The sequence below is a fragment of the Camelus dromedarius genome, chromosome 11 (genome assembly GCF_036321535.1).
Source record: "Camelus dromedarius isolate mCamDro1 chromosome 11, mCamDro1.pat, whole genome shotgun sequence".
NCBI lineage: Eukaryota > Metazoa > Chordata > Mammalia > Artiodactyla > Camelidae > Camelus > Camelus dromedarius.
Genome location: NC_087446.1, coordinates 36,684,644 through 36,828,822, shown reverse-complemented (window position 1 = coordinate 36,828,822; position 144,179 = coordinate 36,684,644). Strand labels below are relative to the sequence as shown.

Here is a 144,179-nt window from a genome sequence, read left to right as displayed (position 1 = left end):
AAGAAGAAAAACTCTCTCTCTATTCAAATAAATCTCTAAATAAGGACGTGATTGGCTGTGTTTAGGACAGGTGCTTGACTATGAATCAGTCATTATGTCTAGGGTGATGACATATTCTGATGAGCCAGCCTGGGTCATGAATGCACCTCTGCAGTGGAGAATATGGAACCAAGTGATTAATCACTACATCAGCAGGAGGTATTTATTCCTTCAGTGAAAACAAGAAAAGATGCTGGCAAGTAAATTTAACAACTTTACCCAACACATTAAAACACACATTGTGCCCCTCCCCAGGGCAACAACCCAAAGGCCCATCTGTCTGCCATGTCCAGCTCAAAGTCCCAATTCCTGGGTCATACGCAATCCTCTTCATCAGGTCCAGATGTAGCGCCTTGTGATCCAGCAAGTTAAAATAAAAACTAGTTATCCGACCCCATATATCTCCCTCCCGACCCTGGCACACAGCTACAATACACTCAGTATGTAACAGTGAAACAAGGACAGGCTACCTGCAACAAATGTCCTCTCTTCAATTCAGAGAAGAATGGTAAACTAGCAGCCTTGAGTCTTCAGCAATGACAAAACCCTTGACCTGGTAGTGGAGGAAGCTCCTTGATTTGATCCTAGATAAATGTTTTAGAATCTATTTGCTTTTAGCCAGTTCCAAGGACCAATGACTAAATTTAAAATTCTTACCTAAACATGCTCTTACAGCCTGCTTCATTTATTCATTTTCTCACCTCCTACCTCTTTCTTCCTCTCAACTTAATGTTGCCTCACTGGAGGTTATCTCAAGCCATAGCCATGGCTAGGAAGGCAACACAATCTGAATTCTGCTACAAACCCGGGTCCTTCTAGTTAACTGAGAAATCTCTGGGGTCTTTTGTTACTTAACATCTTTCTGTTATTTCCTGCTATTTAGGGTCCAGAAGTAAATAACTCTTTTCTATGAGGTTCCCTGTTTTTGGACCCTTTCTCTTTTCTCTGTTCCCTCCACACACACTTTTTTGGTAATTTTTGCCTGAGAGTACCTCTTTCCTAGAATCCTTGGACTATACCAAGAATTAATCAACACACACTAACATCTGGCTTTTCCAAATTCTTCACGTTGAAATACAAACTCCAAAGATATTTCTTCTGCCTTCCAATTGCTGCAGCAACTGTTTTATCGAATGTTTTCTTTTAGAACCAGGGATCTCTGGTCCCCGGCAGCTCTGTTTTCTCACCATCTGACAACCAAATACTAAGCAATTGCCACGTATTTTAGATTTTAATTATAACATGACATCACTAATATTATACTACTTCAATTAGTAGTAGAATAAGCTACACTCTTGTGACAAATACATCCAAAACTGAAAGATGACTCAAACACTGTAGAGGTTTCTCATTTATATACCAGTCTGGGGTCAGTATCCTTAATTCTTGGGTTACTCTCTGCCACGTGGTCATTCAGGGACCCAGGTTCTATAGATTATTTTAATCTCACAGATCCACTCTCCCTTAAAGCTTTGCCATTATCTTTATTAAGTCAATAGAATAGAAAAAAAGAGAGCATAGAAGGACCTACCCACTTCTTAAAAGCTTTGGCTCAAAAATGGCACACACCACTTCCACTTACATTCCATTGATTAAAATTTAGTCACTAGGACTCACTTAACTGCAAGAGAGACTGGGAAATGTAGTCTCACTATATGACCAAAAGAAAAGGAAACAGATTATTGGTTGTGCTAAGTAAAGAAAAAATGTGTCTAAAGGGAGAGAGTGTTTAATTCTGCCAGTTGAAACTTAGGTACCAAATACATTGAGAGGTGACGTATTCCTAAATGACTTGGACAGTTGATTTTAATTAGAGTTTCTGTGGAATTAACCAGATACAATCTGGATTGACAGAGATTGAGATGAGTGGGAGGTGAAGCAATTGAAGCAGCAAAGTAGTAAACCCTTTTAGGTTCCTGGGGTGTGAGGGAGAAAATAGAGAAAGATGGAATTGGGGGCAGACAAAGAACTTTAATTTTTTGAGCTGAAAAGACCCAAGTATGCATAAATAATGATTGTTTTCACCATACAAATGTATATAACAATTTGTTACTGGCTCCTTCTCCTGCTAAAATGTGAAAAATCAAATTAGTATTTCTTAAAGAGATAATGTCCTATTAGATGAATACCTTTTATGAGCATCTACAATATGCAAGGTACAGAGCTAATCATTATTTCATGAGCTCACAAGGAGGATATTATTAACTCTAATTTTTACAGATTAGGGAATTTAGTCTCAGACAGTTAGATATAGGATCAGTCATCAATCAGTACAGGAAACAGAACCCTCTCTAGTTATTTTAAGCAGAAAGAGATCTGGTTACTTAGTAAGCTGTTGTGAGAGTTGAAGAAGAGAGTTTTAGGCTGGGCTTCCAGGGCTGACTCCCAGAAAACTGGTGCCAAGGAAGTGGCACCTTTGCCACATCTTTTGGAATTGTTGATTCGAGAACATACAATGGGGTTGTGATAAAGCAAGAGGCCACCCCTGCCACCATCACTTAATATCCAGAAGTTAAACTAGATATTGGAATGTTGTTTCACGAGGAAAAAAAAAAAAGGTTTGCTTGTCAACAGCAAAGGCCAGAACAGAACAATAGTGCTGCCTCCCTTTTACATTCGAAATCTTATGAGAGTGCCTCTAACGGATGAAGGTTAATTTTCATCCAAAAAAGAGCTTCAAGGGAGTCTGAGAAATGTAATGTTTAATTTTCCAACCTCTGTAGCATCAGGAGGTGTGTAGCATGGAGTTGAAATGGTTGCTAAGGACCAATTCACCACAAACACCAGAGACAGTTACCAATAATTTAGGATTAAAACAAACTATTTATACTTCTTTCATGCTGTTCCTGGATAAGTCTGGAAGAATGTCCCAATCTGGAGTTGTGCAGCATTGTTTTGCAAAGTGTTATTAGTTATACCATAAAAACACACTTGGGAAACCCTAGTTTATACCAACTAGAACATGTTTCTTCATTGCAGGACTTCTTGGATGCTGTTATACATGTGTAGGTTATCCATTGCCTCAATAATGCTGAGTAACTCATTTCAGAACTTGATGGATTAAAAACTACTTATTATTGCTCATAAGTCTACCAGTTGGCTAGGTGGTGCTGCAGATCTTGGTTGGATGTGCTCCCATAAATGGGAATTGGCTGGTTGTTGACTGCTTTAGCATGGCTTCTGCCATGATGACATCAACTTGGTTCTGCTCCATGTGTTGCATCTTCCAGCACGCGAGCTGGAAGAGAAAGGCAAGGAGCAAGAGAGACAGTAGAAAAGTTCAAACATCAAGTCTGCTAATACCCTATTATCCAAAGTGAGTCACATAGCCAAACAAAGGATGGATGGATCAGGGGACAAGGGAATATACTTCACCTTTTGATGGAAGGACCTGAAATGTTCCATTGTAAAGGACATGTAGGGAGAGCTGAATAATTGGGGACATTAATACAATCACTCTACCACAATATGCTGCTATGCATGATAATTATCCAAGAGAGGGATAATATATAAAACATTTTACAAACTTATTTGACTAGAGAATACTCTTACTGAGGATCTCCTGGGGACACCAGTCTTGGAAAAATAAAGTTACTGCACAATTACCTTGTACACATTTATTTATATATCATATCCCTTTCCCCAAACACATATCTACATTTTAAGAGAAACAAGAAAAACTGTTTCCCTTAAATGATACATTTTTCGGGCTTGGAGGGTGGTACTGGGGAGCCATCCTATCTACTACCAAAATGTAGTAGACTTTCTAGGTGAAAGGCATTCCCTGTAACAAAGGATTAAGTCAAAAGAACAGAAACTATTTAGACCAGGAAATAAAGTGTATCTAGTGTTGCTATGAGTTGAATTGTGTCTCCTCAGAAAATGTATGTTGGAATCATAACTCCCAGTACCTCAGCATGTGACCAAATTTGGATATAGGGTCTTTACAGTGGTAATCAAATTAAAATGAAGTCATTAGAGTGTGCCCTAAACCAACATGGTGCATTCTTACAAGAAGAGGAACTCAAGAGGCAGACAGATACATAGGGAGAACACCTTATGAACATGAAAAATCTATCTACAAGCCAAGGAAACAGGTCTGAAACAGCTTCTCCTCTTACAGCTCTCAGGAGGAACCAGCCCCAATGACACTTTGATTTTAGACTTCTAGCCTCCAGAACTGAGACTATAAATTTCCAATGTTTAAGCCACCCAGTTTATGGTGCTTTGTTATGACATCCCTAGCAGGTGAATAAGGGCCTCTGCTGTTTTTGCCTGCTTTTCATCTGTTCTTCCTGTGGTTCTTTCAGGGAACTCCCCCTCCCCTCCTCTTAGTTCATGTGGTTCTTCTGGATCTGATTCAATCTGTTGTCCCAGGAGTTAGCAATGACCCAGGCTTAAACAATCAGTGTGTCCCATTCCCTGACCACAGTAATTGGTCAGTGAAAATAGGCCAGGTTTTTTGCTGAAATCTTTTCAGGAGTTGCTATGCTGATGGAATAGAGGCCTGGAGCTAGTGGTGGCCACCTTGCTAGCATGAGGAAATAAGCTTCCTGGAAGTGAAGCCATTACAGAGGGAAGCCAGTCTGAGAGATGGGGAGAAAAAGAGTTCTGATAATAAACAATTTGAGCACTTGGATACAGCTGTTTCTGAAATTGCATACTGCTCTACTTTTCCATATATGTGCAACAACTTCTCTTTTATTTGGGTTTGATTTGGGTTTCTTTCATAGCAACGGAAAGAGTTGTGATTAAATGATACAGCCAGTTATTCCTACCTACTTCCAACTGCCTCTGGACTTTCTCCAGACATATTTTTCTTTGTTTCCTAGCTCCATCCTGAATTCCCAGGATATTCCTCCCCTTTACGCTGTGGAGAAACTCCAGCACAGAAGTGAGGGGTAAGTAGCATTTTTACACCTTTTATCTTCTTTAGTCTGCATGAAACTTGAAAGAAAATGTAGTCCTAAGCTGATTTTTTGCAGACTCCCTTTTAAGTACACATTCAACCTCAGAGAAAGTTTTGCTGTAGAATATCAAGGACAGTTTGAAGGAAGAATGTGAGAAAAATCAAGGTCTTGGCAAATTGTATCACTCATTGCTAAGTAACATCAAGTGAATAATTGAAATTGAGAATGAAACACCCAAAATGATTGAAAGTAGACAAAATTAACTAAATTCCTAGTATTCCCAAACAAGTCTCCTTATTTTAGAGTAAAAATATAAATTTGAAAATAAAAATTGTATAAGTAGAATGTACATGTGATTTTACTTTTGACCATGAAATGAGATATATTGGGCAGGAGGTAGAGGGAAAATATGCTGAGCTGTCTGTGGTCCTGAAAATCCAACTGTTAAAAACATGGATACTTTTTATTATTTACTTTTATTATAAGAAATGATGAGACATTTTCTCATAAAGACAGTGATTCTTAAAGAAATCTAAATACAGAGAGATAATTTAACTCATCTTTTTTTACTTTAATTACTCCTAAGCAGATAAATTAATGAAGCAGATTGCTTTTCTTATTCTGACAGAGAGCTTTAAATTAGAATAATGTACAGCTACAAAGTAATCATGAATAAAAACAGGAAACTAAACAGGAACTAAAATTTATTATCTTCTTGGTCTCAATTATAGTTTTCTTACAAGGAAAAACAACTCTCTTATCAAAGCTTAAATATTGTCACATAATCTTCCTTGTTAGATTTTTCTTTCTTATATTTATTAACAAAAGCCTTTTTACAATTATTCATTTTATTATGATATTTAAATAAATGTAGTTCTGTATTCTTGATGCTTTTTTGATGCTCTTTCTATTTGCAGCACATTTTAGAGTTTGATGTGTTTTGTTTTGTTTCTGTTAAAGTTAGAGAAGAAAGAAACATTTCTGCAATGTGGGTGTACACCTTGGTCACTGAGCTTTCTATAATATGGCTTCTCACAGGGTGGAAGGCAGACGTGTGTCTGTGAAGGAAGTACTACACGTTTATAATATCAATGAGGAAAACTGAGTTTCATAGCAGTTAACATTGTACAATAAACAAGTTGCAGGATCCAAACTTGAGACTAACTTTATGTCTAAAATTAACCTTCCTCAAACAGTCTTCCTGGTAACTTACCAGCATAATATTACCTGGCTTACTTTGCACTTTGTGGTTCTTCTCCATCATTGTGAGAGGATGTTTAATCCCCATAGCCAGGTAGTAAGCCCATAAAGACTCTCAACTCATGTTGCATCTTCTTTGATAAAGATAAGCCGCATGACCTATGGTCAGAGCATAAGCTTTGTAGTTGGACAGGCCTGGCTTCAAAGTTTGGACTGCCAGACAGCTCTGAGCCTCATTTCCTCATTTGTAAAACCAAGTTAACAGCACCTGCCTTGTATTAAATGTGTGTAAAGAGATTAGCAAAGTATCAGATACATCATAATGTTCAACAAGTGTTGGCTTTTATATATGTGCCAGATAAACAGATAGATGGTTGCAGTGATGGGCACCTAGCACCTCGCTTGAATTCTTAGTAAACAAAAAGAAATGATTTAGGAGCACTGTAGAAGGTGCATTTTGTGATAGCTTAAATTCTCAGATACATCAAACGCCAATAGAAGATAGTATAATAGTTCACCTAGATTTCTCAGTAAGGACTCAGTAAGTTTTTGTTGAATTTGAGTTAAATGTTGGTTTGCCTCCACACACTTTTCTTTGCCTCACTCTACACCCTTTCTCTTATTTCTGTGCTTCAGTAATTATTTCTAGATGCATTTATAAATCCAGCCAGGTTATTTTTCCTAGAGCTCTAAGCCTGTATATCTAATTGCCTAATAGACTTTTCTGTGCCCTCGAGGTCAGTATGTCACAGAATTAGCTCATTATTATCCTCCCCATCCCCTATACTTCATCCTCATCCTCATTCCATATCCCAGCAAATGAAATTCCAGTTGACTAACCAGAAACCCAAAGTCTTCCTTACCCTCACATCCAGTCAGCTCCCACCTACTATTCCGTCTTCAGAATATCTTTCCCCACACATCCCTTCTCTTTCTCCTCTCAATTTCTCTGCTGCCACTGGTTCTTCATCATCTCTTTCCCTCTAAATCCCCCTACCCTCTCCAATCCATCCTCTTCCCAACTGTCAGAGTGACACTTTTAACCTAAAAACCTTATCATGTCATTTGTTACCCTGCTCACACTCCTCCAATGGCCCCCTTCCTAGACTTACTTTGCCTTGACATTTCTAGAGTTTAAAAAGTAGTACTCACTTGAGAGGAACCAAAGACATACAGAGATCAAAATGATGGCTTTATTAATGAAAATACAAAGAACTAGGCTTAGGTTTGGGGAAACAATACCTCGCTAATCCTACACCCCAGAATTAGATTGCCTGACACCTGGATACCCACAGAAAGATCTCTTCCTGTAAGGACAGACTTCTTTTACAGGTGGCCAAGAATACATCAGAAGAGATACTCTACACAGGGTAGAAGAGAAATAGAGTCAAATTCCTTGCCCCTGGACAGGAGTAAGCAAGGAGATAGAAAAGCCGGGGAAGTAATGCCAATTGGGTCCCCATGCAAGGAAACACAAAACTAGCAGAAGTAAACTTTCTACTCGTGACCCCAACCTCAAGAGTGTACCCATCAGCCAAGCCTTTTATGTTGTCACTAACTGCTTCTCAATCACATCTCGTCCTGGCCCTCTCCACTGACCTCTCTCTCTGACTTCCATTCTTGCTGAAGGACTTGCAGGGGCCTGAACACACCAGGTCTTCTCTTGTTTCTGTGCCTTTGTACATCCTCTTCCCTCTGCTGGGAATGCTCCCTCCATAGGTTTCTGCCCAGTAACATTTTCTCTGTTACTCATCCTTCAAGTCACAGCTGCCTCCTCTTGAAGTCTCCTTGGCCTCACTCTGGCAGTCCTACTCTAGGGCTCTCACTGTATATTGTACACATTCATATCCATCTGCCTGGTTATCTTTCCCTTGCAAAGTTGGAAGCCTCTCAAGAGCAGAGACCTACACTTTGATCTTTGAATACCCAGGACCTAGAACAGTGAATACAGAATGATGAGCACACGGAATAACCTCTAATAAACATATGATGATGAAGTGAATGTATACTGGGCCTCCATTATTTTGCCTCTTCGGCATTCCATTCCCCCTTCTTATGGAACCAGCAGCTTGATTTTCCTTGGAGGGCTAATAACACCCTTCTCCAGTTCCTCGTATAGGAGCCAACAAGATCCAATTTGAATCTTGAGCAGAGGGTCACAAAAACCAAGGGCAGTGTTTATGAATTTTGATAATGGTGCCCAAGTGCACCTACTTGATAATGAATGATGAATGTTTGTTGAAGAAAAGAAAAGGGAGGGAAGTAGAGAGGAAGGCAGGAAAAGAGGGTGGGAGGGAGGGAGGAATGGAGGAAGAGAGAGAGAAAGGGAGAGAAGGGAAAAGCAGTTTAGAATAGCACTCTGCTGAGGATGCCAGGGACTACTGGGAAAAATCAGTCTGGCTGAGTTACAGACTGGGAGCTGTAAACCCTGGGGTCTAGACGCCTCATACCTTCTCAGCTAAACAGTTCGGTATTTAAATGGCTCCTTCCTAGCCTGGACTATTTTGGTACATCTATTATTGGCTCCCATTTAGTGTCTGTTTATTTAAATCTGCTTTCATCTGGAACATAATTCTCTTTGATTATCGGTTGATGCTGTGGCCCAGTAGGAATACTGATAATTGTCACTGTGCACATTCTGCTGGAAATATAAAATTATTATCTTTAGAGCGGTTGAGTAGGGTGTTTGAGCACGGATGTTATGCAGTGTGATTTGTAGCGTGCTAATTCCTTGGCTCTTTTACCTTGCTCTGCAGGCTGTCCTACCAGCCGCCCCCAGGAACTCAGGTAGACACCCAGCTCCCCAGCATTCCTACCATTTGTTTTCAGCTGCAAGGAGAAGGCAGTCTCCCCTCACTCAGAAGCTTGGGGATTCCTTCGTGGTCATCAGTGACCAAGGGGCCAGAGGCACAGACCCTGGATGCCAGTCACTGTCCCGGTTCTCCACTGCCTTTGAGGGGGCTGCCTGAAACAGGGGACAAAATTTGAGCTGCACAGCCCGAGTAGAGAGCAGCCTGAAGACAGTGGTTAGAGCCGGCACTGACTGGGGCAGCGGTTCCTAGGCTTTACACCCTCCACTCTTCACTGGCCTCCCCTTCCCCTCCCCGACCCCACACCTCACCCCTTCCCTTACCTGCTCCCATCCCTCCCACCTCTTACCCGCCTTCACCTACCTCCAGCTCTCAGCTCCCCACCCTAAGCGAGCTGCCTCTTCATTTACAAGCAGCATCACTAATTGCTTTTTAGGGTCCCTTTTCTACTCTCTGTTCAAAATTCACGGGGCGTTCCCTAGCCCTTTTATGCTACTTTTCTGAACCTTTTCAGCCTCTTTTACAAACTTAGCACTTTCTGTGCCTCTCTTAGTCTTTGGGAGAAGAAAGGGACTTGAGAGGGTTTTTTTTTTTTTTTGGCAGTAAAGCTCCTTCTCCTGTACCCCCTCCCCACCCCCAGTCCCACCGCCACCCCCTCCGAAAGCACACGCATTGACCCTCCTCCCTCTGAATGGGGCTTTGTGCAGGGAATTTCCGGAACATAGCCCAGTGCCCAGGCCTCTGTGTGAGGAGAGGAGGGGCCCAGCCAGGCAAGGAGACCCTTAAGCCCACCCCATTACCACGGTCACTGTTTGCCCTGGATTCTGTAAAAGGCCTATTGTTGCTGGTTGCCAGGTATTCCATAGCAACACTTAAGCCAAGCTGCCTACCCTATTTAGGCCCAAAACTTTTCAATGGCCTCCAAAACCCGTGCTTGTCAGCGCTGCAGACTGCTCCTCAAACAGCCTCAGAGGGGAGGGAGAAGCCAAACCGTCCCCCAGCCGTCTCTGTCTTTCAAATATCCATGTTTGAGGCTGCTTGGGGGCTCCTTGTCATTTGCCGTGAATCAGCAGGCCAAACAATCGCAATTAAAATTTCTCTCTCCCCAACCCTGGCATCTCCCCGGCTCTCCACCCCCCAGTCCAGTTGCAGACCTCTCTCTAACTTAATATTCAGCTGAGACTGGGTTTCATCATTTTCTGCAAGGGCCTCTCGACTTTCCTTCTCAACCATTTCAAAGGAAATTGCTTTATTATTTTAGGAGAGTTTGGGTTGCTTGCATGCAGGGTTTATGCCCCTCCTATGTATGAAGAGGAAAGTAATAGAATCATAGAGTCTGTGTTATAGAAGGAATCTTAATCACGGTCCCCAGATGAGGGTCTGGAGGCCCATATCCGGGAATGGACTTGCTCATGTCGCAGAGTTATTTAGGAAAAGGTGGGGGTCCAGAGCCCAAGGCCCCGGCCCCCAATCCTGTGCTTTTCCTCACTACACCACTCTGAAGTAACATGAGAAGCAGATTGGCAGAGAGAGAAACAGTCTGTGCACCTCAAAAATCGAGACTGATAGAAAGGCAGGTTCTGCTTTCAGAAGAATGCGGGATCCCTGCCCTCCTTCCTTTCCAGGTGAAACATGAGTTTCCCCCAATCCTGTGATGAGCATCCTTGGAGGCATATTAATTTTACTTGCTACCTAGACTTTCCTCACTGTAGATTTGCGGCATCTCTCCTAGGTCCTGAATTAGATGAGACTCAATTTAGCATTCTAGAACATGCTAGCCACTCAGCTGCTTCATCCCCACCACCCTACACTCCCCATTTGACAGAAATCCAGTGACTTGCCCAAAGTCACAAAGCACTTAAAATAAAATCAAGCTCCTCTCCATGACCTACACAGCCTTGCATGATCTGGCCTGGCCAATCTGCCTCATCTTCTACCTCTCTCCCTACAATTCAGTGCATTCCAGCTGTGTCTTTCTGTCCCCCCTTGTACATGACAAGCCCACTCCTGCCTCAGGACATTCATCCTTGCTCTTCTCTCTGCCTGGAAGCTCTGCCCCCAGGTCTTTGTGGGGCTGGATCCTTTCAAGACTCAGTTTATATGTCACTGCCTCAGGAAGACCATCTCTGTTCACAAGCTATCAGTTTAACTTTTCCTGTGGTCCTTTTAAATTTCCTTTATAGCATGTATTATTATAATTTTTAATAATTAATTATCATTTATCAGAGATATCTATTATATTTATTATCATCATTGTTATTATTTATAGCTATTTGTAGCTTTTTTTTTTATCTGCTTCGTTGTCAAACATAAACTCTGTGGGAATTCTATGCCTTGTTTATCATTGTACCTACAGAGTCTAGGGTAGCCTGAAACAGAAGATTTGGAACAGTAAATGTTTGGTGAATAAATAAATGAAGGCATTTGCTCATCGGTGGTAGATATGAAAGTTAAAACCAAAGCCTCCTAACTCCCAATGTGATATCTTTTTTCTTGGAGGCACTCACTGTTGGATAAGAAAGGGAACAGCATTCGTGTGTTTTTAAGTACTTCCTTAGAACCCAGTGTTTCCCAACCCCTAAAAAATTGTTGTTGTTGTTGTTGTTGTTGTTATTATTATTACTTCACTAAAGAGGCTTTTTAGATTGTTTTTGCCTCATTGACCCCTATGAAATTATCAAAGATGTCCTGTACATCTATTTATGTACTGTGGCTCTTTAAAAGGCTGCAAGTTACTGTCATGTCTGAGATTTCCCCACCCCAAGAACCAATTTTTGCCTCCTTGAGAGTGCATATTATAAGCAACACAGTCACTCAGAGTAAAAGCTTACAGATTTCTGATGGCGGTATAAAACCAGGAAATTAATTCTGTCCCGGATGAAAATGGAGGAGAATTGTCTCAGAGCTTAGGTGTGGAAGAATTCTAACCATTGAAAATGACAAGAATAGCCAGAAAGGATGGTGGCTGTGTTAACTTTGGGCTTCAAGTCCAGCCCTCATATTACATACTTCACAAAGGTTTTTTTTTTTTTGGAAGATCTTTAGAAAAACCCTTTCAGCTTAGGTAAGTGTGGTGTTAAACCACTAATCGTTAACCCCTTGCCTCTTCTTATTCAGCTCTTAATCAGATTATACAAAAGCTTTCAGATGTTCTTGGTTTCCAGTGCCACTGTGTGAGGATAAAGTAGAGTTTCTAAAATGCTGGCTCGGAAGGCAACATTGTAAACTTTTACTGCTGGATGTAGGTCCACAAAATAAATTCTTTATTTAAAAAAAATCATCACTGCCGATTGAAAGCACCTGTAGATTAAAGGCTGACATAGCTCTGTTCCGTATGTTCATTTATGCATCCATTAATTCAACAAGTGTGCACTGAGTCCCTCCTGTGTGCCAAGTACTGTGCTAGGGGCTACAAAGATATGTTATTTTCATAGCATTTATACATAAGTACCAGATACCAGGCAATGGAATCTACTTTTTTAGGTTGCATGATTAAAAGCATGATCATTATTTGACCTCTCTGATACACATTATCTGTGTATAGAGTTCTTGGAGATGCTACACAAACTATCTCCTTAGTAGAAAAGTTAGGAGTCTACCCCGCATGTAGTGGACATCTGTTTTGTTGCCTCCCCAGCATCCTTCCTTTTCTTTTTATAGTTACAGCAAACCCCTCCTCTTAGGGGAACTAGCTCCCTATTCCATGGATCCTGGAATTATTTGCAATTCAGAGTACCCTAGCCTTCACTGGATGGAGGACAGATAACCCAGGCAAGGACAATCCCTGGCCAATTAATTGCACCAGAGATGAAGCACATGGCCCTAAAGTAACAGGAAAGTGTCTTCCTCTGGGTGCTTCTACCTTTATAAGATCCAGGTGACACCATTGGAACCCATGCTTCCACTTGTACTCAAGGGGCCTAAGGGAAGGAAGAATTAATTTTAGAAGTTAAAGGTCTCTAGGGATCTTCTAGGGAGATCCCTAGGGAAGGCTGCTGTTACTTACTGCTACCACATTGAAAAAGAATGAAACCAGAGGGCAAAGTTAACATGAATTCCAAAAAGGAAGGTGGGGGCCGCATTCCTGAATATCAAGTCTGAATTTAGATCTGGAGTCAAGTCAGGAGTTAAGAGTTGATTAGGGAAGGCCTAGAGAGCTAATATATCAGGAATTGGCAAATAGGTCCTGGGTGATTGAATCACTTACCATTTGGTGTTTTTGTTGACTTTATAGGCCAGCAATATGGTAAACCTAGTGACTGGCAGGCTTACAGGGCCTGAGGCAGGGAAGACTCTTAACGGGTTTTAATTCCTCCTTTTAGAAGTTTCTTGATCTATTGACTTCTGAGAAACACTTATTGTTCAGGTCCTTCCTCCTTCTTTCTGCCATTGACATGCCCCAGATTTTTTCATTCAGCCCTTCTCTTTCCTCATTCTACCACACTATTCTCATCTTCCCCTGCCGTAAGCTGAACAGTGCTCCCCCAACAAAGATGTCTTTAAAAAGTGAAGGATTTAGTGTTTTATATGCTTTTCCTTGGACTCTGGGAAAGTCATAATTATCATACAGCTTTTAGATTTTTTCCTTTGCAACATTATAATTTTCTCTAATTACTCTTCAACTATTCATTAAGGAAAGCCATAATCACTCCTGTAGCTTTGTGTGGAGTGGTGCTGGGAGGTTAAAGAGGAAGGATAGTTAGAGAAGAGAGTGATCCGCCCTCATCCATTTCTCTGGTTTCTTCAGTAAATCAAGCAGTGATCCAAGCTAGAAGTGGGAGTGATGGAGAATACAGGACACTGAGCAGCAGATTCCAAAGCTCAGTTCCAGAGAAACATCAGAGGAAAACTCCCACTTTTCCAACTATATACTTAAGGAAAAAAACCCTAGAAAGGTGGGTTGGGGAAGTGGGAGATGAAACACAATGGGGTATCAGAGTTGGCTCCTACTGCCTTATAAGAGCCAATTGCTAAATTTTCCTGAATTTTGTGAGTCAGTTTTTAAATATAGCCACTATTAAAAGTTAAATTAGCTTACACCAAAATAAATTATATCAAAATAAGTTATATCCAAAACTCATCATGTCCTGTTTTACTACCCATCTATGCTCTTGATGTTATTTATATCGATTATATCAGTAGCTGTGTCATGGAAATACTATATAGTGCTGTGTTACTATTCATCTCTTCCCAAATCTGTGTTTGGTGATGTCATGTTGATTGCTGAGATCAGCTCTAACAGGAGGATCTTCAGATAACAGAAAGTAGTACAAATCAAGCTGCTGTTTCCACCCCCTCCCTAGCCATAGAGTCAGTTGTTAAATATTTTCCAGAACATCACTAGTGAATCCTGACTCCAGGGCTATAGAAAATTTTACTGGTGTACTTACTATGCCTGAGAGAAAAAGGGCCTCATGTTTAAAATCATAGTATGTGAAGGCACTAAGACATATTTGAGATAAACTATGGCATTTAATGGTCATTGTAAAAACTTGATAATATTAGGTCCATTTATACAAACAAGAGAACTGAGACTCAGAAAAGCTTTTTTTTTTTAATGTTTCCAAAACCATTCAGCCATATACTGCTTTTAGTTGCAAAGAGAGACACAAAGAAATTATATTTGGTCCTTGATCTATAGGAATTCAGACTATAAGTGAGGAGTCAAGGATATGAATGGGAAAAGTTTAACCTAAATTGAACTTTTAGAGATGAAAATTACAATGTCTCAGGTGAAAAAAATAATACACTGATAGGATTAGTGCCAGATTAGACATTGACGACTATTGAACTTGAAGACATAACAACAGAACCTAACTAAAATGAAATGAGAGGGGAAAAAAAGACTAGAAAAATAGATAGAACATCACTAGGCTGTGAGACAAAATGTATGGTCCTGTATATGCATAAATAGAGTCCCAAAACTGTAGAGGTTTGGTGGGGTATGTATCTAGAAAAAATATTTAAGGAAATAATGGCCACATTTTTTCCAAATTTAAAGAAAACTGTAAACTCAAAGTTCTAAGAATCTCAACAAGTCCCAAATAAAGAAACATGACAAGATTTATACTAAGGCACATCATTATCAAATTGCTTAAAACCAGTTATGAAAGAAAATCTTAAAATCAAACAGAAGGAAAAAAAGCCACCTTACATACAGAGGAGCAAACATTAAGATTACATCAGAAAACTCATCAGAAAAGAACATACGTGAGAAGATAATGGAGCAACAGCCGTATAGTACTGAAAGGGAACCGAAGAAACAAAAACCCCTGCCAACCTAGAATTCTGAACTTGGTAAAAATCTCTTTCAAAAACAAATTTATCAATAGATCATGACCAAATAGAATTTGTCCCAGAAATGCAAGGTTGGTTTAATATTTTAAAATCTTATCAATGTAATTAACCACATTAATAAACTAATACAGACAAAAATTTATGACAATCTCAATAAATACAAAAAAAATTTGGTAAGATTTGACATTCATTTCTGATTGAAAAAGAAAAACCTTCAGAAAATTAGGACTAGAAGGAAGTTCCTAAACTTGATAAATGGCATCTGTTAAACACTTATGGCTAATGCCATACTTAATGGAGAAAAACTAGATGCTTTGCTGCTAACATCAGAAAAAAGAACATTCTATTCAACATGGTACTGGAGTTTCTAGCAAGTGCAATAAGGCAAGAGAAAAGGTATTTAAAATGGAAAGCATAAGGTAAAACTGCTGTTATTAGTCATTGACACCATCATCAGTGTGGAAAATCAAGTGGTATCTATAACAAAGCAACCAGAACTAATAGGTCACAGAATATAAAATCAAAATACAAGTCAATTTTAGTTTTATATACTAGCAATGAACAACTGGAAATTGAAATTTTACAAAAACAATACCATTTACAATCACATCAAAAATATATCAGCAAAATGAAAATAGATTGAAAAAAACCCAGCAGAGCCTTTCAGAAAGAAAGGGAAAAAAGGGGACTGAAAGGGGATTTGAAGAAATAATCTCTGAAAATGTTCCCAAATTTAGGAAAAGACACAAATCTATAGAGCTAGGAAGCTGAGTGAAACCCAAAGAGAATAATCCCAAAGAAATCCATAGCAAGACACAACATAATTAAATTTTTTGAAAACTAAACACAAAGATAAAATCCTGAAAATATCCATTACCTATAGGGAAATATCAATGTGAATGACAATGAATTTATCATCTGAAACCATGGAGGTCAGAAGGTAGTGACACATTTTTGAAATGCTGAAAGGAAAAAACTGTCAACCTGGATTCTGAATTCTAGAATAGCTAAAATAATCTTGACAAAGAAGAATAAAGTGGGAAGAACTACTACACCCAATGTTAAGGCTTACTCTGTACACATTACTAATCAAGATAGTCTGTACTGATGGAGCAATCAGTATATACAGTAATGGAACAAAAGAGAAAACCCCAAAACAGTTATAAATATGCCCAACTAATTTTTGACAAAGGTGTAAAAACAACACAATGGAGGAAAGATTGCCTTTTCAACAAATAGTGCTAGAGCTATTGGAAATTCATAGTCATAAAATGGACCTCAACCTAAACCTCACACTTTATACAAAACTTAACTCAAAATAGATCATAAATGTAAGCATAAAATATAAAACTATAAAACTTTTAGAAATAAAAATGAGAAAATCTTTGCAATCTGGGACTCGGCAAATAATTCTTAGACTTGGCACCAAAAGCATCATCCGAAAAAGGAAAAGTTAATAAATCAAACTGCAACAAAATTAGAAATTTAGAAATTTCTGCTTTATGAAAGCCCATGTGAAAAGGATGAAAAGATAAGCTACAGCCTGGGAGAAAATATTTGTAAACCACAAATCTAACAAAAGACAGCTATCTAGAATATATTTAAAAAACTTTCAAAATTCACCAATAAATAAATAAATAATCATCGGGGAAATGCATATTGTAACCATAATGAGATATCACTATATACCTGTAAGAATGGATAAAATTAAAAATATTTACAACAAGAAATGATGGTAGGGATGTAGGGAAACGGGATAACTCATACATTGCTGGTGGGAATATAAGATGGTACAGCCACTCAGGAAAGAATTTTTCAGTTGCCAGTAAAAGTAATTATTCAGTTACCATACGATCCAACAATTGTACTCTTAGGCATTTATCCTGGAGAAACGAAAACCTACTTCCATGCAGAAATCTGCAAATGTTTATAGCAGCTTCATTTGTAATAGCCAAGAACTGAAATAAGCCTAAATGTCCTTCAATAGATGAATGGTTAAACAAAGTGTGGTATATACACACTATGGAATATATTTCCCTGATGGCTATTTATTTATTACTGGTGAATTTTAAAAGTTTTTTATATGTTTTAGATAGCTGTCTTTTGTTGGATATATGGTTTACAAATATTATTCTAGGAAAATGCAAACTAGTCTACACTGACAGAGCAGGTCAGTTGTTACCTGGGGATGGAAGAAAGAGTGAAAGGAAGGAAGGAGGAATTACAAAAAGTCACTAGAAAACTTTTCCAGTGATGGATACATTCATTATCTTAATTGTGATGATGGTTCACAGCTGCATATGATATGTCAAGCTTATCACGATGCATACTAAATACATGTAATTTATAGTATGTCAACTATTCTTCAAGAAAGCTATTTTAAATGGATGGTTTAGGAAAAGGGAAGTGGGAAATGGATGACTTTTATTTCCATTAGCCTAATAACTGAGGCTCAAATAGGTTGTTTCCCCAAAGTCCTATAGCTACTAGTAAAAATTAAATCCAGGATTTCAGATCAAGTCTGTCTTATTCCAAAACTTGTATTATTTCCATTACACCTTACTACATGGCAAGATGAATGTGTGCGCTATTACCACAAAAGTGCTGTGTGGTGAACCATCCCCAAACTAAACATACATTCTTGCTCACTCATCTGTAGGTCAGCTGGAGATCTGCTGATCTAGGTTAGGTTCAGTTGGGTTTGGTTCCTAAGTCCAGGTTCTGTTCAGGTGTGTTCTAGAGACTGTCAGTATCCTGGAACCAGTAGGCGACCTGGAGCGTGTTATTCTCTTGGCAATGGCAGAGGTGCAAATGGGCAAAGCCCAACAGCTTTAACACAATTCAGGTCTCTGCTTCCAGCACATCTGCAGATAACCCATTAGCTGAAGCAAGTTACCTGGCTGATCCCAAACTCAAGGGAAGCATACTCAGGGAAGCATACTCAGCCTCTTGTGGGAGGAACTGCGAAATTACATGGCCACAATAGTAAAAACAGAAAGGAGTGGGGAAATAATAGTCTCCCAACAACAGACCAATAAAAGCAAGAGAAAATGAATACCATTTCAGAATGGATAAAATCTGCAAAGCTGGAGAAGATAAAGGAATACCACTTCTGTGAGACAGGCTCAGGTAATCTCAGGTGACAGGAGGTTGCACATGGAAAGATGAAAGCTCACGAAACAGTGCCAGCAGCCACACAACCAACCCTGGACAAAATGACCATTTTGTTGGCCCTGCCAGCATCCACACCCCCTTATTTTAGTTGAAGAAGTATCATTTCTGTCAAGCAAGATTTCCTACAATTCTCTAACCATAGGCAGATAAGGCATTCAGACTCGGTGACTTTAACTCTTGGGTGGAGTGAAGTTGAAGTTGAACTTGACCTAAAGCAGAGGCAGAACTCAGGAGGGTCTTGCTTCTTGGATTCCCAGAGACGTGTGCCTTCTGCTCTTCACCAAGCCCATTCAGCGACTCTTTGGTTCTGAAAGCCTTCCCACATCTTTCCCATGCGCTTCTTTTTCCCTCAAGTTACCAAAATTCATTTTTATTGCATACCATCTGAGAGTAAAATAATAGACTCTGGATTACTCTTTGGGATGTTTTGAAAAATTTCTGATGACTCAACAGCCACATGACTTACTGTCCTCTTTTTTAATCCCAATCATAATTCCATACTCAGGACTCACTCCTTTTCTGCCTACTTCAGCTCCACTTCTTTCTGGACAGGACTTCCCTCTGCCTTTTAGTTTCTGCTTCCTACCAACTTCTGTTTACTGCTTTCCCTCGGCTGATACCACTTCATTGTCCATATTTCTGTTTGGGCGTCTGCAGTCCAACCTCCTCAGGAGAGAAGAGTTCTCTGGGTGCTGTGGTGACCATAAGGCATAGAGCTCCCTTGCTGGTCAGAAATCAATGCTAATTCTCAGACTGCCTGCAGATAGTTCCTTTTGGGGCAGCACCAATCCCTTGTGTAAAGAGCTGTCGTCAAATTTATGTAGATAGAAAGCGTCAAGATTTATGCGTAAAGTGACTCCCCTCAGAGAGGACTGTTGGTATAGCAGGCTCCCTGAACACTGCACAGGTACCAGCCTTTGTCTGATTAAGAAAGAAATGGGAGGGGGTATGTCAGTGGTGGAGTGCTTGCTTAGCATGCGTGAGGTCCTGGGTTCAATCCCTAGTACCTCCATTACATACATACATACATACATACATACATACATACATACATACATACATACACCTAATGAGCTGCCCCCCTAAAAAAAAAAACAAAAAAAAATTTAAAAAAAAGATGAGAGTGAGATGGAGAAGAAATGGGAATGGAAGCTAAAAGGGTAAGTTTACAAATGAGGGATCCCCAGGGGTATCAGCAGAGGGAGCCAGGCAAATGTCTTCAAGGCTGATTAGAGCATCCTGGAGAATCTGTTGATAGACATTTTGTCTTGCCCTAAGTTGCTCAGACTGAAACAGGGATAGGGAAGCCAACCACGTGGGATCTTGGAACAACCCCAGAGTGATGGGGACTGGGCAGGTCACTGAGTGTGCAAACAAGGAAGAGCTAATGAGGGACTTGTCAGAGACCTTGAAACTTCGCAGAGCCTAAGAGGGGCTGACGGCCCTTCCCCTCCCCCAGGACTATAGCCTTCGGGAACTTTGTGGCAGGATCTCCAGCCAAGAGAGTAGCTCTGCCTTTAGGGCTGACTACAGTTGGTGGTCAAACCTGGGTGATATTTAGTTAGAAAAAACCCAGAGAAGTTGCTCTGGCTTCAGAGAGCACATGATTCCATCAAACCCAAAATAAAATTCTATTTTAATAACTGGCATTAGTTAGAACCTTTCACTTAAGATAAAACTGTTTAATACCTAACTATAGATCATCTTTGAGAGCTTACTATGGCCAGAGACTGAACTAAGTGTGTTATAAATATAATCTTATTTAATCTTTGCAATAAACCTTAGAAGTAGAGGATATTGGCTCCTTTTTTACAGGTAAAGAAATTAGGGCTTAGAAAGCCTATATGACATGTTCAACAGCACAGAGTAAAGAGTCCAACTTAAGTCTATTTAAATCAAAACCCCAACCCTTACCACCACATTCTACGTCATCTTTCTAGATAGTAATAAAAAAAAAACCATAAAATGACATCATTAACTCCCTTTTTTAAAAAGGGGAGATTTTAGCAAAATTAAGAGCTCATGAGAATTACTCCAGGTCTTACCACTTAGTAGAAAATGGACCAGGGCTAGAATTCTGATCTTCTGACACAAAGCAGATGAACCAGGTACACTAGAAAGATCATGTCTTTGAAATCAGGCAGACTTGCATTCAAATGCCTCTTGCAGAATGTATTTACTGTGTGATTTAGGCAAATTTCTCAACACCTCTGAGCTATATAACATGGAATTTTTATACCTACACAAGAGGGGAGCTGTAAGAATTCAGTGAGGCAACTTACATACCATCAATGTTAACTTCCTTATTCCTCTCCAAAGCCTCTGTTCTTTGCACAAATTTAGATAAAATAGCAGAAGTTTGAACCAACAAATATATATATTAAGGGAAAAGGTCCAACTTACCAATGGATAGTGTTCCAAAGACTCCTTTAGCAGGTATTCTTTGGAACCCTGAATGAATTTTTTGATACAAGTAATTTTAGAGTATATTCTGTAGGTTGACTTGTGTCTCCCACTAGATTGAAATTCTAACCCCCTGGAACCTGTGAATGTGACATTATTTGGAAATCAAGTCTTTGATGATATAATCAAGTTGAGGTCATACTGAATTAGAGTGGACCGTAATCCAATGACTGATGTTTTTATAAGATAAGGGAAATTTGGATATAGACACATCAAGGAGTGAACACTGTGTAATGCCAGATACAGACATTGGAGTAATGCATCTATAATCCAGGGAATCTCAAGAATTGCCAGCAACCACCAGAAGCTGGGACAGAAGCGCAGAACAGATTCTCCCTCTGTCTCCAGAAGAGACCAATCCTGCCAACATCTTGATTTCAGACTTGTTGTCTCCAGAACTATGAGAGAATAAATTACCATTGTTTTAAGCCACCTTGTATATGTGGTACTTTGTTACAGAAATCCTAGAAAACTAATACAGTGTTTTAAGTAGAGAGTCAAATTTTTCTGCTTAAAAAATAAAACCAGCACGAAGTTTGGTGGGTTAAAACAAAGGCTGTTAATGTAGCTAATGATTATATGGATCAGCAGTTTGAACTGGGCTCAGCTGAGCAGTTCTTCTGGTCCTGGCTGGACTCATTCACATATCTGCGGTCAACTGCTAAGTCATCCAGGGAGTAGCTGATCTCTAGAGGACACAGCTGGAATAGCTGTTCTCCACATCACTGGGTCTCTTATCCTCCAGCAGGCTTACCTAGTTACTTCTGATGGCAGAAGGACAGAGTTCCAGAGGCACACAGGGCAGAAACACACAAAGCCTTTTGAGATCTAGATTTGGAATTGGCAAGGCATTTTTGCTGTATTCTGTTGCCACACAAGTCACAAGGCCAGTACAGATTCAAACAGGGGAAATAAACTCCATCTTTTGATGGGAAGATCTATTAGCCAAATCATGTGGCCAAGGGGCTTAGACACAGGAGGGGTAATAATGGTGGCCCTTTTACCAAGAATCCACCTCAAGAGGCTCAAAAAGTCACTGTCCCCACCCAAGAGGCGTCTCCAGTGGGCTCTGTCCAGCCTCTCTACCCACCACAAACTTCAGGACAAAATGAGTGCATCCCCTTTAAAATGCCATTCATCCCTGTAGTCCTGTTTCTGCTGAGCACCTCACAGCCTGAGCCCTGTTTCTTCCGCCTCTCCTCTCCTCTTCACAGTTATTTCTCACTAGCCTTCCCTTCTGCATTCTAAACAGAAAGATCTCCACTTCTCTCAGAAATTGTGTCTTCTCCTGCATTAGCAAGTATTTGGCCAATAGGTGTATGTTTCATTAATGACAAACGAGGCTTTTGAGTTATGCATAGTGGCTAACAACAGCTGTTCATTTCTGTGTGATTTTCTGAACCAGCCAGTCTTTTGGTTCTTGAGTTCTTCCCTCTTTGATTTTCTAATTCACATGATTATGTGAGAGCCAAATGAGACCACAGATACGAAAATGCCTGGTAAACTGTAAATGACTCTAGATATGTAATATACCATTGTTCCTGTTGTGGTACCACATAATGACTCTTTTCACATAAACAGCAAGACTGCTATTGTCTGCCAACATCTCTTCTCACCTTCTCTTTCATAATAGTAGAATGACTGGTTTCTTAGCTGGATGCATAGCTTTTAAAAATAATAACATTTCCCAGACACCTTTGTAAATAGATATGGCCATGTGACTAAATTTTGTGTGTCAGCAGATTGAATGTAACTTCTGGGTGCCTCCTCTTCACTCTTGCCAGAATGTGGATGTGGCCATGCACCACCTTGGACCAGATGAATCAGGACAACACCTTATGAGAAGTGGATCTTCAGTACCGTCCCTGAACTTACTACACTTGGACAGTTACGTGAGTGAATTCATGTTCTAAACTTTCTTTAGCCACCATTATTTTGGGTCTGTGTTCTACATCCTAACATCCTATATCTTAATTAATGCAATATATGTGTGCCAAGAAGGTGTCATGGTTACTGTGATTTTCAATTCCTTACTCTAAGATGCTGGACAACTGCTTAACTCAGTTAGTCAGGTCACAGTGCTCAAATGAGGAGTACCATCCCTGCCCAGGCGAGATAATTCCACACTTACTTCCAACCACCTGTAGCAAACTTCTCTGTGCTACAAATGAGAACTTGGATAGATCTAGGTAAATACATCCCTACTCTGGCAGGTAAGAACATGCCACCTACAAACAATAGTACTGTGTGAAAGACACTGCTGAGAAGTGGAACTTGACCCTACAGCCTGGTGTAAGTTGGTTAGGTTCTTTTGGAGGCCAGTTTGGCAATACATGTTCAAGTTAAAAATGCTAATGCCCTGTCACCCAGCAATTTCACTTTTCAGTATCCATCCTAGAGACAGACTCATCAATGTATGAAAAGGTGGTGTGTGAAAGGGAGCATTTGCATGGGTAGTCGGGCATCATTGACAAACAATGGCTGTCTTTAGGATGTAGATGCATTCTTTGAAACTTTGTGCAGCTATTTTTTAATGAAAGAATTCATTTATACTGACCTATTATATATATATTATAATTAGCACATCAAATAAGAGATTTCAGAGATATTATTGATTAGGTCTATGACAAAGTAAAAATTTAAATGAAAGGCATGAGTCAATTTTACATGGCTATGGCAGATGTAATGAAGTCATATTTGAATGAGTTGTGTTTGAGATGAACTGACTTTCAGCATCGCACAAAGGCTTTATTGCTCTGTACTAGACTCAGTGTCTGTCTGAAGAATTGTTTTGACATCTGTCTTCTCTATAAGCTGGGAACTCCCAAAGGCGTGGGCTGTCTTGCTCTCCTTTGCCTGGCCATAGAAGATTCTTAATGAGCTATTGCCTGTGGACTGAGTGATAGTTGTTCTGACATTGTGAATTGTAAGATGGCTTTCCTCATAACAAACAGCCCTGGGAAGGTTGTGGTGGGGTTGACCTGCTTGCTCTAGATCCATGGTTCTTGACCTTGACACTTGGGGGGCTTTGTAAACTCTTGATGCCCAGCCTGCACCCCAGACCAATTAAATCAGCATGTCTGGAAGTGAGACCCAGGCCTCTATGTTTTTCTAGTTCCCAGGGTACTTTCAACATGCAGCTTCAGTTGAAAACTGTGGAGCTTGGTGAGTAAAGCAGTCACCAGCTAGCCAAGTAGCTGAAAACCAGTCAGTCTCAGAGAAAATGACAGTATCAGTAGACTCTTGGACTGTTAGGGACTTCGTTTTAAAATGTTCTTTCTGCCAGAATGCTTGCCCGTTGGATATATGCTTGGCTGCCTCCCTCATCTCGTGAAGCTCACAGCCAGATTCCACTGTGTCACCAAGGCCCACCCTGACCACCATATTTCATATTTCAGTCTGCCCCAACCCCCACCCCAGGATACTCCTGTCCCCCCTTATTCTGCCCCATTTTCCCTTTTCCACAGTACATATTATCCTCTACAATTATAATTTACTTATTAATTATTTTTCTTGCTAATGATTGTCTCACGCCTCCTAGAATGTAAGTTTCTTGGGTACAGGGATCTTTGTCTTCTTTCTTCCCTAAATATCTCCAGAGCCTGGAAGAGTGCCAAGTACATGGTGAGCACTTAATATCTTTTGTGAATAAAAATTAGAGCCTAAAAGGCCTACTAGCTTGTTTGCTAAACCCAACCTTCTCATTGAACTGATGAGGAAATTGCAGCCCAGAGAGGAGATGAGATGCATCTGGGGGTCACAGAGCGAGGCAGTGGCTGAGCTGACGCCCAGCTCTGTCACCTTTCACTCCAGTATGCAGGCTTGCCGTGCAGATGTGTGCACACAGACACTTCCAAAAAGCAAATCTTGAAGAGGAGCCTCTGTTTCCACCTAAAATTTTCAAAAATCCACTTCTTGCTTCTGGAGGGCATTATCAGCATTAGGCCTGGATGAATATGATTTCCAAATTTGGGAACTCGCTGCCTGCCATCTGTGTAATCACTCCCAACCTAGAGACTGTATAGAGAGATCAATTTTTACCAGGCTTTTTTCTCTTTTTGTAGCGATTTTTGTTTTGTGGGGTTTTTTCTCCCCTCTCTAATCTGGGCTAAAATAAAAAAGCCATGAGATCTGCGCTTTGGATTTTGTAAATGAGCTCGCTGCTCATGGCACTTTCCAGCAAGATAAGGCCCAAATGGCATTTGCAGAAATGCTTCACTATCTCTCGAGCAATCCAGCTCCTGCTCGGGCCCCTTGGTAACAGCTTGGCAAATCCGCAAAAGGAATGCAACTATATAGTTTGTGTGTGGACTGCGGAGTTATTATGACTTCCAAATTGCCTAGCAGGTCATTAATCATAGGCCAAGATAGGCCATCGCAGCCACAGTGCAGTGAAAGCGCCCCGCATAATGCGAGTGAAATCATGTTTAACATGCAGCTCTTGCCGGCGTAGATATGGAAGGGGGAGAGGGAAGGAAAAAAACATCATTCCCCTGTTAGGAAAGAAAACTTCTACTTATCTTTGATTTGCATTCAGTCCTCCCTCAATAGTCCTTAAGCCTGTTATTTAATTCATTTTGGTGCCAGGGTTCATCACAAAGCAAAAACCCTAGGCTAGACCTATGCAGTCTGTGACCTCCAAACCCCCTGTCTTTTCTTGTCAGTTCTATGTCATTTGTGCAGTTGAACTCCACCAATTTGAAATGCTGACCTCTTCCATAGACAACCTTATTCTCCTCCAGTGAAAGAAAGGCCCAGAGCCGACAGACCACTCAAGCGGGAGATGGCAAGGAAAGAGAAAAGTGGTTGACTTGTAAATCAATTTCCACAGCCGACCCAAAACCCACACACACTGAATTTGTATAATTATTTTTAATAGCCGAATGGATTGATAAAGAAGAGTGCTCTAAGAACAAAATAAAAATTTATGAATTAGAAACAGAAAGAACGGAAGCCCAAACTTTGCTCCCAGTGGGCCAGAGCGGCACCATGGGCCTCGTCACTCCTTTTCTACCAGGTCTGCCTGAGGTTATTTGAAAAGTTGAAAATAAAATTCGGGAATACATTTCCATGTCACTGGCAAAGGCAACAAAAGAGAAGAGGGGTGTGGAGACTACCAGAAAAACAGAACTTAAGTTATACACACACACACACACACACACACACACACACACACAACCCATTTGCATTGTGCTATGTGTGTGTACCTGCGCTGCTGGTCCCAGGTCCTACCTGCCCCCAAATATAGAACTAGATAATCCTCTGTAACCTGTGGTTCTATGTAGCTAATTTTTTTCATGCTATGTCTATCACTCTTCTTAGATTTTAGATCTTTTTCCATCAAAACCAATCATCAGCAATATAATGTTATTTAATAAAAATCTGCATTCATTGAGCACCTACAGTGTTTCTGCACTAGGCCTATAAAGTATATAAAGCACAGTCTCTTTTCCAAATACCTAACAATCTAGTGTGAAAACAAAATATAAAAGTTCCCTCTTACAGGAAAAAAAATGTATATGTGTGTATATATATATATACATAAATATATATATATATATGTATATATACGAATAAAAATGAGTTTCTCCTTTACATGAATTAGTTTTCCTTAAATTTTCTCTCCACATCCCTATTTTCTTGCTGTCTGGATTTTTTTTAAGCTGAGAAGAAAAGTCCCAAGTCAGTTTGCATTTTTCTGTAGACCATTCTTTCTGTTCCCTAGACCTCTGACACCTAAAGAGGAAAAAAAAGAACAGTTCTCTTCTTGTGCTCTGAAAATTGAGGGTTCCCCTCTCTTATGAAGCACATGCTAATGACCTCTTTTATTTCAGTTACTTTTAAGGCTCGTGAAACATTGTTAGACAATTAATGAGAACTCACAAATTGTTATAGTTGAGTGAGATGAGGCGTCATGGAGTTTCCTGGCTCCTTTTCTTAAGAGTTATTGTTCTCAGAGCTGCAAAATGCTCATTGTAACTCCTGGTGGTCAGTATGAAAATTGTCATCATTTCTTTTCTTGATACAGCAGAGTCTATTTTTTTTTTAAAGCAATTCTGGCAATTTTTCTGAATTTTAAATGCAGTTGAAATCCTTTTTGTTTTGCTCATTTCTCCACTCCAAGAAAAAAAGGAAGGATTGTAATCAAAGAAATTAGGGAACATTGTGATAAGGGCAACTAAATAACAACAGAATATGTAAAATTTCCAGAGAAAAAGTGATTAATCTGTGAAAGGTGAAGTCAAGGAAGCCTTCCCCGAGGAAGCAATGTCTGAGCTGGAACTTAAAGGGTAAATGAATACACCAGACCAACAAAAATAGGATGTGCAAAGGTTCTGAGGAGAAAAAGCAGGGTGTGTGCACAAGACTATAAACTGTTTGATATTGCTAGGATACAAAGGTCAACAGGGGTGGTGGCTATTTGGATGGGGCTGCAGACAGAAGCTAGATCGTCAGTGCCTTTATCAACCGTTTACTAGAATAGAAGCTCCAGGAGAGTATTCACCATGTTTGCCTTGTTCAGCATTGTATGGACGTTGCCTGGCATAATACTGGCACCTAGTAGGAAACTTTATAAATACTTGGGAGAGTGACTAAATTAACTACTATCGCAGACAGAGGAGAAACCATGAAAGTGTTTTAAACAAGAGACATGTGATGTCGGAAAGACCACTTTGATGGCAGTCATGTGGTCTACATATTGTTTTTAAAGTACTCAGGTGGCCATAATGCAGAGGATGGATTGAAGTGACAAGAACAAGGAGACTTATTTAGGAGTCAGAGGTCCAGGGAGAAATGGTAAGGTCCTGAACAAAGGCAGAAACACTGGGATTCAGAAAGCAGGAACTGAATCTAAGAGAGAAATATAGGGTATCTAAGTCTGGAAACAGAGAAAAAATTATGTTTAATGGATACATTAGTTACATGCTCAAGTAACATGCTTTGTATGTTTCCTTCAACCCCCAGACACCATTAGAGGCAAAATATCTCTAAATTTAAAGTCTAATAGGTACCATCATTAATCTGGGGGGAAAGTTCAACAAATAGTTTAAATATTTTTCCTGATTTTATAGATTTTTCAGACATTGTATAGAATCCTTTGGATTTCATGTTGCTCACCAGGTACCAGTTGGAGAGGGTGAGAGAGAGGAACAGAAAAGATTCTTGGGCTTCTGGTTGAAGATACTGTGTGGCAATATCAGAAATCAGGATTTGGAAAGCAAGTCTGGCATATTCTTTCAACGGACATATTCAGAGCCTACTAAACTCCTAATGGGGGGCTGGATTGAGACCCTGAGAGGCCTTAGGAATGGGGGAGAAAATAGGAAGGACTGAAAATATGGTTTAAAATGTGGTTCAAGTCCAATGCTGTGGGGTTTAAAGCAGATTCTAGTAATGAAAGGAACTAGTTAAAAAAGCTTCACCTGGTCTTGATGGTTTGAAATTCTTGCAATCTTGAAATCTGACTGAGGATTTCAGCCTTTAGAAAAGATACACCTAGCATTCTGTCCGTGCATTTTAATCTTGGATAGACACCTTACTAGCTGTGTGATGTTGGGCAAGCTATTTAATCACCCTGGGCCTCCATTTCATCATCTGTAGCTCAATAAGTTGAAAGAGGAGACCTCTTAAGTACTTGCACCTTTAAATATTCAATGACTCCATAAATGAAATTGAGAAATCTAACCTAGTTTCCAATTTAAAAGTACAGACAAATACAGAAGACTGAAAAGATTGGAAGCAGATGCCAGCTTGTTGGTGGGGTCCAGGAACTGGTGCAGAACAACTCCTGTGGTAAAATCTTCTGTAGATTTCTGAGACCTCAAGCTTCTTTGAGATCCAATATCCATCCTCCTCTTTTTCCTTTTTAAAAAATCTCACTTGTATTTGAAGCAGTGATATTCCTGGCTTAAAAAGTCCATTCCTGGCTTCTTTGGCCCCTTCCATTAGCAATTTACTATAGTTCTGACCTCAGGGAGATAATTGCGACTTACTGAGGGGAGTTAACAGGAAACCATTTTAGAGGAGAGCGCCTTTAGCTGGCACAACACTTTTTTGCTCTTTTTTCTTCCCCTTCTTGTCTAGAAAGCCGACATGATCTGGAGATGGAGCAGTCATCCTGGGACCACAGGGCACCAAGCCAAACACTAAGAAAGGATGAAAAGCTAGTTAGCACCTGTGGCCTGAGAGAATTGGGAGCCATCATACTAAGCCCAATTCCTATATCCAGACTTCTTCCTCAGAAGGAAAGGAAGAGAGGGAAGGAAGGAAGGGAGGGAGGGAGAGAGGAAGGAAGGGAAGAAGGATGAAAAAACATTGGAATCCCTTTCTCCTGTGCTAAGCTGGCAGAGCTCTGTTTATAACATCAGGCACATGCTCATTGGTTTTACTAATAAATAAAACAAGTCCCATCTCTTCTTCAAAGCCCGCAGAGGGTCGAGAGCTCTGTTCCTGCTTACCAGCATCTTGTCATTTTTTGCCTCCTTTATTCCAGTCCAGGTGGCTTTATTTTTTCATTTGAAAATGTCATCACCACGTCATTAGCAATGCACTGTTACCTGACAGTAGGAAGAAGCGTCCCCGGGCCATATGGCTAAATTTAATCTACATGGTCACGGTGTAATCCTGTTGAAATGGCTTCCCTTTGCAATCAAAACCGAATTTCACACTTTACCAAGATGGGGACAGCTCTTGTCTTCCCCAGAGTAATATAGATCTCCCCAGGCAGCCAAGGCCAATGGAAATGGCTTTCTTCTCCAGGCCAGCAGCAGGTGGGGGGCAGGGCTGGGAGGTCAGCATGAATGGGAAGACGCTGGAAAGGAGAGGCAGGGAACGCTTGGGGAGTCAGAGTTCAGAGTAACCCTCTGCATTCCCCACAGATTACTACTGGGGACATGTGACCCCTGGAACTTAGGAAAAGTAAATTTGGAACAGAAGTCATCTTTATGCGATTGGAGGTTTTATCATATCCACAGTTGTTGCTTTTAAAGTTAGTTATCTGGCATATCTCCCCAGAAGGGCTAAAATTAAAATCACTGTCCAGAGCATGTAGTTAATCAGAATCTCCAGGAATATGTATGTTAAGCAGACATCCTCCTGCATTCATTATAATGAAGTTCATCCCAGTCCAGTGTAGGAGAATCACTGATGTAAATAGATATGAAAAAGTAATTGAATGTCACTGGTGATGTAGGACAAGCAGTGGTAGTGGTAGTGGTTTGTTTAAAATACAATACTACCTGGGGAGGCTGTGAGGAAGTGGGTACTCATCACTGCTGGTGAAATCGTACTGGATTCCACCTGTCTGAAGGCAATTGTAGGTGATAGGAATCCAAAAGCCTTCAGGAAGCACATTTACTTTAACAAATCAGTTCTTCTTCAGATGTGTCCTGGGGACATAATCATGTGTAATTGTTTGGTTATAAGGTTTTTCATCACAGGATTTATTCACAAATATCAAAAACTATAAAATAAAATAAAGAGAAAGAACATTCTCTGTGTAAAACTACAGATTGGTTAAGATGTTATTGTACATTCAATCAACATTTAAAATTATGTGGTAGAAGACTATTTGAGGATTCAGAAATGTGTAACTACCAGATTTTTTAATGTCTTTCTTACTCCGTAATCTATAAGGGCTGGGATCTTGCTGATCATCTCCACTACTGTGTCTTGAGGGCTTAGAATAGGGCCTGGGGAAATATTTGCTGAATTAATGACTAAACTGATTAATGTTCTTATTTTAAGTAGGAAAGTGAATCATATGATACCACTTTGTCAAAAAAAATGTAGATAATTAAATGGTTTTTTTTTTTTTTTGGTTGGTAGAATTAGAGGTGATGGCTGTTCTTTTCACTTAAGATATTTATTATATCACAGGTACATTTCCATGTTAGTAAACATAAATCTGTACTACCAATTAAAATTCTGCACCATGTACCATTCTAAGAGCCTGCCCATATTTGACCCAATGCTCCAACACTGAAGTTTCAGGTTGTGTTATATTCTTCAACACTATAAAAAAAATACTACTACTCCTACAATACACACTCTTTGCTGTGTGTCTTTCGAGCATGTCTGATTTTTTTCTTAGGAAAAGTACCTAGAATTAGAATTAACATGTCTGTTTTCATCTGTAGAGGCTCTCTAGCAACAAGTTAGCTGTTCCTTGAAATGTATATCCTCTTTTGATGCCACAAAGTAAAGCCCCTTCCTTTGTGTGTCCCAGGGAATCAGGGTAACATTCCTGAGAATGAGGAGATGGTGTAGAGCAAGCCTCTTCTTGGCGCCTCCAACAGAAAGAGACTGCAAAAGATGCCTGCCCAGTGTGCATCCTGCCTTCTCTCCCAGGCTTAGCTCTCATGTCCTTAGAAAGTGGTGACATTATGAAGTATCTGAATGCTGACACTGTATTGGTCCAGCCAGGCCCCCTCCCAGGGCTGCAGTTTTGGCTCATTCTGGTTTTTTTTCATGGGGAAAAAAAAAACCCATCGTTAGTTTATAGAAGCCACCATTGGCTGCATTGCTGTGGTTATACAAACTCTACAGGGTTTACTTTAGCAGTCTTATATTGTGTACTTGGTGAAGGAGGTATTCCTATGGTTGCCCTGCCTTCTGAACATTTTTAGCCAATGAAAGACCTTCATCAAATTTCTCATAAGTAGACCTTATGTTTACACTCCTCCATTATTTTTGGCCAGCAGTCTGTGAGGTCATAATGGTATCTCAAGGATAGAATTTTCCTCCTGAAAGATGAAGAAGGCTGTTCCTAGAAGGAGGCAAAGAGGAAAATGTGAGAGACACAAAGAAAGCCATAAAATCATCCCTGCTCTCTGGAAAGCAGAACATTCACACAAGGAATCAGTGGGAAAACAGTCACCAAGAAGCTGACCAACTGTGGCAGAATTACTAAACATTCTGGGGATTGTACTCTTTTCTTGCTTTGTTTCTTTTTTTTTTTTTTTTTCCTTAATTGGTATTTTGGAACTTGGAAGAGCTGATTATTGGGTGGTGTCAGCAGTCCCGGAGGTTTGGGAGTTAATGCAAACCGAAATAATCAAAATAATCTCACCAGTAACAGATGTAATGGGAGTGATGGCCATCCCTTGAATTTTTATGAATGGTTTTCTGAAATTTTTCCTTCCAAGACCTGGGAAGAGGCCAAAGTTCTGAATCACTTCAGCATGCAGAGAGGATGAGGCTCCTAGAGGGAGCCCAGTGGCCCACTCTACCTTCCAGTGCTCACTCTCCTAGCCAAATAACCACCCCTTGGAGCTTCGTTTTTTGTCTTCCACAAACTAGGCTGACAATTTCCTCTTTGCCTCACCAGGGGTGTTAAGCAACAGCAAAACCACTCTGCTCTGACTGGAGGATGACTGCTCACTTCTCAGAGGCACCAAAATGCGTCCACGTCACCAAGCTGTCTCCCTAACACCCATGAACACAGACTCGCTTTAGCTCATACTACCCTTTGGCATGAACACCATAGGACAACAGAATGCAAAATTCCCTGATGTCTTAGTTATAGATGTTTCATGGATATAACTGCATGTGTGGCATATAATGTCCTGATATACAGAAAAAAAAATACTAAATCCTATCTCATATTCAATGGAATTTTCTTGAGCACCTACTATATGCTAGACACTCTGCTGGGAATTTTTGCATAGTCTATTTCATTCTTTGTAATTACCCTTGCAAATAGGTGTTATTATGTCCACTTATGCAGATGAGGAAGCAAAAATTCAACTCCCAAGCTAATTGATGATGCGTGGAGTATCCCAACCAGGTCTCTTGACCCCCAAATCAAAATTATGTTCAAAGAAGATCGAAAAGTCTTTCCTAAGGAATCTCTCCCTTCCTCCTTCCTTTCATTTCTCCCTATTCCCTTCGTTTCACATGTTTTTGCATGTCAAGCAGGTGCCAGATACTGTTCTAGAAGCAGGGAATATTTTTGGTTAATACAAAGGAGATGGCAAAAAACATGCTGGCATATTGGGAATGTTTCCAGAAGCAGACAAGCATAGAATTGGTCTTTGGCTCTTACTGGGCCAAACTATGGGCCAGATTATGGTGGAAAGAACATGGAATTTGGAGTCAGGAAAACCTGAGTTCAAATCCTGGCTCTGCCACTACCTAGCTTTGTGATCACAGACAAGTCATATAGCCTCTCTCAGCCACTTGTTTTTTTTTTTTTTTATCTTTAAGGCAAATATAGTAATACACCACTTTATATTATTGCCCTGATTGTGAAAAAAAATAAGCTGTCTGGCTTGGAAAATGCTCAACAGACAGGAGATGAGGATGTAGCTGTGGGTATGGATTTTAACCTTTCCCACTACAGGAAAAGATCCTGCTCAGCTGCCCTGGTCTGAGAGGTCTGGTCATCTGTCCATGCCTATCTCCTGTGACTTCTTCCAGGTATCTTATGCCTGACTCTTGGAAAGGATAAGCTGGCAGTATCTACATGCATCCTGACACTGCAGAAACCACTCTCAGGCAGGCTCCAGAATCTTTGGCTTTGAAATCCCTGCTCCTTTGGCTGGCGGGCGCTTCACGGGGTGGAGGGCCAATTCGCCATGGCAGTTTGTATCTGCAGCCGGCCTGACAGGCTGGGAGAGGAAGGCGTTAATGTTTTCTGACAGGCGACCCCTAATTGTGGGAGCTTTTCTTCTCGGCCTTTCTGTGAAATTCTGACTTAGGCGAGCAGCATAACAAAGTGGTAGGGCATTGAGCGGGGCTTGCACTACACTGAGCTGGGGGGAGGGGGGTGTTGGTCCTAGGGGTGGGGTGGGGCACTGGCCCAGCATTATTCATGAAGACTTTCAGCTGTTTTTGTCTTTTAACTAACCTTTGAGTTGGATCAGAGGGCTGGCCGGCCTCCCTTTCGCCAAAGGCCCTGCTGGCACCTGGACAATGGAGGCAGACTGTTTTTCTGAGTAAAGAGTGGAGCTGAGGGAGGCCAAGGGCTGTGTTTACTGGAGGTGGGAGGTGAGGGCTGGAGGGGGGCAGCTTTACGTCTGTCCTGGTCTTGGGGAGAGGGGTGGTTATTGATAGAATTTCCAGCTCCCCCAACACAAGCAGCCACCCTCTGACTGCCAACTTTCTTGGCTCAACAACTTTATCCACGAAAGTGCACACGGGGCTGGTTGCCCCATTTGATTTTTGAAGGCCACGCTCCCTTCCCCTCCAAAGAGCTTTCTTCTGCTCTTCCTCCTATCCCTCTCCCTCCCAAAGTGCCTGGAGAAGGCTCCAGTCTACAAGTGTTTGGGTGGTGGTGATTTTTTTTAAATAATTGTAAATAATGATGGCAAAAAAAGGGAAAGAGCAAATATATGAAGAAAGGAGATCGGGAGGAAGAAGTAAAGGGAGAAAGGGAAATGGGAGATGGGAGGGGGAAAGTGACTCTGAGGATAGAGATCCAAAGAAAGGCAGGCAGAAGTGCGGTCTGGAGAGGACTTCGGAGCCCAGAGGCAGTGGAGCAGGGCAGCGCGGAGGAGCCGGCCATCAGGGGAGCCGGGAGAGGGTTGGAGGCGAGGTGCTCTCCAAGTGCTCTCGATTTTGGCAGGTGTGAGCTTTTGTCCCCAGCATCCACTTCCTGCCCCGACAGCCCGGACGCAGGGCCCAGTCCTCTCCATCGGACTTTGCTGAAAGTGATTCCCTTCAAGGAGTGTGGGTTGGCGTCTTTCCCCCATCTCGTCCCCAAAATAGCCCTGGTCGCCAGCGCATCAAAGGCAGGTTTGTGAGCTGCCGCCTGCAGGCTGCCTGGAGGGGGGCGCACGTGGGACTTTGCGGGAGCGCGTCCCACTCCCCTCTCCAGCCTCTCTCTGTTCTCGTCTTCATTCTTCTCTTCTGCTTTGTCTCTTTCTCTCTCTTGTTTTTCCCCTCTCTCCCTCACCCCCATTTTCCCTGATTTTTTTCTTCCTCCTCTCTTCTCCCTCCTTCCCTTCCCTTCTCTTTTCTCTTCTCTTTCACCTCCGTCTTCTTCCTTCTTCCCACCTCTTCCCTCCGGGCGGGTGACCAAGCCTCCTCCCCCACCCCCACCCCCCAGCCCTGCCGTCAGGTAGCGGGGCGAGGCCCCGGCGCGCGCAGCTGACAGCGGACGCATGCCTGCAGCCAATCAACGCCCGGATGCGCTGCAGCTTGAATAAATCATTAAGCCTGACACGCGCTCAGGGCCCGCATTCTGCGCTGCAACTTGCTTCCTGCCATTAACCTACACACCCTCTTTTGTAACAACCTAATCTTGCATACAAAAGAAGTTGGAATATAACTTCGACCTGCGCTAGAGCCCAGCCCTTTGCATTCGCAGTGGGAAAAGAACGTTAGTTGTCAGCGAGTCCACTTCCCTTCCTACCTTTGACTCCGGTAACCTGGAGTTTCTGGGGAAATCCTAAAACAGATCACTTCTTGGCCCAGGAGTGGAGAGAGGGAGAAGAAAGTTCAGAGATTTCTCAACAATAGAAAAAAGGAAACAGGGTTGAGGGCATTTAGTACATCAGAGAAGCATCCACAGTGTTTTAAAAACAGGTTGCAATAAAACAAGCTCTCAGAGGGCTCTCTTTAGAAGATTCAAATTAAGACTATTAAGTCCTAGAAATGTTGACTAAACTTAATCATTTGTCCCTCCCTTTTTAAATGAATGCATAAATGGATGAGTGAGTGAATGGGTGAATGGTTTCCTGACAGCAGCATGGTGTTTATCTTGGTGGCAAGTCCCCAGCACCACCCCTCTACCTGGTTCAGGAAGAGTGTGTGGCAAGCAGTTACCTCTTGCACTGATACAATCATGGACAGCTCTAAAGCCCTTTTATTTTCTATTCATCTGGTGTTCTATGCAAGGGAAGGTATTATCCTCATTTTCCAGGAGAAAAACTGTAATTGCCTTTTTTTTGCAGACTTTCAAGTAAGTCATTTCTGGCTCAAAAGGATGAAGTGATTTTCCAGGGTTTGGTTTTGAACACAGCTAGGTTCACCTCTGCCCTAGGCAATTTCTTACTGATAGTCCTACGAGTCTTTAAAAATCTTACACGAAATGAGAATATCCCTGAGATACAGTGGGAGACTAGCCTGGGTACCAGCAGGGTCAGCAGGAGCTGATGGCACACTTGGAGGGACAGAAGAAAAGAGCTTAATGGAGAAATGGATGTGGCTGGGACTAAGGGAACCAAAGGGTGTAGCACCCAGAGACTAGATGTGAGGGAGAGCTTTACCACCTCTGGGTTGTAGGGGACAGAGGAGGGAGCTGTTACTACACATCAGCAAGATCTATTGCTATGGGAAAGGAGCCTCCTGACAAGCTGTTGCCTGAGACCAAGGAGCAGAGTCCCTGCCAAAGCAACTGAGGAACTTTGCAGTGAGGAGCAGGGATAGAAGTGTCCTGACCTGCCTCCCCTTCTCACAAACTCTTATTGGTGCCTCCAAGTGGCCACACCCAACAGGAAGCCAGAGGGCAAGAGATTCCTAGTGAAGAGGGCCTCCTGAGATGCTAAGCAGGGCAGGAGCTGAGGAAATTATGGCGAAAAAGACAAGTAAGGTCCCTGTCCCATGGAGACTACCAGCTAGTAGGGGGCAATTGATAGTAATTGTATAAACAAACAAAAATGCAGTTGTTTTTAGAGGTAGTCATAGATGACAGGAAGGAGAAACAGCATAATGGATGGTAACTATTGCCGATGGAGAGCTGTTTTAGATAGGGTGATCAAGGAAAGCTTCTTGGAGGAGGTGGTGTTTAAGGAAAGATGACCTGAACTTCCTGGGAAAGCCTACCTTGACTCCACATTCACTCCCAGACTTCTTTTTATGTGGCTTGTGGGTAAGCCTGAAATCAAGGCTGTGATTTAGATGCACCCACTGACCAGTCCCTGTGAAAATGAGAGACTAGAATAACATCGAGCACTCACATTTACATATAGCTTGTAGTCTCCCTCACAAGGCTATATGCTGACTCCTTTACATAGTCTACTCTTGCTGCTGTGGATACCATAAACTACATGTTACAAACAAGAAGATAGAAGCTTAGAAGCGATCGGGGGTGTGGATTCTATGTTCTAACATCCCCAGCCCTGCAAGAGCAGTGGGGTGGAAATGTACACTCTACTCCCTCTTTCTTACTACATCTCAGTCCTAGTCCTTTGATGTTCTAGGCAGAGAACAGTTTCCTCTTCTTTGGAGGGCCCATCTGATATGAGCTGGAGATGGATTTTCCTCCATATACATTCTCGTATTCCCAATTTTAAAATTTAAAAGGCTGTGTCAGGGAGGTGAGATATGTATGTCCCAGTACCTGCAGCCCAGCCTCTGATAATACTCGCATTCAGCAGTTTTGCAACCAGTGGCAGTTCTGTTTTTTCTTTCTCTCCCGCACTCCCTGGCCCTCCGTGTCAATTTCAGGCATCTCCAGTCTTAACTTGGTAGTCTCTGGGCCATTTTTTGAATAGATAAGATTTTTCAGTCAATAAAGTCAAGGCAGTTTTCTTACCCAGTACCCGCCACCAAAAAAAGGAAAGTGGGGTGGGTGCTGGGACCGAGAAGAGAGAGGCTGCGATTGCTTGCCACTGGGGTCTACATTTTGTATTTCGCTGACAGCCCAGGGCCGCTCCAAAGCCCGCCGCGCAGCCAATGGGCAGTGGTGATTTATGGAGCTGACTAATGCTGGCTGAATGCGGCCTGTCAGAGCGCTGTGAATGGCTTCCCTTCGCTGCACAAGCCCCGGCTTTGTGTTGCTAAGCGATTAGAGCAGATGTAATGAGATTTTGCCCAATCCCCGATTTGCCCTTTCCTAGCTTCGGCAAAATTGTGTGTGTTTTTGTGAATTTTTAGAGTTTGCCTCTGCATTGTGGCGAACAACGGCTAACTTTGCCTGGAGTTTAACGAGACTGGATATTTCCCATTCAGAAGTGAGTAAAAGAACACCTGTCTTCACAAGGAGAAGGGGGGAAAATCCCCTTTGTGGGGGCTGAAACATTATCCTAATGCTATATTCATAGCTATAAATGACTTGCTACACTTTCTTTGGGTACCTTATCTGGAAACTTGCAAAGGAGCTAAATTAAAAGAAAACGAAATTGGTGGGGGTGGGGGTGGGGGTGGACCCAGCCCTGGTCCTCTAAAGGAGAAGATAAAAATAAAGCGGGCATCACAAAGCATTACTTCCCTCAAGTAAGCTCTAAATTGGCCCACTGCTGGCAGAAAGTCCGATTATTTATGGCGATGAGGAATTTACTGATTTTTTTCCCCTTAATTACGCTCATCTCTTTGAAAGGGACTGAAGCCTCAGTGTGCATTCTATAGAGGGTCATTTAGCAAAATGACATCAGATGCTGTGGCGTGCTCCATGTATCGCGGCTTTAAAAAATGATTATTCTGTGCCACTAAATGGTATAGATGTACCAACACAGACTAGATTTTTAACTCTGGAAGACGTGCTGGCTCCCCGCTCTTTGTTGGGTTTTGTAAGATGCATTTTGCGCTCAGCTTTCCGCTTGGCTGGAGACACGCTAACTGAATCTGCAAGTAATGCAGGCAGTGAGCGAGGAGCCGCAAGAGGCGGAGTAGGATTCTGATCACGTCCTTGCTAACTGACAAGAAGCAAGCCAGCCAAAAACCCACCAATTTCTTTTTGAATCTTGGTAATTGGGTACTTTTACACGCAGCTCACGCCATTCGGATAGAGTCACAAGCTTAGATAGGCCAGTGTCTCAAAGCGACCACACATTTCTAAGGCTTTTATTTATTTAAAATCTAACTCCTGTAAGGAATTCATATCATACATGCCTTTCGCTTAAAACCAATATGGAAAGTGCGTGCAGCAGGGAAAGGAGTGAAAATGCACGCCTGGGAAATGAAGGAAGAAGCACACATCCGCCACTGGGAGTGTGGAGAGGGCTACCTCCCTCAAGCCCAACCTCAGACACCACCGTCCTTACTCCACTCCTAGTGTCCATTATCTCATCCAGCCTGTCCACAGTTTCACAATGAGAAACTCTGAGTGAGGATAAGGGTTAGAAAGTGGGGTGAGGACCCTCTCTTTCCAGTTCACTTTTGGAGGGGATTTTTTTCCAATGTGCCGTCATTTTATCAAAAGACAATGCAGCCATCAATCACCTCTTTTAGGTGTATGTGTACATTTGCAGCAAAAAAAAAAAATGGTGAGGAAAACCATCCGCGCGCGCGCGCGCGCGTGTGTGTGTGTGTATCTTTTCCTTGTACGTTCATCATAGAGTCACCTCGGGTAGGACTTGTGATAGGACTTATTTTTGTCATTTCTGCCACTTAGCATGTTTCCCGCCACCCTTTTCTCCCCTACCCACCCCTTCCCTTTGGCTATTGATAACAACTTGGACTGGGGCAGTGGCGTCAAAAAAGACTTGGAGGCAGCTGAGTATTTTCATTTGTAAAAAAAGAAAAAAGTTTTATTACGAAACTAGTTTGTATAAAACAGGGTTATACATGGGGTTTTTTTTTTTGTAAGTTTGTAATAAAACAGTAAGAAAAAAAAAAGGCAGTGATAGAAATTTCCCAAAAGGCAACCCATCAAAACCAACTGGCTGCCACTTTGCGTTTGGACAGTAGCTGCATAAACTTTGTTCTTCTTGAACAGTATTTAATAACATCATTAATACATTAACAGGGTTTCTATAAAGTAAGACACATTGGTGCTGAAGTACGTCTGGTGGCCTTTTGATCTCACCTATGAGGAGAGTTCTTTACAAAACCACATAGGGGAAATGGCAGTTGTAAGGTGAACTACAAATCTAAAATATGCAGAGGTAATAGCATTACATGTTAAAGTATCAAGATATACACATTTTAAACCATTTATACAAAACTCTATAAATTTTTTCTCTTTCTCTCTTATGTACAAAAATATCTTAATATATCCCCAAACTGGTTAGAATAGATACAAATAAATTTTTCTTATAATAAAAAAAAATCACAAAAAATTGGAAGCATTCTATGATGAAAACGGTAGAAAAGATGGTGTGAGGGAGTGGAGCTTGGGGAGGGAGCCCCCAGAGGATCAGGGTTTCAAAGGACTGAGTATAGCATAATGTCATTGCAGACAAATGTCCGTAGCTTATTGGAATAGGGGATACAGAGAAGAAAGACATCAGCCCATTTCTAGAGCGCTAAGGATGTGCTTTCAGAGAGGGCGGGAGATGAATGCACTCCCAGCAAGCACTTTCAGCTCTGCCTGTTAGTTGTGGGTGGGAGTTTCTACAGGGCCTGTGCTGCTCCCTTCTGCCAGGAGCCCACTACTTTTGTACACAAGCTGCATTTTGTGCATTGACTCAGGTCCTAGTCACTCTATCAACTTGGATGATTGGAGTGCAAATACACTGTTCTGAGTGCATCCCTGTTTTGTGAGAGTCTTGCTTCTCAAGCATGCGACGCTTAGCTGGTCTAGGGGGTTGGTTGGCTGAATTTGTTTGTTTTCTTGTTTTCTTCTTTTTTCACCCTTCCAACACCGCTGACAGGAAAACACTAAAGATGCAGGTTCTGCGATGGCCCTATAACATAAGAAGAACAGGAGAGGTTAGTGTGAACTTGGAGGCAAGTGGTGGGAGGAAATGGAGATTTGGGGGAGGATCTGTCAGGTAGCATGCCTCTTTTGACAGGTCCTAGTACTAAGTCCTCCAGCATCTCCCCACTTCACCCCTACCTTCCAGTCCTTGGAGACTGGGGCAAAGCAATTCTCAGAAGCCAAGGCTGAAAGTAACACACCAGATCTGAAACTGACAAACTTGAACAAATACTTTAAAATCAACCTCCCTCCCACATCTCCGTGGAGATAGTCCCCCTCCTCAAGAAGGAAAAGGATGAAGGCAAGAAAATCCCCCTGTTCACTCCCAAATGCAGCCTACCTGCTTCCATCGTCCATTCACACCAGGGCCTGACCAGGCCGAGCCCCTCAGAACCAGTTGGTGAAGTCGAGCAGTTCTTGCTCCTCTGGGCTGAGTGGGTCGTAAGAGCCCTCGTCCGACGAGTAGGATGAGACCGGCGAGCCGGCCATGGAGTTCATGTCGTTGGAGTAGTTGGGGGAGATGGTGGGCGACAGGACGCCAGCCTGGAAGGCGGCGCTTACCGCGTCGTGTTCGTCCAGCAGCTGCTGCAGCGCTCGGATGTACTCGACGGCGGAGCGGAGCGTCTCCACCTTGCTCATCTTCTTGTTGGCTGCGCCGTTGGGGACGTGCTCCCGAAGGGTGGCGAAGCCCAGGTTGACCAGCTTGACGCGGTTGCGCTCGCGCTCGTTGCGGCGCGCCACGGCGGCCGGCTGCTGCTGCGGCAGGCTGTAGCCGAAGCCGCTGAAGTTGAGCCGGCGTTTGCAGCGCATCAGTTCGGGCGAGGACGAGCGCTGGCGCTTGACTTGCTTGGGCGCTGACTTGTGACTGCCCCCTGAGGGCTGGCCGTCGGCCGCCGGGCTCAGCTGTGGCGCTTGCTGCTGCTGGTGAGCGCTCTGCGCCGCCGCTGCCGCCGCCGCCGCTGCCGCTGCCGCGGCCGTGGCAAAGAAGCAAGCTGCGGGCGGCAGGAAGGGCTGCTGGGGCTGCGGCTGGGGCTGCTGGCCGGCGCCGCCGCTCTCCATCTTGGCAGAGCTCTCCATGCGCAGCGGCGGCCAAGGAGTCGCGGGATCCGAGCAAGCGGGGACGCGAGGTGCGGGGCGCGCACGAGAGGGGACACAGACAGGACTGGGGTGCACGAACAGAGAGGGAAAGAAGGGAAGAGATAAAGCAGGAGCCCGAAGGGAAGTAAAAAATACACAAAATCCCCGGGAGACTTATTAGGGTGAGAGCAAGGAAGGTGCAAATGCCTTTCCTCCTCCCTCCACTCCTCCTCCCTCCCCTCCTCCCTTCGCGGGTTGGCTTCAGGACCCTCGCGTGGCGCTCGCGTGTGAGGCTGCCGCTGGCGCCTTCTTGTTTAAGAGAAGAAAAAAAGACAGCAGAAGAAGCAAAAGTCAGTGGTGAGCGCGCTCTGCTGTCTCCTGTTCCTCTCCCCCTAGGGCTGCGCTCTCTTGCGCCGGGTCTCGGTCTCTCCAACCGTCGCTCGGGCTGTTTGTATTATTTTGTTAACCCCCTTTCTTTCTTATTTCCTTCTTTCACTTGCCCTCCCTGGCCGGCTCCCTGTCGGTGCGCCTTCCACGTTCCCTGGCCAGGAGTGAGAGAGTGCTGGGCGGCCGGAGTGCGGCCGCCTTTTCAATGGGACACCCAGCCCCACGCGCAGCCCTGGCCCCGCCTCGCCCCCCACTCCCTGCTGCTGCAGCAAGCGGCTGCAGCCCCCACTCCCCCCTCCTCTTACTTCTTCCTCCCACCCACTCCCTAAACTCCCCCTCCTCCTCTCCCCTACCCCCGCCGGTTCCCTGCGCCCGTCCCTTGCAAACTCTCCATTCAGCCGGGTTTGTTGTTGCAGTGCGTGCGCCTGGCGCGTGCCGGACTCCCGGCTGAATAAACAGGCGGCGCACTCAGGGCGGGCTGCAGCCGGGGGTGGCTCTAGAAAGAGGGGGCCAGCGTTGCCGGAGAGGCGAATAGCTGTGGAAATTGGGGGGGTATATGAGTGGACAGGTTTGGGGTGAAGTGTCCCGGGATTCTCCTGAGAACTGGGCGCAAAGCACAGGGAAGGGTTTGGGCAGGGAAAGTGGCGCGGGGGAGTATAGAGTTTGGGGGCGGTGGAGCTCCATTTTTCCCGTTTTCTTCTACTCATTGCCACTTTCTTGGGGGTTTTTGGTGTTCTCGGGAGCGGAAGTAAATTTGCGATCGAAGTTCAGAAAGATGGGGAGAACTCCGTAAGGCTATTAAAATAAAAGTACTGCGAAGACTTAGGTTCTAGTCCCAACATATCCTCTCACCAGCTCTGTGGCCCTTAGTAAGTGACATCCTCTCTGAGCCTCAGTTTTCTCATCTGTAACAACAGAAGGTTGGATTAGATGGCCTCTAATGTCTCATTCAGGTGTAAAACTAGGATATGCTCCCTACAACCGAGCAAGTGTGGGAGGAGCCAAGAAGAAGGTGATCACGTTGAGGAGTGGCTGTGGTAGATAGGTGTTTATGGCAGGGATACTCTCCCTGGATAACCTAGCTGCCTGTAATATCGACTTCTCTCCCCAAACTATGGACTTGCTAGGGGATGCGTAGAGGGGAGCGCTTTAGGGTATTCCTAGGGTGGATCCGAGAAAAGAGACGGGGAGGAAGTGATGGAGCTTAGAGGGCTGGAGCAGCTTCACTGGTTGTTCCGCGCCGTCTCCGCAGGCACTTCGGCGGCCTTGGCGCAGCCTCCATCCCGCCCCAGGCGTGTGCCTGGCGGGCCGGTGGCAGGCGACTGGGAGCCGAGCCCGGTGGGGCCGCGTGCTGGCGCGGCGAGGGAGGAGGAGGCGCTTGCAGCCGTCGCTCGGCCTCTTGGACAGCGCCCACCCAGGCACCCTTCCTGGGCCCTAGGCCCTGGCGCTCTCTGGCCGGAGCCCGGTCCAGCTTCGCGGCTCGTTGGGACGCGGCGCTGCGGGGAAAGCGGACGGAGCAGAGATTCCATCTCTGTACCGCTCCGGTGGAGGCAGAGGAAGGAGGTTGCGGCGCATCTCAGGTTGCGTCTCCGTAGACAGAAGGAAGCAGAGGGTAACCATCAAGTTGATTTATCCACTAGAAATAGTCCGTTTTGATCAGAGATCTGGGTGCAGGGTTGGCTGTGGTGAATTACCCGCATAATTGCTTCTCATTGAACTTATCTTTGTGGACATGGGTCTTTCTAAGGGATCGTGGGGTGAGCCAGGGAGCCACCTTTGGTGTGTGTGACTAGCTATGAGTGCTGTGGGAACCACAGTGCTGGTGGTGGGCAGTAAGGACGGGGGGAGGGCCTCCCCTCCCAGATGAATTACCTCTCTTCTCTGCCTCAGTTTCTTCTTTTAAAACAGGTGGGTTTGAGAGGCATAGGACAGAATCGTGCCAATAGAGATCAGTTCTGTAAACCTCCCTACCCACACAGTAACCTGTGGCCTGATGACCCCACGTGACTGGGCTGAACTCCTGGGATTTACACCTTGGGCCTCTCCTCCCACACCGGCTGTCACCTAGAAAAAAAGGAGCTGAGAGGGCTCCCAGATCACTTTTGTCTCCTGGGACACAAATTGTCACATTGTAATCCTGGGAATTATAGGAGACTGTGAGGCCTAAAGCAGAGCCCCACACCACCCGCTTTCCAACAGGAGGAAGCCTCAGACCTCCTGGCGGAAGAGCGATCATTCAGGTACATCCCACCACCCACTTGCCCCCGGTGTGAGCCCTGGGTTTGGGCTAGTGGGAGGTGTCTAGGAAAAGCCTCTTCTTGTCCCTCTGCTCCTCTTAAGCAAAATAGTCGGAGGCCAGGGGAAGGGATGTTGAGAGTGAATAGCCAACATCAATGTGTCCAAGTGCGTTTTCTTTCACATTAGGCTGTGTCATGTGCTCTGAGCTCCCTTCCAATTCAGACTCTGTCATTCCACACTTGACAAAAGCCCATGGTCCTGGCTCTACCACCATTTCACATTGTAACCTTAACAAGTCCCTCTCTCTCTACGGCTCTCAGTTTCCAGATCTATACCAGAACAGCAGCCACCAGCTCATTTTGAAGTGTATCTAGGAGTGGGGAAATTTTGCCCATAGCCCAGCACGTGTTCTCAGTTTCCTCCTCGGGTTTGGGCTTCATGGGTGCACAGAGATCCTTATTATCAGGACATCAAGGCCAGAGCCTACTCCCAACCACACACACACACTCACTCCATGCAATGGGCGCTCAAAGGGAAGCGCCAACCAGTGAAGCTGAGCATTGTAGTGGTCCTACGCGTTGGCCTCTGCCCAGGAGAAAAGACAGCGGGCGCTGGGCTCCTTCCGGCCAAAACCACCGGAACATTTGTCCCTATTCTTCCTGCCCCAGCCCTGAGCCAAAATCCCATCTTCACCCTCCCCACTCCTGCATCCTCGGCCTGCTCCCTTACATGCTGTGCAAAATCTCCCGGAGACCCTGGGCTTTCTCTTCCTCCTACTCAAGTAAACATAAAGAGTGCTCCCAGCCCAACAGTGTCCTCTCCACCTTCTCCAACCCTACGGTTGATCAGTCTAGAATCTTTTTTTAGGGCTTGGCTTCTGCCTTTGGGGCCTGCACACTAACTACCAAGGGAATTTTAACATGTTCTTCCACTGAGATTGGCCTTCTGGTTGTTTCACCAATTTGGAGCGAAGGATGAAGGCTCAAGAGCCAATTAGAAACCTGGCTCCGATCCTCTGCCTTAGATTTGACCCCCTACACACACATACACACACTCTCACACACACACTCACACACTCACATACACACTCACATACCTAAGCTGCCACATACTCTCCCAGGCCCAGGGAACTCCAGACCTTACACTGAGGGATAAAGTAGATGGACTTGATTTGGTACTGTGACTTTGAACAAATAGCCTACACTACAAGTCTTGGTTTCCTCATCTGCATCATGCCCTTGGTTATAGCATCTACCTCCAAGAGTTGTGAGATTTCCAAGAGATGCATGTGGGACTCTCAGAACCAGGTCAAATAGAAAGGGGTTATTAGGAATGGCTTTTCTAGAACAAGGAGGAAGCTGCTGCTCACATAGCCCATCCAGGAGAGTGAATGTGGAAAGAGGATGCCCACCTCTCGGCTTCCTGGACCCACACTGTACGAAGTGCTCCATTAGTGGAGATCCACTGGCCCAGCACCTGGGAGTGGGTAATTCTTGTCTTATTTGAGGAATGGTGGTGATGTTCGCTGGCAAACCGAAGTGACAGAGATAGAAACCAAAGTTGTTGTTTTTTAAAACATAAAGAGTGACAAGTGAGATCATATAGACAAACTTGGTGGTGGGCATGAGAAAGGGCTTCGGCAAAGCCAGTGGCCCCAGCCTCTGAACTTTCTGTGCTCCTTTGATACCCGGTGGGCCTGACTCTGAGCAAGTCCCTAGACTTTACTTAACCAGGACACTCAAGGTCTCATTTATCAAGAAGTGGAGGGAGAAGAAAACAACTCACAAAAGAAGGGTTCAGTACTTTCCCCCATAAATGGCACTCCCCTTGCTTATCAAGGGAGAATCAAATCTGATGTAGTTTGTGAATTCACTTTGCAAATCCCTCCACACAAATGGAGATTGCCATTCTCGTGATGGGGAGGCGGGACCCTGACCTCCTATGGTGTGTATTAGCCAAGATATAGACATCCCAGAAAAATGGGAAACTTCTTCTTTCTTTTCCAATATAAGATAAAAGCCTTAATTTCTGTTCCTTCAGAGCCCTCTTCTATGTTAGGGAGTCCTGGAGCTAGACCATACCTTAGATTAAAATTTATCTGCATTCAACACCTGGGGACAGGACTTCTCTAGTGATGCACAGGGATCAGCTGCCTAGGAGACCTAAGGCGCTGGTGCCCTGAGTCTCCTGACACCTTCTTTCCACTCACAGTTGAAGACCAGGCCCCCTTTGTTCACACACTGCCGCCAGGCTCCATAACTGTGCGCCTTTTCTCTGTGGAAAGGAGACAGGCTTCATCTCTTTTTTAAAGTGCCTCTGATGCTTTTTCTTTGGAGGGAGGGGAGTTACTATTAAAAGTGAAACTAGGTTTTCCATTGAACTAATAATCATTTAATAAAATTATATTTATAGTGGATCCTGAATAAGGGGCAAAGAGAGTACAAAGATGAACACAGGCCTTAGAGTCTTTATTTGAACAGGAGCTGTTTGTTGCCACCTTCAGTTTTGGTGGGCGCTAAGGCCAGAAACCAGGGTTCTTGGAGAAAAGTGAGTATGTAGGGGATTCACAGTAGATATTCCATCTCCAGTAGCGGTAACACAGGGGCCTCTGTCCTGGAATGTATGCTGCTTGAAGCCTGTGCTCGGCACTGTCTTCCCCAGCGAGGATGGGAAGTTCATTACTGTGATGGCTACTGTCTCCAAGTACACCCTTCCCAAGGTTACTTCAGACCTGTTGCTGCCCAGCCGGTGTGAGTCTGACCAGCCTGGACGGCCTGTTGAGGTGGGGGAGGGAGCAGGACACAAACCATGGTCTTGGCTTAGCTTCTCGGTCACAGCAGCCAGGCCTGCACCTGCATTAAGGAATCCAGCCTTCAAACCAATCTATTTGCCGTTTTCAATACGCTTTACAAAGGAAAAAAAAAAAGCTGGAAAAACAAAACAGAAAAAAAGCACAAACTATTATTTTATTGTGGCTTTTTGGTTAGGGAGGGGAGGTTTGGGGGAAGGGGCAATTTGCAGCCACCCTCACAAATCCTTTTGAAGTTCTTCAAATCAGGAGCAGTAACGCTGCTAAGTCTTTATTTTTTCTAAAGCCCCATTTACATTATGATTAAATACCTTCCTCGGATCAGCATAAAGAAAGTCGTTAATCTATATAGCTCTGCAAAGAATCAATACATTCTCAACTTTTGTAGGATTTGTTACACCCTATTTTGTTACAGTAGGCCAGCTCCTCTCTGTCTAGGCACATGGCTCTCCTTCACTCCCCTCCTCCCCACCTCCTCCAAGAAAGGAAATAAAGTAAAGGTCTTTCACGGTAAACAAAACCAGCTGATTCTTCACAGAGAACCCATGAATAGCTGGAGAAGAAAAAAAAACTTACAATAAATGGTGCATTTTTTTCTCTGCTGGGTATAGTATTCAAGGATCAGGGCAGTATTCAAACAGAGGTCCATTTTTTGCTCAGCAAGAGGGTTTAGAAAAGGAGCGTGGGGTCCATTCAGCGCTTTCCCCCCTTCACAATCGCTGGGCTCTATGAAACCTATCTTCCATGCCTTGTCGGAGTGTTTCTGGGGACCAATTAGTGCTTTGTTGCACGGCTTCTTTGCTGAATCTTTGAGCAGCAAGAAAAAGCGCTCTCGACTCTCCCCTTATTTTGACCATTTCAGTCATTACTCAGTGTAATAATTAATATGACAACTGGACGCTCCAGTTTGTATAGAAACACCTCAGCTACAGGAGCGAGCGTGCAGTGGGTGGTAACAAGCCGGAGAAGCCACACACACAAAAAGGAATGAATAGCCAGAGAGAAAGAGAAGGAATAAAGATAAAATAGTTGGCACAACGCAGAGGAACATAAAACAGACGTGAATGTAGAAAGGGAGGGGGAAGGGGGGGACAGTTAGAAGGGGAGGGGAAAAAAACACCCTACAGAAGTTAACTTATTTTGAAACTGTTTTCTGAATAGAACCCTGTAGATGCCAGTGGCCGGCTGTCATCCCAGAGCGTGTCTCCCCAACTTTGTGAACTCTCTTGGAACTCGGTGGGGAGTAGGGGAGTGAGGGTGGGGAGGAGGATTAGAAGGAGGACTCCTGCAAGCTTTAGGTTCTCCCCAGTCTCTTTCTGGAAGGTGCACCCAGCCCAAGTTCCCAGCTCCTTGTTTGCCTTCCATTTTTGCAAAAATCTTGTTCTTCCGTCGCTCCACCTTCGGTTGGCAATAGGGAAGGTCAGGCGCAAGTGTAGACAAGAGCTGAGGGCTGCACCACCTCCCTGTGGATGAGTTTTGGGGACAGGGCATTTCTGGTACCCCCGCACCCCAACAACTCTGCAACGGTGCCTCGTGGAGCAGCGCCTGCGGGGCCTGTGGCAGGGAGGGTCTCTCTCTGGAAGCGCACACAGCCAGTCTGAGCTCTGCGCCCCGGTCCCACAAGTGCGCCCCGGGGTGGTGACCTGCTCGGTGACGGCATAATAAATAATTAGAGGGTTTAAGCGTGTTAGCCACAGCTCATGCTAATGAGCCAGATAAGGGCTCACTCTAACCCAAAGTGACAGTTTGAGTATAGCAGGGAAGGAAAAAAGCCCGGTTATTTTTCCCTAACTTGATTGCTTCTTCTCAGATTCATGCGTCCCCAACCCCCTATTCCGCTGATTCTCTCTCCCCACATCGTGCCACACACACAACACACACACTCCGATCCCTTTTGACCCTTCCTCTGTCTTTCACCCTGCCAGACCGCCCGGTGACATCGCAAAATCCGCGGGAGCCTGTATCTGACCTGCTGGGAAAGTTCACTCCCAGCGCGTCCTGGCTAGTCTCGCCGAGTGGAGGCGGTTCGTGTGCCTTTCTTTACAAAGTATGGAGCGCACCAAGGCTCCCATCCTTGGGGAAGGACTTTGAGGCTCAGGGTCAGAGACCTCTGAGAGCTCTGGGGGCCCTGCACGCCCTTGGGTGCCCTCTGCACTCAACGAGGCGGGCAAGGGGCGCTACCTGTTGGGGCGAGGAACGGCGGTCGCCCGGGGCGCTCCTGAAACACTCCTGCCGCCTCAAGAAAGCAGGGGCAGTTTGCCGAAGTGACTGAGGTCAGTCGTGTGTCCCCATTGTGTGGCCACGTGTCCTGTGTCCATCATCACCTCCCCAAAGTCCGAGCTCAGCCCGACTCCTTGCGGTGCAACCCGGGAATGCTCAGGCCTATAAATCAGCCGGCGGCTGCGAGCTGTCTGCGGCTCTGTGCAGACCTGGACGCTGGCCCTGCTGGCCACGGGGAAAGTTTGCTAGCACCAGGTTAGCAAGGAAGCAGAGGCTGCCGGGGGGCCCACGGTCTACCTGGGAAACCACGAGTCCCCAGGGGGCCAGTTAACTCTCTCTTCTCTCCCCACCACTTCTCCCTAGAGTCTTTTGGGGGAGGAGGTGAAGGGAGGCAAAGAGGGTGATTTCTGATAGATGGTTATTCATTGACATGGAACTTTAAATAAACAGGCACAAAACCAAAATTAAATGAGTTAATATTTGTGAAATGCTGAGAACAGTGCCTGGCACATGGTGAACATCCTATATGCATTTGTTAAGTAAATATAAGCGTACTGAAATCCATCACAGGAGGTATGTGCTATCCATCTAAGATGTTAGAAAATACTGCTTAGATCCAAAAATGATCAGGGTGGATGTGCTCACTGACACATCAAATAACTGTTGAACATAATCAGAGATAAATAAGACAATCAGTCTTCAATAATCTTCTAGTCTGATAGAAAAGGAGGTGTATAAGACAAGAAGGTCAATTAAAACACCATAAAAAACAATGGCGGGTCCTCTTTCCTCATGCTCTGTTAGTGTGGACTTCCACCTGCCTCATCCCCCAGGTTACCCCCAAATAAATCCACGGTCTAGGTAAAAAGTGGGCTTGCTGATGCAAACACATCCTAAAGTCACTGAGTGTTTCTTCCCCAACCAGATGGTCATCCTCAGCTTCTCCTGTGTGACAATTTATGGGCAGATGCTAATGAAGTAAACACACACACACACCCCTTTAACACCTGTAGTGTTAAATGCAGTGAAAAGGCAAGCCACTTGAAGTCAAGAGACAGACTCCAGTTTCTGGAGCTTTCTAGCTCTGTGTCCTTGGGCAAATTGTTCACCCTCTCTTAGACTGTTCTTCATCTACAAAATGAGGGGACTGAATAAAATACTTCCCCTCCAGCTTTGACTACGTAGACGATACAGCAGGACCACATGACTGTCAGAAATGGCTTCCCTCTTTGAGCAAACATCTTTTGCTGGTTTTTACTCCAACAACCTCCCGAAGGCACATGACCTCATCCACAGCTTCATGGTGGAGACCAGCCCTAGCTAGTGCCAGGGTCATGGCTCCTAGTGGCCAGAAGGCTGCATTATGGGGTCAGTATAAGTTTAGCCCTGGGGACTAGGGTAAGAAATGGGCCATTGGCTCATCAGGATTCTTGTACAAAGAGAAGAACCTCACCACTCTGGCTAATGGCTTTGCTTGGGAAACAAGATTCCCTTTGACTGTCTGACCAGTTTTTGGTCTGGGATTTGAGAGCCAGGGAAACTCCTAGTTCTCTTTGGCGGGTGGTGTGAGTCGCTCGCCACCTGCTGGTTGTTTCTTGAACTGCAGTGAGGACTGCGTGAAAATACTGCAATTCCATCCGTCTATTACAAGTTGATTCTACTAGTTCTGCCCCATGTGATTCAGTTCAGCAACAGAGCCCTGTGCTGTCTGTATCAAGTCCCCAAAATACCCACATTAGAAATATATGAGGTGCCTATTCATGATCAGATTATGAAACTTCATCCCAGACCCACCAAGTCATAATTTGGCCAGTTGGCCATTTTATTAAACAAGCCTTAGAGTAGTTCTTTTGTACTTAGATCAGTTAGTGAAGATTTAATGCTCTGCCTCTTCTTTCTACCTAAGGCATTTTCACCTCTCCTTCCTGCTTGGGTATCATCTTCTTTCCCGAACTATCACCATTAACTCTAGAGGCAGGTGAGCACCTCCTGTACCCCGACAGTACTTGGCCTACCCAAACCTAACACCTGCCCATCTGCTGTTACTGCTTGTTTTATTTGTGTATTGTCTCTTAGACCTTACGTTGCTCACGGGCAGGATATTTTTCTTGTCATGTCCACCTTAGTTCCTCTGCGGGAACAGATTCAGATTGTAGAGCCTGAGGCTTATAAAATTTGGGGCTGTATTTAAGAAAAAGAATATGAAATTATAAACATTAGGTAGAAAAAAATGAATATATCTTCAGAACAGGAATGCAAGCAAATTACACATTATAGAAAGCTAGAAAATGCTGCAAACATACATTAACATGTTTATAAATTAATTGCCTGATAAACTTCTATGACAACCTTTTCTACAATTTTTAGTGCACATTCTTTGATTATCTCATTAAAATTTTGATTCTCATCTTCAGAGAGATTAAACAGGTAATTCATCTCATCTCTAACATCTGACTGAAATTTACTCTTTATTATTGATAGTTTGGATGCTTAAAGCACATCATTTCACATGCAGACATGCTAGTTGTTGGGAGAACTGCCATAGATCACTGCCATACAAACACAAAAATTCTGGTAAGTTTATTTCACAAAAGTCTTGTCAAAAAAGGAAAAACTATTATGTGTTTATAATTGTTCATTCTTTAAATCAAAAAGTAAAATACAAAATTATTTTTAGAAACACAACACATAAAGGAGGGTCTTGGTTCTTCACCTTTAACTTCATAGCCCAGTGAATTCCAGTTCCACAGAAATCTTCTCAGTGGTTGGCCTTGAGAGCCCAGCTCAGTGGATCTCTTTGGTCTGTCAAGAGCAGTCATGGAGTCAGCTCTGAGAATGGTACTGTCTCCATCTGTTCAGCAGCTTAAGAGTCAGTTTGATTTGTTTCTCACCCTCACCCAGCATCTCTAAACTGACTCCTTCACCTTCTAAGTCTTTCTCAAATGCATCCCATTTTCTTCATCTCTATCATCAGTACCACTTTAGTCCAAGAAACAGTGGCCATTTCTTATCTGGGACAACTGTAATCACCTCTTAACTGCTCTTGCTCTCCCCTCCCTACACTCTGCACACTGCAGCCTGAGTGAGCTTGTGATAATGTAAATCTCACAGAAGCATCTTCTAATGACAAACTTCAATGGCTTTGCAACTGTTTCAGGATAAAGTTTTTTTTGTTTGTTTTTTGTTTTTGTTTTTGTTTTTGTTTTTGTTTTTAATATCCTTAACATGGTCTAAAAGTCTCTGCATGGTCTGGCTTTCTCTAGCTCTCCAGCTGCATCTTCAACCACATTTCCCATTGTTTCCACCACATGACTTTTGCATATGCTGCTCTTTCTGCCTAGAAGGTTCCAGACAGTTCTAGGTTCTTCCCTTCCTCTTTCATCTAGGTATCCTTTACTTCATGTTCTTAGATCGAGAAAACTTCTCGGGGAAAGGTTTTTGCAGTATCATGTACATCTCCTTCATGTCATCTGTTTCAGCTGTAAGTTTGAATTTATTCCTGTAATTTGATTAATATCCACATCCTAAAAAGTATATAAACCCAGGAAGCCAGTTGCATCCTTGAACCTAGAACAGTGCCGGTTTGCAACAAAAGCTTAATACATATTTTAGCTTGTATGAATGAATCTCACTCACTTCTAGTCCCCCACGTGTCTCCTCAACATTAGAGTTCAGCCAGCCTCCCCTCATGAGACAGATGCAGATGAATTAGAAAAGGAATCCATGTCTAAGATCATGCATGTGTCTTACCAAGAAACTGAGCCCTCCATGGTCTGCTGGGCCGTGTGCTTCAGTAAATGTGCTTCCCAAATTTATTACTCAATGAGCAATGACTGCAGCCATCAAGACCCTAGCTTTCAAATGGCCAGACCTACCAAGGCTCTGCAGGGACCCTATGAGTAGGCCGAGTATTTATACCACCCTCACCTTCCACAGAGGGTTCTGCTGTCACTCAAGAGCCAGTGGGAAAGGATGATGAGTACTCTTCCCAACACTAACATCACCACCCCAGGTCTTTTGCCTCCTATCATCCTACAAGAACACAATATCTCAGATTCCTTATCCATACAATGGGGATATTAAAAATCTATCTTACTGGATTGTAGGAAGGATTAAATAGATAATCTTTGCAACATGCCTGGTACTGAATAAATATTTCAGTGCAGAATGAATAGTTGTCCCTTTCTCTTTCCAAAGAGGATAAGATGGAAAAAATAAAGCTAAGGGATAGCTCATTTATGTCTAATTAGAAATCCAGTATGGCTTTGGGCAAATTTTCTAGGCAAGCCACTTTTTTTCTTTGCAACTCTCCTTCCTTATATACATTTAAATAGAAAAGATAACAATAACAACTCTTTCCTAATCCCACAATCTAGAGAAAACGCCTCTGTCTCATTCTTTTTTGTTGTTTTTGTACACCTCTTGACATACCGCACAATGGGGAATTCAAGACTTTATATTCTACTTTTATCAGTCATGAGTTGAATTGTGTGCATTTAAAGAGATGATACACTTTTATGATTTTAAAAATAACTTTTATGGCTGTATCTATTATGTGAATACAGTGTAACTTAGCTATGTCCTCTATTGCTGAAGTTTTAATTTTTCCCCAAACTTTTTTGCCCTAAACATTTTCATACATATTTTTCTACATTTCTGATTAACATGAATTAAGTCCTTAGTATGCATCAGGCACTGTGCTTAGTCCCAGAATTTAGAAAGACTATGATTTGGTCTCTAGTCTGAGAGCTCTTAATCTAGAAGGAGACAAAAGTGTGAAAATAAGACAAAAGCATTTATGAGTTTAGTTACAGAAAAAAGGTCAAGCTGCTAGCCTAGCCAAGGAGGGGTGACCACCCCCCACTGGGGACAGCGCATCAGAGAAGGCATTTTGGGAGAGGTGGGATTTGGGTTGACCAAGTGAGTGCCAGCCCTTAGTTGAACCCTCACCATAGTGGCAGATTCCCCTGGCTTTGGCCTTGAATTTTTCTTAGACCAAATCTTACCCTGATCTGCTTGGATTTGATGCCATTGCTCTGTTGACTGGTAGCTGAGCCTGTTTTGCCCCAAAGCATCTTCACTCCCTGAGTAACACTGTTGTTTTGCCTCTGAGTCTTCTGGGTTCCATCCAGTGGCTTTGCTACTGTAGCTAGAGTCAGTGGGATGATGGTAAATATTTAACAGCCCACTAACTTCACCCCTGATTTGTAGTGTTTGCTGATTTCCATGGAGTAAACATTCCTAGATTTCAAGCTACCAACGTAAGCATGAAGTTGAGAAGAAACGTATAGTAGCATGTTAATGTGCAGTAGTTCTACCACACAGATAAAATGAGCAAAATAACCTTAAAACCATGGATAATAAAATTTAGAAAAACAGTTATGAAATCTTGAGGATGTATTGCCTTTTTCAAATATAATTTATTTAAATGTAAGTTTATGTAACTTAGTTTTTAATCATGAATGTGTTTAGCAACAGGCTCCCCAAACTGAAAACTCAGCTCTCAAGTCTGCCTTAGCTGCCTTAGGACACCGCTAGTGATGAATACGTGAACTGGTCCTGGCCACCTCTCCAAACTCAGCTCACCCCTCAGCCACAACTGGCCTCTGTCTGTTCTTCAAAAAAAGTCCCACTTGCTCATGTTTAGTGACTTTGTGCCGATGTTCCCCCAAGTAGGAACCCTCTTCCTTCAGATCTTTGCATTTGGAGTGGAGCCTTCTCATAATTTAGTTCTCAGCTCAAATATTACCTTGTTGAGTAGGTCTTCCTTGTGCATCCAACTTGAATCAATCTCTTCAAAAGCCTCTTATTTTATAATACTTCTTTTTAAAACTTTATTTCTTCTTGGCCATTATCAGTACTGTGTCTTGCTCTTTTTCCTACTTGTTTACTGGTTCTGTCCCCTAATAGAATGTGAAATCCGTGACAGCATTGACTGTCCTGCTCATTGGTGTCTAGAACAGTGCCTAACACATAGTATATACTCAACAAATATTTGTGTAATGAATGAGTGTTTGAATGACAGCACTCAGTGACTTCACTCTGATGTTGCCAAGAAGGGAAGCTAATGTAATGGCTCCAGAGTCTTAAGACTTTATACCTATATATAGAGATGTAGATAGATGTTATAAAACTTTATATATGTATATATATATAATTTATCATTTAATAAACCTTTGATCAGTGCACTTGATTTACCAACTGACTTTATTATAACCCAAGTAGATGTCTGAGTTCTGCTAAGAATTCCTGAAATAGCTTCTTTAAATTTTATTTTGATGAAAACTACTTCATACATTAATTGTTAGTTTGTGTGGCATTGATTGAGCATGATTTTCAGATTTCTGGGTTGTCTCTGTGGGAGAAGTTAGACTAAATAGAAGCAGACTATAGAAACTGGTTCTGAAGAAGCTTACAGCCAGTTGACTTTTTAGGGTTGGGGAGACAATTTCCTAAATTTTTCCAATAAGGCAATTGCATTGTTCTTTAAATTCTGATGAGAAAAGAGTAGTTCTTGGACAGAGAAATCCATCTTAAGTGTCATTTCCATATTGTTTACATCATTAGAAGCAGATTTGGCTGTGAGTGGTAGAAATTTCAAAATAACATGGGTTTAAACAAAATAGAGGTTAGCTTTTCTCTTATGTCAAAGTCTTAAGTTAACAGTCCAAGGCTGCTGGAGTGATGCTGTGTCAAGAATCAGGCTCCTTCTATCTCAAGTCTTCTCTCTTTTTGCTCAGAAAAGCATGGTTCTTACATTTACCTCATAGTCCAATATGGCTGCTCCGACTCCAGTCAGCATTTCTGTATTCTGACCTGCAAAAATGAGAAAATAGGAGAAGGACAATGCTTCCTTTAGGAAGAACTCTTAGCTGTTGCACAGACTAATTCTCTTTGCATTTCCTTGATCGAATCTTAGACCTGTGGTTACATCAAGCTGCAAGGAAGCCTGGAAAAAGTTTTCTTTCTGGGAAGCCCTGGAGCTGGCTACCTAACATTCAGAGCTTCTATTACCTGAGAGAGAAGGAAAGAAAATGGGGCAACTGCCATAGATGCCACATCTTTGTTTCTTCTCCATCAAGTGGGTTAAGCGGTTCCCACACACCAGTGTAACTAACTACTAGGCTGACACACCAAACGTCCATGAAATTGGCCAGCAAGGAAACCACAAGCCCAAAGGAATTTAGGTAGTTAATTGCTCAGAGCACAATAGGCAAATGAGTTTCATGTTTATACTGGCTCGCCTTGTCCCTCAGGTCCATGGACATCAGTGCAGAGTGAATCTGGGGGGTTGCTGAGTACACGCTGTATCTGGGTCACAGCTGAGGAACACTGAGCTTAGGAAACTCTGATCTTATTTAGGGATTCATGGCAACTGTCCCATCATCCTCTCCAAAAAGAAGCATTATCTTTACCCTGGAACATAAGCAAATTTTCTCTGGGGAGAGGAGAAAGACTTTATTGTCACGGAATGACTTGGGGATGGAGAGTTCCTCTATCTATTATGCTGATCAGGAGACAAATCTTCCCTTTGACCCAGAGGGAGATATTACCTCTTCCAAGGCTGTTTGCTGTGCAAAGATCCTTGAAAAGGTAGTCCAAGACATGTAAAAATGCCAGGGAAATTACCTCCCAACATTACCCCTTTCTGAATTCTACATGACTGAACGGCCCCAGTTTCACATTTAAAGGAATATCTGATTTTTTCGAGGCCCATATGTTTAGTTACTAGTCTAATTGTGTGTTAAATATGATTGTTTTGTGGTTGTTTTTTCAGAGCCTGAGACTCTGGATAGGACATTCTAAGAGATGGTGAAGCCAATTTTGCAACCCTCAGCTCAACGCTCACTTTGAGGATTTACACAGAGAGTCTAGGAGACTAACACAAATGACTGGAATAGAGGATTTTATTAGAGAGAGATTTGTTTGTATGCTGTGACATTTTTCTTTCCATTGGTTATTGTACTATCACATTTCTACTTTCTTTCCAGACAGCTTTCCTCTTCACCTTATACCAAGTTGGGGAGGTTAAAAAGAACCTAACAGAGATAGTGGCCTGTGTCCTCTGGAATTTGGAGGATGTAGGGACAATGCCTAACTCATGTATAAAGGCATGAAAATATCTAGCTTATCTGACTACTGAACATGGACGGATGGCCACAGTGGGAGCAAGCTGGACTCCACCATTGGCAGGATGAAGGTATGTTTTTCTTGAACGAGGCTGCATGGTGAGATGACCCTAAAGAGACAGTTTTCTGTGGGATGAACCTCTCTAAGCCAGAGGCTGTCACCTGTACCACAGAATCCTGTTTAAGAGCCCCAGTGGGAAATCCCCAAGCTAAATACAAAACTCTCCATGAGAGAAATAATCAGCATTTGGACATCTTTTTTTTGTACCAGAGAACAAGAATACCAAATAATTACTATAGATGCTTCCATAAAGAACAGGCATCTTCCTAAGGTGCGCTGTGTCTGGGGTGGGGGCCAGGGGTTAGGTTATAGCCCTGCCTGTCTCTAGATCATGTTGATGACCTTTTTGCTGTGAATCCTGACTCAGCAGATTCATTTGATTTACTCAGGTGATGTCTGGTCTTTCTATATATATGAACCTACTTGTGGAGATTTGTCAATACTGAGGTTAGTAACCACCGACTGGGTTGGAAAAATGTCAGGGAAATAGACACTCGCATTTTTCTGATAGTGTGTAAACAGGCAGAGCTCATGTAGGTTGGGAGACTACACATAACTCTTTGCCTGGGTAGTACCAATTTATACCTGTTGTCTCAGTGTGATTATCACCAGCACCTCATTTCACTATCAAAAAAATTCCAGTTTGGATGATAAATTATATGGTCACCCTCTGGAGGCTAATTTGTCAATATCTATTAAAATGATAAATGTCTATATCCTTTGACCCAGAAATTCTACTTACAGTAATTTTTCATACAGCCATAATCTGACATACATGTAAAGTTAGTTTTGTGGAGATCTTGACAGATTGAATTAATTTCTGGGAAAATATAAAATCAGAAGAAACAGAAAAAAATGAATATACCAATAACAGTTAAATAAATTGAAATATAATCTATTATATTTACAAGAGGTCCTACCAAATCTTCAAGAAACTAATAATTTCTATCTCCAATAGACTGTTCCAGAGATTACAAAAACAGAGAAAGTGGTACAGTTCCTTGTGTAAGGCTGTTGTAACCTTGATGTCAAAATAAGATGTTGGTACAAGTAGTACAGTTGCAGGTCCATTTCACTAATAAACAGAGATAGGAAATCTTACATAAAATATAAGCTAACCATATTTAATAGTGTAGTAACAATATATTATAAACAAAGAAGGTTTATCCTAGTATGTAAAAAGAGCTTAACATCTTAAAAAAAATCTAGTAATGTGTTTCACCACATTAATGCACTAAAAAGGATACATCACATAATTTTCTCAGTAGATGGAAAAATAGCACTTCATAAATTCAACATTTATGATAAAAACAATCCTTAGCACACAAGGGGCATCAAGCATATTGATGGAGAAACTTTGGCTGCATTCATAACAAATTGGAATCTAGCATGTAGGTCTACTCTTACTGTTCAACAAAAATGTCCCCAGATTATCCAGTACATTCAGAGTGAAACCAATCAAAGTTTCAGCTAGAAAATGGAAGAATAAGTGTGTGTTAATAAGCAAGTAAACTTTGGGAAAAAATAAAAGCAAGAAGGTGAACTTGACAGCCAGATATTAAGATATACTACCAAACTATACTATAATAAAAATGCAGTGTGATAGTGACACAAGAGGGGACATCATGGAATGAACCCATAGCATAAAATTAAGCTGCAGAGACTGATCAGGTGTAAATGATAATTTGAAACACTGTACATGTGGTACCAAAAGTCGAAGGGGTGTCTCCTGCTATGCATCTCTGAGAAGAGGTCCTTTCATCTCAACTCAGAAAACTCTGACATAAAAGTTGGGGAAAAGCTGTTGTACATGTTACTGAAAAACTGACTCGTGATATGAAGGGAGAAGAAAAACAACTGGGTCATTACCACATCCCATGTACAAAAGAGACACAAGAAGAGTCAAGATCTGAACGTCAAAGACACAACTATAATGATGACAGGAGAAAGAATATCTCATTAAGTCAGAGATGGGGAAGGACTTCTTAAACAAAACCTCAAGAGCACAAACCACAAAAAATCTTTAGGATGTATTTTGATTATATAAGAATTAATATTTTTTTCTCAAGGAAAGACACCAGTCGACAGTCAACTGAGAGTAATGGATTAAGAGATGGTATCTTTAGTGACTTGAGAAAGGAACAGGGCTAATATCCATACCATACAAATTATTCTTGCAAATCAACACGAAACCCAGGAATCCTCATAGAAAAATAGGCAAAGTATTTGATAATGAACTAGTCACAGTGTGGGAAATCTTAATTGACATAGTGTAGAGAGAGAGATGCTCAAACTCATTCATTAGAAGAGGGATGCAAATTAAAAAACAGCAAGAATATGCCTCTTCACATGGAACAGACCGACAAAGAATCAGACATTTGCAAAACACTGAGTACTGGGAACACCCAGCAAAAGGAACTCTTTTGTCCTGCTGGTGGGAGTGGGACTAGTACAAGCCATTTGAAGGGATAGTCCGGCAGTACTTTATGAAATTAAGCATGCATGTTCCCCATGATCAGACCTCCACCCTTCTATCCCAGAAAAATTCTCGCACAGGTATTTAAAGGGACAAGGATGAGGATATTTATCGCAGCACTGTTTGGGGTGGTGGAAAGTTAGGGGTAGGCTGTGTCCATCATTGGGGAGTCGAGAAATCAAACATGACGAATTACACACTGTGGAACACTCCACACCTGATAAAAAAGCAAAGAACTAGATGTACTTTCAGCAGTGTAGCTGAAAGAAAAAAATTAGAAACGACGGAACCCATAGTACATTTATAGACTATAGTAAATCTGTATTACAACACCATTCACATCCACACACCGGAACTTCCCTGCATTAAAAAAAAATCCAAAGCTAAATATTAAAATGTGTTGAGCATGTTGCCTCTGGGAGGAGGGAATGGGAGCAGGGAATGAAGATACAAGAGAATGAATAAATAAAACAAGAGAGGGGCCTTGGAGGTTTTGATTATTTACCATGAACTGAGAGATTATGATTAACTCAGTTCTCTACCTGTGAGGTTAAATGAAAAGGGATTGATAACCTTTTGGGAAATGGTTGGGAAATCTTCAACTTCCAAATCAGTGAAGGTCAGCTGTAAGTTTACCAGGTACACAACCACATATCTTGCGACATGGTGCCTACCTCTTTGTGGCTAGTCACAATATCTCAGTGGTCCAGAGGCAGAATTCTGCACTTACCCCGTCCAGGGTGATTTTCTTAGGATCCAGCTCCACCCTAGTTAGTAATAGCTACACACTGTATTCCATCCAAATTAAAATGATAGCTTAAAAATCATCTACAAAATTCATGTCACAAGCAATCTCATCTTGAATTTTTATCTCAGGGCATGGATAAATTTTTCCTTTTTGTGAGAATAATTTTTAAAAGAAGCTATTACGTGTTTTTCTCTGAAGTAGCAGACAACTTAAATGTTCTCTCCTCTCCACCCAGATCTGAGGCATTTTTATGTGAGATAAAATGAAGAATTCTGTTTGTAGTGGGTGTGAAGAGACAAGAGAAGTGCTATTATTTTGTTGTCCTGAAAAGCACTGTTGCTCTTATTTTTAAAAAGAAAGGAAGAGTACTTAAGAGCCAGTCCCTTAGAATTGGCTGAAATGTAGCTTGACCTTGAACTACTTACTTAAACCTTCTGGGTCTCAGTTTCCTTATCTATAAAGGGAGGATGCATAGTTCAGGGTTTTTGAGCAGAAGACGAAGTCATGCATGTGGAGAGCTTCAGTGTCTAACATACAGTGTACATGTGAGTGGTTGTTACTACTTTGTTAATTGCATGCCTGTTACACAGCAACATAACAGGTGCTGTCAGGTACATTACTTTCCTTAGCATGACGGCAATATCAGGGGACCAAGTGACGCTTATAAGGCAATCCTGGAATGGAGGAAAACTCTCATCTCATGTCTGCCACGCTAGGATACAGAGTCAGATCAAGTATTCAGAGTCTTCGAGGGTGGAAGTCAAGATCTTGCCCTTCCATGTCAACGACATTGATCTTCCAATTTACCATACAGAATATTAATCAGCCAGCCAAGGACCCCTTTGGACAGACATTATACTCCTTCATGTCTGTGTTCTTAGCAGCCAATGGAAAGCCTGGCACATTACTGAAGCCCTAAACAACAGCCCTTACAACCCCATTTTAAAGACAAAGAAACTGAGGCATGGACATGACCAAAGTTAATCAGTGATGGAATCAGGAGTTAATCTGTTTGTTTGGAATCCCAATTCTGAGTTGTTTTTTTTTCCTTTTCTTTTTTGGCAGGTGCTTTGGTCATTCCATCAAAAAATCCTGGGAGGGGAGGGGGCGGATTTCCAGCAGTCTGTGTTATTGGCTTGTTTTCTCTTATCCCGTTACCCTCTGCTGGCTAAATATTAGGCAGGCACTCAAGGCCTTGATGCCCCTGATTTTTTCACATCCTTTCTGAACTTCTGACTTTGCAGTTTTCTTTTATATTTTGTTTTTCCTGCTGGCAACGTATGCCTCATCTCAGTTTCCATATCTGAAAATGGTGGGTGAATGACATCTTCCTGACTACTAGCCCATCCCCCTGTTTTAGTTTTCTTCTGAAGGCTTAGCTCTGCCTAGACTTATTTGTTTGTCTTCGTCTCCCTCCCAGAATGGCAGCATGGTGGGCAGGGGAGGCAGGGGCCTCCACTTCATTCACTGCTGTATCCGCAGTGCTGAGAACACCACCCGGCACACGGTAGAAGTCCTCAGTAAGTATTTGTGGTCACATACTTTTAAGCAGTATCTTCCATTTATTGAGTGTTTAACTAGCTGGCAAGAACTGCACTAAAGGTTAAATGCATTACATCATTCTTTTTCTTATTCATATTTTTAAAACATCCTGGCAGGGTGGCTATACCATCCTTCTTTGAGTGCTCCCAGCAGCGATGTAAACAGCCTGGGGACACACAGCTGCATTTCAACCCGGGTCATGCTCTGACTTCTGCTTTTTTAGCAGCTGTGCCCAGCATTCACAATGTCACCTACATACAGTTTTCTAAAGTTAAAGCACAGAAAGGCAGTTTGCTGAGCAGTTACTAAAAAGGACCCCCCTCCCCAATCTCAATTAAGACCCTGGCTCTGCTTCTCGTAACTGTTATCGTTAGGCTGTCGCAGGTGTACTCCAATTCCAGAGAACCCGCCCCCATGCTTCTGAGCGTCCTGGATGTGCCCAACCTGCTAACCGCCAGGGCACAGGTGCCCTGTGCTTCCAGGGATTCTTCCCCATCCTGGGCGGGCAGCCAGGTCTGGCCTTCCCTTATTCGCCACACCCTCTCCGGCCCCTATTCCCCACCTCCACCCCTACCCTCCCTGGCCCTTATCCACTACCCTCACTCCTCCCCTCCCCTCTCCTCCCCTCCCCTCCCCTCCCCTCCAGGCGGCCCAGGCAGGGTGACCTGGAGCCCGCAGTGTGAGGACAGTGCCCACAGGGGCGTTACTGTGGCTGGCATGCGCAGCAGCAAACACCTTGGAAAGGCTCCTCCTCGCTTCTTAGCACCAGGTTAAAAACCTCACCACCACGTGCTGTTTGCAAAGCTGCCTGTGACTGACACCCCAGAGCCAGAGACTGCACTCCCTGGGAGCCAGCATGTCAGCTGCAGTCCTGGAGAACGGAGGCTTCAGCAGGAAATTCAGCGACTTTGGACAGGTGAGCCAGAGTGGGTCTTAGCTGTGCAGGGAGGGGAATTTGGTCCCTATTGGAAAGAGAGCTGAGGAATGTGGGTGTTTCCTACTACCACAAAGTCTGAATTCATTTGAAGATGATGAAAATATCCAGGAAGTTGACAGATAAGATGTGTGCTCAGCAAATGTCTCCCAGTGAGAGGACATCTGTCCTGTGTGGCTTTCAGGGACAGAGCACTACTTGAGGAGTTGGGGATCTGGCTTCCAGAGCTGACAGGAACTAGCTGTGTGTCTTTGGACAAGCCACTGTCCCTGCCTGTTCACTGGTCCTTAACGATCTGGAATGGAAGTTGGGGTCCTGCCAGATCCACTCTCTTGTGATGTTGATAAACTGCTCTCAGCCAGGTATCGAAATGGCAAAAAAGTGAGAAATGTATCTTGTTTTCACCTTTGGGAGAAAATGAGGCATGAAGAGGTCTCAGACTTACTTAGAACTGGGGAAGGAGAAAACGAAACAGAGAGGAAGATGCACGCAAGTTCGCCCTGGATGTGGAATGTGAGAGAACCCTAAATGTGGTGGGGATAATGTCCAAGGTGTGTCCCAGTCTCTGGAGTTGGTTGCGAGAAATTGTGCCTCTCTTTCCCTTGAGGGGAACCATTGCAGAATACATTCCTTAGCTGACTGATCACACTCTCAGATTCTAGGGTTCAGACTCAAAGCCCAACCCATGGAGGTAACGTGAGTGTTAAGAGCACCTGCCATCTGCAGGATTAGTGACAACAACCTAGAGGACAGGGAGGCTAGAGAAGAGGGTGACCAATGTTTTAGTGTAACTGGAGACTGCAGGTCTTTGGACTAACTTTTTGAGTCCTGAGAGAAAGACTTCCTTTGAAAATGGTATGTCGAGCTTGGGAGACAGAACTTCCTGTTAGAGAGGGGCGGCAAGTTTGCACCCGACAGATCCAGACCAGACTCAGCTGTGCCAGCGTCTAGTTTCTGTGCTGCTGGCAGTAAGGCCCCCACAACCATAAGGGGAGTGTAGGAGCAGCGATCTGCTTAGGGAGCCATGGGAATTGAAAGCTTTGTTTATGGAGCACATAGAAGATTGAGAACCACAAATTGCCACTGTCGATGACTGGGATAAAGAGGAGGGTGCCCTGTAACACCTGTGCATTGGAGGCAAGGTATTTAACTTGGCAGAGCCTCAGGTTTACTCATCTGAAAAATTGGAATAAAAATACCCACATCCTAGGATTGCTATGAGAATCAAATGAAATAATGTCTATAATGTCTTAACACAGCGTCTGGAGCATCGGAAAGTGCAGGGTGGCTATGGCCAGAAGTGATTTGTTTGTTCAACAAAATGTGTTGGAACATTGGCAGGAGGAATATCCACTCCATCAAGCACGGTGGCTGTTAGGGCCTCCCCATGGAAAGACATTGGACCGGGAGTCAGGAGATACGGGTTCTCGCCTTTGGTTTGCTGAAGCTCTGTGTTGGGAAGTCACCTAATGGGTGAAGAGGCTCAGCTTGGTATCCGTGAAATTGGAAGGAGGGGGCGAATTTTGAACTAGCATAGTCTTCAGGATTTCTTCCAGCTCTGACAGTCTGCAAAAAAGACACATTTATGCCTTCTTGAAGTTCACAACCCGGGTGAACAGCACACACAGGATGTAATCGATATAACGCTGGAAGGTATATGGTGCATCACGTGCTCTGCACACGCAAGCACAGCAGTCCTTCAAGAGACCTCTGGCTCATTCATCCACTCTACAAAGACCACTGAGCAACTACTATGTGCCGCGCATGGCAGAGTTTCTGCTCTGGTTCCTAAAGAAAAATAGCATAGGGCAGTGAATTCGAAGATGAAGGGAACTCAGAAGTCATAGCTCTGGATGGCGAAGCCAGTGTTCAAACCCAGACCTGACTCCAATGCCCCGCACACTCCTCTACCACACTGCCTCCTCCAGGAGGTCAGTTCTGGAATACAGAGGCACAGTGTGCCCATAGCAGGAGGTCTACATCTTGTTTCCAGGTGTCTTACACACTGGAGATGTGTGTGTGTGTATAATCACACATGCCAATACACACCTCCTCCCCTGACCCCAAAAAGCAGTAAGATTGAAAGTCAGGAAAAGAAAAATGTCAGTGCCACTGGAATAGTCTTGCTGAAGCCCACTTGCTTTTGATTCTGAAAACTGCTCTTTTCCAAAGATAACAAACCAAAGAGAACGTACTTCTATTTTTAAATGTATTGCTCAATGATCAGAATTCTTTCCTTCCTGGTTGCTATTAAAGTTCTTCTCCGCCCTATTCCTTCTTATCTAGTTTCTGAGTTACTTTTCTCTACCATGATCCATCCTTGAGGGCATATGTGTTTCTAAGTTCACTCGCATGTCTATTGGAAACAAGTAAGGTGTAGATAGATTACGAACCAGAGAAAACACACTCTGGATGCCCCAGATCCCATGCTGATCCACATGACAGTGTTGGAATCAGGATCCACCCAAGGCCATATCACTTCACAAACTTCCATGAGCTTCCTTTCAAGTCCCTCAAGCTTTGAAAAAGGGAACTGTTATCCCACTTGGGTTCCTGGGAAGTGGATTAAGGCTACTGGAGGCAGATGAAGGATTTTGGAGTTGTTGGAGCAGGGTTCCTGTGCAGGCTCTGCCACTCGTCCCCTGGGTGTCCGTGGACAAGCCACGTCATCTTGCCGAGTCTGTTTCCTCCTTTGCAGAACAGCAGCACCCACCTCGCCGTACTGTGAGGACTCAGTAAGTATTACATGTAAGCTCTTTTTCCTGCTGGTGCTAGTTTCTGCCAATGACAATGTTTATTCACTGTAAAAAGTACCAAATAGTGGCACACAGTAGGTACTCAATGACCAGTCCTGCTATTAATAGTAATAACAATAAAGAGTAGTACCCTGTTATATGGTAAAGGTGAATTTGCAGACACATTTGAGAGAAGTTATAATTTTAAAAAATAGGCTTCATATTTATCAATGGTTTCAAAATCGCCCATGGTTAAGAGTCCTCTGCAGTGCTTTGGAAAATGCAGATTCTAAGATCCTACCCCAAATATTCTAATTTGATAGGTTTGAGCAGGGCCCAGGAATCTGCATTCAAAGAAGGACTCACCAGGTAATTTTGGAGTGGAGACCCAAGGAACGCTTACTGTGAAACCCTGATCTGGAAAGTATGTGGGGAGAATGGAGAAAGTGAAAGGGGAGCAGGCATGGAATGAGACGCAGGCTGTTGGAAGTGGTGCCAAGTAACCATCTGGTGGTTGGACCAGAGCACAGCCCTTACTTTGCAAGAAACAAGAGCCTTCAGTATGGACATTGTGTGCAGAATGAATGACATTCAGGAGCCCAAGTTCTTAACCTGCCGCGCACTGCCTGTGTGATCTCCGGTGAGTCACTTTCTTTGGCCTGTAGTTTCCCCATCTGAACCATGAGAGTGTGGCACTAGATGAACTCTTGAGACAAGTCCATCTCTGTGAGTTGATGTGGGCATCAGAAGCCAAATGGAATGCGTAGATCAAGGATGGATTGTTCACGTTGGCTGAGGAGTGCTGAGGTCTTCTCAGGGAAGTGGAACTCAAGAGGGCTTTTGAGGAAGGGTGATGTGTCTGAAAGGGGGAGAGGAAGGGGTGCAGTGCATTTACTCTAAGGAGGAGTTGAAGGGCAAGGAGGAAACCAGTTTTCTGGAGGGAGGTTCCTGTGGGTGAGCCTGAGAAGATGGGGTACCAAGGAGACTTTTGAAAATCAGAAAGCAGTATTTTATTCTGCTGGCCATGGGGGAGCCTCTGAAGAATTCTGAGAAGGACATGAGCAAAGTTCTTAGGAGGCCCAATCGACACAGATCACAAAGACCTGGATTACTGTGGTGGCAGCGGTAACCAAAGGAGGGCCTGACCCCAGGAGTCATTTCTGGAGAAGGTCAGACTGGCCTCGGTGACTGGCTGGACACACACAGGAGTGGGAAGCTGGAGGCAGACAGAGTTTAGAGCACAGGGCACTCAAGTCGGAATTGCCTCAGTCACAGGTGACACCTGTTGAGGTGTATCAGGAATATGTTACTGCTCTCAGGCCAACAGGAGAAGGGAGTGTTGCCAAGGGAACTAGAAATGGAAAGTTTTTGTCATTTCAAGGAAACTGGAAAGAACTCAGGACTCAGTGTCCTCTCCTAGGAAGAAGACTGACATCAGAGACTGATCTGCGTGTCCCTGGCAGGATTTAATAGAGGGGAGATGTGGAGTAAGGTCTGCAAGAAGTTGTGATTCAGAGACTGCACACTGTGACCCAATGGCATGGGTTCCACTGCTAACTGTGCAGCTATGGACAACTTACTTAACTTCTCAAAGCCTTAATTTTGTCATCAATACAAGGGGGCACTTGGGAAATTAAAAAAAAAAACCCTACTTTCTAGATTATTATCAAACTTAAATGAGATAATCCAAATCAAGTGCTTATTATAATGCCTGGGACATTATAGGGGCTTTTAATATATGGTAGGTTAAAATTTTTGTTTAGAAAGATAACATCAAGGTCCATAAGGGTTATATAGTCGTTCAGTCTTCTGATCATTTGAGGCTCCCTCTAATCACGCTTGCTGATAATTCTGGTTCTTCCCCTGCACCTGTTTCAGGTGAGATTCTGGGAAAATCTGAATTTTCTGAAGTAACAGCATTTTGTCCTAAGGGTCATCAGTGTTCATACAGGGCTTATTATGCCCAGTCACTGAGAGCCTGCCTAACACAGCCTTCTCATTCAGATGATGTAACAGCTATTCCACTAATTTCATTAACTTGCTTACAAGAGAGTAGTTGTTCTCCATGGGTTTTTCTTCCCAGTTTTAGGTACATGCTGTTTATTTGTAAGCACACATGGAACTTTATAAACTCAACTTAACACTTAACTTGACATTTTGAAAAGCTTTTGGCAAACCCTTTTTGGAATGCAAACCCTAACCCCACCTCCATTTGCTGTCTTGTTCATGTAAAGAGTGCTATCCTTGACATTCTTTGCTATTTTAAGACATCCATTTCCAGTGGTTTTTTTGTGTGTTCTCATGTAGTTCGTGACCTTTTTTTAACAATTGGTATCTCAGATACCAGCATATGAGAACAAGTTAATGCTCCCCTGAGATCCTTGCCAACCGCCAAGAAGTCATTCTTGTGTATTTTTAACATTTCCATCATTTTTATCTCCTTCCCTTAATATTATATTTAAACTACTGTATCTGTTTCTTTCTTTCATCATCTGAATACTGTTTTGACAGGGCTTGGTGTGATTACATGTTAGCCTGACTTTACAGATGAGGAAGCTAAGAAGGCTAAGCTTTTTGCTCAAGGCGCTCTGGCTGGTAAATGCAAGAGAGAGGGTTCCAACCCTTGTCTTTGGACTCAAAAGCCTGTGTGTGTTCTATTTTTAGTACTTTCTACCCTGTATTTCTCACTGCTTTCCTGGGATAATTTTTGAACCATATCATACCACCTCTAAGATCTTTTTCTAGTTATCTCATTGGTTGTGTATATGTCTATTAAGCCAAAATTTGAGCTCCTGGAGAATGGGGCATCCTCTTACTCATCTTTGTTTCTCTCAGAGCCCTAATTGTACTGGGCACTTAGTAGGTGCTCATTAAAAGGCCGTGACTCTATAGTGTGACTGGTGACATCAGTGAATAATTGGATCTTTCTAAAATTGAAACTGAAATCAGATCCAGAAGCATCACTGAGCATTGTACTTCTCTTGATTTACTTATTCTCTACCACACGTATACTTCTGTATGTAATATATGTGGCTCATTGTATTCCAAAGCATACCTAGAAGAGAGAGTTCAGGCTTGCTTCTTCTTTGTAGATTTCAACAGGAATAAATTGCTAAGCTGTGAAAAACATTTTACCCAAGTGCATTTAATCCTGTAGGAAACAAGCTATATTGAAGACAATGCCAATCAAAATGGTACCATTTCACTGATCTTCTCACTCAAAGAAGAAGTTGGTGCCCTGGCCAAAGTCTTGCGTTTATTTGAGGTAAGTGCTTTATTCATTTCTGCCTTGAATAATGGCATAGCAGACTCCCATGTTATCTTCTGGCTGAATGCAGTGAAAGAACATAGGGTCTGGAATTGGAAGACTTGATTTTCAGCTTAAGCTCTTACATTAACTAACTGTATGGTTAGTTAAGTCTTAGTTAAGTCTTTCATTCTAACTAAAGTTTCTCCATTTCATAATTAGGATCACTGAGAATCACTGATTGCACACCCAGGGAGCCAGTCCTGGACTCACACTTCTTTTATCAAACTTTCCTTGAGTTAATTACAGTCAGACCTCCACATCTGCGAGTCCCACGTCCCGCGGATTCAACCAAATTGTCCACCCGGGGCTGGCTGAATCTGAGGATGTGGTACTCGCTGACGGGGAGGGCTAACGGTCGTCACTGGACTACCACCGCCGTTTTATATAAAGGTCTTGAGCATCTGCGGATTTGGGTATCCATGGGGTCCTGGAACCAATCCTCAGCAGACCCCGAAGCACCGCTGTTCTGTCTTCTCAGTGTTCCCAAAGCACTTTTTTTAAGTTTAACTGCAGCACATACTGCCTTGGTAATAGTATACATTCCGGTCTGGCCCTGAGGATAGTTTCTGTAGGCAGAGAACCTTGTCTGAGTCATCTTTATACCCTCTACAAACCCAGTTTTACGTGTATGAAGTGTTTGATGAAGAACGAAATTAAAGTTGAATGTGAGCAAAGGAAGTTAGACTTTTAAAAAACTCTTTTGCCCTGGATTTTCAGAAGGAATATTTTGAACTAATGAATTTCCACCCAGTAATGTTTTAATAAAATTCTATCTGGTGTCTGAATACATAAATAGATGGAGAAGAGACAACCCTCCAAGCAGAAGAATGCCAAGTAATTCAAGTAGGTACGCGGTAGTCAAAGGAGAGCGTAACTCCTCACAGCTTAGGTGTGGGCCGTGCAGAGTGACTTGATGAAATGGCCCTGCACCTCTGTGGTCTTCCTCCCCAAAACCCGTAACCCCAGTCTAACCATGAGAGAAACATCAGACAAATTCCAGTTAAGGGACAGTATTATAAAATACCTGACCGGTATTCTTCAAACTATCAACGTCATCAAAAACAAGACATCTCTGAGACATTGTCACAGTCAAAAGCAGCCTAATGGGATATGACAACTAAATATACTGTTGTGTCCTGAGTAGTACTGTGGAGCAGCAAAAAGGACATTAGATATAAAGTAAAGAAATTCAAATAAAGTATGGTCTTCAGTTTGCGATAATGAATCAACGTTGGTTCATTCATCATAACACACGTTCCACACCATACAAGGTATGAATATTAGGGGAAACTGGGTGCAGAGTATACAGGAATTCTCTGTGCTAGCCCCTCAGAAAACTTCACATAAGTCTAGAATTGATCTAAACAATCAAGACGATTAAAAAAAAAATTAAACCTGGCTATCCAAGGGGAGGAAGAAAATGTCTGCCTGAGTGAGAGGAAGAAATGAGTGTTGAAACGAGGGACAAAGTGCCTTCTGAATGACAAACTGTTCACAAGAAAGAAATTGTCTGTAAAATGCGCCTGTGTCCCATTTTAGCCTTTGTTATTATACAGTTCATCAGTGTTTTCCTCTAGAGAGGTCAGGCCTTAGAGTTAATAAATTAAATACTAGTAAATTAACAGGATATTTTCAACCTAATAAAAAGCCAGGAGTAACTAAATTACTAGGACTGGATGAAATACACCCGAGGCACACAAGCTGTACGCTGGGGGCGATGGGAGTGGGGGTTGAATCCCAGAGCTCATTGACTTTGACAGGTTGTTTAACATGTGTATGCCTTTGTTTACTCATCTATAAAGTGGGGCTAATGACCCATACCTCCCTCAGGCGGTGAGATCTGATGTGCTCTGTAAAATGCCTGGTATGACTCTGAGCTCACAGAAGATGCTCCTACAATGTCTGTTCCTGTACCCCTTCCACATGTGGTCTGTGAAACCTATCAGAAATCTTTGAGAACATGTGAAGAGGAGAAAGATGTCAGAAGGATAGAGAGAGTCAAGAGCCTTGATTTTTAAAATATTTTTTTCCAAAAAAGTAAAATCTCTAGAATTATTACTCAGTATATTTTGTGAACATTTACAGTAAATGGCAATGACCAAGCGTCAGGGTGGGACCATTACAGAAAAGCAGAGCAGCTTGGTAGAACCAGGGGTTCTCGTGGCTCCAGTGTGTTTGTGTACTTAACATCTCTCATGATATCTTTATGAACAAGGTGGAGAAGTAATGTTAGATGAAAATACAGACAAAACCTTTAAATTGTGTAGTCGATGATAAACTTCTGGACCATTTAAAATGAAATCAAAGGTAATAAATGGCAAAAAAAAAAAAAAAAAAAGAAAGAAAAAGGAAGAATCTAAACTACACTTTAGGGCAGTGTGAATGAAAAATATTACCTGCCACCTTGGTAAACAAAGGATGTTGCAGCCATCAAGCCATCACATTGCAGTCACTTCTGTGGTGAGCCCTGTGGGAGATCAGGATGGAAACAGGATGCCAGGCCATCAAGCCATCAGCCACTGCAGCCACCTCAGCGGGGCACCCAGGAGACTCAGGATGGAAAGCACAGGACACTGGCCCTAGACAGTTAAGTTGCATATCAAAGGAATGATTTCAGTGAGCCCAGACTCTCGGATCTTCCCATACATAGAAAAGCACTAGGGGGGAGGGTATAGCTCAAGTGGCAGAGCACATGCTAAACATGCAGGAGGTTCTGGGTTCAATCCCCAGTACCTCCTCTAAAAATAAATAAAATAAATAAACCTAATTACCTCTCCCCACTCAAAAAAAAAAAAAAAAGAAAAAAAAGAAAGAAAAACAACTAAAACTAAAAAAAAACTTAAAAATAAAAGAAAAGCACTAAATTCCTTAACGTGAGATATCTGGTTTTCTTTAATTAACAGTCATCTTCTGATGTTCTGACTACATGGTCTTTGTTGCAAAAACTCCTATATATCCTGGTTTCTCCCTTATCTCTTTGGAGCAGTCCATTAGAGCTGTCTCCTGGGCTTGAAGTCCTCAGAAAGTCTGCCAAATAAAACATAATTCACAACTTTTAGGTTGTACATTTTCTTCAGTCAACAGCAGTCTTTTCTAAACAGTATTTTATCAAATGCCACAGGTTAGTAGATGTTTTATTAGAAGAGAGTTCCAAGAGTAAATATGGCTGGAAAAGCCTACATCTAGATTTTGGAGAGCCATCATGCATCCGGACATATTAAAGACTATGGGAAGCCCTGCAGAGAGGAAACTTAGTCTATGTTATCTTCCTCAGCATTTCCCAGGCATATTTGGCCATGACCCATTAACATTTTGCAGGCACTAGTGTTCCATCGAATTTATGCTGCTTTAAAGTTATGAGCGCTAGGCTGTCTGTTGTAACCTACGTTTGGGGCCCTGAGGAGTAGAATAGCATTGGGGTTAAGACTGTATTGCCTGGAACCAAACTGTTTGGGTTGAAAACCCAGTTGTACCACCTATGAGCTGGATCACCTTAGGAAAGTTATTTAACCTCTTGGTAGCTTAGTTTCCTTAATTTTAAAATGGAGGCAATAATAAGCTTGTTTTATAGGGCTGCTGTGAAAATTAAAATGAAATAACACACACAAGTACTTACAATACTATCTGGCATATAGTAAGAGCTCAGTAAATGTTTGCTTTTATTATTTCTATGCACCGTATTTTCTGGGTCACAGAGCATTGGGGACTCTTAAAATTCTTAACTATGAAAAATGGTTAAAGGATTAAGATTATTTGGCGTGAAGAGGGAATATGGGGCGAAGAAACAATTATTTCATTCAGATATTGGAAGGGCCATCATGGAAGAAGAATACTGCTTTTTTTTTTTATTACTTCAGAGGCAAAAGGGCAAAATGTAGAAAGTATAGGAAGCATATTACAAATCACTTGAAGGCAACATCCCCACAGAAGAAGGATGCTGGAAGGCACTAAAGTCAAGTATTACTACTTCCAAAACAGCTAGTAAAATCAGGGCAGAATCAAAGCGAAAATTATGGTTTAAATAAACTTACCTTTCCTTGATAAAGACAAAAGATAAAAATCTGTTCTAGCTCCTCCAGTGTTGGCAATGGAGGGAGAAACAGTCCACACGGGAGAATCACCTGCTCCCTGTGAGTCCCTCGCTAAGTACTATGACAGTCACCTCTATGCTTAACGAGCACGGCTGTCTCTTCCTCAGATGGTTAACACCAGTCATCATCCTGTTAAGGGATGACGTTGCCTGCCAGTGAGTTTGTGGTCTCAGACTTCCACTAGTAACAACATCAGAATGCAACACAAGCAGCTTGATTTTTATAATAGAGATACAGAGATATGGTGTTTACACATATTGGTTGGTTGGTGGGTGTAATGAAGCAGATGTTTTATTGAGCTGGAGCCAGACGATTCAGAATATACCAAAACCTCTACTTGCTAACCCGCAAACGCCCCAGTGTCCTCAGTAGATGGTTCTCTCGATTCTCCATAGCTCTCTGTATTTTTAGCCTCCACTAGCTCACGTCCCATGCCTTCTTAGGAAAGTAGTCTCCTGAGAGTCTTTACTGTAAGTGGCTTAGTAATGGGCCATAAAATTAGCAGCAAGTTCCTGGAGGAAGTTGTAAAGAGGTTTCCCTTCCTCTGCCGGCACTCCACTAATCATTTCACCGCGCATTCCCCAGGGAGGGGAACAGCAAACAGGCAGATAGACAGAGCTCTGAAGTACATGGGTATGCTCAGTTATCGTCATTTAATTTATGGAGACGCATAGGTTGAGACTAAGCAAGCTGCTCCACGCTAGACACTTAGAGTTAAACGTTGCTTCTGAGCTCATTTCCACAGGAGTCTGGTCTTTTGGAAACAAATCTATATAGCCTATTGTTTATAGCCCAGATGTGACAAATACAGACTATCTTTGTAACATTCACTTCCTATGTCTGACCTCTGCCCAGATGACCCCCGCCTTCCCCTCATCAGATAGGCAGTGAGCTCATACTTTCTCAGTGACACATTCAGTTAACGTCCTTTACGCATCAGCTGTTGTCAGAGCCTGTACAGGTGCTGAGGAGACTGGAGGAGCCGGGCAGTTTACTCTCCGCCCCTAGAGAACTGGGAGGAGTTCAAGGTGCCACGAGTATTCTTAACCCAGGCTTGGGGCAAAGGTGGCCAGGGGAAGTTTCTTGCAGACACCATGTTTAAGCTGAAACCTAAAGGGTTGGCCGGGTGAGAGAAAGGGGGAAGGAAATTCCAGAATGAAGAAACAAATGACTTGAGGTGAGAGCATAAACAAGCAGTCAGTTCACGGAATCCCCAAATCCTTTACCATCTACCAACCTCAGCGTTTCTGGGGACAGAGGCGGGGTTGCAGACGGGAACGTTTGGGCACATATAAGATGTTTATTACTTCAAGTTTGGACTTTAAAGTCCTGCCTGTGACCCCTGGGCCTGGTGAGCAGGACAAGATCAAGAGGGAATCACAAGGGTTGCTTTTGCCCCTTTGGCCTTCCGTCCAGAGCAGTCATGTCAGTAAAATGTTTACAGGGAACATTGCATCTTTAATCAAAATAAGAAGAGCATTGAGTTCCACTGGGGCAGAGGAAAGTTGTTACAACCCACATGACTTTTTCATCTTATTTAAACCCCCTAATATAGATAGTGATATAAAGAATGTCCATGTAACTCATTCCGTGCTTAAGAAATAAATCATAGAAATGACTCCAGTCCCTGGGTATCCCTTCCCAACATGCATCTCCCTCCTCAGAGGTAGCTATTAATCTGAATTTAATTTATATTATTCCTTTGCATCTTTTAAGACTGTTATACATAGATATCCATTAGGATATATGGCATGGTTTTGCAAGCTTTTACTTGTCATAAAATTGGAATCATATTGTAGCTGTCTGTCTGCAGTTTTCTTTTTGGGGAGAAGGTGGTGAACTTTGTTTTGAGATTTGTGCATATACTCTTGCTTATTCATTTCCCTCTAGCTTCCCTCTTGATGATACTTTATCTCCTGTTGGTGGATATTTAGGTTGCTTCCATTGTTTGTCCATGCAAATGGTGCTGCACTAAACATTTTGTGTAGGTTTCATAATCTAGTTGCTGAATAGAAGAAACTCACATGGAAAACTGGCACTGTTTTTAGGCTGCCAGCCTATTCAGAGCTGGGCATATTTGAGAAACAGCAACACAGAGCTTCCTTTTTAATGTCCATCATGAAGTTGGGAAAGTGTAGACAGAGTGCTGTGGTCCACTGGTGGCATATGACTTGTGCATGCTCATCGGTAGCTTGGACTGAAACAGGCCACTGGGCCTTTTTGATCTTATCTTTGGTGGCAAGAAAAGATGTAGAAAGGGGAACCTGGAACAAGAAAGCTCTTTTCTCTAAAGCCTTGAAAAAAGCTTGGATTGAGCTGCTACCTCAGCTCTCCCCAGGAAGGGGTTTCCTCTGAGTTGGGTACATTCCCAAACACACAGAAAGGAGAATGGGGAGGAAACAATCTAACAACGAGGGAGAAGAATGAGGAGAGAAAAGGCCAAGAGGTTACAGCAAAGACACTGCTAGAGGAAGCACGAGTGGGATCCCAGAAGATGGTCTCCCGGGGGGAGAATCCTACTGAAAGTCCAGCCTGACCCTGCCCAAGAACTCCCCTCCAGAGAGGAGTGGGGGATAATGCTGAGCTCCCTCTAGAGTTTAGCTGTGCTGCTCAGACTTCTGAATGTTTTTGGTTTCTTGTTAAGCCCAGCAGGTTTAGTTTCCAGACTCTTGGTCAGCCATGGTTGTTGCCAGCCCACTCACAAGAGATCGGTAAGATACATGGGAAACCCTGCCTGTACCTCCGTGAGACTTCTCTGTCATTGTCACCATCATTTCTCACCCCCAGTTCTGTGGCAGTCCCCAGACTGTGTCTGCCTTTGCAGTCTATTCTTAAAAGAGCTGCCAGAGTGCTGCTTTTAAAATATGAGTCAAAGGACGTTTCTGTCCTATTACTGCTCATAGCTCTTTAACATCACCCCAAGTGAAAACCAAAGTTGAGATAATGGTCTCTAGGTCATTCTTGGTTACTTCTGTGCCTCCTGTCCTATTGCTGCCCCTCCCCCAGCCCCCACCTGTCACACCAGCCTCACTGACGGCCCCCGGTCACGTTGTGCAATATCTGGCCCCAGGAGCCTTGCACCTGCTGTTCCCTCATGACTTGCTTCCTCACGGACTTCAGGTCTGTGCTTACGTGCTGCCTGTTTACTTTTTGAGGACCTCCTGACCCCACTGTTTAAAAAAGCACCTGTATTGAACCCCTGGAAGAGCTGATCTTTCTTTCCTGCTTATTTTTCTCCATTCCATCTGAAGACTATATTCTACTTACCTATTATAGTTATTGTTTGTCTCTTCCTTCGAGAATGTAATCTCCAAGAGGACGGGTTTTTTTCCAGCTCTGTTCGTTGTTGCAGCCCAGCACCTAGGACAGTGTTTGGCACAACGATGGTGGATTAGATGAGTTATTGAAAGGCTCCTCTCCGGTAACTTGAGACCAAGGATGTGGGATCTTCTTTGTGAATGTCTTTGATGTTGCCCCAGAAAGCTCTGGAACAAGCCAGGGCATGAACTTCCCCCAAGGCAACAGCACAGGGGGTTCCGAGAAGCTCTCCCTTTCCAGGCTAGCCTCATCTGAAAGTATGCTCAGCATTTCCTTCTCCTTTTTAAAAACGTGCTCTCTGGGAAAAAAAAGAAAAAAAGGCTGATAAAAGTTTAAGGTAAAAGCAAATGTCAACTGATAAAATGACTCATAAACTTAATGTGTTTCAATTCCTGGGAAAATGTGTACTGATATGAAGCTGAGATAGGTAGTGTATAACAGGTCCTTACTGAGTATCTATGAATGAAACCACAGTTGTACTAGGCGCTTTTCCTTTTTTTAATTTTCATTAAGCTACTAGGTAATACTATTTTTATTTTAAACACGGACAAGCAGAAGTTCAAAATGGCCAACTACTGTGTCCAAACGTAGTGAGTTGCAGAGCAGAATTTAAACTCAATTTAGTTCTAAAGCCCACACTCGTTTCAGATACCATGCTTCTTTCCTCCAGGAATGAGATGGCAGAGGAGAGGAAGGGGCCCTAAGCTGGAAGTCAAGGGAAGTTCCAGACACACAAATCCATTTTTTCACTATTCATTACACTCATTCTGTGTATCTATAATTTTATCCACTTGTGATGCATCCCCCTTTAGGAAGATTTTCCTCATGGAAGGGAGCAGAAAGGGGGTTCTGATGAATCCTTATTAAAATAAACTCTTCATTTCACTTTGCTTTTCTCTGGTCCCCACACTCTCCATTCAAGAGTCCTGAGTACTCACATTGTGACTCTGCCATCTTTTATGCAGAAATTAACTACTGGGCAAATCGTGAAATTGTCTTTGAAATGTTTAGCTCTAAACCTTTCTTGCCTCTGCCAAGATGTCCACGTGGAGTAACAGAAAGTTTTCTGTACTTCTCACCCAAAGATGCGGTGAGTGTGTATGGATCCGTGTGTAAACCTACAGAGAACCCTTGTTTAAAGATAAAAATTCACTTACAAAAAAGGTAACGATAATCATAATCAGGTTTGGAGGTTTATTTCTAAAGGCTCTCTTTGCAACCAAAATTATTGTTATCTAAGGATCCACACTAATGAGCTGGAAAAGTTCCACTTAGGAAACTGCATGCCAAGTTAGAGAGTTAATTATTCACAAATTGATTCAAATGGGAGAGAGCTTAAAGGATATGGTTGGGTGTTCTTAGTCAGAAACTTCACTCATATTTAAAAGGTGTATTTTTCTTTTCATTATATGGGTAATATAAGACTTTTGGCAAATAAATAGAAGTCACACATAATCTTGTCATAACTCACTGTGATGCATTTCATTCTAGTCTTTTTTTTTTCCTTGGCCTGGGCATAATTTTTTAAAAGATATTTTAATTATCCCATACCTATATCCATCAAAAGTATTTTCCCAAGTGGCTGTCATTATAACCATTTAAGAGAGAATGTTAAATTTTCATTGTAAAAGTAATAAATGTTTTTAGAAAAGTTGAACTATGATTAAAAGAAAGAAAACAGAAAGGAGATCAAATCACCCATTGTCTGGAGACCACCACTCCTACACCACATCTTGGAGGGCTTCCTGGCACTTCATTTTAAGCGTGTTGTTGTTACCTGCTTTTTAGTGGTTGCATAATCCCCACCGTGTGATTACACCGCAGTGCACCTAACCATTCCCCTCTTAGAGAAATGTAGTTAGTTTACAAACTTTGGTAAAAATGCTTCCCATAAGTTAGGGCTCCAGATTTATAAAAACCTGAGTCAGGGGCACACACTGTTTTATGGCTATTCTTAAAGTGAGAGGCTTCTCTCTGGAAGTGCTGGTGCGAGGGACGGGGTGTGGGTGGGGAACACTAACAGCCTATAGTCGGCTTTCCAGCCTTTTCCCCAGCCTACACCCCTTCCCACCTCCTTCACCACCGCCCTCCTGCCCTCCTGTGCTCTTTGGCAAGTAAGCACCCTGGAGGTGTGTCTGCTGCTGGTTCCCGGCTTGGCTGTGTTCTCTGCTCTCTACAGGGCAGGGATTGGTTGTCTCTTCTTTTGAAGTTTCAGTTTAGGTAAATAGCCAGTGGCGTGTAACCATTTTCTTTCATCCAGAGCCAAGAAGGATGACATTGCTCTTTGCATCGTTTAGGAAGTCATCTCGGTCTGTGTAGAAAGCTTCAGAGGAACCCCTATCTCTCTGGCCTTCTCTCCTCCACATACTCTTTGTATGGGGGTGGGGAGGGGTCCACATTTGGTTACCTGGTCAGGAGTGTGTTGTCTGCAGCTGGTCCCCACAAAAAAGGGCTCCATCCTGTGCCCTTGGGAATGATGAGGAAGAAAGAGCAGGAAGGGTGTCTGTGTGGGGCTGCATATTCTTGTGTTTACTCTATGCAGAGGTTTTCATTTTTTATATTTGGCATAATAGTAATAATGGTAAACGCTGATATTTGCAGAATGCTCACTGTATCCCTGGCAGGAAAGGCTGTGTGGTAAGAAGACCAAAACTCTGACATTAGGGAAAATGGCCCTCTCTCTCCAGCCACTTTTTTTTTAAATTAAAGTGTAGTTGGTTTACAACGTTGTGTCAATTTCTGGTGTACAGCATAATGTTTCAGTCATACATATATTCCTTTTCATATTCTTTTTCATTCAAGTTCCTTGCACTATACAGTAGAAATGTATTATCTATTTTATGTATAGTAGTTAGTATCTGCAAATCCTGAACTCTCAATTTATCCCTCTACCTCCCACTTTCCTCTCTGGTAATCATAAGTTTGTTTTCTTTGTGAGTCTGTGTCTGTTTTGTAAATAAGTTCATTTGCTTTTTTTTAGATTACATGTAAGTGATATCATATGGTATTTTTCTTACTCTTTCTGGCTTACTTCATTTAGTATGACAATTTCCAGGTCCATTCATGTTGCTGTAAATGGCATTATTTTATTCTTTTTTATGACTGAGTAGTATTCCATTGTGTAAATGTACCACAATGTTTTTATCTAGTCATCTGCATAAAATAATGCATAAATCAATTCTCTTTAATGTTTATTATTTGTCTCCCCACATCTTGAGTGTACACTTAATAGAGGAAAATATCTTGGTCTGTTTTGTTCACTGATGTAGTCCAGCCACCTAGAAGAGTGCTCAGTACCTGGTAGGTGCTACATATACATTTGATGCCTAACTTGGATGAAAAGTAATTATATAAAAATATGAATGGTAACTATACTGGGTAATTTTAACTGAGCATTTACTATGTATTTTAACTGAGCATTTACCTGGCAGTGTGTATGTATCATTTTATCCAACATATCCAACAAACTTATGAGGCAGGTACCACTAGTACCACAGAATTACAGATGGAGAAACTGATGGTTAAAAACATGAAAGTACATTTCATGAAAGTATACATGAAAGTGTGTATATATTTATATATAAGGAAATCCTGTTCCTCATCACTCTGCGTTTTGCTGTGTTGTATGTTTTGCTCTGGTTTTATGTGCTTGGTCTGTTCAATGCCAGTGACTGGTCCCTTCCTACCCGCCACTTCTCTTTTCCAGGAGAATGATATAAACCTGACCCACATTGAATCGAGACCTTCACGTTTAAAGAAAGATGAGTATGAATTTTTCACCTATCTGGACAAGCACAGCGTGCCAGCTCTGGCCAACATCATCAAGATCCTGAGGCACGACATCGGTGCCACGGTGCACGAGCTTTCCCGGGATAAGAAGAAAGACACAGGTAAGAGACGAAGGAGTTGTGCAGCACAAATGGCTGTGCATTTTCTTCATAAACTAATTGCAAGAACAACATCTACACTGGAAGACCATTTGGGGGATTAAGCGAAAGGTTGTAGGTCAGGGACCTAGAAGAGTGCCTTGCATATTTAGACATTTAATAAATGTTAGTTCTTTCCCCCCTTCCTCAGGATAGCTCTTTCTTGTATTAGTTGTTATCTGTTGCTACAGTTTTTATACATTTTTCATTCTTGGATTATTACACTCTCAATTTCCCAATCTCTGGAGGTAATATGATTAGGGTGCCAGGGTGCTTCCGATGTAAATACAATTTAAAGAAAAAGTCTTCAGCTCTCTCCATTTCAGCAAGGGGCTCCCCCCACGTCCTCACCACATGCCATTTCTAGAGCTGGAGACTCCCGGGCTCCTTGTTCCTACGACTTTCATAGTCATTGCTCATCTCTTCTGTCTCTTCAACTAGATTACGAGCGCCTTGCAGGCAGGGGGAGCCTCTTACCTGTGTTAATATCCTCAGAGTTTAGCTTAATACACAGCGCTCAGCAAATACTTGTGACTGAATGACTAAACAGAGCAGTCATCAAGACTTGTTCTGCCCCCTTACCTACGCACTAAAATTGCTGCTCGTTAATGTGCCCCGGAGAGCAGTGGAGTGTAGGAATTACAAGTATGGGCTTGGGGTTGGACAGACTCAGTTCAAATCCTCCTCCTTCCACTTGCTAGCTTTGAGACCCCCGACAGGTCTCTTTAATGGCCATACCCTCTGTTTTTCATAAGGCTTTTAGGAGGATTAAATGAGATCTTGCATAGTTGGTGCTTAGAACAATACCCAGCTGGGTAAATGACTGTATGTGGTGGTCGTTAACTATATTATTATTAACTAAGTCCATAGTTTGCATTAGGGATCATGCTTGGCATTGTCTAGTTCTGTTGGTTTTGACAAATGCATAATGTTACGTCTCACGCAGGATGGTTTCACTGCTCCACCTGTTCATCCCTCCCTCCTTACTCCCTCCCCTGGCAACCACTCATCTTTTTACCGTGTCCACGATTTTGACTTTTCCAGAATGTCACACAGTTGGAATCACAGAATACATCATCTTTTGAGACAATTTTTTTTTCACTTAGCAAGGGTCCCTGTATGCCTTTTTATAACTCAATAGCTCATTTTTTAAAATCACTGAATAATGTTCCACTGTAGAGATGTACCACATTTTGTTTACCCGTTCACCTATGACCAAGGACATCTTGGTTACTTCTAAATTTGGGGAATTGGAAACTAAAATTGTTAAACATTCATGTGCAGGTTTTTGTGTGGACATAAGTTTTCAACTCATTTGGGTAACTCATTTGGGTAAATACTTTGAAGTGTTATTGCTGAGATGAACTATTTTTTTCCCTAAATAATCAGACATTTTTTTCAATTGTAAAATCAAAAGTTTCTTTTTCCTTTTTGCCAGAAAAAGAGGATTTCAGGCTCTGTAGCAGAAAATAGCAGTGTTAGTAGGCAGAGATGCTTTAAAATTAGACAAGACCCATGCACAGGCCATCGAAGCACTTACTAAAAGACACTTCCAAGGCCTTCCTAGCCAGGGCTCTGCCCTTCCCAAGGGCAGACATAGGCTCAGGTCGCTGGGTGGGACGGTGGGGCACTCGGAATCCATCTCACATGAGCCCTCTCTGCCTTCCTTCCTGTTCCACCTCCCGAGTAAGCTGCTTCCCTGATGACCGCCTTCTCTTGCTTTTCCGGCCACCTGCTCCCACCAGGAGCCACAGGCCCTCAGGGCGAAGGGCCTGCTGGATCCGGGGCAAGCTCTGTCTCTGCTCAGAGCAGGTGGAGGCTGGCCAGCTGCGGCCCTGGGGTAGGAAATCAAAGCAATTGACAGGCAGCCAGGCCCCTTGAGGAGGCAGGGAAGATGTATACTGATCAGCTGAAAGGCTGGCAGCCTGAACTGGAAGCTCAGAAAGAGGATGTGGAAGAAGAGTTAGGAGCCCAGACTCCGGAACCAGGATGCACACTTGGTGTGACTTTGGGTAAATTACTAACCTTCACAATCTGCCACTGTGTCACGGGGAATAAAATCTCTGCCTCACAGGATTACTGAAATAGCATCGCCAACAGCACAGAGCACGTTTAAGGGTCTACTCCATGTTCTCTGTTCTCACCATCATCATCACTCTTACGACAAATAATGACCTACGCACAGGAGCCGAGAAAAGCCAGCCTGCACACAGCCACTTCTTCAGAGATTCTGAGAACCAGAAAAAGACCTCAGAGGTCACGTAGCCCAACAGACCCCTTCATTTTTCATTGGGAAAAAAAATGGAGGCCATGACTTGCCTTAAGGCACAGAGTGAATTCTGTGCAGTTGTGGGCAAGCAGGTGTCGAGTGCTGCTCTGTGCCAGGCACATGCTTGGAGCTAGAGGGAAAGACGTCAGCACTGCCGTTCTTAAGGAGCTCACAGCTGACAAGGGCATGGAGACAGCCCAGCCGGAAGAGGGCAGAGGAGGGGCACAGAGGAGGGGCAGGTGCTGTAATGGAGACGCGGCTGGTGGAAAGTGGCCTCTTGTCTACCTTTTAACTCTGAGGACCCAGCAAGTGTGAAAGTGAAGAAGCCACCATCCCCACACAAAGGTACCTCATAAGCAGCATGGGGTTCATCAGAGGCAGAACAGGGGCTCAGAATGGCAAGGCGTTGATATTTACAGATGGGTTGACATTTGACCCAGTGGAGGAAAAAAACGCTCAGACTAAGCCTTTAAAACAACACGTGTTGTGGGACTCTCATTTCTTTGGATGATTGCTCACCCCACCCCTCCTGGCTTCCCATCCCTGACACGCTTTCCTGACCTTCACATCCATGCAACAGAATGGCTGCTCTGGACACAGTGATGCTGAAACAACACAGTCTTGCACCTGCTGAGACAGATGGGCTCTTTGGGTTTCTGGGGTCGTTTTTGTGAACTGGAGTCTGGACCCAGAAACAGAACATCTTAGGCCAAAAACCATCCCTTTTGCCAAATTGTTCGTTCTGTAGAAATCCATGGGAGAATAGTTAGGAGAAGAAATGCACTGTCGTAGATCTGAACCTTTGGATTCTTTCCCTCGACAAAATGCCCTTTCTCCTGAGGGGCTCAGATCTTGGGTGAGCCTGACAGCAGGTTGAAGTGGGAGTTCTGAACCCCTCAAATCAATTAGGCTAACCCACTTTCCACCCTAGTTTTTAAACCGTTGAAAAGGCTGTTAGGGTGCTAGAAAATGAAAATTTTCCAGTTTCTTAATTGCTTAAGTTCCCCACCCAAAACAGCTTAGGGGAAGGTCAATTACGGTGACATGTTAAAGAAACCGCAACCTCCTAAAACACCTCCTGGAGAAGCTGATGTGAGTTTAATAGGATTTTAATCCAGAGAGTCTTTTGAATACTTGAGTTCTTTTCTCCCCCTGCCCTCTCTCCTGATGACCTCAAATCCTTCTTCAGCCCAACATGAAAGAGCATTAATATCATCCATCGATCAATCTACTAATCCTCTTACCTTTCCCTTTGAGTCTCCTGCATGACATTACATTTAGCGGGGGTCGGGGGTGGGGGTGGAAAATTCCTGCACGGAGACAAGTTGCAGCCAGGAGAGGAAGACGGACAAACTGTTCTGGCTAGACAGAAGTGTAGGGTCATCACCTTTTGAGAAATGTATCTGTTTGGAGTTATTTTCCAAGAGCAATGGGAAACTGAGTAGATTTTGTTTGAGTTGTGCTGATTATAAGGGTCTGGGTGTGGAAACAGAGAGTCCAGACTGCCAGTACAGTGGTATTTTCCGCGGGGAGCAGAAATTTTTCATTTTCTAGCACCCTCACGGCGTTTTGAACAGTTTATTTATTTACTCATCTATCTATTTGTCTTATCTACTGTCTAGCTAGCTTGGGGGCACTGATGATTTTGTCTTTTTTACTTGGATAAATTTCTGAAGGAATGATTCAAGGGGAAAAATTATTGTGAGAAAACAAAAGTAACATCATTATGTTTATTCCTTCCCTCCTACATGCCCCTCCCTCCTCCCAGCTTGCTGAGTTTTTTTCTCTTTTCTGCTTCAGCCCTGCTGCCCTGAAAGGCAGTGCCATGAGAAGGCTGAAGTTTCAGATCCATTGTGAGGGAGGAATTCCTTGGAGGAACTGGAAGAGCTCCTGGGATTGTGGGCAAAAGGGCACACATGCATGTGCACGTGTATTTTTTAAGAGAGAAGATCTTCAAAGGGGTCACGGTTCCTGAAGAGTTGAGACCCTGCAGAGAGAAGCTGCTTAGGACGGAAGAAGGTCCAGATGGTTGGGGGCTTTCCCCATTCCCACCACCTGTGCCTGCCTTTCCTCTGCTCATCTGTTCTGTTTCCATCATCTTCCCTTTGTCCTGTCCTCAGTTCCAAACCTTCCATGCATTTCACTTGGCCCGCGTTTGCCTCCGGGCTGTAGATGCTTGTGGCCCTTGGTCTGCTGGAGACCCGTGATCTGCATGTTTGTGAAAACACACGGGGCTGCTTTCAGTCTACCTGGATGCTTGCTGTCTGTGCTGATGTTGCTGGAAGTCCTCTGGCAGCGGGGATGGGACTTTTATGTTCGTAGACTGCCTCATCGAGACAAGCAGACCCAAGCTGACAGCGGAGGTGGTGCCAACCTCGGAGTTGGAAGCTGGGATAGGGCTTGCTCCCGTGCAGTCATCAGAGGCAGCTCTACTCCCTGGCAAGGGAAGAATCCTGAGTAAATGCTGTTTCTGCATACCAGTCTGCTTGCCAGGTCACAGGGCTAAAGCGAAGGGAGATCATAAGATTATAAGCAGGCTCTCACTCTGAGAGGGATTCCTCATTTGCATGTCAAATCCAAAATTCTTTCTCCTTCAGTTGTATCATTAAAGCTTTGCAACAGTCAACTCAGATAGAGTGAGCAGATAACAGGATTCTCATTCTCAACATTAGGATATGAGACAGACAGGTAAACTTGAGTTGCAGCACAGATTTGGGAGTTTTCATCGTTCTAGTTCAATTCGTGGATGGTAGTTACTGGCCAAGTTGCTGGGCTCCGTAGGCCTCCCTTTTCCCACCTGTAAAATGAAGATGTCTGTGTGCCAGTGTGGTTGTGTGCATTCTATGAGATGATTGGCACAGTATGTCTGGCATAAAGGATCCATGCAGAATGGTCAGTAAACTTATCCCTGAGTCTTTCCTGGGAATGCCCAATGAATCTTGCCGGTGAGGCAAGGCTCCAAACTCCTAATATTTGATAAAGAAAGGTCACTCTGATTTGCTTTTTGTATCAATCCAAAAAGATGATGACATTTACAAAGACTGAAAGAATATCTTTTCTCTCTCTGACAGGTGTGTTCCCTCAATTGAAGGAGGTAGTAAGAGGACAGGAAATGATTGTAACTAAATGTCAACTTGCCATTTATGCTGGATTGAGGGATCATGATAGCAAGTCAAAAAGAGCAATTAATTTAGAGCCAGGATTTGGAGTCCTGTTCTGTATACTGCCGGCTAGGTTTGAATCCCATCTGAGGACACCTCACTCCCTTCCCTTCCCTTCCTCACCTGTGAAATAGAGCTGAGACCCACTGGGACACCTCACTCCCTTCCCTTCCTCACCTGTGAAATAGAGCTGAGACCCACTCTGCCACTTATAGGGCTCCTGGGAGCATCACGCAGGAAACTCTGTATTTAGGGTGTTGGATGCATTGAGTTGAACTTGAACAGGCCCTTGATCTTTGACATCCTTAAGTGGCAGGTGGGGAGCTCTATGATCTATAACCCCAGCCTAGTATCAGGCTATTTACCACTACCAGCTCCATGAGTGTAGACACTGACCAGGCTAATAATACATAGGGAGTTGGTGGTAGCCACCCACGCACTGGAGCCAGCCTCACTCAGCAGCCAGCGAGACAACTTCATGTGTGGGATGATGTGAGGGGCCCTGGGAATGAGCTCTCATTTCCAAATATTGTTCCTGCGAACCTGGTTTGGATGCTTAACATTATCCGCGTGGCTCCGTGTTATTTTGGAAACAGCTCTGGTCTAGGAGATGGAAGGCCAGCTTCCCAACCAGGTTTCTTTCCTTCTTTCCTCCCTCCCTTTTTTTCCCTTCTTTTCTTCCTTCTTCCTTACCATTCTGACAACACCCATTACCAAAACTAGTAGCCCAGTTTTTTTTTTGTTTTCGTCCTCTTTGAAATATTTATCGCATTTGACACCGTTATCCCCCTGGAATTCTCTTTCCTTAATCTATAAATCTATAAATCACATGACGATCACTTGTTAAAATCCTGGCTACTGGGGTTTTCTTCCTTTTTCTCTTACTACTCCTCAAAAACCAGAGTCTGCTTGACCACCTTCTTCTATTTCATTCACATTTATGCCTGAATTCAGTTGATCATTCATTCATACAACTCATATTTACTGAGCACCCATTCAGTGGCAGCCACATGACAGGGATGTGGTAGGGAGAACAACACATGTGGTGCCCTGACTCACGTGTCCTATGATCTCAGAGGTAGTTGTTATATGGCTGGGTCTATGCAGGGATAGGAAAGTGGGCACGCGTCAGGAGCACTTAGGATGTATTCTATTCAATCCAATCAATGTAGATTGACCATAAGTCCAGTTCTAAGAAGTTCTAAGTAGTGGGTAATCTGATCTCAGGGAGCTCTCAGAAAACAGAATTCAGTATTTGGGGATATGGTGGGCAACCTGCCGATAGATAAATTTGTAAGATACGTGACATCTTACAAAGGATGTTGGGAAGATAGCTCCAGTTTAGACTGATAATTAAGTGCTTTTTCCTTCATTCATTGCTTCACTCATGTCCTTCACTCATTCCATCCACTTACTCATCCTGACATCTTGGCACTCTCTACTTCATGCTTGGTTCCTTTTACTCAGCTGCTTCTCATTCTCACTTTGACATGTGGACAGTAAGAGCAAATGCTTTGCCTGGCTTGTCAGCGATGAAAGTGGACCCTGAACCCACTACTCCCCTGCTCTGTCCGGGAGGAAGGGAATGGCTTGGCACCGTCAGCCAGCATTTGGCTCTTGCCTTCTTGCCAAGACCTTCCTGAAGGGCATTCCTTCTTCAGAAAGAAGGTAGAAGCTCCTTAAAAGAGGTAACTAAACCACTCAAAAGTCTTCACCCTGCAGGATGCCATGGCACACCATCCCTTCTCCCTTCGGGGGAGCTGTCATGATCAGCCCAGCAAAGACTTTTCTGCTGGGCTGGGGGCCATTGCCTCAGAGGAGACGTTCAGGAGCCTAGGAAGAGCGGGTGAAAACACCCTTCTATTTTGGGCCTAGGAAGTGGAGGATTTATTGCTCTCCCTGAGACAGGCTGGAGGCAGAAGTCTGGGGCAAGCCTGGGTGCCTGGCTGGCTCCACCCTGGGGCTGGTGAATGTCTGCTGGAAGGAGAGAGTGAGAAGGGACTCAGCCTGCACCTGGAATGGCTATAAATTTAATGGTCCTGCTCTGACCCGCTGGCCAGGAAGCAGGCTCCAGCCAGGCCTGGGGCAGGGGGAGCTTTTGCTAAGGAGCACCCCTGAGCCAGCCGCCCCTCAGCGTCCGGGCTGAGCAGTTGACCCTGACTTAATGAGACCACGACGTGGGTGTCCAGGGCCAGCTCTCCCGCGGGCTGCTTCCCTTGGAGCCAAATCAATATTTATTAATGATCTGCTCCCCCGGGAGCTCCTGGCCTCACAGAGGGCCTCTGTTGCACCAGCCTGCTCAAGTCATTCATTAACCGCTGAGCCCAGCAGCCTGCGAGGCCGTGGAGGGGCTCCCAGAGGCCAGCCCACCGCGGAGGTATTTGCAAAGGTCATTAATGAGCTAATCTGATTTGACTTTTCAAAACAGAGGCCTGGGTCACTGGGGTCAGTCTCCATTCCCAGCTTTCTGATTGAGACTGGGTGGGAGGGAAGAGGCCTGTGACCTTCACTGAAGAAGAGAAGGGAAAAGTGAAGGTGTCTTGGAGGAGCAGAGAACTTAGGTGTTCAAAAGTTATCACCCCCAAATCCAGGCAGGCTCAGGAAGGAAGGCACAGAAGACCGGAGCTGTCAGAGGGATTTTCTTCGAGCCCCTTTAAATTCACAGTTTAGTTTGTCATCTCCTTCCCTTCTCCAGGTGGGAGAACAGAGATCTAAACTAAAGGGCCCCGAACCCCCACCTTGTTCTAAGCCAGACTGGCATAGCGATTAAGCGCACAAGCCTTGGAGTTCCAGTTTCAGCTCCGCCGGCTCAGTGACCTTGAACAAGTCACTTCATCCCTCTGAGCCTCAGTCTGCTCATCAGTAAAGTGGGAATAATCATGTGCACCCCCTAGGATGCTCTGCGAACTAAAACAGACAATGGGAGTAAAGTGCTTAGTTTAGCACAGCATCTGGTGCCTTGGGAGCTCTCAGAAAAATGTAACTTTAAAGGAAACAATGGTAACTGTAACTTCGGGGCTGGGAAAATTGGAAGAGCCCAAGGGTCGAGGATGGGGACACAAGTATGTGCTCTGCCGCCTCTGTCACTGGTGGCCTGTGTGACCTGACTTTTAATCCGACAAGTATCTCTGGGTTTGTGTGTGTGTGTGTGTGTGTGTGTGTGTGTGTGTGTGTGTGTGTGTGAGGTTCAAGTGTAATGATGACACAGGTCTACCTACTGTGGGTTAGTTGCTTCTCAACCCCAACCAAGGAGCAGGTGAGGGCTTGGCTGCTATACCCATTTCACAGATGAGAAGCCAGAGACTGAGGGATCAAGTGACTTTCTCAGTGGGAGAGAGGGATAGGGGAGATGCAACTTAGTCACAGACCTGTTGGCTTCAAGTCCAGGGTGTGCACGATATAAAGTGTAGGTACAAATGTCACAGCCTGGTCCTGATTTTGCCTGGGCACCTCTGCAGTCTCCTGCCTTTAGCACCTGGTGTCCTCACCCTGCTTGCTTCATAGCCCTGCTTAGCTGGGCCTCTTGCCGCCACATTCTCCAGCACCCAGGACTTGCCTCTCCTGGGTCTCATTTCTTTAAGCCCTGCTTGTCCCTACTCAAGCTCATAGCTGGTGAATTACTTCTCTTAACTATCAGGCTTGGCCTGGGTCCTCCTACCCCAGAGGACACGTAGGCTGTACCCAGGGCCTCTGGGCAACAACGCCTTTATGTTAAGTGAGGTCTGGGGAGGAATCAATTCAAAGGTAGGACTGGGCTGCTGCCTGGAGAAAGTGTGGACCAGGACCATCAACCCCTTATCACTTGGCCTCCTCTAATGATGCTAATGATAATGATGCTGAGCGTGGTACCATATACTCTTAAAGCACCTGCTATGCCCCAAGCACTGTTCTGTTCACACATTAGCTCATTTCATCCTCAAGTCCTCTGAAGTACATACTGTTACGATAGCTGTTTTACAGATAGGAACCTGGGGAACAAAAAGGTTAAGTAATTTGCACAAAGTCTCAAAGTCACAAAGTAGCAGAGGTGAGATCTGGACCCAGGCAGTCTGGCTTCAATCTATGTGACTAGCCACCACGCGTTCTGGGCCTTTGCTGGATGATGACAGGAGCCTAGAAGCCACCAGAGTCCCGTGGACTTGGGTGAGCACCTTACGGCCTCACGGTGCTGCCTGGGGGTCCCTCACGTTCTCTGTGATGAGGTCCTGGGGTGCTAAGCTGCTTCAACTTTTGTCTTTTCTTTGCCAAGACTTGAATCCTTTGAGTCTTTGCAACTCTCAAGTTCTCTGATCCGCCCCTCTCGCCCCACCAAGAGGTCTGAACCAAGCCATGTGGCCCAACTACATAGTGTTTCCCTTTGAAGGAGAGAGGGGGCAAAAAAAAAAAGTCACTCAAAGCTGAAAGTATTGTGGTTCTGCTGCCCTCTGGCGTTCAGTTGGAAGACGGCCTAGCTCTGAACCAAGGTTGGGGCAAAGAGGCTTCTATCTGGAGGAAAGCCTTGTTTCTTTGGTGAGAGGAGAAAGGGAAAATGTAGGGGCCACATATTTTGGGAGCTGAAGAAGTGTAGTGGCTGTACTTCCAGAAACAAGCGAGGTTGACATGCTGATTGACTGGAAGTATATTTGCACGTGTCCTCTGGCCAGCCGCAGCCCTCCACAGCTGGGATATGAAACCCAAGAGGAACTGCAGCAACAAGTGAATCCAAGAGCCCACATTTTATACAGGGAAGAACTGAGGCCCGAGATTAGAAAGCCTGTCAATATCAAAGCTGGACTGAAGTTGCTTCCCAGTTTCCCTTCTTAAATCCTCCCTCTCCTCTTCCTCCTCCTCCTCCTTCCTCTGCTTCCTCATTAAACTCTTTTCCATCCTAATGATTAACATTGATCGAGCACCTACTGTGGGCTGGCCACTCTGCTAATTAAGGTGTGTCCCATTTCCTATAGCATTTAATTTATGCAATGATGCAATAATGTGGAAAGACAGTTTTAATTCACTTTGTAGCAAAAGGAACTAAGGCTCCAAGAGATAAAATACTTGCTCAAGTACACAACAAGCTAAGGAGCAGACTTCCCAGCCTTGCTGGGAGACTCTGTGCTCTCTGCACTAGGTAGAGCTAAGGGCAGAGGAAAAGGAAAAACCATCCCTGGAGCTTGCAGCTGAACAGGAATAGCACACCTCTCTGTTCACACCTCTGTTATCGTGCTTGGCTTTCTTGTGCTTCATAGGTTTTGTGTTTTTCACAAAGGTTTGTGGCAGCCCTGTACTGGGCAAGTCCATCAGTGTCATTTTTCCAACAGCATTTGCTCACACCGTGTCTCTGTGTCACGTTTTGGTAATCAATATTTCAGACTTTTGTATTATTATATTTGTTATGGTGGTCTCAGATCAGTGACCTTTTTTTTTCCTGAGCGAGATCAGTAATCTTTGATGTCACTACTGTAACTCACTGAAGGCTCAGATGATGGTTACATTTTTTAGTAACTGAGGATTTTTAAATTAAGGTATGTATGTTGTTTTTTCAGACATAATACCATTGCACACTTAATAGACTACAGTATAGTTTAGACATTATTTTATATGTACTGGGAAGCCAAGAAATTCATGAGACTCGCTTTACTATGATAGTCTCTTTATTGCGGTGGTCTGGAACCGAACCCACAGTATTTCTGATGTGTACTTGTATTTACTATGTATCAGGCAGGCAAATCACACATTTTAACTCATTTAAATGTATGTTTTTCCTGTAAAGTAGTACTTTATCATCCCCACTTTACCAATAGGAAGATTAAGGCACAAGGACGTTTAATAATTTGTCGCGGATGCCACAGAGGGTAAGGGCAGAGAGAATTCAGGCCTAGGCTGTCTGGCTCTGTTGTCCAGGCCCTTAACCACTGCCTCTCCTTGAGACCCGCAGGAAACCAGGTCTGAGCTGTGGGTAGACTCTGGCTGTTCCAATCCCCTTGAGCTGTGGCAACGTATTGTCAAGTCTCCAGGACCCTCCCCCTGGGGTCTGGAGCCACAGGATGTTGTATAAAGTAGCATCCCCATCCCTCTCCATCTCCTTGCATTGCTTTCTTCTTCTTCAGGAACTTCCAAGCATGGTTATATATTTAAATTTACTTAGTGCTTATGCCTTGTTACCCTCACTAGAATAGAATCATCACAGGAGTGAAGACTCCACTGTATTCACCCCTCAACATCCAGTGCCTGGTAGTCACAGGTGCTCAGTACAGATTCATGAAAAGTCCTTTGGCAAGTTGAAGGGTCTCTCAAGTCAGAAGGTGGTGCAGCAGGAAAGGGCTGGCTTGCCCTATCTCTGGGGGCAGCATTATTGCCAGAATTATGGATAATTTTCAGGCAAAAGAGAGACTATGAATGAGTTGGGACAGGATGCCTTCAGAGAGAGGTGACAGGGGCAGCAACACTCTAGAGAAACAGGAAGGGTCTCAGAGGAGATCCTGAGTCCTGGCTGACTACAATAGGATGTCCTTTCTCAAGCCCTTCCAAACCCGGGTAGGGAATGGACTGTATTTTCATTGCTGACCACAGAGGTCCCTTGTACAAAACAAGGCACTGGGCTCAAGAAGAAAGGGAAACTTCGAGAGAATTCTCCTGATGAAGTGAGAAGCCAGGTTCCATGCTGGGTGAGCAGAATATGGTGCTGAATCATCCCAGACTCCAGAGTCTAGCTTTTGGGACCATGGAGGTCTCTGAAGTGACTTGCCCTCCCTGTTCCTCAGTTTCACCTTCTATAAAATGGGGATAATAATAATACCTACCTCATGGGGCTGTATACGAATTGGGTGAGGCAGTATATGTAAAGTGTTTAGGACAGTGCCTGGCACAAGGCAAGAACCATATGAGAATTTGCCGGACTTACTACTATAGCGTCTGCTTCTGTTATCACTACCATAGGGAGCCCATCTGGAGAAGTGGGCTGGGCTTTGGGGCATGGAAACTTCCAGGTGGGAAACTGCAAAGACAATCAGACAGTCAGGCTTCACAGCCAGCCCCCCTAACTACCATGTTCTGCCCCCTCCCATAACTGGCAGGATGGATTTGTGGTTTGGACCTGAGACCACAGAGTCAGCCTGGCCTGAGTTCTGAGTTTACATCTGACTCCACTGCTTCCTAACAGCATGTGTATTTGGGTTTGTCACTTAATCTCTCTCTACCTCAGTGTTCTTGTTTATAAATCTGGAGACCAACACTACCCAGCAATAGTACAAATACTGGGGAAAGTATTTGGAGCGATACTCTGTTAGTTTGTTTTTATCATTAACATAGGCAGTAGAGAGTTTAGCAGCTCAGATCTATGGAAATGAATCTCTAAATGGACCTTTACTAATGCTATTCAGAGAAGCATCTTGTTTTGGTGGAATGCAGCTCTTCCTGTCTGATGCACTTCTGTGTAGACCATGGATGACAGTTCCCCAGTCTGGCCACTAGATGGCATGCATGTTCTTTTCTGCCCTACCTGAGCAGGGCCGGATTCAGAAATAACAGGCATGGGATGGAAAGCTACCTATTATGGACCAGACATTGGGCTGCACCCTTTGCCTACATTCTTATTCACTCCTCGCAGCAATCCCCAGATTAAAGGAGATGTTCCACCGAAAATGACACAGTGCCTGACACATGGTAAGACCTCAGAGAATATTGCTCTTCTTCCTGTTGTTACTATTATTCTCATTTTCACTGAGACACAGAGAGGATAATTAGGCCACTGGAGCCTGGGTTCTAAGCCAGACCTCAATGGCTATAAGTTCATCATCTTTTCCCCTAAACTTTCTTCCCTCTTTTCTGTCTATGCACCGGGAACAACAGTGCACTAGTGGTTCCTGACTTCATGGACTTTACAGTCCAGAATGGCCTAGTCTCTGTTCATTCCGGGGACAGTTCCACTCCCAGTGTGTCTTCCTTCCCGAAGGCCACAGAGATTTGGGTGCTACTGCCTGCTCTTCGCCCTAACGTCCCTCCCTGCAGGACCCAGTCATTGTAGGTCACACAACTCAGACTCCATCTCTCCTCTGGTATGCTGCTGCTTCAGAACAAGCCCATGGATTTTTAAGTACTGCTGGGCATCGTCAAATCCCAGACTACTGGACTGCAGTCATTCCACTTCACCAGTAGCTTTCAAATTGGCTTTGGTATCGAAAGATTTTTCTGGGGTGTCTGGGGGTCCATGAGAAGGAGACACATGATAGGAAGATGGGCTCACCCTCTGTGCAAAGCAAGAAAGCAGCTAGGAGGTCTCCAGCACTCCAGCAACACAGCACCTCCTGTTGGGTCCTGAGGAGACTGGGCTCCCATCAGGATATAACCTCCTATTGTCCAGAAGCCCCCGCTCCAGTCAGCTGCACAGGAAGAAGAATCTATTTGACAGCTTCCTGGTTTGTCTTTCCCAGCTTTGTTAAATTTGGGTTTTACTGAAGATTGGTCACTATCTCTCCACAAAGGTCTAGTGGCATTGAGCAGCAGTAATCTGATTCCTGCCCACTCCTCAATCTGGATTTTACACAGCTGGGTAGTGAAGCTAAGTGAGGGTGACCCCTGGGAGCACTTGTCTCCAAAATCAGAGAATTGGAACCCTGGACCTAAGTGTGGGTCTGTGGGTATGTGTGTTCACTTTTGTTTCTTATTTTACAAAAGCAATTTATGTTCATTATTTAATCAGGAAAGTAAAAAGAGAACAGCTGTGGTTTTACCTCATTTATATTCTGGAAGAGATCTGGAACACATATTACATGGAATATTCTGCTGCCACAGTAAACCATCAAAAACCACTCCACTCTACCATGGTAGATGGAAGGGAGATAAATTTTGAGGTAATTCTGAGAAAATCTCCAGGAAAGAGACTATGTTTGGGAATGTGTTTTGATATTTGTTTCCAAGGTGTTAAGTGAAATAAAGCTAGACAGGAAAAAGGAAGGAAGGAAGGGAGGGAGGGAGAGAGGGAGAGAGAGAGGGAGAGAAACAAAGAAAGAAAGGAAGGAAGAAAGAAAGAAAGATTGCATGGTATCTTTTATATGTGGAATCTTCAAAAACAAAAATGTTAAACTCATAGAAAGAGAGTAGATAACTGGGTGCTAGGAGCTGGGTGTGGTGGGAATAAGGAGAGGTGGGGAAAAGGGTACAGACTCAGCTGTGAGATGAAGAAGGTCTGAGGATCTAATATAAAACATGGTGACTGTAGGAGATAATGCTGTCTTGTATCATTGACTTTTGCAAAGAGAGTAGACCCCTCCCTGCTCAAAAGATAAATATGTTGGGTGATGGGTATGTTAACTAGATGGAAGGAATCCTTTCACAATGTATATGGCTATCTAATCACCATGAGCTACTCTAAAATATCTTAAAATTTTATTTGTCAATTATACTTCAATAAAGTGGAATACACAAGTAAATAAATTAGTTTCCAAGGACACTGAGATTTAAATTTTGAACTGTAGTATTTGAGGGATTATCTGGAACCCCACTTGCCACCACCATGGACTTGACTCATTGGGGCTAATCCTGTGCTTCTGACCTTGGTGAGGCCTTTGGCCACCTGCTGCTAATCTGCTGCTGAAGACTTTGCCCTTTCTGTGTTGCAGTGCCTTGGTTCCCAAGAACCATTCAAGAGCTTGACAGATTCGCCAATCAGATTCTTAGCTACGGAGCAGAACTGGATGCAGATCACCCGGTGAGTCCACAGCCCCCCTGATGAGAGTCTGTCAGTTCCTTCCCTCCCCACCCTACTCCCATCCCTCCTTGGGAGCAGTGTGTCTTTGTTTGCTTGGACAGCAAACATTTATTGAGTGCTACTTAGACATCATCACCATCATCATCATCATCATGGTTATTATCATTGAAGCAAATACAACTCACCATCCAGAAACTACTGTTTTTATGTCACATACGGATGTAAGTGGTGTGTATACACACACGCATGATCACACAAAACACACATGTAAATCATCTTTGTTTCTGATTTGGTCCAACTACAGAGATTTAAATCAAGTGCTTGGGGAACTGAACAACTAACGACTCTACCAGGTGCCATTGGGGCAGTGAGGAGTGGTGCATTGGAAATGGATTTTAAAAACTGAGGATGAAAGTCAAATAAGGGAACAAGGGGCTTTATGATCTGAGGGAACAGCATATGCAAAGGCTCTGAGTCCTGAAAGTGTCCGGAATATTTGGGGAATGGCTGGCTGGTGTGTGAGGGGTGAGGGTGAGAGTGTCAGGAGATGAGGCTGGGGCAGTGGGTTGTGGTCAGATTTTAAAAGGTCTAATATATCAGAGAACTAGGACTGTGTCCTGTGTCCCATAATAGTTTCTGAGCAGAGGACCAGGGTCAGGGATCTATTCCCTTTTTCTAGGGCGGAGGGTTCCTGGGAGGAGCAGCCCGTAGGTGAGAAGTGCCACCACCACGCTGACTGTCTCTTACTCTCTGCCCTGCCAAGCGGTTCCTCAGTCTTTAAGTGACTTGGAAGCTGTCTTCATTCCGATGTTTACTACGACTCAGCAGGAGCATCTGCTTTTTGTCAGGAGTCTGTTTTCTCCTCACAGCTGCGAGGTCTTTACCGTTGAGCAAGTTGTGACTGTTCTCTTCACAAAAGCTCTTTTCAGGAAGCAGACCGGATGTTCCCATTTTACAGACAGATTCAGTGAGGACTAAATGACTCTCCTAAGGTCAGGTGCTAAATTTTGGGTCCTTCGACTCTTACCTCTGTGCTCACAGCACCTCAAGACAGAGGTCTAGCCCGTGGCAGAAATTCAGGCTCTTTTACAGAGACCAACAAAGAGCTCTTTCTGGGGTAGGCTGGCCTTTTAAACTAGGAAGCTGTTGCTTGTTCCATTTCAAATAGTAAACCCCTTAGAGTAGACTCAAAAATACAGGAAAGCATGAGGAAGAAAATGAAGATCACCCATAATCTCGGTTATTTCCCTTTTTTCTCTTGGTCCTATTCTGCATTTTTTAATACTGAGAAAGTATTTTATAAACAAAAGCGAAGGTGAATTCCCTCCTGCTCCTAAGCTTCAAAACAAACCCAACCAAAAAAATCACTTATTACCACACTGTCCTAAAATAATATTTCTTTATATACACGTGAATATATACATATTTTATATATATTTTTTTAAGCGCAGTGTCATAACTTACTAACCAGGCTTGGAGGTTTTCAGTCTTCCACTTTTGCAATAATTCTGTCTGCAGTGAAGCTTCTTGCCTGTGCATCTTCTTACTTGTAAAATTACTCCGTCTAAGGACAGAAACTGTATTTCAGGTTCCTCAATACCCTCTCCCTCCAAACACTAGAAGTCAAGTTTGGATCCTGGCCCCATCTCCCTGGGTAGGACGCAGCCCACTCCCGTGGAGCCGGGGTGGCAGATGCCACCCCAGGAGCAGCTCTAGACTCCCGCTGATGGGTCTGCCTCGGGGCCTCAGAGCTGTCTGCCCTGGGAGGAAAGCTTCTGCAAAGATGTCGTTTCTTAGAAAAGCTGTCTGGCCGCCCTTGATCCAGCGCATGGCCTGGGCCCACTGGGGTGTTCTCTCCTCTTGCCAGCCTCCATCCTCCCACCCTGACCGTGTCCTCTCTGCTGGCTGCGCTCCCGGCTCCTCCGGAGCCATGGGGAAGGAGGCCAGTCCACAGACACGGCCTGTTCCTCCCTTCATTCTTGTGTCTCCTCAGAGGCAGTCAGAGCTGGTCTTAAAACTCCCTGGAATTCATTCTCTTTACAGACCCAGCCCATGCCTTTGGCTCCCTGGCCTCTCAGTGTCATGAATTTTATCATTAAAACAAAATTTATCAGATAGATGGTCCCCTGGATGAGGAGGCCAGGCTCTCTCTGTTCCTTCCTGTGGCGTCTCATCTGATCCTGGGAACTGACAGGCCAGGGACAGAGTAAACCCTCCAGGGTGCTTCCCAGAGGGGCCTGGCCTGATGGGAGGAGTGGCTAAGGCGTTCTTCCCGAAAGGACCTTCTGTTCCTCTCCGTCCCCTGGAGTTCCTGAGGCTCCTCCATGACCCCTTGCCCTTGGCAGTGTGCACTATCTGACCCAACATCTCACTTCAGGGCCTCGGGAACAGCTACTTTGAGAAGCAAGGCCAAGGAAGGATTCTTCCTGAAGCACAGGGTAGCGGGCATCTGCCTTTCAGCGTCATGGAATCAGAAACTGAAATGGGCAAGCTGACCTCCCCCCAGCCATCCCACCAGTCTCGTGCCCGCCCCCTCGCCCCCCTCCCCCGACTTCCTTCCACCAAGGTGTCTCAAGCAAATGACATTCAGAGCTCACATTTCTTGAACGTGGACTGTCTGCCAAACACCATGCTAAATGCTTTGCCCGCATTTTCACACTGTAAATGTTATAACCATCCTGGGCAGGTTGTATTTTCCCCTTTTCAGAGGAGAAATCTCAGAGAGGACCCTTTGGCCCTCACCTGTATGTGAACTGGGTCCCAGGCCATGTCAAGGAAAAGGGGTTGAAGTGATTAGTAAGACATGGTTCCTGCCCTCCAGGGGCCTTCAGGCGTTGGGTAGAGGGGGGTGTCTGCTCTTCCCAAAGGGTGGCAGAGGGGGCCGGGCTACAGCAGAGCAGGCAGAACTCAGATGGGTCTGTTTGAGTCCCATCCCTAAAATTGACCCTCCTTTCTCTGGCCCTTTCGCTGCCTCTGTGCTCCTGTTCGTGTCATTTCCTTTACCTGGGGCACTTCCCTTATCCTCTTACCTCTTCTTTCCCTGCTGGCAAACCACTACTCATCTTTTAAGGCCCAAATCATGTGTCCTGTCTTCCCTAAAGCCTTCCACCTACCTCTTCCCCAGGCTAAGCTTTTCGCACTGATCCTGTAGAACCGTGTGCACTGTGTTTTACCGTTTGAACACAGGGTATCAGATCAAAATAAATTCACTACTTCACTGGACTTATACAAGTGAAGGGTCATAGGCATGGTTCCCAAACAGTAGTCTATGAAAAAAAAAAAATCATGACCAAAGGGAGAAGTGCTGTATTCTAGAACCTTATTTTAGGCACAGACAAGCTGATTACCGAATGTGAAGGAAGAGAAGAGGAGAGACGTAAAACGATTAATTCCCAGGTTACTGGCTTGGGCAATCAGGTGTCCAGATCTTTTCCAGAACACTTTTCTTGGCCTTACTGGTGGTGACCATGGCCAGCAATGCAGAGTGGGCGAGAGGGGAGGTGTGGTCAGGGCTGTCCTTGCCTATTGACTTGCAAATCTTTGGCCAGTGTCTACAGGATAGCAATAGCAGATACTTTAAAAATACTGCTTTGAACTTCTTGTCTCCTGTGTCCCATCCTTCCTCTAGTTGGTGTGAGACTGATAAGATGTAGGAAACCTCTTATTATTGCCCTAGATTGAATATAAATAGCAATAGATCCTATTTAAAAAGCCAAGGGATGGGTGATGGGACTCGGTGAACTGTTCCAGAGTATATCCTTTTTATATTCTGAGCAAGACTTCTCAGCTTTTGAATTTCCCACCATTTTGCACAAATGCATCAGTTTTTGAGTCTCTCCTCTGTACTTGCAATTTTCCTTGATGCTCTGCTTACATCACCTAATCTAATCCACCCAACACTGTGAGGTAGCTACCATTAACAGTTTTGTTTTACTGATGAGGAAACCAGGGGCCTGAGAGGTGAACTGACCACCCTCAGGCCATGCTTCTACACACTGAATGGGTTAGTAGTCCAAGCCAGCTTGTCCGACTTCAAAACCCTTGTTCTTCTCACTAGTCTAAAGATGGCATTTCTGAGGTTTAACCTCAGCCATGATATTAAGAAATGACAAAACAAGATCCCAGTCTAGAAGAATACTCAGAAGGCTTTTCCATATAGTTACCCTCTCCCCGAGATCGCCACTAAAGCACAATCGCACACTTCAACACCCCAGTCACAAAAAATGCTTCCATTAGGAAAACCGATTGCACGTGGACCGCACATGATGTTACAGCTTTGCATCCTGCAGCGTTCTCTCCACTTTCTCCCACCCTCTCCTCCTCTCTTCCCACCCTCCCTCACCACTCCGCGAACAATATATTTTCCTGTCAAAACATACTTGGTTACACGCAGTGCAACCAAAAGTGCTGCTATTAGCTTAATTGAGACAGGATGATTATAAATAAATTACATGCAGTGCCACTGAAATTGCTGCTATTAGTCTAAATTGAGACAGGATGATTAGTCATTGCCAACTGTCACTTCATTCCGAGTGTGTTCCGTGTGGCTGCCAAAGCCCTGTGGCCCTCTGGCAGCCTGGGGGGTGCAAGGCCAGGTCCCTGAGGACGCAGAGCTTGTTCACTGGTAGCTGAGGGCAACAGGCCATGCCTCCTGGTGGGTGGGGTCCCTTTGCAGGCTGATAATGAACTTCTTAGAAACTTTTGAGTTGGAAAGGACCATGGTCAGAATCCTTCCTGTACAGGAAACCTGTGTCGTATATTGTATATGGCTGTGTGGATGTATCTCAAGTATAATCTGCTGCCACTTCCCATAATGATTTGAGATGGATTTTAATATTATCTTGCTTTTTTTTTTCAAATTATAAAAGAAATCCACACCCATAGTAGAAAAATTTAAAGGCATAAGTAGTAATAGAAGGATAAAACAGTTCCCATTTTCATACCATTTATTGGATTTTGGTGTATTTATTCCATCATTTCATTTACATACTATTTATATAACCCCTCAACCATAGTTGATACCTACTGGATATACAATTTTATATCAAGCTTTTTTTTTTCACTGATGGAAAAATCTTTAAGCTCCTAGACAAAGTACGTTGAAGATTAACCATAAAGAGCCAAATGGGGAAGAAAAATTGTCATGGGCATCCCATTCCTGCAAGTGATGATGAAGTGGAAAGCCACTGGTTGAGGAATTCTTCACTTGTTTCCCTGGTTACCTGTCTCAACCCTCAAACCTCACCCACCACCTGGGTAGGACCAGAAAACTCAAGTCAAGGTGCTGGTTCTGCAGTGAAGCACCCATGGGCAGATGACTCTGTAGATTTCACTTTGTTCGTATCTAGATCAAAAAATAAAAATGGATGTTATCCAAGGCATCTTGCCAGTGCAAAAGTCTATACTTTATACTTAGGGAGTAGAAAAAGCTATGAGTGTTAAATAAGACTGGTAGGTGAGGATGACTGCCAAGGTCAAACATTAATGGTTGACAAACATTAATGTTTTCTTTTGAGTCCTAAGTATGGAGATGTAGTCTTCATTTAGCCCAGTAGATAGGTTCCTAAAAGGGTGTGTTGGTGCTGCCTGGAAATCAAATGACAGAGTCCAGTTTTCTTACTGTATCATCCAAAAGCAATTTATCTTTACCCAGTAAAAGTGAGGCCAGTAGTGGTTTTAAGTTTGAAGATGCCTAAGCTTTCCTGCCTGTAATTAATGATTCAAAGCTGTTCAATGCTCTAGAGTAAACACTATAGTTCTACTTGTAATAACCATGTCATTTATCTGGGATTTAGTTTGGGGATTAAAAATGTATGGTAATTTCACTTTACTTTTCCAGTGGGAAACATTGAGATTTCTATATTTCTAAAAATACATCCTGGGAAACAAAACAGGAAACTCCTTTCTTCCCTCCCTCCCTCTGTTTATCTCTTCCTCCCCCTTATCCTTTCTTTATTCCTTGCCTCTATCCACAGGTGTTTGTAGTTCTTTCTATATATGCCAGACTCAATGCTATGGATTCTCAGGCAAAATTACATTACATACATGAATGCTTGGTTCTTTAAAATTATTGGTAGAGCTAGATTTAAAAAAACAAACAAAAATAACCAACTAACCAACCAATCAAACAAAGAAACAAACAAACAGAAAACAGTATCTGAAAGTCAGGGAGTATCTGTCCTCTAAAAATATTCTTTAAATATTACTCTCCATGACACAGGCCTTTGTTTTCGATTTGTTAATGCCTCGGTTTGGCCGCCTGGTGGGACAGAGAAATTGCAAGCTCAAGTGATGGAAAGCATGGCTTATTGGAAAATGCTTGGCAGGAACAAAGCAAAGTTCTACACTGACACTGGTGTCTTGTCTTGCTAAAATTCAGATTACAGTCACTTTGGGGAAGAAAATGACCCTTTAGCTTACTTTCATGAAATATAATTGACATATAACATTGTGTAAGTTTGAGGTACACAACATGCTGATTTGATACACGTATATATTGCAAAATGATTACCATAATAAGGTCAGTTAACACTTCCATCACCTCACATAATTACCATTTTTCCCCTGTGGTGTAAACTTTTAAGATCTATTTTCTTAGCAACTTTCAAGTATTTGAAACAGTATGGTTAACAATAAACGTCATGCTTATTCATCTTATAACTGGAAGTTTAGCCCTTTAATCAACATCTCCTTGTTTCTCCCACTCTTCATCCCCTGGCAACAACCGATCTACTCTCTGTCTATGAGTTTGGCTTTTTATAGATTCCACGTATAAGCAAGATAATATAGTACTCATCTTTCTCTGTCTGACTTACTTCACTTAGTAAAATGCTCTCAAGTTCCATCCACGTTGTCCGAAGGTCTTTCTTTTTTATGGATGAATGACATTCTACTGTGTGTTTATACCACATTTCCTTTATCTGTTTATCTGTCAGTGACCACTTAGGTTTCTGTGTCTTGACTATTTGAACAAGGCTACAATGAACATGGAGGTGCAGACATCTCTCCAAGGGAGTGATTTTATTTCCTTTGAATACATACCTAAAAGTGAGGATTGCTGGATCATTTGGTAGCTCAATTTTTAATCTTTCAAGGAACCTCCATACTGCTTTCCAAAGTAGATGTACCAATTTACATTCACCCAGTAGTGCTCAGAGATTACCTTTCCTCCACATTCTTGCTAACACTCTTCTCTTGTCTTTTTGCTAACAGCTGTTGTGAAAGGTATGAAGTGATAATCTCATTGCGATTTTGATTTGGGTTTTCCTGATGATCAGTCACGTTGAACATCTTTTCATGTCTCTGTTGGCCATTTGTGTATCTTCTTTGGAAAAATGCCTAACTATTCAGATCCTCTGCCTATTTTAAAATCAGATTATTTGATTTTTTTTCTATTGAGTTGTATGAGTTTCTTATATATAGGATATTAACCCCTTATCTGATGTGTAGTTTGCAAATATTTTCTCCCACTTTATAGATTGCCTTTTCACTTTAACTATTTCTTTGGCTGTGCAGAAGCTTTTTTGTTTGATGTAGTCCCCACTTATTTACTTTTGCTTTTGTTGCTTGTGCTTTTGGTGTCATATCCAAAAATTCATTCCCTAGACCAATGTCAAGGAGCAATCCTGAGAAAGAAGAACAAAGCTAGAGGAATCACACTTCCTGACTTCTAACAGTATTATAAAGCTATAGTAATCAAAATTGTATGGTACTGACATAAAAACAGACTAAGCAACGAACAGATTCAAGAGCCTAGAAATAAATTCACGCACATATAAGTCAACTAATATTTGACAAGGGAGCCAAGAATACTCAATGGGGAAAGGATAATCTCTTCAATAAATGTTTTGGGAAAACTGGATATTCACATGCAAAAGAATGAAATTAGACCCCTATCTTACACCATTTACAAAAATGAACTTGAAATGCACTAAAGACTTAAATAAAAGACCTGAAACCATAAAATTCCAAGAAGAAAACATAAGGAAAATGCCCTTTTAACCAACTGGGATCATCTGCAACTCAAGGATGTGACCTTCCCCCCACCCCAAACACTGAAAAACACACTTGGCTTCTTTCCACTCAGAAATGTGCTGCTTACAAATGTTTGGGAAAAGGCTGTCTGCAAGTTAGCCTCAGAGGAGAAATTATGATCATCCTTTTTATGTACTGAGGTAGAATCTCAGTTAGTTGAGCCCCTGCCAAGTTGTAAAGGTTGACATTTACTGAAGTGAAGTGAAAAGAGCATGGAACTGGGTGATTCCAGTCCTGGCTTCCCCTTTACTTGGCTCAGCTTCTCCAAGCCACTGTTTATTCTGAAAAGAAAGGGATAATCATACTGGTCTACCTCACATGTTTGTTGTGAGAGCTATGGATAAAATAAGTTCCTAGCACACATAGACTGGCACAGAGTAGACATTCAATAAATGGTATTTTTTTTTAAATTGCAATAGCAGTAAGCATGTACCTGTTTGCCTACCAAGAAGTTAGGAGGCAGTGTTAGACACCTACCATCGGTCAGGAATTTAGTGGCTACTGTATATCTTCTTCATAGACATTTATCCTACTAACTCTGCCCTAGTTTAGCAAACTTACAAGCTGTAGATGCAATTTCTCTAAACTGTAAATTTCTATATACCGTTTGCACTTGGTGGAATCCCAGGGTAGAGGCTCACACTGAACTGAAAGTGTTGCTAACACTGCATCACTCACAATATCTGGTGGGAGAGCTTACCCTCAGTTTAACTGAGACTTTATTTTCAGAGTATAATCAAAAAAAGGAGAGATGTGCTGTCAGAGCTCAAGGGTTCCCATTCAAAGCATGCATTGATATGCCAGGTCTCTCCCACCAAAGCCTGGAGAAATCAAATGTCTCCTTTCTCCTAGGGTTTTAAAGATCCTGTATACCGAGCAAGACGGAAGCAATTTGCTGACATTGCCTACAACTATCGACAGTAAGTCTGCTCTGCTTGTTTTGGGGTGGTGGGGGGAGGAGCACACTTCTAGCCTGCCTCTCCCTTCCTCAGGGTTGGAAAATACCAGCATAGAGAATCCTGCCTTGTGTGTGTATTTGTATGTATGTGTGCATCTGTGAATGTATGTGTGTGTGTTTAAACCCTCCCTTTAATAACACGTTTAAAAAAATTGCTGCTAGACAAAACAGAATTACCCACTGTGCCGGGGCCCAGCCCTCTCTCAAGCCTTGTTGTGTAATTACGCAGTGATGTCTGAAGTAATGATAAAAGCCTTCAGTCCCAAATAAAACAGCCTCTGGTATTCTCCACGTTAGACAGGGAAGAAGGAAAAAGAGAATTATTTACATTCAAGAGGGAGTTGGCTGCTTTACTGAAATAGTGAATCGTTGGAGGTTTCAGGCAAGCCAAGCCTCAGCATTCTACTTTTATCTGATCTGACCCAGTTGCCAAGGGCAATTTTAGGATGAATTTATCTTTTTCTGTCTGGGATTCTGTGCTCCTCCTCTATCAGATTTTAGCCAAAGGAAAATGCAAATAGCAAATATATTATTTGGGAAGAGAACTGTTTTGCTAATTTGAGTCCTGGGGCCTACAGAAATGCTCCCCTGGGAAACTTGGTATTTGGGGACCTGACTTGAAGGTGTGAGAAAAGATGAGCTCAGGAAGAAACTGACAGGTTGTTCAGAACACCAAGGTTATGGTACTTCAACATCTTTGACAGGCTGTGGGGGAGATAAAGGACATGCTAGGGCTGTGTATACTGAATAAAAACCTACCCTCCAAAGGGAAGGACTTCCAGGGAAAATGATAAAAGTTCCCTTCTTGAATGAGCCCTGGTAGTAGAGGGATCCAGGACAGTGCTGCCCTAGATCAGATTTAGGCCCACCTGGATCTCGGCTAGTGGCACGCAGGAAGCACAGAATGTGGAGACCTCTCTCCCTTGTCCCCACCTTGGCCCCAGCATGGTCAGTTGGACATCATCCAATCAGGTATCCTTCTTCAGATAGTCAGTAGTAATCTTCAGATAGTTAAGGAGACAGTCAATAATCTCCTTGCTATGTCTGGGGCTTCACTAAATGCTTTGTTGATATTATTTCATTTAGTCTTAATAATAACTGCCCCTTTTTCAGATGGAAAAACTAAAAGCTTAAAACAGTTTAGTAACTTGCCAAAGTCGTAGAACTAGTAGGCGGCATGATCTGGTTTGGAAATCAGTCTTGTTTAACTGGAAAGTCCTTCTCAGGCACTTCCCTGAGTGTCTGGGACTCTCCGAGTCAGGAGACCACACTTCGCCATGCAACGCAAGAGCTGCTTATGCAGTACATACACTCCTTCTTGGCTGTTGATATTTGGGGGAAATGATCTTCCCCAACCTCCCTTCCATAGAAAATATTGCACCTGATGAAGAAGCATGAAATTGGTTGAGAGCTTCACGATCCTGGATGGTCATTAGATGAGATAAATTTGTTACTGAAAACCATCCAGAGATGGCTGGTCCTGGGAGGAATGTCCAAGAAATTCTAGTCAGTTTTCCATCTCTCATAAATGAGTCCCAAATCGTTAAATGCTGTACTTAGGGTCATGTGACTCGTTAGCGACTGAGCTTGTTCAATTCAAAGCCGATTTCTGGCCTCATCTTAGCTCATCGCTTTTGAACTTTTGATGCTACTTACTAGTCCTTCCTCCTTTGAAATTGTCCTTTATCTCAGTATCTGGTACAGTTGATTCTCCTTATTTAAAGACTACTTGCTTAAATTTGAGACTCCCAGACTTGGGGCACTCTCACATACATTCCCAGAGATGCACGGAGCAGGGAAAAATGTGAGTCCCCTGATGCACAAGTTCCCAGCCGAGGTCAAACAAGGCAACGCCGCCTTCTTGTTGCAGCTCTTCTACTGTAAACAAGTGTTCCCTTTGCGGTCTCTTTAGAGCCACATTTGTTGAATTTTTGTTCTTTCTGTTGGTAATTGTGCTGTTTAAAATGGCCCTCCAACATCCTGCTAACGTGCTGTCTAGCGTTTCTAAGTGCAGGAAGGCTTTCATGCTTCTAACGGAGAAAAAGCGTGTTAGATTGGCTTCCTTCAGGCCTGAGTTGTAGTGCTGTCGGCTGTGAGTTCAGTGTGAGTGAATCGACCCTATACATTAAACAAGGCATCATAAAACAGAAGCGCACACAAGACAAGGTTAGGTGAAGTGAGCTGAAAATGTCATGGCCCTATTCCTGCATTTCCCCTGGAGCAGCGGTTCCGTATCCGCTCAGAGTTCATGGTAACTTTATGAACAGAACTGCGGCAAATAAGGAGAATCGACTCTTCCACTCTCTGCTGGTTTCCCTCCTTCCTTTCTGAGTCTATACCGTTGCCCTTCTTTTCCTCCATAGCACTTATCACCGCCTAACTGAATTGTGTGGATTTTCTGTTTCCTACCCATTAGAAATGTAGGCTCCACGAGGGCAGGGGTATTTCCTTTTTATTGTGGTAAGAATACTTAACACGAGATCCAGTTTCTTAACACATTTTTAAGCGTACGATACAGCAGTATTAACCTTAGACACAGTACTGTACAGCTGATCTACAGAAATGAATCGTCTTGTAGAACTGAAATTTTCTACCTGTTGAACCACAACCTTCAATTTTTCCCTCCCCCCAGCCTCTGGCAACATCCAATCAACTTTCTGCTTCTCTGTGTTTGACTCTCTTTTATATATGTGTGTGTGCGTGTGCGTGTGCGTGTGCGTGTGTGTGTGTGTGTGTGTGTGTGTGTGTGTGTGTAATACATACCTCTTGTAAGTGGAATCCTGCAGTATTTGTCCTGTGACTGCCTTATTTCACTGAGCATGATATCCTCAAAGTTCATCCATATGTTTGCATACAGCACAATTTCCTTCCTTTTTTTATGCTAAATAACATTTCGTTGTAAATGGCAGGGATTTTTGACTGTTTTGTTCACTGCTGTGTTCCCAGAGCACTGTGGGTGTTTAATAAATATTTGCTGAATGAATGAATGAATGAATGAACGAGACCTAGGAGACCATATGATAGTGAAGATTCAAAGTGGTAAGTCAGAGATGGAACTGGGAATTATATCTGCAACCACCTCGAAGGCAGCTCTAGCAGGTTTTGATTGTGTTACTGGGGTGGGGGTGGGCTTTAAAATTTTATCTAAGAATACACTAATTGGATTATAAAAGTTTCTATCTTTCAGCTGCAACTCAACTCAAACAGAAAGAGGGATTTTATTGGCTCCTAGAAGTGAAAAGTTTAAGGGGAGTAGTTAAGGCACAGGTAGATCTGGGACTCGGCACCTCATTCTCTGTCCCTCCCCCTGACTCTGGTGTCCCCTGAAGTGGCCTTGCTCTGAGGCATTGGCCTCATCTCTCTTGGAGGTGGACCACAGCACCGCCAGGCTGACCCTGCAACCTGACTAGAGGTTCTGTCTCTTTCAAACAGGATCAACTAAAAGTTCTCTCATTGAGTCTCACTGGCTCTGATTAGGACATGGGCCCATCTCTCAGTCAGTGACTGTGGCCAGGGAAATGAGGCACTCTAATTGGCCAGGCCTGGTCACATGCCCACCTCTGAAGGTAGGAGGGGTGGAGTCTCCTCTCACCTGACTGCGACAGGAGAAGGTGCTTTACTGGAAGAATGGGAATGGATATTGAACGCCTGGCACAGCAAATGTCAACCAGGGAGCCATCTCAGTGCCCAGGATGTTACTATCTCTCGAAAATTTGTAGCAGAAATAGCAGATACCTTTCTGTTCAAGTAAGACTCAACTATAATGATAGTTATCACATATGCAATGGTATTATTTGTCAACATTAATGTTAGGTACTTTATACATAGCATTTCACTTGTCTCCTCCACACCCTCCAAACAGTTACTTGTTATTAGCCCACAGAATGGCTGTACAGATTAGGCTCAGAGAGGTTTACTCAGTTGCCCGAGGCCATTCAGCTAGGCAATGACCCCCATGTCCACTAGTTTCCAAAACCTGTACTTTTCCTTCATCAGCACGTAGCCCTGAAACAGGGGCACATCCATAGGCAGATAATCTGATCTTTTCTCAGGCCCTACTGGCCATCATAGAACCTTCTGAGCTAGACTGGCTGTCAACACTTGAGCAAAAAATCTTTTTCCCCTAATCCCTGCCCATCTTTCTGTGGAACATAACAATTACTTTGCTTTAATGTCCTTGGATGAGCTACAACTCTGAAAGGGCAAGAGGGACCTAGTTTGGAGCCTAAAGATGATCCATAATTCTAAGGTAAACAGTTTCGCCCTGTCCCAGACTCTGTGTTCCCTATTGGGGAACAGGCCTGCGGCCCAGAGAACAGTCACTGGTCTCTGAAGTCAGGCTTTGTTTGGTTTTCATTTGTTTTTGCTGTTCAGAACATAGCTCACTCTTAGACGGTTTTCAAAGGGACCTTTTGAACTAATGACTAATTATAGCGTACCACCTGGGAGCTTATTGGAATCCAGATGTCTGGGCCCTCCCCTCCCCCACAGGCTCAGATCTGTGGGGCAGGGTCCAACATACGTCCTTTAATAAGCTCCCTGTAGTTTTGTTACATCATAGTGGTGATGCTAGGTAAGTGGATCTTATACCTAGCATGCATTTAAATACCTTTATTAACTTCCTAGGGATAGAAACATATCCAGCAATTGCATGCCCACTAAACAAGAGGTTTAAAATTCATGGTATATATATGAAACCCACTTTAGTCCACAGATGTAACTGTTTTAGTTGACCATACAAAAAACACTATGTTGTTTGGCTTGAACTTGGATTTGCCTTTGTTGAGAAAGAGGATACTGTCTTTGGTTGTCCCACCCTTCTATTATCTGCACTTGCTACTTTACATATTTATGTTACAGGCCTCTGAAAGTAAGTGAATTTCCACACTGGGAAATAATTGGAGAGACAGGAGAGCAGAAAAGCCAACTGATTTCCCAAAGTGAGAGGAAATCCTTGGGGCGATTGGGGAGGCAAGAGCTTGCATCCTTGCCTAACCAAATCACACAAATGTTTCCTATATCAAGAAGTGGAATTAGCCTCTTTCAAATAACTTATGAAATCGGCTGTGGTCTGGGGACGGCAGCTCACAAGCTCTGGACCCGTCTCCCTCTGCTGAAGCTCCTTCATCCACTACTCTGCACCTGCCCTATTGCAGACAAAAATTTCATATCTGTATCCTAGTGGGGAGCCCATCCCTCGAGTGGAATACATGGAGGAAGAAAAGAAAACATGGGGGACGGTGTTCAGGACCCTGAAGTCCTTGTATAAAACCCATGCTTGCTACGAGCACAATCACATTTTCCCACTTCTGGAAAAGTACTGTGGCTTCCACGAAGACAACATCCCCCAGCTGGAAGATGTCTCTCAATTTCTGCAGAGTAAGTCCTCCTCAGGGTCAAAAGATTTGGAGGGTGGGGTGAGAAGGGGAAGAGAAGTAAATTCAGGTGAGTGTGGGTGTGTTTGTGCTGATGCGGGCAGGTTGAGTCTCTCAGGAAAAGCAGAATTGCACTGCCGGGCTCTGCCTCCCCTCGAGCTGCCACTGCTAGTCCAGTCTCATCCAAGAGAAACCGTTAGGCAAGGATTTTGCATAGCTATGTTCCTGGAAAGTATTTTATTTTTTATACTCAAAGTCCAGGGTACCTAGTCAGGGTTCTCCTTACAGCTCCGGCTGTCTTACAGGCTGGCTGCAGTGTGTATTTGTGTAAGAAATGTTGGGGAAGGAATAAATTAGGGGTTTGGGATTAATAGACACACATTACTATATATAAAATAGATGAACAACAAAGACCTACTGTGCAGCACAGGGAACTGTATTCAATTTCTTGTAATAACATATAATGGAAAAGGATCTGAAAAAAATACATATGTGTATGTATATGTATAACTGAATCACTTTCAGGTACTGTGCACCTGAAACTAATATTGTGAACCAACTACACTTCAGTAAAAAAACAAAATTAAAAAAAATGAAATGTGCTATTTGTACCAAGAGACCTGAGCTCTAAGTCCATGCATCTGGTATGAATCCTGCTCTGACCCTCTCTGGTTGGGAGAGCCTTCCTCAGTTTAGTCATCTGTCCAATGGAGACGGTCAGCCTAAATTTTTAGCCTTTCTCATAGGGAAATTGTGAGAATGAAATGAGGTCGTGAATGTGAAGGCGTAGTGCTATGCACTAGGTACAGTGGGTGCTCACTGAATTTGGGCTGAATTGGAATCTGAGTAACTCAGAGGGTAAATGTTACTGGGTTGATGGGCTTCTGCCCACCATTTCCAGGGGAGATAAGTATTTCTCTTTCTGCCAGGAGGTGTTAATTCAGCAAAATCAATATAGTCAGCTAACACATATTAAACACCTACTGTGTGCCAGAGAAAATGAGGGAAAGTAGGAAGACTGACCACAGGCTTATAGAAATAAAGAGTTTTCTATGCCTCTGAGCTATGCGGAGATGGCATGGCCAGCTCGGGGGCAAGAAGCCAGGGAAACTACCCAGCATGGGAGGGGAGTGGGAGCTGAATCCCTTCCATTTAGAGTCTTTACTTCTCAGATAAAGTGAGGAGTGGGGCCCAAGCAGATCAAACTTCAGCCTGAAGGTCTAGGGCACATAAGCGGAGGGGCAATAGGGTCTTAAAGACATTCTTTGGCTGATAACTCATGTTGCTGTGGCCAATAACAAGAATAAAACAATAATACTAGCAGCTGGGGAGGTATAGAGTAGTAATTAAGGAAACAGACTCTGAAGCCAGACTGCTGGTAGCTATGACCTTGGGCAAGAGCCTCAACCTCTGTATGTCTCAGCTTCTCCATCTGTAAACTAAAGCTAATGAGAGCATCTACCCCCGAGAGTTATTACGAGGATTCATTAGTATATATAAGGTGCTTAGAACAGTGTCTGACATATGGCAGGTATTATTTGTGTTAGCTGTTTTTATCATCATGATCACTGTTATTACTCTACCAAGTTTGAAACAAATTGAGAGACAGATAGAGGAACCAGAGAGATGGGTGGTCAAAACGTCAGCTTTATCACTGATAAAAGCTATTTGGAGAACGTGGTATAGATGTGCAGGCAAAATGGACTTCCTCATAGTTCACCCCTCGATTCGGTAACCTTACTTGCCAATTCACTGGCACAGTGTGTCGCCCACTGCCTGGCCAAGAGCAGACCAGAATGTGCTCCCGTGTAGACAGTGAAGAGAGAAAGGGCAGAAAGGGTTAAACTGAGAATGTTCATTTCCTCTTCTCAGATGCTTCCATCAGAGAAGGCTCTGCTCCTCATGGGGTAGTCTGTGGGAAGCACATACAGAAAAGCTGGCAGTGCTCCTTTCATACTCTTCCCTCCTGGGAAGTGGAGTGCGAATTCCCTCCGCACTCTGGAAACACGAGAAGTAGGGAATAAGTGGTCCCCCCTAACAAACATTAATGAAAGCTAAATTTATTGGATGTTTCAAATGTACTAGGCTCTGTGTTCAGTACTTTATGTTTATTAGCTCTTCTCATTCTCACAATAACCCTAAGAAATATCTGTCCACATTTTGCAGATGAGAAAACTGAGGCTCAGAGAAGTGAAGTTATTTGAACCAAATCACTCAGCTAGAAAATACTGGGGCATAGACTTGAAGCCAGTTCTGCTTGGCTATCCACGCCCATGCTCCTGGACAACTGAGGGTACTGCTTCCATACCTAAAGGTTTTCAGGCTTTCAGTGATGAGGCGTTGAATTTTCTTCTCCTTTGCTTCCCAGCTTGCACTGGTTTCCGCCTCCGACCTGTGGCTGGCCTGCTTTCCTCTCGGGATTTCTTGGGTGGCCTGGCCTTTCGAGTCTTTCACTGCACTCAGTACATCAGACATGGGTCCAAGCCCATGTATACACCTGAACCGTGAGTACTGTCCTGCTACTAGTTGCCAGCCACAGTGAGTCCATCTCTCCCTGCTCCAGGAATAAGGTTTGGGTTCACCGTGGGCGGGTCCACAGGACCGGTTGCCTGGATTGTTTGATGATAGTACTAAGAGAGAAACTCATCTCTTCTGGGGAGTTCCTCTGTCCAGACTGTACTGATTTGAGATTTGGGCATCTTGTGAATCAAAGAGTCAGATCTGCTCTGAATGAGAGAATGAGAATTCAGACTGCAAAGAAACTGCAGAAGTCAGAACTACAAAGGTCCAAAGGAGAAGAGGAAGAAGGGATGGCCAGGCTATTTCAACACCTCCTGAAGATAAACATCTGTGTGATTCTAATCTCTCTTTGCCAAGATTGTGTCTCAGTTGGTGGTAGAAAATGACTGGCCGTTATGCTTCTTACTTTTAGCCACCTTCTGACTAGAGATAGAACTTAAGCAATTTATATAAAAAGTCAGCAGGACACCCAAAATGATCTTTTTCTGCCCACAAAGTTCATTACTATAAATCAGAAAAGACATGTTCCTAATAAGCCTGGCACATAAAGTGTTAAATAAATGTACGTTTTCTTCTCTGACTCCAGAATATTATTACTATTATTACTATTAATATTATTTAGTTCCCATGCCAAAAGCAGACCAGAATGTGCTCCTGTGTGGACAGTGAAGAGAGAAAGGGTAGAAAGGGTTAAACTGAGAATGGATTTCCTCTTCTATTCTCAAATACTTCCATCAGAGAAGGCACTGCTCCTCATGGGGTAGACTGTGGGAAGCACACAGAGAAAAGCTGGCAGTGCTCCTTTCATACTCTTCCCTCCTGGGAGGTGGAGTGCAGATTCCCTCCCTGAGCATATTGTATTTGCCCAGGGATGTCAGTACCAAGGAGAAGACTTGGGATGGGGCACAGCTGACCCACAGCTCGCTCAGGTGTACGAGAGGATGCCCATTGGCTCTTCTGTTCTGCATCCTACCGAGCATACAGCTGAGACCCCCCGGCTGCTGTGCCTGCCCCTTTCCCTTACTTTTCTTTCCCCTTCTTCCTTTTCTCTTGTACTTTGTCTCAACTGATCCCAGGCTTCACATGCCACTTATTCTTAGGAATGAGGTGGCAAGAGTGAGTGAGTTGCTTCCTTTCTTCCTGCACACTTCTCACATAGAAAGACCGAGTCCAGCATGGCGGATAACCCTCCTCCCCTCCCAGCTCTGTGCTTTCTGTTTTTCAGTGACATCTGCCATGAGCTGTTGGGACATGTACCCTTGTTTTCAGATCGCAGCTTTGCCCAGTTTTCTCAGGTGAGGAACTGATCTCTTTAGCTTTCTAGTTACAGGGTTGAGACCTGGATTGCTCACATAAGTTAAGTCCATGGAGGGGCCCTCCCATCCTCTGTAATGGTAGAAATCATGTACAATTCTGTAATCTCATCCCAGATGGGTATGTGGTCCTGTGGAGATGACTAATTACCAGTTCCACAGACTACAGGGTGGAATGGGTGAATCGGTCATCTTCTAGATTACATGTGTATTATTGATTTAGCTAATCTCACTTGTTCTACCAGGTGGAGTTTAAAAGCCTTTTCATCCATGAAAGCTTCCCTGATCCCCATGCAGAAGTAACCTCACCTTCTTCCAAGTTCTCCTGGCACTTCTCCCCTCCTCTTTAGGGACTTTGCCACTTCCTGCCTTGTCAGGCAGTCATCCTGGTATACACTTTAATTAAGTAAGATGGCATCAGCCAAGAATCCAATGCTGATAGTCTGACTCAGAGTTGGCAAAAAATAAAGAGCCAGTTGCCTTGCCACCCTCATCAAAGCAGCAGGCTAGGCTTTGATCATCTATCACAGTGGTGAGCAGGCTCAAAAATGCTTTTTGGATGAATGAAAGAATCCCCCTAGTGCTCTCCTGGCACTGAGAGGCAGCCTCAAACCATGGCTGGGTAGCTGGGATGGTCGAAGAACTGAATGGTGCAGTTGTGTAGCACAGGGCAAGTTGCCAGTCCACCAGGTGCCTCAGTCACCACAGATGTGGGTCAGTAAGAAGCCCTCCCTGGTAATCGTCTTCCCTCAAGGAAGAATAACGACCAAGTGGAATGACCCATGAGCAACTGCTGGGCCAAGTATGAATTTCAGAGTAATGGGATTATGTGTGAATTTCATAAGCATTTTCCCTCATCTGAAAGAAATAAGTATTTTACACTGTTGAATGAAGAGGCTACAACTTAACAGCAGAAACAAACAGAAAGCTGAATTAACTGCTTGCTAAGCAAGGAAGAATAGTACTTACTAGATGCAACCTCTTCAAACAATGAAAATGGTTGCTTTTACGTGGGTTTTTGGGAATTGTGAAGTTCGGAGATTTTTGGACTTTTAGCAGTGGGAGTGTTTAGAAGTTAAGTGAACTTTTAATTGTGGAAGTATCACCACTGGACTGAGGCTACTGCTGACCAGCTGACTCTCAGAAGTGTGATTCCTGTTGCTAAGATGTCACTGATTGTTTGAGGTAGCTTTAAAACCAGGATTAGTTACTATGAACCCCCCGCCCCACCAAAAATCAGTATTTTTCCTTGGGGAAGAGGAACTTCCTATTCTCATTACAGAAGTTATTCTGCCCAGTCAGAGGCTAAGTGACCGTCCCCCTCAAGCTGTTTCCATTTTGGGGATCTCCCCAGAGGAGGGGACAGGTACCTGAGTCAGTAGCTACTGGAGTCACTGGTGTTCACGGTTGCAACTTTGACCTGGCCAGTCCCAAGGCAAAAAATCATTTTGAAAGTTCCCTGAGCACATTCCTTTTGGATCTAAAAGCAGGACTTCCTTCCCACTGGAGTGCAGCGTGGAGGGGGGATGAAACACTTTGGGCCCCTTGTTTTAGGCAAGATCTCGGTTCACAAATAATGGTGACTGTGAGCACAGGGCACTGTTTCAAAACTTGGATTTATCAATGGCTTCTGTTAGACTCAGGACTGTGGCATGTCTGGGCAAGGTGGGTGGAGCAGAGATGGGGAAGGGGTAGGAGAGTGGAGCCAGGCTAAGTCAGTGTCTGAATTTGGTTCACTCTAAATCAGACAGCATTTTCTCAGCATGTGATGGGCTGGGCCCAGGGAGGGATGCAGAGGTGAAGACCGTGTAGCTTCTCACTTCAAAGTGGCCCAGTGTGGGTGGACCTGGCGACTGTCATGCTAATGAAGTAAGCCAGAAAACGAAAAAAAAATACCATATGGTATTGCTTATATGTGGAATCTAAAAAAGGGAAACAAATGAACTCACTTACAAAACAGACATAGAAAACAAACTGATGGTTATCAGCAGGGAAAGGGGGTGGGGAGGGATAAATTGGGAGTTTGGGGTTTTCAGATACCAACTACTATATATAAAATAGATAAACAACAAGGTCCTACTGTATAGCACAGGGAACTATATTTAATATTTTGTAATAGCCTATAATGAAAAAGAATATGAAAAGGACTACATATATATAAAACTGAGTCACTATGCTATATACCAGAAATTAACATAACTTTGTAAATCTACTATACCTCAATTAAAAAAACAAAGTAGGCCTGGTCCTTAGTCCTTCTCTCTGTCTACACCAGTTCCTTTGGTTATCTCATCCAATCTCATGGCTTTAAATACTGTCTCTACTCTGATGATAAACACATTTATATCTCTAGCCCAGACTTCAGTCCCAAAATTCAGACTTCCATATCCACTTGGATGTCCAATAGACTTCTCATCCTGTCCAAAACGGAGTTCCTCACCTTCCACTCAAACCTTCTCCAGCCACAGCTCTCTCTGTGTTAGTTCATGGCAATTCTACCCTTCCAGTTGCTCAAACCTAAAGCATTATTGACTCCTTTCTGACAAGCTCCACAATCAGTCTTTCATAAAATTCTATGTGTAGAATCTATTGCCCATCACATCCCCTGCTACCGACCTCATCTCAGCCCGCTTGCTTGTCACGCTGATGACAGCAGTCGTCTCTTAACTGGTCTTTAAGCCTCTACCCTTGACCTGCTACAGTCTATTCTCATACAACAGCCAGAGTGAATCTTTGATGACACAAATCAGATCTTGCCACCTCTCTGCTCAAAATCCTGCAGTGGCTCCCCATTTCACTGAGAGGATAATCCTAAGCCCTAAAATAGCCAAGAAAGTCCTACATGATTGACCTCCAGATCCCTCTTTGAAAACACCTATTGTCCCCCACCCCTTACTCTGCTCTAACCACAGTGGTCCTTCCCTGTTACTTCAACCAGCCAACACTGCTCTTCCTTAAAGAGATTTTTCATGGGCTGTACACTTGGCCTATACAATGCTCTTCCCTCCTTTCCAATGATGCTTACCCTGGAACCTTATTTAAAATCCCAGCCTCCGCACCCCCACCCCACTTTCCTGGCACTCTTAGTTCTCCCTTGTCCCTTTCTCCTTTTGTTTCTTCTTTCCAAAGAACTTACCACCTTCTAACATACCTATGTGTATGCTTACTAATTACTGTCTCTACCCACTTAAATGTAAACACCATGAGGTCAAAGGTCTTTATCCATTTGGTACCCTGCCTGCCACATGGAAGGCACTGAATAAGTATTTTTGGAATGAATGACTGCATATAGTAGGAAAGAAATGTATATATTTGTATATATAAACTTTATCTGATACAAGGCAGGCTGGAGCAAATGCTGTGAAAGAGACAGACCACAAGGGGAATTTTGCATTTGGAGCTACAATGAGAGGTGGTCCATGACATTCCAAATGCTCTAGCTACGTATATACCTGGACAGATACCAAGCATCTCTGCAGGTCTCCTGTGGTGTCTTCAGGGTACATCTCTGAGTCTCATCTAGTGTTCCAGGAATGTTCCACTTGAACTATGGAAGAATAACCACTGAGCCAGAGTCAAGAGATGAAGCTTTAGACACAACCTACTGTGTAAGCTTGACCAGATTGTCTCCCTTCTCTGTGCCTCAGTTTTCTCATCTGCAAAGTGAATACAAAGGACCAAGTGATGGAGAAAGGCTTCCCTCATTCTAGAGATCTGTGATTCTATGATATGTGGTCAGGGAAGACTAGACAGAACAATCAGAGTTTATCTGGGCCCTTCTCAAGGCATCTAACCACCCATCCCCTTCCTGTGGTCAAGTACAAGGTTGGAACTGAGGGTAACAGTTGGAGGTCAGCAGATCCCAGCCATGCCAGTGACTTTGTTTCTCCACAATTACAGGAAATTGGCCTTGCCTCTCTGGGTGCACCTGACGACTATGTGGAGAAACTTGCAACGGTAAGTTCCCTCTCTCCTTGGTGCACAGTGGGAGTGCCTCAGGTCTCTGAAGCTTTGCTTCTTCCCTAAAAGCCAGGTCCTTTGGGGAAAAAATCAGAATGCCCTCAGTTATGTTTGCACAAGTGACATTTCACATCTTGAACAGATGTCTACATGTAATGTTAAATAGGGTGTCTTGAAAACACCAGCAGGCTAGAGTGATAGTCCTTGAGAACCACTTGTGGCAAGTATCTGGATTCACAGCTTCAAAGACGGAATATTTACTCTCTACCCCTGCACTGGAGCCAGCATTTCTCCTTTCTCAGACACAAGGTAGAAATGAGGGTGGGCTTTCCCCTTCTAACTGAACACTTCCTTCTCCCCAGTGAAAATGATGACACTCATGGAAGCGATGGAGGCAGCAACTCTGCACAGCAGGGACTTTCCTTCCCACAGACCTCTTTCCAACTTGAGAGCATCCCTCCCCAGGCTCTAAACCACATTTCTTAGAATGTGCTCAGCTTGGAGGATGAGAAATTAAACTTTATAATGGAATTAGGGAATGCAGATGAATAGAAATATATCCTTAAGATGTGTCAGTTTAGAAGTTTATGAATTCAGTTTATCAGAAGGCCCCAAACTCCTGGATTCCTTCTCACTGACCAGCTGCTCTGAGACCTTGGGCAAGTAGTTTTTGCTTCCTCATCTCTAAAAACAGGTACAATCGTTTATATACTACCCATCTCAAAGGGATATCATGAAGGTCTCGAGGGCCTAAAGAGTTAAATTTGTGTGAATGTGAGTTTTTAAGTGCCAGGTGCTGTAGTGATACAAAAAGCAACTTTCCTAGAACCAGCAGAGCTTGAAAGTATCTCTCACTTGTAAGAAGAAAATAAACTCAGAGCATCGTGTGACCTGCTGTAATAATGATAAAATATTCATCACCAATCTAACTTTAAAGAAAAATCTTATTATTGATATACTGAGCTAGGAACAGTCTTGGGGTCCCTGCTCGGCCGCTGAGTTGCTGTGTCACTGTATGCATGTTGCTTGACCTCTCTGAGCTAAAGATTTCCCATCTGTATGTGAGGAGGACAGACTGACTGAGTTCTGACAGCCTTCCCAGGTTTAACATTCTCTAGTGCAATAAACAGACTTTTAACTAGAAATCCACCCCTAATTGTCCAAGACTGTGACTCTTTCCAGCAGCTAACTGGGTCTTGGCATTCTCTTAGCCCTGTTCAGTAGGGTGATGTCAGAATTCCAGGACCATATTTCTCAGGTCATTTATCTAGGACATGTTGGACTGAGAGCTATTGAAAGAAAAAGATTTGGTTATTTGGGACGATAAGTGAAGTGACTGACAGGGTTTTAACACAGACTGTTGGATGATTGGGATATTGAAGAATAACCTCTGAACTGAGAACGAACTCTGAGTCCAAAAAAAGGAAGCAGGCAACTCCATATGATGAAGTGTACCGTGGGCAAGTTACTTACGGGCAGGGTTGAGTGGATGACGAGCCAGAGGCATTCACAGCCACACTCTGTGCCATTAAAAGGGTACAGGGGGATTTAAAGAGGCCAAAGCTAAAGACAGAATCTGACTACTAAGGGAGATGCATGCCCACACCGACAGGAACCAGGGTTTTTCCCTCCCCCTGGCGGGAGGGTGTCTCATGATCATTATTCTTTGCGGGCCGTTAACCATCTGCATCAGCAAAAGGCATTCTTCCAGTTTTCATACCAGATGAAGGGAAAAGTATAAGTCAAAGGGGAACTTACCTGGTCTGGGTGCATTCCTTGTGAGTAGGCTAGAGCTCAAGTCATGAAGAAAGGGGAGGGGGTTGGACTGCGGGCCTAAGGTGGAGCCGACAAAATGCAGTCAGTGTGGTTCAGCCGCACACAGATGGAAGGCCCCCTCGTTGATTCTATCACGACCCAATCCCCTACCTCCCACTGCAGAGTGGGGTTGTCTGGTAAGTCTAGCCAACTTAGGGGAACATCTCGATGCCACAGAGAAGAAAGCAAAAGGGGTGGAGGAGTTCCTGCCAGAGAGAGTCACTTGTTGGAGGTACCCTTTCGGGGCTTCTTCAGTACTCCTCCACTGCTTCCCATCACATCTTGCATTCAGCCAACTCTTGATTCACCAGGTGACTTGATAAGGTAAGATGTAGGACACAAAACATGACCCCAGGTCATGATGATTCAGAGAACAGACCTGCACAAACTCTCACCTGGGCAGTCCTGTCCTTGGCCCTGTGTCATCTGCTGCCTTTCCCTTCCTTGGGGTGTGCTTTCAACTTAACTTTCCATTTCAGATTTACTGGTTTACTGTGGAGTTTGGTCTCTGCAAACAAGGAGACTCCATAAAGGCATATGGTGCTGGGCTTCTGTCATCCTTTGGTGAATTGCAGGTATGACCCTAACAGGAACCAAGGATGGATCTGAATTCAGTGGGTACAGCAGCCCATTCTTCTCTTTGTGCCTTTGAAACCCACTTACATCCACTTTGAGATTCAAGTTGCGGGCTTTTTCCTCAAGTGATTTATCTCTTAGCGTCTGTGATTTGGTCAAGACTGTGGGTGTTAGAGGTAGAAATTAAGCTGCAAGTACATGGGTCACCAGGAAGAGGGGTCTCCTGAGCCCAGGGTTGAACTGTGCATCAGGATGTATGCAAATACACACCAGAAAATGGGGTTGGCTCACAACTGTATTGATCATCTTCCTTGAAAATGGTTGAGATAAAATACTCCTTTCTATCTTGATGTTGGCTTTAGATGAGCTGTGAAGGTTATCTAGCAGATGCAAAATAATTTAGTTTACTGCATTTGGGCTGGGACGTGGAGGGAATCAGGATGAGATGGGAGGGGATGCACAAATGGCCTATGGGATGTGGCAGGAACTGCCATCCCTGATTTAACCATGAAATTTTCCACTTGGGGCTGCAGTACTGCCTGTCAGGCAAGCCGGAGCTCCTTCCTCTGGAACTGGAGAAGACAGCTGTGCAGAAGTACACAGTCACAGAGTTCCAGCCCCTGTATTACGTGGCTGAGAGTTTTAATGATGCCAAGGAGAAAGTGAGGTGAGGGGGTGACCAAGGTGGGTCGGCAGCTCTTGGGACCTCCTGATGTGGTCTAGTGCCACTGATCTGTGGGTGGTTAGCCAGGAGAGTGCATTCCAAGACCGACAGCAACAGCATGCATCAGCAGAGTTATCTCCCCAGCCTCCCCTCCCTTGTCCCTTTCCACGTTCTGTTGGGAGAAGTTCCTCCGTGGGACCCGACCCCTATTTCATAGCTTATTGGCTGAACATACTGACCCCTGAAAACAGCTCTGCCACCTGACCCCAGCTCTTTGCAGCCACCAAGTCTGTGGACTGAACCCTCCTACGTACAGGGTGGCCACAGAGGTCCCCCTACCAAACCAGTCCTAGAAGTCTCTTAAGCTGGGTAACTCCCTTGTTCACTTTATCCTCCTAGATACCTGCATAACTTGCTCCTTCACACCTTCATCCATGTTCAACCTCTGTGTTTCTTTCTCTGACCAACCTATTTAATATCTCTACCCATCCCTGCCCGCCAGTGCTCCTTCCCTCTTTCTGTGATTTATTTGTCTCTTTAGCACTTACCAGTGTCTAAAATCTTACACGATTTAAAGTCCATGAGGAAAGGGATTTTTGTCCTTTCTATTTCTCGCTCTTTCTCCAGCCCCTAGGACAGGGCCTGACACATTGTAGGCACTCAGTTAGTAATTGGCAAATGAGCCAGTCTCAGAAGCAGCTCAAAAAGAGGCTGATGGAGTGGTACCTGGACTCTGAGACTTGGCTTTCTGAGACGATGGCCCTGCCATTAACCTGCTTGAGCAACTCTGCCTCCAGCAGGAGATGGGCCAGGAAGAGGGTCTACCTGGGCAAGGCAACCATGATACCATTTTTTACCACTTCAATTTTTCTATCTTATCAATGTTGGATAATAGACATAAGGCATATCAGCTCTGGGACCCTATGAAGCTGGGCATGTCAGCTTTCGATGCTTTGGGCGTAGGTAATAAAAAGTAAAATGCTCGCCCACAAGTGTGTTTTGTTTGGCCCCAAACAACTCCCTCTCCCCCCTTTTTCCAGGGTCCTCAAGTCCTCCATGCCATTCTTGTCTAGTTTTCTTCTAAATTTCAATCCCTTACTGGGAGCCTTAGCCTTCTAGCCCCTGAAAGTTACACTCTGTCATTTCCGAGACCCCTTTAGGGTTATGGACTTTAGTGGATTCATGCGTTATTCCATCTAGGTAATTGTAGTAACAGGTAAGATAACTTGGACCTATTTTGTACCAGTGTTCTAAGTGCTTTTCAGGCATTAATTTATTTAATCATCAAATAAGACTACAAAGTGTGCAGATGGGTGTGCAGAAGCATAGAAGGGGTAAATAACTCTTCCAAGGTCATGCACATAGTAAATGTCTGGCCGAGGGTCTGGACCCAGCAATGGGGCTTAGAGCCAGGACTCTTAACCTCTGTGTCACACTGGGATCACACGTAGACAGCCTTTCTGGAGATGACCCCCTAACCCAAGAAGTGATCAGTCGTAAGCCAGCAGGGAAGACTTTGCCAGGACATGGGCTTCTCAGGCCTTTGAAATCCCACCTGCTCTGCTAGCATCCGGGGTCCGGAGGAGACACCCACAAAAGCTCCAATCTGCTGAGCGATGACTCACAGAGCCAAAGAGAATTCTAAAGAACAAGTTTCAAAAAAGGAAAGGATCTGAGCATCTCTGGGATACCCTCCGAGCACTGGCTAAAAGAAACTAATGCCAGTCATTTTCAATTTCAAGATTCAAGTTTTAGCAGAGATAGGGCTGAGTTTGGTCATGTACCTACTCCGTGGCCAGAGGAGGGCTGGGCCTGAGACTGACTGTCCAGCTGATGTACCTTCAGTGGGGTAGAGGTGGATTCCCCAAAACAAAAATGAGGTGCACTCTGGGAACAAGAGAGAAGAGGTGAAGAGCAGGCCAAGTCACAGATAAGTATTACCTGGTTTGTGTCACCAGGTCGGCTGAGAAAGCTCTTTTCAGAGAAGAGAGGGAGAGAGATACCTAACTATTTATTCGTCATGAGTCCTCAGTCACCCATAAAGATAACAGCTAACACTCACACAGTCCTGCTCTTGTTCCAGTTTTACAGAAGAATAAAGAAACCGAGGCGCAGAGGAGCCCTTTGCCTGTGCCGTGAGGGCTGTAACTGGCAGAGGCAGGATCTGAACCCAGGCAGTCTGGCTCAGGAACTTGGGTTTCCCGCTACTCTGTTGCACTGCTCTTGCCAAACTTGGAGAGCCCCACTAGCCTGGCTTATAACTGTCTCAGTACCGTGGCTTCTGCTCTCACTGGAAGACCTTAGAGATATCATTTGTGATGTCTTTGCATTTCACAGGTCATTGGGGACTATCTTACGAATTATATTGTTTGATATCTTTCATAAAGCCCTCAACATGGTGCATTCCTCCCAGACCGAAAAGTAATGCACTGGGAAGGCAGGGAAGTGAACAGCCCAGAGTCAGGCTACCTCCGTCCTTTCCCAGCTCCATAATGTATTGCCAGCATGACCTTGGTAGTCACTTAGCTTCCTCAAGCCTCAGTTTCCTCATCTGTGAAATGGGAATAGTAACAGCACCTTCCTCCTAAAGTTTTAATGAAGATTAAGTTAGTAATAACAGTTGCTAAGAGTATAGAACAGTTTGGGTACAAGGAAGCTTTCCATCTGTGTTAAATTTCATTAACAGTGTACTGTTTTCTTCCACTCTTAAGAGCTATGTTTCCCTCTTTGCACTAATTGTCAAGCATCTCAAAGCTTATTTTTTTCTGCAATATTCTTTTGCTGGATTTTGCTTACTCCTTTTATTTTGTTTAATGATAAGAATTTTGGCCTTATGTTCTGTGCTTTTATTGTAAGCTACTTCTGACTTTTGGGAGGTGAGTGACTAAATACCTATGTGCGTAAGTGTATTTGTGTATACACACGGACACACACATACAGCACGCAAAGGCTTCCGAAGAGGACCTCCCTTCTCAGCCTGGCTTCTAAAGCCCCTGTTCTGTCTGGTGAGGTTTCTGTGCTGCTAATAGTGAGGTTCAGTGTGCTACTCAGTGAAATGCCACTGAGAACTCTTTTGAAATCATTTTTCCCCAAATGGTGCCCTTCAGATCTATGGTTTTGGTTTCAGGAACTTTGCTGCTACAATCCCACGGCCCTTCTCGGTTCGTTATGACCCATACACCCAAAGGATTGAGGTCTTGGACAATACCCAGCAACTTAAGATTTTGGCTGACTCCATCAATAGTAAGTAATTTATACCCTTTGAGGCCACTCTCCCATAAATACAGGATTGTGTTTTCTTTCCTTCACCAGAGGAACAATAAGAATTGTATTAAATATTTAAGAAGAAAAGTATCTCCAGGTAAGCCATTGACTTATTGAGAGAGAAAAACTCGGCAAAGAAGCCAAAATTGCCTTGAATGTTCTTTCTTCTTTGACCTTCCTAGATTCCACCCCACCTCCTGCGATCACAGGGCCTTTCTGTCCTGACTTGTCACTGCCAGGTTCCTTTTTCTCCTTTGCATCTCCATTCCTTTTCCTCTAATTGTCCACTGGATCTTTTCTCTGACTGGAGTATCAGCCCCTAAGAGACAGGTTCAATCTACCTTATTAACCATACAGTACCCACAAATCCCTCTCTCAGAGCACTTACCGTTATATTTTTTGTAATTGCTTACTTGTCTGTCTCGCCAACTAGACCTGAGCAGAGGGGTATAGCAGGTTTGCTGTCAAATCCCCAGCATTTAGCCCTATTCCTAAAGATCATATTAGATTGAACAAATGCACAAAACCACCAAAGGACTGAGCCAAGAGGGAGAAAAATGTAAGCCAAGCAGGGGTTCCTACTTGTATAATGCTAACAACAGCCAAAGGGCAGATGGGTTTGAAATAGCCCTCTATCACCCTTCTGATGTTGCCTGAGGCAACTTCTGATACGCAGAGCTAGCCCATTATAGCCATTCCCCATTAGGCACGCTGCCTGCAGTCAGCCACTCTCGAAAAGCCCCAGGCTGCTCACCCCGACACAAGCCGTCTTGGATACTCTGCTGGGATAGATCCGTTCACCAAGGAGTCCAGCCAAGGGCTCTGGAGGCTGGGATGTGAGACAGGAGGGTCAGGCCAAAGGTGTTTTCTCTCTTTTTCTCACTTCCCCGAGAAAACAAACATAACACCATAGGCTTTTGTTTATAAGGGAATTTTGAAAATCACAGAATAACAAATTTAGGAACTGAAGGGTCCTTAGAGCTATGTGACCTGATATTAGGCCCCATCACCCCTCTGTGCTTTTAGTTCCTCAGGATCTAGGAAGGGGTGAGGTATATCTGTCTCCAAGGTGCCTTCCTCTTCTTTGGAGAGGCTGTGTCCCTGTGGCCTCTTGGTGTGTGGGAAGTTCAGTGGTCTGAGCATCTAGGCTGAGCTACCTGCTTAGGCTGGGCCTTCTCAAACCTGGTGTGCATCAGAATTGCCTGGAGGGCTAGTTAAAGATTAACAGTCCTGAGTCATATCCCCAGAGCAAAGCCACTAACCTGGTGGTAAGACTTGGGAGTTTGTTTGTAGTAAGGCCCTAGGTGATTCTGACATAAGAGGCTTGTGTGAACCACACTTTTAGGTTCTACAGCTTAGCTCCGTGCAAGCAGCTGTGGATGGTCATGCGAAAGAGAAACAGAACAGCTAATGATTCCCTGGGGAGGAAACCATCAACGCCATCCCTGAGAAACAGCCTAGGGAAAGAGGAAGCCAATCACATTAACAGCCCTGGCACTTCCTAAACAAGGGATCACCTGTGCCAGGCAGCCCAAAGCTCCCACCCTAGCCAAGCTGGATGTTCCCTGAAGGTTGGGGAACCTACACCCTACTGAATCCCTCGTGTTTTACACACTGTGGACACTTGAAGGTTGTTTGTTCATGATAGGAGTGGCTCATCTGTTTGTTTTCCTTTGCAGGTGAAGTTGGAATCCTTTGCAGTGCTCTCCAGAAATTAAAGTGAAGCCATGAACAGAACCTGATGTGTCAACTGAGGATCTGTTGATAGAAACTCAATTACTTCTTTTATTTCATCTGAAAAAGTCTGAAAAGCAAGCCTTAGTTTGAAATGACAGCCTTAAATCCTTTTTAGAACAAAGTGGGGGGAATCAACAAATAAATCAAAATAATCTGAAATGACAGCGTATTAATACGTACCCAAAAGCAGAGTGCTGGGTCTTTTAGGGTCACCTTTGATTTAGGGATGATAATCTATACTCTCAATTGAGTTAAAAATCAATAATCTGTCACATTTCATCAAAGTTAATTAAAATTTGGGACCTGCTTTCTTCAGCCTTCCTGAATACTTTTGTTACTTGGCCGTAGAGAATGCCTAAAGGAGTATATATCACTCAATGTGAAACGCAAGTCTGTCAGAATTGAATTTCTGGATTTCATATAAATCTTAACCTACAAAGGTCATTTTCTATTTCAGTGAACTATAATTCTAATTGCTGCTTTGTTATCTTGCCTTTGTAGATCTTCTTTAATTCAGGAGCCTGTTAAAATACTTATAAACATTAAAGTTCATAGCATGGTATCAAAATATTTCTGTATGTTTTATTATAATCGTAAACACTGCTGTGGAAGGTACTAGAACTTTCCACCTGACTCCCACAACTTGCAGTGTCATTTTCCAACTCGTCAAGTGTGTTTGGGGACACATTTTGAAGACACTTAAAATGCAGAAGATGTTTATTAAAGGCCTGGCTGGTAGATATTCAGTAAGTATTCATTGAATGAATAAGGTTAATGCGTTATTAAATAGCAAATCCAAACAAAAGTGAGAATTTTAATTTTGTTTAAAAAACTTTAGTGGTTACAAAATTTTGCAGTTTCAGAAGTTTCTTGGAATGAAATATTCCTCCCAGTGCCATAGGAATATATTAGCTGGATAAGCTCGTGACATTAAAGATGATCAGAGTCTCAGAATCCCAACCCATTGCAGGGGCTTACTGTGATAATCTAAGCTAAGTCTGGATAGTCAACAGACTTTGACTTTTGTTGCTAGTGCATTTTACATGAATATGTGAATAGCTGAGAAACAGTGGAGAGAAAAACAATGTCTTAAGAGCTACGCTTTGAAATTCTCACACTACTTTAATATTTCATTTTGGAAATAGTTAAAGGATTTTTGTGAGGTAGGAGAAGATGGTGGAGTAGAAGGACGCTCGCAGGTCACCCTCTCCCACAAATACACCAAGACCCACATCTACAGACTCACTCAGCCAACCAGAGCACCTGCGGAACTCCGACGGAACATCGCCCTCTTCAAAAGATAAAGACGCCAAAAATCTGGTAGGAAAAAAGAAAGAACAAAAGGCAAAGCAGCGCTGGACGGGTCCCGCGGGGAGGGAGCAGCAAAGGAGGACTGGTGCTCGCTCGCTGGGTCTCCCCTCTCCAACTGAGAGGCCAGCGGGACGGAGGGGGAGCCTCCGATGCTCGGATGTGTACAGAGCAGCCCTTGACTAACAACTAAGTTAAACGGGCACAGAGCGTCCCCCCGACACCAAGCCTGAGACGCGGGCCGGCAGCAGCGGGCAGGGCCAGGCTGCACAAGCAGGGCGGAGGACGGAAGTGGCTGCACGGAGGCAGCCCCGGGGGAACGCAAGGGGCTGCGCGCCCTGACTGTGGGAGCACAGAGCATAACAACCTGGGCCCTCCATAAAACAGCAAGGTTGATGTGCTCCCGGGGGAAGAGAGGCGGGGCGCAGGCACAGCCGCCATATCCTCCGGGCTGAGCACTCAGGCGGGGGCAGGGGCGAAACCTGCATCCGCACCGAAGGGCTTAGCAGCCTCAAAGGCCAGACTGAGACTGGCCTGCAGCCCGGGGCAGATAGGATCCTCCACCCTGGTCCCTCAGAGAACTTGCTCCACAAAGACAAACGAGGAGCTGGGTTCTGGCTCGGAGCAGGGACAAGGCTGTCCCTCCGTCTTCCCCGAGCCCACCCGCAGAGCGCCGGCCAGGGCGGAGCGCGTAGCCGCACAGAGCAGCGGAGCTACCGGCGGCGGCGGCGCAGGTAGAGCGAGAGCGGCCCCTCGCCTTTCGGGCAGGAACACAGCCCCTGACCGAGGTGCTGGGAGGGGGCACGACCCGCCCTCCTACCCGGCCAGTCTGCAACATCTGGCTGCGGCATCCGGAGGGGCAGCGACCTGCCCGCCCACAGCAGAGGAGAGCTGCACCTGACCCAGTGTTGGGAGGAGGAGCTATCTGCTTGCCGACAGGTGCTGGGAGCAGCACAGAAGAGGGCGCCAACGGAGGGCCTCTGAAACCTGCAAGCTGAGCTTCCAAAACAGGACAAAGACAGAAAGACTTCACATTAAAAGCACACAGACTCCAGGAGAACACGGACAAACACCCCCCCCTTTTTTTTTTAAATCTGTTTTTACCTGTTCTATTTTCTATTACTCTCTTAATTTTTACTTCTTAATTCATTTCTATTTCTCTTGGGTTTTGATGTCCTGTTATTGATTAGACACAGGTTTCAAATACATCTATTCATCCCCCCCCTTTTTTTGTAAAGGTTTTAAAAGGACGTCTCAACATGATTAATACTCTGCTTCAACTCGCTCTTCTATTATTCATTATACACTGTTTTCAAACCCTCTTTCTCCCTTCTTTTAAAATTCTTTCTCTCTCTCTTATTTTTTTTTCTTTTTTTCCTAAGTTTTATTCCTAAATAGGTATTAGATAGATAAAATCCTTAAGGACCAAAATAAACAACTGATACTCCATAAACCACAGTGCCAAAGAGGTATGAGCAAGATGAAGAAGCAGAAAAACCTTTCCCCATTAAAAGAACAAGAGAAATCCCCTGAAAGAAAGATCAACGAAATAGACATCGATAGCCTACTGATCAAGATTTCAAAAAAGGAGTGATCATATTGCTGAAGGAATTAAAAGAGATAGTGTTTAGAGATATAAAATATGTCAACAATGAAATTGAAGCTATAAAGAAGAGCTAAGTAGAATGGGTAAACTCATTGACAGAGATGAGGAATGATCTAATAGCTGTGCAAAGCCGACTAGATAATGCAGAGGAACGAATTAGTGATCTAGAAGACAGGGCAATAGAAAGCACCCATTCAGAAGAACTACAAGAGAAGCAAATAAAAAATAATGAAAATAGCATAAGGGACCTATGGGATAACATAAAGCGTCCCAATCTTCGCATAATAGGGGTCCCAGAAGGAGAAGAAAGATCAAAGGGGATTGAAAAGGTTTTTGAAGAAATCATGACTGAAAACTTCCCAAACTTAAAGAAGGAATCAGATATCCAAGTACAGGAAGCTCAGAGGGTCCCAAACAGGAAGAACCCAAATAGACCCACACCAAGACATATCATAATCAAGATGGCCAGAGTCAAGGATAAAGAAAGGATTCTAAAGGCAGCAAGAGAAAAGCAAAGAGTAAGTTACAAGGGAACCCCCATAAGGCTCTCAGCTGATTTCTCTACACAAACACTACAGGCCAGAAGGGAGTGGCAAGATATATTCAAAGCCCTGAATGAAAAAAAGATGCAGCCTAGGATCCTTTATCCAGCAAGGCTATCCTTTAGGATAGAAGGAGAAATAAAGAGTTTCACAGACAAAAAAAAGCTGCAGGAGTTTAGCAACACTAAACCCATGCTAAAAGAAATATTGAAAGGGCTATTCTAAATAGAAAAGCAGCAGGATGCTACAGAAATGAGAAACTCACAACTGGAAAGGTGATAACTCATGAATTACAAATAAAGTAAACATGAAATTATAAAAGAGGACATACAAATCACTGAGAGTGGGAGAGGGAGGCAGGGAAATATAGAATATCTTTTTCTTTCTTTTTAAAATTTTTTTAACAGGATGGGTTTGAGATCATGTTACTATCAGTTTAATAAAAACAGTTACAGTAATGGGTTAATAGATTTACAAAAAAGGGTAACCACAAGCCAAAAATGTACAAAGGAGTCACAAAAATTAAATAAAATCCATGAAAATACAAAGGAAAATTACCAAACCACAAAAGGAAGAAGAAAGGAACAAAGAGGATATACCAATTCAACTGCAAAGATAAGTTCAAAATGGCAATAAACACACATCTATCATTAATTACTGTAAATGTTAATGGACTAAATGCTCCAGTCAAAAGACATAGAGTGAGAGACTGGATAATAAAGCAAGAACCTTCAATATGCTGCATACAAGAGACCCACTTTAGGGAGAAGGACACATATAGACTGAGAGTGAAAGGATGGAAAAGGATATTCCATGCAAATGGAAAAGCCAAAAAAGCAGTTGTTGCAGTACTGATTTCAGACAAAATAGACTTTAAAACAAAGGCCATAAAGAAAGATAAAAAAGGACATTTTATAATGATTAAAGGAGTGATACAAGATAAGGACATTACACTCGTTAATATATATGCACCCAATATAGGAGCACCTAAGTACATACAAGAATTAATAACAGAGATAAAGGGGGATATTGATGGGAATACAATCATAGTTGGAGATTTTAACACTGCATTAACATCACTAGACAGATCTTCCAGACAGAAAATAAACAAGGCAACAGAGAAATTAAATACTACAATAGAAAAACTAGATTTGGTGGATCTTTTCAGAGCATTACACCCCCCAAAAATAGGATATACATTCTTTTCAAGTGCACATGGAACATTTTCCAGGATCGATCATGTACTTGGGCACAAAAGAAACCTCAACAATTTTAAGAAGATAGAAATTATCTCAAGCATCTTTACTGACCACAATGCCATGAAACTGGAAATCAACAACAGAGAAACAAAGGAGAACAAAAGGAAAGCATGGAAATTAAACAATATGTTATTGAAAAAACAATGGATCAATGAGGAAATCAAAGCTGAAATTAAAAAATACCTTGAGACAAAGGATAATGAAAGCACAACCACTCAAAACCTATGGGACACAGCAAAGGCAGTGCTAAGAGGGAAGTTTATAGCGATACAGGCCTTCCTCAAAAAAGAAGAACAATCTCAAATAAACAATTTAACCCACCACCTGAATGAATTAGAAAAAGAAGAACAAAAAGCCCCAAAAAGCAGCAGAAGGAAGGAAATAATAAAGATCAGAGGGGAATTAAATACAATAGAGATTAACAAGACCACAGAAAAAATCAACCAAACCAAAAGCTGGTTTTTTGAAAAAGTAAATAAAATCGACAAACCTCTGGCCAAACTCACAAAGAAGAAAAAAAAAGAGAGCACAAATTAGCAAAATAAGAAAGGAAAATGGAGAAATTACAACAAACAAAATAGAAATACAGAATATCATATGAGAATATTATGAAAAACTATATGGAACCAAACTGGATAACCTAGAGGAGATGGACAAGTTTCTGGAAACATACTGTCCACCAAAACTGAATCAAGAAGAATCTGAACACTTGAACAATCCGATCACTAGAAAGGAAATAGAAATAGCAATTAAAAACCTCCCTACAAATAAAAGTCCAAGACCGGACGGCTTCACCGGGGAATTCTACCAAACATACAAAGAAGAACTCATACCAGTCCTTCTCAAACTCTTCCAGATGATTGAAAAGGAGGGAATACTCCCAAACTCATTCTATGAAGCCACCATCACCCTGATACCAAAACCAGGTAAAGACACTACAAAAAAAGAGAATTATAGGCCAATATCACTGATGAACATAGACGCCAAAATCCTCACCAAAATTTTAGCAAATAGAATGCAACAACACATAAAAAAGATTATACATCATGACCAAGTGGGGTTCATCCCAGGGACACAAGGCTGGTTCAACATACGCGAATCAATGTAATACATCACATCAACAAGAGAAAGGACAAAAACCACATGATCATCTCAATCGATGCAGAAAAAGCATTTGATAAAATTCAACACCCATTTATGATAAAAACTCTCGCCAAAGTGGGTATAGAGGGAACATATCTCAACATAATAAAAGCTATATATGACAAACCTACAGCCAGCATAGTACTCAACGGTGAAAAACTCAAAAGCTTCCCACTAAAATCTGGGACAAGACAAGGATGCCCACTATCACCACTCCTATTCAACATAGTCCTGGAAGTCCTAGCCACAGCAGTCACGCAAGAGGAAGAAATAAAAGGGATCCAAATTGGAAAAGAAGAGGTAAAAGTGTCATTATATGCTGATGACATGTTACTATATATAGAAAACCCTAAAAGGTCCACACAAAAGCTACTAGAGCTGATTGAAGAATTCAGCAAGGTAGCAGGTTACAAAATTAACGTTCAAAAATCAGTTGCATTTCTTTACACTAACGATAAATCAACAGAAGAAGAAAGTAAAGAAACAATCCCCTTTAAAATAGCACCCAAAATAATAAAATATCTGGGAATAAATCTAACCAAGGAGGTGAAAGAATTATACACAGAAAACTATAAACCATTGATGAAGGAAATTAAAGAAGACTTTAAAAAATGGAAAGATATTCCATGCTCTTGGATTGGAAGAATCAATATTGTTAAAATGGTCACACTGCCCAAGGCAATCTACAGATTTAATGCAATCCCTATCCAATTACCCAGGACATATTTCACAGAACTAGAACAAATCATAATAAAATTTATATGGAACCACAAAAGACCTAGAATTGCCAAAGCATTACTGAAGAGAAAGAAAGAGGCTGGAGGAATAACTCTCCCAGACTTCAGACAATACTATAGAGCTACAGTCATCAAGACAGCATGGTATTGGTACCAAGACATATAGACCAATGGAACAGAATAGAGAGCCCAGAAATGAACCCACAAACTTTTGGTCAACTCATCTTCGACAAAGGAGTCAAGAATATACAATGGAATAAAGACAGTCTCTTCAGCAAATGGTGTTGGGAAAACTGGACAGCAGCATGTAAAACAATGAAGCTAGAACACTCCCTTACACCATATACAAAAATCAACTCAAAATGGATTAAAGACTTAAACATAAGACAAGATACAATAAACCTCCTAGAGGAAAACATAGGCAAAACATTATCTGACATACATCTCAAAACTTTTCTCCTAGAAGAAATAAAAGCAAGAATAAACAAATGGGACCTAATGAAACTTACAAGCTTCTGCACAGCAAAGGAAACCAGAAATAAAACAAGAAGAAAACCTACGGAATGGGAGAAAATTTTTGCAAGTGAAACCGACAAAGGCTTGATCTCCAGAATATATAAGCAGCTCATACGACTCAATAAGAAAAAAATAAACAACCCAATCCAAAAATGGGCAGAAGACCTAAACAAGCAATTCTCCAAGGAAGACATACAAATGATCAAAAAGCACATGAAAAAATGCTCAATATCACTAATTATCAGAGAAATGCAAATCAAAACTACAATGAGGTATCACCTCACACCAGTCAGAATGGCCATCATTCAAAAATCCACAAATGACAAATGCTGGAGAGGCTGTGGAGAAAGGGGAACCCTCCTACACTGCTGGTGGGAATGCAGTTTGGTGCAGCCACTATGGAAAACAGTGTGGAGATTCCTCAGAAGACTAGGAATAGACTTACCATATGACCCAGGAATCCCACTCCTGGGTTTGTATCCAGAAGGAAATCTACTTCAGGATGACACCTGCACCCCAGTGTTCATAGCAGCACTATTTACAATAGCCAAAACATGGAAACAGCCTAAATGTCCATCAACAGGTGACTGGATAAAGAAGAGGTGGTATATTTATACAATGGAATACTACTCAGCCATAAAAACCGACAACATAATGCCATTTGCAGCAACATGGATGCTCCTGGAGAATGTCATTCTAAGTGAAGTAAGCCAGAAAGAGAAAGAAAAATACCATATGAGATCGCTCATATGTGGAATCTAAAAAACAAAAACAAAAACAAACAAGCAAAAACAAAGCGTAAATACAGGACAGAAATAGACTCACAGACAGAGAATACAGACTTGTGGTTACTGGGGGGTGGAGGGTGGGAAGGGATAGCCTGGGATTTCAAAATTGTAGAATAGATAAACAAGATTACACTGTATAGCACAGGGAAATATACACAAAATGTTATGATAACTCACAGAGAAAAAAATGTGACAATGAGTGTGTATATGTCCATGAATGACTGAAAAATTGTGCTGAACACTGGAATTTGACACACTGTAAAATGATTATAGATCAATAAAAAATGTTAAAAAAAATTAAAGGATTTTTGTAGTATTTCTTCAAGTGTGATTCTCAGTTGTATCATCATCAAAAGTAAATCCTAGGCACCATCCCAGCTCTACCCAACTAGAATATCTGGGGATGGGGCACAGAGACCTGCGTGTTAAAGCACCCCGAGTGATTCTTTCATGCCCGGCCACGTCTACTGGGTACATCAAGTTTAAGAAAACCTGACTTCTGGAGGTCAGTTCTGCCACTTGCCAATTACTTCACGTTGCATAAATCACGTCCCCTCTTTGGACCTCGGTTTTACTCTAACAATGAGGGAGTTAAACTGGATCAATCAAGATCCCTTCCAGCCTTGAAATACAATTCAAATGTGCTAACACATGTCTTTAAACAGCTGTCCCTAATCCACTAATAGTGTGCAATAATACCCTCATAAGTATGTCAGCTGGGTGGAAAGAGCAGTTTGGTCTGAATATGTCTGAGGTTTCATTGCTTTGAAGCTGGGATGCTTTCTGTCTGTATGTTTCCTCATGCCTTTGAAGAACCCACTGACATGCACTGACTCTAAAAGTGAAAGGAGTCTTTTTCTCTGGTGTTCCTCTCGAGCCCAAACACTCTGCAAAGGGATTATTTTGATAAATGCTTCTTTACTTCACATCAAATGTAAATTAGAGAATTTCTTGACTTTGGAACTGAAATATTATACAGTATTTTAGACTGGATATTTTATTTTATAGTGATTTTTAGTCCTACTGAAGATAATTTAGTGTGTTCGAAGTCAAGTTTAGGTTTAGGTTATAATTTTGGCAGGAAGAAATTACATACTGAATGGAAGATAATCTCTGAAATTTTCATGTGTTACTCAGTACTTAGCTCTTTTTATCTGGATATAAAAGCTACAGCAGTGGGAGTCAGTACATTTCCATGTACTAGTATCATTATCTTTTTAATATATATGAAATGAGCAGTTTTTACAGAAACAATAGTAATGTTTTACTGACAAATAATCTTGCTATATCCAAACAAAAGAAACATATGTAAGAATACTGAAACTGTGTATGTTTAGCATTTAGTAAGTTTCTTAAAGGAGGAAACCAAATTTTTAATTCTAGATTTCTAAGTTATATCATTTAGTTGTGCTCCAAAGAATCTAACACTAAAATGTCAGCTTCATAAAAACAAAAACCTTGACTATCTCCTTCACCTCTGAAAGCCTTAGCATGTAGCACATGGTAGGTGCTCACTTCACTACTCCTTACAATTTTTTTCTGAATGAGCTGAATCACAGAGTGTGTAGTGAAGATTGTCTCTCACAAGTAAACCATTTTGCAAGGAAAAAATGAGAAACAACTACACTTGCAGTTTTCCCTTTTAAAAACATGAAAAATTTACATTTTAGTCTAAGTTATGATTTTTTTTTTAAGAAAGATATTATCCCTCGTTTAGACTCGATTATGGCTAGATAGCTTGTATTTACACTGCTTCAACAACAGCCGACATATGGAGGTGCTTAATAAGTGTCAATTAATAAAGGGGACAAAATTGCATCAAATAAACTTCTCAGTTATCCACAGTGGGGCTGAAATGGTCAGAAAGCAATGAGCGACTTGCCTAAAAATTGCAAAATATCACAGAGGAGACAAAATAAGAAAGCTTATTTAAAAGTGGACTTTGCAAAGGAAAAAATGTGGTCAAAGCTCTCTCTTCCCAGTGGAATGTGTACCTACACACACACACACAAATACACAGGCCTTTTTAATAGCTTTCCTGTTCAGTTTCAAAAACTATGAACAGTAGTAGATTTGATACATGCTAAAAATAGGCCTCGTAGTTTCTGTGCCTTGAAGTTTTTCCTCATTTATAATCTTATTTTCAACTCTACCAGCTTCAAGGCACAATTTATCTTCTCATCTGAAGTAAGCACAGTTCCTTTAAAGAACAAGCCCAGAGTGATAAGCAATTGCAGTGAAGACTGATTCCAGCCTTCCAAGGGTATATAAAACTCTCCTTTATAACATCATTCACAATTGTTCAGCGTTACTCTTTTAAAAATACTTGTTTTGTATATTTCTTGCACCTTGTTTCTTTTATGGCAACAATCTCTAAGTAATAGAAAATTTATGAAACATTTTCATTTTTCATAAAATGAAAAAGACAAGAATATATGCTTCTCTGAGAGATGAACTTAAGTCTCCCAGGAGACGGAGATGTTACTGCAGGAAGCATAATAACCTACTTACATTCAGGTTTGCCTAAATGGATAAAAGATGAAAGGCAATTGGCTTGAACTGCAGTCTGTATTTTCCCTCAGATCATTCCTAGGAAGGAGGTAATGCCCAAAGAGAGTAAGTGGCTCAGTCTCTTGTCCTCGAGGTTACTAAAATCAATGCATACTTTGGATGCCTATGGTTTATTCCTCCCAGCAGCAAATTAAGGAATATCTATTAAAGAAGAAATAAACTTAGTCCTCTCTAAGACCTCTTTTTCCTAAAGGTTCTCAAAGAAATGTCAGCTGTATCCTGTCCTTTTCTGCAATCACCTTTCAACTGGAGAGGGTGGTAGCAAAAGGCTGATTTCCACTTGTAAGTGGTCAGAGGAGAGTGGAGGAGTGAACGGGAATGTACATTCCTTTGTGTTTTTGAGCTCCTCCCTTATGTCTCTCTTTTCAAAAGTGTGGCCCTTGGATTTCTTTGAAAAGTCATTCATTCTTTCTCTGTGTCTCTCATGCACACACACCATTCCTTTGACCTCTAAGAGACCTTGTACAAAATGAATTGGGGCTGAGTTAAGGACTCTGCCAACAAAGGCACATAGAACATATCTGGGGAAGAACATATTTTAAATCTGTTTCTTAGAGAGCCTCCAGCCATTGGCACCACCCAGGAATAGAGAATTAGCCTGGAACAACAGTATTACTTGCAAAGGGGTAACTAGGAAGGTTTTCAAGCTCCTCCATTGTCCAAATGCTCCTCATGGCCACCAGCCCTAAAGCTGTGGAGCCCGATGAGCTCCATTTCTTTGACCTAAAAAAAAATTAAACTTTAAGAGTGCAGAAGGAGGAAGCAGAGCCTTTCCCAAACTTTCCATTCCCAGAATGTCCTTGGGGAAGGCAAGGAGACAAGAGGCTCCTTGCAGAGTCGCTCTTGGGGAAAAAAAATCGTTTCCCAGCACAGAGGGTAATCTGGGACAACAAAACGGCGGTTTTATGACAGTGAAGCACCAGAGGCTGGAGCAGAGGGAGAGGGGAGAGAGGACCAGACTACTTGTGCCTCCCGAGTTTCTCAGCACCGCGGACAGCACCTACGCCCAGCATGGGTACTACCAGCGTGGAAAAGACGGAAGTCTACCCTTTTACAAAGCAAGAGTTAGGCGAGGGAAAGAGTTGAGAGGGAGTTGGTGCAAAAATCAAAAGGTATGACTCTGATGATTGTTTTGCTCTCTACAAACTTTGAATAAATTTTGACTGAGTAAAGAAAAGGTAGAATGGACAAATGTGACGTAGTCCCCTTGATGACAATGTCCCATGTCCTTTACACAGATGAAAGTAAGGTACCATGTCTTGTTAGTGATGCACTGCCACACAATATTATTTGAGATTGGAGAACGTAGCATCTTACAATAGCACTGCTCTGGCAATCCGATTCAAAAGTCAGTTTTTCCATCAAGAGGAACTACTTGGACAGTCCCTTAATCTCCTTGAGTCTCAATTTCATCCTCTGTAAAATAAGGAAGAGGCATGCCTACCTCATAAAATTGTAACAAAAATCAAATAACATATTGTGTGTTTAGCTGCCTCTCAATCACTTCCGGTCGCGTCTAGAAATTTTAAATGTTTATTATGCTGGTATAAAGCACAAATGAACTCCTATGAGCACAGGCTATGATTATTATGGTTGTTCTGGTCTATCAACATGATCTCAACTGATCCCCTTTTCCAAAGAGTTGGACATCTGTGAGGGGGCCCCACACAAAGACCTTTTGCCTTCCATTTGAGGAAAGAGTTTGACTAATGCAGAATTTAAACCTTACCACACAGTGCAAATCTATATACACATATACATTAAAGTCACGAGCAATAAAATACTGAAATGTGCATCAACATGAAGTTAAAATTGTATTTTGAAAAAGATAACTTTGAAGACTAAAATGGAAATTTCCTGTTTGAAGCTGAAGATAATAGACCTTCACTCCCTTAATCCCATTCCTGACATTCCTGCACTGTTGTGTGTTCTCTTTTTCCTTCTGGAGCTATGGCATTACCAACACAGTTTTAAATCATAACTTCCAAAAATCCAGCATTCACTCTGCTGCTAATGACACTTCTTTCTGCTGGGAATATCATGTTGTGCCCATTCTATAAAATGCTTAACATCAATGAAATTGACTTGAAAATCATCATTCTCAAGATATGTCGTTCTCCTGAGGAACCACCACAAGAAAACATGTCTTCACTTTGCTGCCCAACTTTAAGGTCGCCTTGGGACCTGAGAATTAGCAGGCTTTTTGTTTTTCGAGGGACAGGAAGTAGAGAATGATTTTTAAAATAAAAGTACTTGGTACCGTAATCAAGCCACTTCCCCTCTGAACATTTCACTCCAAAACTAACCCAAGAAAGGGCCAATGTAGAGGGCCAAGTGTAAATAACAATTCTTGCAAAACAGAATAGAACAAACTACTCCCTCAACAATGTGGATATTACAGGAAAGCATCCTGTTCTTCTAAGATGATTGCTCCATCTCCACTCATTAAAGGATTATAGAATAAATGTCTCCAAAATCTGCCATTGGCTGTATACTTTGACAGTGGGAAGACAGAATCAACCAATACACAAAGCTTTAAAATGCAATGTGTTGCACTTTTCAGGTTTAAGTCAAGGAGTATTTATCTGACTATCTACTTGCTGCTCACCCCGGGACCAGGTGCTTTAAAATGACTGAGGGGGTAATGCTGCAGCACCTGCCTTTGTGGCTCCTCCGCGCACGGAGCTGGTTTAGCTGATATGTTTCCACCTCCACATCACCCCATTCCCTGACCTCCTTTTCTCTTCCCTTCCAGGAGCTCTCCTAACTTAAACGGCGCGCTTTCCATGTTTCAGTCCTGACTCAAATTCAGCTCAGATGGAACCGCAAAACACATGCTCCATTTTTAAGAGGTTCAAATCTCACTAATCCAAAGTTCCAGTTTCTATTTGAAGAAAAGTTATATCCCCTCAGCATACATACCAGGGCAGTGGGTTTAAAGCCAATCCCAGACGCAGCTTATCCTGCAATTTCCAGGACCCAGTCTGGCGGCTTGGGGATCCCAAGTAAAGCAGGAAATGACCACGTGGCTATGCAGCCCCCCCCCCCCCCGCTTTTACGCCAGGGCAGGGAAAGGAGCTGGAGGGGGAATAGATTCCGGGAGGGGGCAGGGTGAGAGGGTGGAAATCATCAACATAATTAAAGTCTTTTAAGTTCAAAAGGGGAGATAGCACAGAGGGGGAACTTGGAAAGAAACTTTCAGGTTCGCCTAGACAACTGACACACGCTTGAGAGGGTGCGGAAACGCGGCACTCAGACTTTAATTAGCCCAGCTGCAAACAATTAATTAAAACCAATTCCCGTGCCACAGCCCCAGACTCCTTCATCCATTTTAGTGGAGGATGGGTGGGCTGCTATTGGCCTTAAATATCCACGTGTTGACATCGGGCAGGACCATGGATAGCTGCCACCCCAGGTCCTTCTGCCCTCCCAGCCCTGGCAGGCTCCAGTTCCTCCCGGGAGGACCAGGACTGTGGCTGCCAGAATCCGCCTCCTCTTGCTCTGCTCCCTCCCTACCCACCCCTGTGAGACTGCTGGGAGCCAGGTGTCCGACCTTGAGCTAAGTGCCCCTACGAAGGGTCAGAGCCAGAGAGCCAAGAAAGGAGCGCCCCATGAGTTCCGAGGTCCGTACCTCTAGGAGTTCAACTTCAGCGCGGAAAGGCAAGTACCCAGGGAGATGACAGAGGGAGAAGGCTGCCACAGGACTCAGGAAGAGGACAGGGCGGAGGTAACCTTGCTTTTCTCCCTGAGGGCAGCTGGCTAGTCGAAGGCAGCCCTAGCCATCAAGGTTCTCCTTCCCTTCTAAGTGAGGGAAAGGAGAGAAGCCTCTGCATCTTGGAGCTGAGATTTCCTAGGAGGGTAAGCTCAATCACTCTGTTTCCCACAACCTATCTCCAGTCCCTCTTAATGTGGCTCTTTGTGGGGAGGGGTGGCCAGATGTGGAATTCTCTCACCCATAGCTGCCTATCTCAGTGTCCTCATTTCCTCAACCACTATGTGGTCTCCACACTCCCCACACTGCCTCTCTTTCCAGATCTGACACTCTGCAAGTCCTGCAGAAAGAGCTGAGAGGAAGGTTGGGTTACCAGGGCCCAGCTGGGGGTTGAGGTCTAGGGGTTCTTGCCTTTTGTTGGAAGGTAATGTGAGATCCTTCTGCTTCAGTTTGGTCTCTTCTGCTGGCTTCCATTCTAAGTGTAGCAGCAGAGCTCAAGGAGAAAAAGTCTTCCTGTTCCTCCAAGACTGAAGAAGCTTTCCACAGATACAGCCTTTGTTCAAGAAGCTGGAGCTTTCTTTGTGTGGGAAGCACAGGAGCCATATTTCATTCAACTGAGCAACACCTTCTAAGGCTTTGGTTTGTGTGAACCACAAAAGGACTGAGGGCTGGCCCGGGAGACAGTGGTCAGGGTGGAAGGCTGGACCTGTGAGGAGGTAGGAGGGTGGAGACAGTGGAGGAGGGAGAGAAGATGCCTACCAGGTTCTCTTCCTAGTTGGGTAGCTGAACAGGCATGCAGACATACCATTGCCTTTAGGTATTTATAATTTAAATTATTGCTATTGGTTGTGGGCATCTAAACTAGAATCAGAAGCAGGAAGTGTCGGTGGAAGGGAGTCTGTGAATCTGAAAAGCAAATATTCAGTTCATTTGTATCTGAACAGTTCAAGGAGGGGAAATCCTAACCATCTGGCTCCTTCAGGCAAGTGCTAGGTGCTCTAACAAGACATGAATTGAGGAGTGTAAAATAATACACCAATATGATTTCTGTAGTACTTTTTGTACTAGCAAATATTTTGAAATAAGCCAAATGTCCATCAGTAAGAGACTGTTCAGATAAATATAATCTATGTACTGGCATATTGTACAAGGGTTCAAAATAAAATGAGGTAAATCTGTAAATACTGACTATCAGGGACATCTAGGAGGTGTGGCTAAGTGGGGAAAAAGTATGATCACATTTTCATTAAAAAAAAAAACACCTGTCGATGTGTGTGTGTGTATATATACACACTTGGTCTATAGGTGTATTTTTATGATCACAGAGTAAAAAAGGCTGGTGAGCACCACAGTGCTGATGGTGGTTACTACTGGGGCTGGGATAGGGTAGGGGTCAGAGACTGCTCTCATTCTTTATCTTATTTATTGGTTTTAAGAGAAGAAAAATGATGTGATTAAAGATAATTTCAATTTTAGATAATAAATGAATTCCACTGAAATGAAGAAAACAAGTATATGAAGATGTCAATTACTAATACATCGCTTCTTTTTAGTCCTTTGAATGTCTAGAATCCAAACCCACACCCAAGGCTAAAGGTGCTTTATCCCAGCTGGAAATTTACATGAATATGACATTCTAAGTCCAGTGTCAGCTTGTCTATTGATGTCTTAAAACAAGAGCTCAGGAACATGCACATTCACTCAGGCTTATCATTGCATCTCCCTATTTAAACTTTCTGAGTCAAAACTGAGTAGAGATGCCATTTCCCTATGGATTGGCTGCAGTAACTAACTGTCTCATTTTACAGATAGTTCCTGGAATTGCCAAGTGCCACAGCTACTCAAAACTTGGTTTTTGTAAATCTTTCTGACTACGAAGACAGCAGAACAGTGATTAAGCAAGGGAGTTGAAGTCAGATTGAACCTCGGGTTTTCCCATTCACTGAATATATGGCCTCAAGCAAATCATTATCACTGTGCTTCTGTTCCCTCATCAGTAAGGTGGAAGTATAACGGTAAATGCCTCACAGGCTTGATAAGAATATTAAGTAAGATTAACCTGTGAAGAGCTTAGGAGAGTGCTAAGTGTCAGCAGTAATTATCATTACCTCTGCCTAGAAAAACACTAATCAAAGGAGAATGGAAATCTGTGTGTGGGTCACACAACACAGTGATATGGGTTCGTAAAGAATTACCGGAGACGGGGAGAAAAGTTGAGGAAAGTTTAATATGCTGTTCTAGGCAACAGTGGACCACTCAGAGGAGAGGTGCATGTGTGAGCGCCAAGAGTGGGCGTGCAGCGGGAGGGGGCTGTGCGCACAAGGGGTAGGGGCTGCGTGATCAGTTCATGCACAGGTGCCTGATAGTTGTAAGATCTGTCTGGGATTTCTCTGAACAATACGTTTCACGACTTTGACAAGGGTAGGATGTGAAGCCTGTCCACCTAGGGTATTGTGAGACTGGCTACTTCCTGGGGTGATGAGTTTTGTTAGGATCACACATCAAGAGATGTTTTTATTCTGCAGAAATGCAGGTATGTGGAGAGTCCTGTGGTAGGGAGTGGGGGTTTAGGTGTCAATGGCTACAAGCACACAGAAAGCCCAAGGGTAGGAGTTTTATGACTCCAGAGAGTGCAAGCCGGCTCCACAACCTCTTAGTTTCAACTTAGATTTTTTTTTTTCTGGATTAAAAATTCCCTGCGTAGCCAGCGGGGTGGAGCTAGACAAACGGAAATTGGTTAAGGAGCCTGGAGCTACAGTTTGCCTACTTACATGGAATGAGATAATGAGTCAGACCCTGTGGAGTCAACTCCTGGCTTTACCATCTATCAGCTATTTTGCAAATAAGCAATTTTGTTACTTCTCTGTACTTTTTGTTAACAACAAAATGACAACAATAATGCCCACTTTATACAGTAGCTGTGGTAATTCAGTGAATCTAAGCGTTAAGTGTTAGCTGCTACATGTCTCCCGCACTCTAAAAGCAAAATTGCTTCAGATGCTGTCAGTGACCCACCCTTTGCCCTTTCCACCTTAAGTTTGGGAAGGCTGACTTTCAACTGCTACCTCCTGCATTTCCCTTCCTGAAAGTTTTATCTGGATTCTAGGGCACTTTGCCTGTCCTAATGGTAGAACAAAAGTGCCTAGAAATTAATAATCCCCATCGGCCTTCTACCAATGACCAATAAGAATCGACAGAGGATTAAATATATATATGTGTGTGTGTGGTGTGGTATACACACACACCCCACACATACTGGCTCTCAGAGTTTCCTCAGTGAGATTAAGCTCAGTTGTCCACAATAAAAGCTGCTTGATAACACACTCTATTATTATTGCCTTTCCTTCCCCAACTCTCTCTCCTTACTGTCTACCTTCAGTTCCTAAAGAAACTATTTGCAATAGAATCCTTTTCTCAGTTTCTGCTTCTGGGAGAACCTAAAGTAAGACAAACAGTCCACGGTATATGGTACACAGTGTTTCAGTGCTGATTATGAGTTGGCATGTGTTGCTCATATAAGCTGCTGTGTGATTTTCTTCCAACATTGCCATTTGTAGGCCTTATCCTATGAAATAATTGCTCTCTCTTAACTCACATATCTTCATTTCTATTTCCTAAAATTGCTTGGATTCCAAAGAAAATATAAGATTTTGATGACTGCCACTACCTGGTTACCAAACATGGGCCCACTCTGGATCACTCTCACTCTGTCTGAAATCCATTCCACAGCTTACCATTTACATTCTCCAAAGTTCCAGAATTGGTCCCCAGGCAGGTTTTTCATCTGCCCTGAGAATATATACCATCATTGTCACTGTCACACAGGAATGTGACAGGCAGACCCCTATCTCTTCTAATAATATGACTGGAAGTAGGAATATGGATTTATGCCCATGTGAATGTACTGCAAAAACTCTAACCCCAAACATACAGACAAAGGGAAACTGAACTCTCTTGTTCATGAGTATTTTGGAAAGAACAATTCCACACTGTAAAGTTGGTAGCCTGGAGTCAGACAGGCTGGGTTTTCATCCCGGCTCTTCCACCACTAGCCGTGTAACCTTGAGAAATTTATTCAGTCTTGCTAAACTTCGGCTTTCCTCATTTGCAAACTAAGGATAATCATACATACATACATACCTCACAGGGTTTTATTTTAGCAATTAAATGTATTAATACATGGTAAGTATCTAACACAATGACATACAGTGTCTAAGAAATATTAGCCCTCGTTTTAACTGTTAATA

General features: G+C 43.3%; 2 protein-coding genes and 1 long non-coding RNA gene across 4 annotated transcripts; 1 reads left to right on the top strand and 2 right to left on the bottom strand.

Annotated features, from left to right (window-relative positions):
* Positions 1–65: 65 nt before the first annotated feature.
* On the bottom strand, positions 66–9,405 carry LOC105097470 (uncharacterized). Its single transcript, XR_837945.3, has 3 exons — positions 9,323–9,405; positions 8,966–9,114; positions 66–3,277 (listed from the first exon to the last, which is right to left on the bottom strand). It is a non-coding gene; the product is annotated as an uncharacterized LOC105097470 (long non-coding RNA).
* Positions 9,406–39,306: 29,901 nt separating this feature from the next.
* On the bottom strand, positions 39,307–42,138 carry ASCL1 (achaete-scute family bHLH transcription factor 1). Its single transcript, XM_031462920.2, has 2 exons — positions 40,759–42,138; positions 39,307–40,404 (listed from the first exon to the last, which is right to left on the bottom strand). Exon 1 carries the CDS (start codon positions 41,493–41,495, stop codon positions 40,806–40,808), a length of 690 nt encoding a protein of 229 aa, XP_031318780.2. The 5' UTR covers positions 41,496–42,138; the 3' UTR covers positions 39,307–40,404; positions 40,759–40,805.
* Positions 42,139–56,975: 14,837 nt separating this feature from the next.
* Positions 56,976–126,320, top strand: PAH (phenylalanine hydroxylase). Of its 2 annotated transcripts, XM_064491657.1 has the most exons (15): positions 56,976–57,349; positions 61,984–62,083; positions 62,869–63,021; positions 68,932–69,039; positions 80,200–80,383; positions 95,446–95,534; positions 104,421–104,488; positions 109,709–109,905; positions 112,270–112,405; positions 113,647–113,716; positions 117,635–117,691; positions 119,989–120,084; positions 120,619–120,752; positions 123,877–123,992; positions 125,693–126,320. In XM_064491657.1, the coding sequence occupies exons 3-15, from the start codon at positions 62,962–62,964 to the stop codon at positions 125,734–125,736; spliced, it is 1,359 nt and encodes a 452-aa protein (XP_064347727.1). In that variant the 5' UTR covers positions 56,976–57,349; positions 61,984–62,083; positions 62,869–62,961; the 3' UTR covers positions 125,737–126,320. The 2 variants fall into 2 exon arrangements, with proteins under 2 accessions (XP_064347727.1, XP_010988325.3); XM_010990023.3 differs by lacking the exons at positions 56,976–57,349; positions 61,984–62,083 and having other exon boundaries at positions 62,769–63,021.
* Positions 126,321–144,179: the final 17,859 nt, after the last annotated feature.

Bases quoted from the DNA above. Each gene is read 5' to 3' on its own strand.
- ASCL1 (XM_031462920.2), bottom strand. From the start codon at position 41,495: ATGGAGAGCTCTGCCAAGATGGAGAGCGGCGGCGCCGGCCAGCAGCCC.
- PAH (XM_064491657.1), top strand. From the start codon at position 62,962: ATGTCAGCTGCAGTCCTGGAGAACGGAGGCTTCAGCAGGAAATTCAGC. The intron at 80,384-95,445 runs GTAAGAGACGAA...TCTGTGTTGCAG, and splicing joins GGATAAGAAGAAAGACACAG to TGCCTTGGTTCCCAAGAACC. The intron at 120,753-123,876 runs GTGAGGGGGTGA...TTTTGGTTTCAG, and splicing joins GATGCCAAGGAGAAAGTGAG to GAACTTTGCTGCTACAATCC.